Source organism: Hemicordylus capensis, chromosome 6 (assembly GCF_027244095.1).
Source record: "Hemicordylus capensis ecotype Gifberg chromosome 6, rHemCap1.1.pri, whole genome shotgun sequence".
NCBI lineage: Eukaryota > Metazoa > Chordata > Lepidosauria > Squamata > Cordylidae > Hemicordylus > Hemicordylus capensis.
In genome coordinates, this window is record NC_069662.1 from 56,594,210 (window position 1) to 56,701,479 (window position 107,270).

Below are 107,270 nucleotides of genomic sequence, written 5' to 3' on the forward strand. Positions count from 1 at the left end.
CAAGAGTTTTCTTTGGTCACCTAAAGTATAGGAAACTCTCCCCGCAAGAGCCATGGATGGTTTCTGTTTTTCAGAGCTGTGTGTGTTCAGTTATCCAAAGCAACTAAGGTGGGGTCAGAGGGTGACTGATTTTGGACCCTTCCGGATTGTAGTGCCACGTCTGCACTGTCCTGGCCTTCGGGGACATGGCCACTGCCTGAGCAGATTGCAGCAGGTCAAGGGCTCTGAGTCTGGACTTTCATTGCTGAGTGGAGATCAAGCAGGCATTTTCACTGGCTGGTCAGCAATGATTAACTCTACTCTTCCCGGTGGCATTGGGTCTGGACAATATCATGTTTTGGTCAGAGAGGCAGTGGCTTGCAATGCTATGTGAGCAAGATTTCCAGGAACACAAAAAGGACAAACTGCACCAATGATAAATAGAAAAGGATGACTAGTCTCCTCAGCAAGGGGTTTATGACCGCCATTGTGTTTTCTGCCCGGAACAATCAGGGTGCAGTCTAGCAAATATTCAATTTATTTTTCTTCACTTTTTTGACTTCAGGCCTGTTTCATTAAGACAGCAGTCTTTGCTTGGAGGAATAAATCTATATGTCTTTATTGCTTAACATGCAATAAGAAATGGGTGACTTTACTCATGAATTAGAAGGTTGTTCACACGATCAGAGTGGGGTGGACTGGGGGAAGGCAGGATCCTACCTAACTCTCCCCAGATTATTGGAACCTTTTTGGGGCTCTGCCACTCGCATGCCCACATGACTGGGGTGGCGGCAGACTCCCAAAGTGGGATTGGGAGGAGGAAGTCCTCCTGCATCTCACAATGCTCTACATGGGCAGCAGAGAGGCAGCCTGCTGCAGTGCACTCCTTTCCTTGGCCGTGCTGTACTCCGGACTCTATGGCCGACAGTCCCGGCAGCCATTTTAATCCTGCTGGTGCTCTAGACCAGGGATTCTCAACGTTGGGTCCTCAGATGTTATTGGACTTCAACTCCCATAATCCCCAGCCCCAGAGGCCTTTGATTGGGGATTATGGGAGTTGAAGTCCAATAACAACTGGGGACCCAACGTTGAGAACCCCTGCTCTAGACAACCACAATGTGAGGTAGGAGAAGCTCCATTTCCCTCCTACCTCAGTGGTGTAGTTTGTAATGATGTCATCCACCTCGATTCAGGATGGCGGACACATGAACGTTTGAGATGCAAGTGGACTAACATGTGAACCACCTAACTGATTTGACCTAAATTGGGAACAATTGTAGGGATAGTGAAAGGAAAGTAGACAGATTAGTTCTTATCAGAACTACTTGTTTAATCAGGTTAATGTGTCCAAGGTATTGTCCAAGGTAATGTGTCCACTGGTATTTCCCCCAGTCCCTCCCCTCCATCACATTATTTTGCTTTGCTCTAACTCAGCACTCTGCTTTTCTCCTCCACACACTTCCTCCTGTTCTCTTCTCAGCCTCTGGCTTAGAGCAGGAGCAGAGGCGGAGGAGGAGGAGAGCAGAAAGCAGCTGCTAGTACACCTCCACTGTGTAAGGTTTGAGGATGACAAAGGCAGTCAGCCTTCTATTTGGCATCCTGGCCGTGTCATTCAGCCTCATCTGCAAGTTGCTGTTTTCTGAGTAATCTTCAAAGGAAGCCTCACATTCAACACACTGAAGTAATCCAGTTTGGACTGCACCAGGACATAGATAGCTGTACTTACGGTTTTAAAGTGTGTGCATGTGCGCATCTGTGTGCATTGTTTGTACTGCTGTGATTAAGCTTTACTAATTGCCCTAAACCAGAAAGCAAGAGGAGAAAATAAGAGCCAAAGTAAACATTACTGGTAAGAAGAACAGATTCAGGGAACAACTAATTAAAGGGATGATTTCAGGGAAGGTCTCAAGGCAATTTAAAGTGGCTCCTGTTTCTTCTGTTTACCAGTCCTGGAATTAGCTATTTAATGAACTAGGTCAGGAGGGAACAAGTTCAGGAAATTACTGCAGAGGTCACCTTAAAATATACCATATAATGTGGGGACCATTACTGATTGAAGGGTGTCCCATCGAACTGAACAGGACTTAGGATCTTACCTGTTGGGATGGGCATTGTGGAATTGTTATGGGGAATATAACACTACTAATAGATGAGACCTATCACTGACTGGGCAAAGTCACTCTGTGTAGATTACACTTATAAGAAAGTTCAAGAAATTAAATATATGTAATAGAATTTTTTATTAATGTGCTTGTAAAAGGGAAGTAAAAGAACAGCTTGAAGTTTGTAGAATTTCAACTTCAAACATTATTCATTATATTGAATAATGACCATATATGGTAAATTTGAATTATAGTAAATTTGAATCTGAGAAAGATCTTCTGCTTTTCTTGGACATGATGTCATTTTGGAATTATTGATCTGATTATTGAGCACTAAAAATCTGTTGAGAATAATAACAGTTAACAAATGATGATTTTAGAATTTCTTCTTTTAAAATACAAAACAACAACAACAACCTTTCTCCAAGCATATTCCAGTATAAAATATAGTGCATTTAGCTAATTTTTGGCAGAATTGTTCGTGCAAAATTTGGTATCTGTAAGTCACTGGGAAGAACAATATTCAGAATTTCTTCAAAAAATGACCAAAGCCCCCCCCCCCCATTAAACCTTTCCCCGAGCATATTCTGGTGTAAAAACTAGTGCATTCCACTAATTTAAATGGTAGGATTGTTCCTGCAAAATGTGGTATCTGTAGGTCATCAGGAAGTATGATTATTTCACACAAACTAACCAACAAATTCTTCAAAATATATAATAAATATTAAGTGCTGTGCAGAATCACCATTTTAATTCCACTTTCAGTTGGTTCCAGAACAGCAATACCTCAGCAGTGCAAAAAGACTTACTGCAGAATAATTCTTAAGTCTTGAAATTCTTGTACAGTGATTTCAGTTTCTTTCCTAATATTGATTTATGTTTAAAATTAACTTGTTTCCCACTGCAAAAAGAAAAAACAAGTACTGTACATGAGAGACATCAAAATCTGCTTTGTTAAAGGCGTTAGAATGTCTGTGGCATGTTCACAAGCCTCTGATGGGAACACTGCGTAAATAACCAACTCTTAAATAACCCTTATCAAGTGGTTTGTGCTGATAATAGTGACTGAGCAAGCTGGAATTTGATGCTCTGCAATACATCAAGAACCCAGCATGAACAATGAAGCTTCAGGCATTCAAACCTGGTCGAGTCAGCATTCTGCTTGGACCATTTGCAGCCTGCGTGATAGAAAATTACCTAATGTACAATTGAATGAGAGCCAATAATGTTGTAGAAAAAAGGCAAAGCCCATCTGAAGATGCAGGGCCCAGAAGAAGTCCTGTGCTGTGCCCAAAGGGCAGCAGGTAAATAGTTCTGCTGGGTAGGAGATCATTCACACACAGAGGTGCACTTACGGAATTTTGGAGCCTGGAGCTAAAAGCCTTTGGAGCCCTCAACCCCCGCTGGAGGTCCCGCTCCTGCTGCTGCAAATTAAGCACCCTCCCCCCTACACACACACACACACACACACACACACACACCATGGCACAGTATTTTTAACACATGGGGTATATTTATGCAAATATGCAGTAGCAGAAACATTTCAACACGCAACTTAACATATTCCCATCCCACACTTCTCTTTCCCCACTTCCCCACTCTGTCTCTAAAGCACCCAGCACAGGTCATAATCACACTTGGCTCCCATCACACTGCAGGCCAGCAGTGACCACACCACCCTGGACAGTCTAAAGAGGATTTGGGGGTCCCCAGGGAGAGTGGAGGCCCTGGACTTCAGCCCCAGTCCAGGGATCAGAGCTCCACTGTTCACTCAGTTAAAAACTGTGTTCTACCCAGGTTTGGGAGCTGTGTGTGCTCTCAATTTTTTTTAGCTGTAGCCAAAACCTGGGTCGCTTTTCCTCCTACCTTGCTTCCACTTGCTTCTACCCAGGTTTTCCTCCTACTTTGCTTCTACACAATCAAAAATTGGGACCATTTTGCTCATTTCCTCCTTGTCTTTCAGTCGGTTTTGGAATCTATCTTTCAAACGTGGAAGTATAGCGGTACTCTTGGAAAATCCCAGGGATAGTTTAGCTTAGTTTAGAATATTATTATATCACTTTTCAACACAACATCCTCAAAGCGATTCACATAGCAAAGAAATGAAAAAATGGCTCCCTGTTCCAAAGGTGCTCAGAATCTTGAAAAGGCAGATATTAGCCAGAGTCGATGGAAAAGATGAATAGGGACATTGACTTCCCTCCCTATTAAAGAAAGCCACTACTTGAAATGGTGCCTGTAGAATCCAGAAACAGAAGGTTCTATACGCCAGTCATATGAAGGAAAATTAAAGGCCAAAGCTAATACTGAGAAGAGAAAGTCAAGGAGGGATATGGTGGCAGTTTTCAAACATTTAAAAGGTGGTATTTGGGATCACTCAGCGCAACCACTAAAGGAAGTTTAAGGATTCACTTTCATTAATAGTTTCTATCATTTACAAAGGTTCAAGATTAAAGCTGCAATCTCATGTGCATGTACCTGGGAGAAAGTCTCATTGAACTTGGTGAGACTTACTTCAAAGTAAACTAGGATTGGGCTACCTTGCTGTAATCCTGTGTTCATGTACCTGTGAGTGTACATGCAGTATGATATGCAGTATGATATGATGCCTTTCAGCACCTTCCTATATTGCTGCTGCCTGATATAGGTCTGGGAAACATTCCAGTGGGGGTTCAAACAAGCAACCTCTTGCTTCCTAGGTAAGTTACTTCCCCACTGAGCCATTAGGTGACTACCTGTGAGTGAGGCCCCTTTAATTTAATAAGACTTACTTCTGAGGAAATATGTCCAAGAAAGAGCTGCAAGTAACCTGAAATACCTACCACAGTCATGGTTCAATATTCCTCCACTCTGCCTTATACTCCAGCATTAAAAGATTTGTATGTGTATGTGTTTGTGTGGATTCTGTCTATTTTAACTATATATTAATCACCGCGGTGATTAATATATAAATATTTTATATTAATATATTTTAAAGGGTGGTTAAAATGTGTGGCAGAATAACTAATCTCCATTAATTGATCGTGAGCATGTATCCTAGATTCTATGTTTGGAAACACTTTTGAGCAGAAAAACCTGTGAAATCATTAGTGGAAGGTTTTGTGTGCAACTATCTGATATATTTTGAATTTAAATTAACTGTTGGAAAGACAGTTTAAAATCAAATTGCTGTAGTTGCCTTTGAATTTTAGGGGAGAGTGAGGTGATAGTGATTTTCAGGATACCCCTTGATAATCTGTATTAAAATCTGGAAAACTTTCACTCAGTCCCAAACTCCCAGTCCCATATAGCAAAAATTCTAGCCCTATTTAGACATTACGCTGTGTGTGCATATAGGTGTCTGAACACATACACATGTTTTTGTGTGAATGACTGTACATGCATTTATTTAAAAAGTGAACCTGGGTTCAGGCTCCCTCAAACGCAGGGTACAGACAAGATGTGTACTGCTGTACATGTGTTAAACATCATGTGTGAATACATACATACAGATCTGTGCATCTGTATATTGTACACAAACTGTACATGCATTGAACATAACATCTGAATAGGGTTCTGTGTTACCCAAATGAGGGGGCTATGCACAGATTAAACTCAGTGATGCTTCATCATTTTATCCAGACATGCAGGGACCAAATGAAGATTTAATATGACCATGAATATGGCGCTGCAAAGAGTTAATACCTCCACATGGTGCCATCGAGCTGTTTTTGATGGCTTGTTTGTCCCTCTTACGTAAGTTGCTCTAAACTTGTTTGTCCCAAGTGGAGTGGGGGAGAAGCACCTTTGATCAGAAGGTGTTTTTGTGACCAAACTGATTTTGAGTCCAAAGCTCAACCTGCCAGTCACAGAAGGGGATAAAAGGCAGTGAGAGCTGAGTGAGGGTGCAGCGTAGTCTCAGCACGGACCAAAATAGCTTGCCGCTTAACCACTGACAGAATGGAAGTCAGCATGGATATGCTCCACCATTCAGGCATCCAAGCCACGCACTACCTCCAAGCAAGCTACCCGGGATCCCAGGATTGGTTCCTCTTTATCTCTTTTGCTGCTGACCTCCGAAATACCTTCTTTGTCCTCTTCCCCATCTGGTTCCACCTCTGCCAAGCAGTGGGGATCAAGCTCATCTGGGTGGCTGTGATCGGTGACTGGTTGAACCTTGTCTTCAAGTGGTGAGTAGTCTGCCTGTGCACTTTAAGCTTCCTCACATGCTCACGTTTGTCTCTAGCCCTGGAACATATAATATTATGTGAAGGACAGAGTGACCCTGAGCATGTGCAAAGTGCTCTTGCTCCTCCCCCAACCTAAGTAACCACAGTTTGTTCCCATCCATCAGAAGAGAGGATCTTCTGGCTTAAAGAGTATGACTTCCAGGCAGGTCTGAACCCTGCCAGTTCTCTTTGTAAGAAATTAACCATTGCAGGAATGGCTAGGTCATGCTACCCACTCCAGCCACCCTCTTTTAGTATGTGTACTCAGATCTCTGGATGCCCTATGAAATAAAGTTCACATCCTTTGCTCTTACACTCTTTCTGCCTTCCTTTTCAACTGCTTCTTCCTGAAAGTTCAGCCTGGTGGGCTATTTTCGTGGGTCCCAGGCACAGACCTCCCCAGTTACCCCTAGTTGGCTTTGATTGAGTTGTGTGTGACTTGTGATTACCTTCTGAGCTAGCATCTCAGACAAATAATTAGTTATATGAAAGAAATTGAGGTCTTTCACACAATCAAAAACTGTGTTCTACCCACGTTTGGGAGCTGTGTGTGCTCCCAATTTTCGGTTGTTTAGAAGCAAGGTAGGAGGAAAACCTAGGTAGAAATGATTGTGTGGAAGCAAGGTAGGAGGAAAACCTGGGTAGCTTTTCCTCCTACCTTGCTTCCACACAATCACTTCTACCCAGGTTTTCTTCCTACCTTGCTTCCACACAACCAAAAATTGGGAGCGCACACCACTCCCAAACTTGGGTAGAACACAGTTTTTGAGTGTGTGAATGACCTCATCATGTTTCTTTCTAGCATCAGATTCCAATATCCATGAAAAAAAATGTGACCCTCTGCCTAGTGGTGTCTGTCTGTTCAATTATGGATCTACATGCTCACAAAATTGTGTGGGCCAGAAGGATTATTTTGCTTTTATCCATAGCCCGTTCTACTGTAGAGAATCCCCAAACCCATTCCTCTTTGCAAACCCTCATAGGCTCACAGTGCCTCTATTATTCCCTTTCCTTGTAGGATCCTGTTTGGGCAGAGACCATACTGGTGGGTGCATGAGACCAATTTCTACCACAACACTTCAGCCCCTACAATCCAGCAGTTCCCTGTTACCTGTGAGACTGGCCCAGGTGAGACTCTAAAGAAACCATTGCTAAAGGAGTATATGGCAATTACAACTGTGGCAGTGGGACAAGAGGCAGGATGAGAGGAGATGGGAGCAGGGCTAGAGAGTTCAGTCCCATTTAGAGAAGTCTGACTGTGTTGTGTTTAAAGAAGTGGAGCAGCCTAAATACATTGCACATTCTGGGGCTCAGCTTAGGCACAGAGCACAAATCTGGAAGGAAAAGCATCATTCCTGAATCAGCCTTATACCATCAGAACACTGGCCCATCTAGCCCAAGACTATCTTCTCTGATTGATAATGGCTCTTCTAAATCTCAAGTGAGGTATTTCCCTGCACGTGCATCTAGGAACATAGAAAGCTGCCTTCTACCAAGTCAGTCCATTGGTCCATCTAGCTTAGTAGTGTCTACCCAGACTGGCAGCGGCTTCTCCAAGGTTACAGGCTGGAGTCTCTCTCCTCCCTATTTTGGAGATGCCAGGGAGGGAACTTTGAGCCTTCTGCATGCCAAACTAAGATATCAAATCACTGTAAGTTTGTAGCGGAGGGACAGGAGGAAAACAAGAAGAGGCATGAAATGAAGTTGTTTCTTAATAAAGTTCTCAGTTAAACTAGCATAAAATGCTTTGTTTACAATGGGAAGCAGATACAAAACAGTTCCTAACGGCAAAGACGGCCAATCAAGGCATCCCGGCGTTCTGCATCCTGTATCCTATTGTTCTCAATCTGGGTGGGCAATGTGAGAGAACAGGGTTATGCCGGCCTCAAATGCATGGTGAACAGAGAAGGAAGGCGAGGGTGTGTGCCACCACATGATGCAGGCCATCCTCCAAAGATAAAACCTTTGCCCCACCCAAAACTGTAAAAAGGTAGGGACATTTTTGTAACAGAGGAACATAGGAAAATAGGGAGTTGCCTTATACTGAGTCAGACCACTAGCTCAGTATTGTCTACACAGACTGGCAGCAGCTTCTCCAAAGTTCCAGGCAGGAGTCTCAACCCTATCTTGGAGATGCCAAGGAGGGAACTTGGGACCTTCTGCATGCAAGCGCTCTTCCCAGAGTGGCTCCATCCCCTGAGGAGAATATCTTACAGTGCTCACACATGTCCCCCATTCAAATGCAAAGCAGGGCAGACCCTGCTTAGCAAAGGGTCATGCTTGCTACCACAAGACCAGCTCTCCTGTCCTACAGAATCCTTTTTCTATCTGGAGGTGCCAAAGATCAAATGTGGGATCTTCCACACACAAAACATGTGTTGTCCCACTGAATGATGGCTCTTCTTCCTTCTGATCTTGGTGCATTGCCACCACAAAATCCAGTCAGCAGAAAGTTGGATTAATCTAGGACATAGTCTCTTGAATACATCACAGTTCCATGTGCTTGAAGAACATTTTAAGTCCTGTGTGATTTCTAACTCCTCCAAAGTGTGACAGATCCAACAGTGTAGTCTTTCATGAGTTCTTTTCCTTCCTTCTTGTATTGCTTTTTGAAGGCTGAGTGCAGGATATAACATTAAAAAACCAAAATCATGAAAATAAATACTAAAACAACAAGCTAGTAAAACACCAAATTAACTTCCCCCCTAAGACTCAGTCTTTGCTAGGTTACCCAAGGGGAACCCAAAAGGCACGAGACAGATGCAGGCAGTTTGGATTTTTTAATTCCTCCCCTGGAATAAAAAAGAGCAATGAGTTGTCAAGGTTTCGCTCTAGTGATGTCTTTAAATCAAGGCCTGAACATGATCTGCCGTTTTGGAGGCAAGATCTCTAATCTTTCTCTCCATTCTAGGGAGTCCCTCTGGTCATGCAATGGGTTCCGCTGGTATATACTATGTGATGGTGACCGCCATCCTCTCAATCATCCTGGGGAACAAGCAGCCATCATGGAAGCACCGGTAAACAGCAGCATCTGAAGGAGTAACAAAAGGCACACTCTGAGCAAGGGGGCGGTGGCTGGAAACGTCTTGAGCTTCAAGGAAAATTCATGAAAGGAGGCAGCTAATCTTGCTCTGTTGGAAGGAAAAGCAGAGAGTCCAAATATTACCCCAGGACAGCCTTCAGTTTTGAATGGTTTGGCAGTGAAACACAGGGACATAACTATAATAGGGCAAGGGGAGACAGTTGTCTGGGGGCCCACTGCCTTGGGGGGCTCCCCAGAGGCAAGTCATATGACTGACTCCCCCAGCCGTGCACCCACCCGGGCTTCCATCAGTTGTATTCATCCTCCGAAACTGATGTGAGTGTTAAGACCTTGAGCTACCAGAACAGCAGGTCTTTCTCTAGTACCATTAAATGACTTGCATCGTCCACAATTTACAAAACCTTAAAAAAAATAATTTGGGATGATGTTCTATTGTGGCACATAGGTTTTATATAAATTTTAAATTTTACTCTGCTTTTTGTTACCGCTATTCAGCCTCATTTAAGATTTCTTTACTTCATGAGCTGAGCTTCATGGGTGAGGGGGGAGCTTTTAAAATCTTGTCTCTGAGCCCACTACAACCTTGCTACGCCCCTGGTGAAACAGTACCGCTTAGTCCCAATCATGCAGATAGGAACTGCACAGAAGGGAAGAGAAGAGTTTTTGTATTTATTTATTTAGAAGATGTATATGCCACCATTCTTCATATTTGAATTCATGGTGGCTTATAACATGATTCATTTAAAAAACACAGTAAAGCACCATAAAACCATAAAAATGCAGGATAAGTTTGCCCTTGGCTACCTTCATGCAGCAATAAAGTGCAGAATAGTCAAAGCTTTTGCACTGGTTCTGGGAGTGATCTTATTCCATATACTCACACTACTTCAGTTCTGCTCTCCTTCTTAGCACTGTACACATCTGTACACATGCTGAGCAGGACCTTGCACGATTTTCACCTTTCCACCCACTGGCCAACTCCTGCATTCTGAGCAGGGCTGTAGCTATAATTAAATGGAAGGGTTCAAAGAATCCAGGGCCCCCAGCTCCTGAGGGCCCCCAGCTCTTCCCCTTCCTGTTTCCTTCATTACCTCCCTCACTCAAATTGGCTGCTGGGGAGAGGGGAAAACACAGGCCCCCTTTCCCCCCAGCTATGCCCCTGATTCTGAGAATACCCCCCGCCCCGTCTCCACAAAGTGGTAATGAAAAAGGATAGGTTATTCTCAGAATGCAAGAGCTGGCTAGAGAGGGTGCTGTGAAAATTATGCAAGATCCCTGCTTGGCAGAGGGTAAGATCCACCCTAGGAAGGAGTGTAAAAACATCTGTATGACAAGATAATACTTGCAACTTGCGTAAAAACTCTGAATACCCTGCACTTTATTGCCATACCAAAGTGGCCCTTGACCCTCCTGGGTTACCCAAAATGTTGCGGGGGGGGAGAGGGAGTCTCTCGTTAGCCCATCCTTCCAGCCACAGGTTTGCTGGCGATAAGGAAAAAGTGACATCAAGAGTGAATAAAGATTATCCCTGTGTCAATGTTGTCACTAAAATTATCAGCAAGGCAGATTGGGAAAGAGAAGAAATCTCACTTTGATCTGGGTGAAGAAAGATGTAACATTTTTAGAGCAGCAAGGCTGCCCTGGAAACATCCTTACTGTGATCAATACAAATTTACCTATTCCTCTCTAGAATCACACTCTTAAAAAAACACATTTCTGCATGTTTGAATCAGAAGCCATCTGTACATGATGCTGATTCGATGGGCCTTTATGGTGTCACCAAGAAATTTCTTCCCTATTCTGGAATATTCTCTGGTGCAGTTTTGCACTTAATTTTTTCCTTTTTAATTAAGAGGGAAATGACTTAATATACACTTATAAAGAGTCATAGATTTTTAACAATAAAAAAGGCAGGCAGCCTGACCAAAGCATGGAGAAGAGAGAGGCTAGCAGCAGTGTTTGATTCGTTGGTATACAGATCTGGGATTTCAGTTGCAAATTTGGGTAAGAGACAGACTCACTCCATAGGTGCTGTGGGCTCTGGTGGTTTGATAGTATGGTTGTCTTCTCCTGCAGTCTTAGCGGGGGCAAGGACTTGGCTTTCACGTAATACAAAAATGGCAAGAAAACCAAAATCCAGTTTCCCAGGACTCTTAATCTGGAGCTCTCACATCTCCTATGAGTGAGTGACAGACGTAGGAAATGGCTTTCGGCCCTGCAATTGAGCTCAGCCTCAGGAGATGTTCGACAAAAAGACGTGCCATCGGGCTCGCCTGTGCTCATCTCCACTTTGTGTATCTTTTTTTGCAGTCTCCTGCAGACAGTGCTGTGGACCGCATTTTGGGCAGTCCAAGTCTGTGTCTGTCTGTCTCGGATCTTCCTTGCTGCCCATTTTCCTCACCAAGTCATTGCTGGGGTCATCTCAGGTCAGTGCAGCCCCTACACATTCTGCCCTTAAGCTGCTGCTGCAGCATGTTGTGATATATTGCAAGGCTACCACCATAGAGCACATTCGTATTTGGTGCCATTGCCTTATGCAGAGTTCAGATTCTAATAATAACAGCCCTGAACCATTTTTGGAAGGGCAGTATATAAATCAAACAAACAAACAAACAAATAAACAAATAAATATGCCGCCTCCCTGCATATTAGACAAATATGTAGGGCATAGCTTAGACAAATAAGCTATTGCTCTGTTGTCTGGCTATGCTTAATCACTGAACAAAACTGGAGCGGGCTCTGGAATGAAGTCTTGGGGCTGTAGCAGGCGTCTCTGCAGATCTCTTGGGGCATGTGTGTAACTGCAGTCAGAGGTTTATCCTGTGCTCTTGTTTAACTTGCAAAAGAACCACGTTATCTTGCAATATGTTGCTAAAGACACCTCTTGTATCTACCCTCCACACAAAAAAGTTGGTAGCAGGAATGATCTGACATGGCATGCCTTCTCTTTCCAATCCAGGCATGTTGGTTGCTGAGTCTTTCCAGAGCATACACTCCATCTACAATGCCAGCCTGCGGAGGTACTTGGGCACCACTCTCTTCCTCTTCTGTTTTGCCCTGGGCTTTTACCTGCTGCTCAAGGTGCTGGGTGTGGACCTCCTATGGACTCTGGAGAAGGCCAAGAGGTGGTGTGAGCGGCCAGAGTGGGTCCACCTTGACACGACGCCATTTGCTGGCCTCCTGCGCAACTTGGGTGTGCTCTTTGGACTGGGCCTGGCCCTCAATTCCCCGATGTACATGGAGAGCTGCAAGGGGAAACAAGGGCAGCGGCTGGCCTTCCGACTGGGCTGCATCTGTGCCTCGCTCGCCATCTTGCACCTCTTTGACTCTTTCAAGCCTCCTGCCAAGGTGGAGCTCCTCTTCTACTTGCTCTCTTTTTGCAAGAGTGCCGCTGTGCCCCTGGCAGCCGTCGCCCTCATTCCCTACTGCGTCTCCCAGCTGCTCAGCCAGCAGAACAAGAAGACAGTATAGTGGTGGGGGCTGGAACTTTGAATTGAAGCAAATGAAAAGCTAGGACAATGCCAGACCTCAGCGGCCAAAGGACTGCTACATGAGGATCCCTGTTGTCTAGGTATTCTAGGATGGCTGAGCAATGCAGTCCATATTGCCCAGGATGCTTCATGACCCCTGCTGGATTCAGGGTGAGGTTGATCCACTGTCCCCTAAAACATCAGTCAGGCCTTCTGCTGTTACTCCCCACCCAGGGCTGCTACTAGCGTACATTGCTGCCCGTACTCTACATCAGGCAAGGCATAATGTAGAGAGGTACACCTGCCCTCTTGCCCACCACTGGGGACATCAGTTGTCAGCTGAGGTGATGAGGTTCTCCACTTGAGAGCATGCTGGCACATGGTAACAAGGATATCTCAGCTGTATCCTGTCTTGTGAGAGGGTTGGCAATGCAGAAGCAGGGAAAGGAAGTCACCTGAGCATGACTTCCTGAAGTCACTTCCTCAGGAAGTCACCTGAGCATGACTTCACATGCTGTGTGACATCTGTGACACACACCAACATTGTCTACACCTCAGAGCATCATCTCTTTGGTACAATTGGCAGGTAGTATCAGGTCAGATGGTTGTCCTTGTCTGTGTTATGGGGATTTCCCATCACTAAGAGATGACTGGTATATTTTTGGGTGCAGAGAAGGAAGTAAGGAAGCAAAGGTGATGAATCCATTCATGGCCTACCACAGCCATGGGAGGAGGAAGGGAGGAGAGCTGGTCTTGTGGCAGCAAGCATTAATTCCCCCCTTTGATAAGCAGGGTTTATCCTGATTTGCATTTGGAGGGGAGACTACATGTGAACACTATAAGATATTCCCCTTAGGAGATGGGGCCACTCTGCAAAGAGCATCTGCTTTGCATGCAAAAGGTCCCAAGTTCCTTCCCTGGCATTTCCAAGATAGGGCTGAAAGAGACTCCTGTCTACAACCTTGGAGAAGCCACCACCAGTCTGTGTAGACAATACTGAGCTAGATGGACCAATGGTCTGACTCAGTATAAGGCAGCTTCCTATGTTCCTAACTGGCTGATTTAATGTTTAATACCCAGAAATCTGGGCTTTTGTACATGTCTGCATGCCATATTTCTATATTTGTATCTAGATATTTTTGTCATTAATAAAGCATTTAGTCTGTTTCATTAGCAAATTAATGACATGCAAATGAATGATAATATCATCAGGTGGATTCACAACTGGTTGGAAAATCATAATGCATGCTCATCAGTAGTTCTTTATTAAGTCAGAAGGAGATTTCAAGTGGTAGAGTGCCACAAGGCTCTCTCCTGGGCCTGGTAGTACTCTTCAACATTTTTATCAATTGCTTAGATAAAGGAAGGAATCCTCATCAAATCTGCAGATAACACAAAACTAGACGCAACAGCTAACACTTCAGAAATGTTAGGAATAAAATTCTAAATAAACTTTATAAAAGGAGGATGAAAACAGAGTTCAAACTAACAAAATTGAATTCAACAGAAGCAAATGCAAAGTTCTGTAAAAGGTAAAGTGTGCCAAGAAGTCAGTTTTGACTCCTGGCAACCACAGAGCCCTGTGGTTGTCTTTGGTAGATTACAGGAGGGGTTTACCATTGCCATCTCCCACGTAGTATGATCTTCCTATATCTTCCAGCATCTTCCTATATCGCTGCTGCCCGATATAGGTGCTTCCCATAGACTGGGAAATTGTAAATCACTTAGAGTAGGCCATACGCAAAAGAGGTGTCAAACTCCCCTTCATTGAGTTTTGAAAAACGGCGATTTACTGGCATGACCATCCCACACATAACAGAGAAACTGCATTCCCATAGTCTGGGAAACATACCAGCAGGGATTCAAACCGGACTGGCAACCTCTGGCTTGCTAGTCAAGTCATTTCCCTGCTGCACCATTAGGTAGTACTTGGGCAATAAAAATTTAAGTTCACATAGCCATCGGCTCCTCCCCGCACTCCCTGGCAGATCTTTTTCCTGTGCTTTCCCACCTACTTGCTTTGGGTTTTTCCTTCAACCAATCACAAATCACACCACAGAGGAAGAGGCAAGAGAGTGTATTATTATTTTTTAGTTTGACAGCTAAGAGCCAAAGGACGGCACGGCGAGTTGCCAAGCAGCAGCTTGATCAAACAGCAGGATGCTTAACCCTTGCCTTTGTGAGTGACTGCCTTCATCACCCCATGTCCCCCGCCCATAGACACACACCTAATGGAATCAGCTCAGACAAAAAAGGGCTCAGCTTACATCCATTCTGCATGTCTAAAGCCTATGTAAAACATAGGAAGACACACATTTTGAGGTTTGTGCTTGTGTTTAACTCAGGAATTTATCCCTCCCCTTCTGGACTCCCTCAACAGAGTATCACCAATCTGCAACAACACCTCTGCCCCCCCATGCTTGCAATTGCAAATCACTTAGAGCAGACCATACCCCAAACAGCTGTCAAACTCCCTTTCATCGAGTTTTGGAAAATGGCGATTTACTGGCATGACCACCTCACACATAACAGAGAAACTGCGGGGCATTTTAGAATGTGAGCCCTTTGGGGACAGGGTTTCATCTTATTTGTTTGTTATTTGTCTATGTAAACCGCCCTGAGCCATTTTTGGAAGGGCGGTATAGAAATCGAATTAATAATAATAACAACAACAACAACAACAGAAACCCCGGTGTCCCTCCCCCCAAAAAAGCCTCTGAAAGTAGAGGATTTTTTAAAGTCGGATATACTTCGAGCTAAGCCAGAATGCACAGCCTCCATTCGGGGGAAAACAAAGTCCTGTCTGTCCTGATCCCTGATAGCCTGCACGGACTTCGGGGTAAATCCAGCTAATATGTGGACTGGCACACTCCAGTCCGGAATGGATTTGAAATAACAGCCCTGTCTGTAAAGCCTCCAGGAGGCTTTACACACAGGGATTCTACCCCGGATCTCCTACAGGAGAGAGTGTGCGTGTTTACACACCAGCCAAACCTACCCCAAAGTCCCTTCAAGATCCTTGGACCCACTCCACACACAAGTCAGGCTTTGTCTTGCAAATCCTAGCTTATCTCGAGGTACTTCGGGTTTTAAAAATGCTGGTTTAAAGCTAATTTTTCTGAAAAATCCAGAGTAAATAGGGAGAGGCACTGAGGTAGAATCATTAGCATGATAAGAAGGATACTCTCCTCAGGGGCGTAGCAAGGTTGGAGTGGGCCCAGAGACAAGATTTTTAAATGGACCCCCTCCCACTGAAGCTCAGCTCATGAAGTAAAGAAACCTTAAATGAGACTGAATAGTGGTAACAAAAAGCATAGTAAAATATCTATCTATCTATCCATATCCCCTATGCGCCACAATAGAACATATTCCTAAATCATTTCTTTAAAGGTTTTGTAATTGTGGACGATGCAAGTCATTTAATTGTACTAGAGAAAGACATGCTGTTCTGATAGCTCCAGGTCTTAACACTGACATCAATTTCAGAGAATGAATACAAGTGAAGGAAGCCCAAGCACAGAGGCGTAACTATAGGGGGGGGGCAGGGGGGCACGTGCCCCGGGCGCCATCTTTTCTGGTCATGTGGGGGGCGCCACCATGACCAAAAAAAATTTTTTTAATTTTTTTTTAATTTTTTGTTAATACAAATGTTTCCTGCTCAGTGCAGCAGTGCTGCAGCAGTCAAGGAAGCGCGTCGGCGCCCCCTTCCCCATGAGCGGTCCCTTCCATGCCGCCCACGCCCCCCCCCATTGCTTTGCTGGCGCCTGGTGGCCAGTCAGTGGCCTGGCTTGGCGGCGGCGGCGGGCGCTTGTGAGGAAAAACCTAAGTATAATGTAGTATGTTGGGGGGGCGGGGGGCGGGGGGGGCGCCGTTTTCCCTAGTTACGCCTCTGCCCAAGCAGGTGCGCGGGTGGGGGAGTCAGTCATGTGACTTGCCTCTGGGGAGCCCCCCAAGGCAGTAGGCCCCCAGACAACTGTCTCCCTTTGCCCTATTATAGTTACGCCCCTGACTCTCCTTGCAAATGCAGATGTAGCTCTTCAGTACTCTCTCCCTCTCCCACCATTGGCTAGAAGGAAAATATGAAGGAAAACATCTGAACTTGCATCAAAAGCAAACCCCGAGAGCAGAAGGGAGGGGCTGCTTTCCTCAATGTACTTTGAAGTGGCTTCACAACATTTACCTCACAGCATGAAGCCATGTGCAAATCACTCCCAGGGGAACTTCCAACTCCCATGCTCAGGAACAGCCCTCATCAAGCCACCTAATAGTGTAGTGGGGAAGTAACTTGCCTAGGGAGCAAGAGGTTGCCAGTTTGAATCCCCTTGGGATGCTTCCCAGACTATGGGAAACACCTATATCGGGCAGCAATGATACAGGAAGATGCTGAAAGGCATCATCTCATACTGCACGGGAGAAAGCAATGGTATACCCCTCCTGTATTCTACCAAAGAAAGCCACATGGCGCTGTGGTCGCCAGGAATCAACACCGACTTGATGGCACAATTTTATTTTACAGAGCTCACAGGGCTTAAAGCCTACTCCAAGCCCCGCCTCCCTCCCTAGTCTCACTTCCTGTTATGCCCAACATGGCTGCCCTCTTCAAGCTGTTTTCTGCAGCTCTTTCTGCCTCACCTGCTCAACCCTACTGGAACCCAACCAGCCTGGAACCATTTTATCCCTGCTCCCTTTGGGGGAAGACAATGTAGCAGAATTCCTTAGCCCGGGTTCAGAGTGCGAGAATTGACACCAGCGAATTGAGAGAAAACAGATTTTATTGCCTGGCAACTGATCTCAGTGGAATCGCTCCCAACCTGAGATAAAGATTACATCGTGATTCCAGCTTTTTATATCCATCTCAATTACATTCAGTAAATACAATCTTCATTGGTTAGCATCACTTAACTGTCATATTACAATTATTACAATTATTGAAATTAGACTACATTCCTCTAGTACAATGGAGCATTTCTACTCTACATGTTGATAAGCAAACTATCTCACTCCTTTCCTTGGCCAGATGCTGTGTCCTTGAAGGTGTCATAGTTAGCACCCAGCTATCTCCAGATCCCAAACAGGGCCTCTCGCTCTGCATTCCGGCCAGTGAGATTTATGACTTCTAGCAAGTAACAATTTGCAATTAACAACAAGGCAGTTTATAGACCCTATTAACCATTTCTTGACCAGCGCAAACCTGAGTTTCTGCCTCAACAGAAGCCCCAAAGGAGGGATGCTGGGTCCTCTGCTGAGCTGCACAGGGCCAAGCAAGCAATCAGGTAAGATGGCAACCGGACAGGCAGATTCAATGGCAAAAATAAAAAATAAAAAATGGGCTAATGCAGTTTTAGGCTGCATTAACAAAGCCCTCCTTTCCAAGTGACAAAAAGTAGCAGTTGCACTTTATTTCATACTAGTCAAATCTCACCTGGAGTATTGTGTGCAGTTTTGGGTGCTGCACTTGAAAAAGGCCAAATTGGAATGGATTCAGAAGAGGGCAATGAAGATAGACAGGGGTCTGGAAAACAAGTCCTATGAGGAAAGGTTGAAGAAGTTGGATATGTTTAGCTTGGAAAAGAGAAGAGTGATGGTTGTGGGAACGACATGATAGCACTCTGACTTATAACTGCGTCCCTTTTAAACAAAGCAATCTTATGTGGATTCAACTAAGACTTTACTCCAGAAACAACTCTGAAAAGTATACAGTGTACTGTGCTTGATTGGCCAGCAAACTCGCCTGACCTGACCCCATAGAGAATCTATGGGGCATTGCCAAGAGAAGGATGAGAGACTTGAGACCAAACAATGCAGAACTGCTGAAGGCCGCTAATGAAGCATCCTGGTCTTCCATAACACCTCATCAGTGCCACAGGCTGATAGCATCCATGCCACGCCGCATTGAGGCAGTAATTGCTGCAAAAGGGGCCCAAACCAAGTCCTGAATACATCTGCATGCTTATACTTTTCAGAGGTCCGATATTGTTCTATTCTACAATCCTTGTCTTCTTGGTTCCATGTAATATTCTAATTTTCTGGGATTGTGGATTTGGGGTTTTCATGAGCTGTACGCCATGATCATCACAATTATAACAAATTAAGGCTTGACTTATCTCGCTTTGCATGTAATGCGTGTGTCTCATATATCAGTTTCACCTTTTAATTTGCATTACTGAAATTAATGGACTTTTGCACGATATTCTAATTTTCCGAGTTTCACCTGTATGTAAACCACTTTGGAAATGTTTTCTGAAAAGTGGTATATAAATAGTAGTAGTAGCTTCCTCCCAACAGCAATGCTCCAGCTCTGAATTTCTTGCATGTAGATGGCCTGTAAGGCCCCCTAATTGTAGTATTCTGCCACCTTATTTTGGGGGGCAGAGGGGAAGTAATTAAATGCAATTAGGCAATTAAATGCTGCATTTAAAAGAATTTAAGAAGTTTCCTACATCAGGGTTATGTTTCTTCCTGCCTCCTTTTTAACTACAAATGAACTGTGATCTCACTGGCTTACACAATGAGTAGCCTTCCGGTGATGGAAAGCGTGTGCTGGATCCCAAATAAGCCTTCAACATCTCTGTGCTGAAGACTTCTTGGCACAGTGGTCAAGGCACAGAGGGGGAGAGATTTTTTCTCCTCTCCCCTCCCTCCAAAGGTGTAGTTATAATTGAGTGAAGGGTTCAAAGAACCCGGGCCCCCAGCTCCTGAGGGCCCTCCAGGTCCACCACTCCCTATTTTCTGTTGGAAGTGAAGGACTCTGCGCTGCCTCATGCCACAATGACAGAGGGGGACAGATTAGTGAGTCAGAGGTCTAGAGGGGTCAAGACATTGGTCATTCCTCCTCTCTACTGCTCTGACACTATCCCTTTGATATGTAGATTCCTACTCTCAGGGACTTACTTACTTCCTGCCTCTCTCTCTTCCCCTTTTTCTTCTCTCTATCACACATGCTCACCTCTCTCTCTGCATCATCCATTTGTGCAAAGATGCAGACAGCATCTCTCTGCATCCAGCTAGCTAGCTAGATTAGAGATTCTATCTCTCCACTTTCCTATTGAGAATGGAGTTCTCCAATAAAGACTCCTTATATTGACTTGAAACTATGAACTGGGTCCAAGTTTCTTTTGCTGTCACCAAACGTGCATGCCTGGGCAGAATCCGCTGTGTTTTGCCTCAGTGCACTCTGCTGTAATAGAAGGGTATCTCTTACCAGAGAGACATCCCAATATTTCTTCATTGTCTCCCTCACTCTGGGGGGCTGCCAGAGACAGGGATGAACACAGGCCCCCTCTCTGCTAGCTACACCCCTGCCTGCCTCCAAAAGCCCTCTCCACTGGCATAAACCTGTTCAGGAGGGCGTCTCAGCCAGCAGGAACAAATTTATACAGGTCTTTTGGAGGGAGGGGAAGGATGAGAAAATTGCTTCTGCCTTTCCCTCTGGACCACTGCAGAAAGAAGACTTCAGCAGAGGGACATTGAACACTTCTTGTTGACCTGCAGCCCTCCTTTTGTTGCCAAACAGCAGCGCCACATGTAAGCTACTCTTTCTACCCTGTTTCTTGCAGAAGCACTCTTCTCTTAGCTGGCTCTGCCTGCAGTTCTTTGGAATAATCTTCTGTCTGGAATAAATACCCTTTGAGACCACAGCCTCCTGCACAACCCCTGCTTCAGGGTACAAATCATTCATAGAATCATGCTATGCTACACAGTCTGGGGGACTACCTTTTCATCGAGGATGCCTACAAAATGCAGATGACAAAATGGTCACATTGTTATACCAGAACTCTTAGTTAAGGGATGAGTTAAATATGTTTCTGTAATATTTTTCCAGAGCTCTACTCCAGTCTCTTTCAGCCCAATTTAATCATTACATTTAACTGATGAAACATTAATAGTACATCCAGTGTACTATGTAGCAGGCAGTTTCTTCATGCCAAAAAAAGGGTCTCCTCAGACTTTGGTATTGGTGGTTTCTTCACCTTTTGAGGAGAAGGGGAAGTGGCTTCTGACCTAAAAGCACTTAGCCCTAAGCAAGGCTTTTATTATGTATTAGTTAAAATATTTATACCCTACTCCTCCACTACACTATGGCTCGGCACAGTTCCCAACATGAAGTACAGGCTAGCTGTGTTACTTTGTGGTGAAAGAAAGCCTGAGCTGCGAAACTGCAGAGCATGGAGGATTCGAAACAGGATGTTTCTGTTGCCAGGATCAATCAGTTAGGACAGGGGTTCTCAGCCTTGGATCCCCAGATGTTATTGGACTACATTTCCTATCTTCCCTGGCAACAACAATGGCCTCGGAGAAGCCGCTACCAGTCTGTGCTAAGGTTACCAACAATCCCTTATTATCAGGAATGTCCCTTGTTCAGCCCCAAATTGCCTGTCCATTATGGGATGCCATTTGTCCCTTATTTTCAGCTATTGGGAAGAACCTATGGCTTAGATCAAACCAGTTGTTTTCACTAATAATGAAATAATTAATGAGCTCCAACTCTTTTCCCTTCTCCCTCCCTACCAGTATACTCTGTGGTTCTGGTGGGCTGCAGCCTTAGGGTTGCCAACAGTCCCATACTGGGGACATCAACAAACACATTAACTTTAACAGCCATTAATAATTGGCTAACGTTGCATTATCCAGGTGTCAGGATCATGAAAAGTATGCCAGGAAGGACTACCAGATAGTGCTCTTGTGTGAAACCTATTTTTACTGGCCATCAACACTTCTCTTTCTAGAAGCCAAAATTTCATCACACCCAGTTTGGCTAACCATGGTTCTATCAATAAGCAGAGGAGAAGCAATCCAAGTTGTAACTTACCAGGGCCAGAGGCACCATTGAGCAAACGGGTTCAAAGAACCCAGGCCACGCTCAATCAGGGGCCGCGCCCCGCAGCCCTGACACGCCCCCCGTGTCTGACATCAGAGGTGGGGGTGCTGGTTTAGCTCCCCAGCAGGGGCCACATGGCCCCCGTTCAGGAGTTAAATGGCCGCTGCGTTCGCAGTGTAGCCAGGAGCAGCTCTTCCCCGCCTTTAAACGCAGGGAAGAGCCGCTCCTGGCTGTGCTGCGAATGCAGTGCCAGCCCCAGTCTAGCTCCCGAAGGGGCCGCGCTGCCCCTTTGGGAGTTAAATAGCCGGCGCTGCGAATGCAGTGCCAGCTGGACTCTAACTCCTGAATGGAGCCACGCAGCTCCATTCAGGAGCCAGACCATGCCCCCCACGTCTGATGTCAGATGCGGGGGGCAGGGTGAGTGAGGCTGCCGCTGCCGCACACAGGCTGCTGGCATTCAGGCTCCACATCTGTAACTTACACTGTAATTTAAGTTGAAAGTGGTAAAAGCACACACAGCACTCAGGCTCCCAGTCCCAACTACTCCTGCACAGTCCCTGCCTCGTGTCCCTTATTTGGGCAGTGGGGTGTTGGCAACCCTAGCTCTGTGCAGACAATACTGAGCTAGATGGACCAATGGTCTGACTCAGTATAAGACAGTTTCCATTTGTTCCTATAACTGTTGTAGCTTGGGGTTATGGGAGTTGTAGCCCAACATCAAGCAGGGACCCAATGATAGGAACCCCTGAATTAGGAGACAGGAGGCTGGAATTTCATACTTCAGCAGTAACCATTTCCATGACTGCCAAGTTTGACTTGAAAGATGAGTGGCTAGCAGTTTTAATTTGTAATTAAACTTAAAATGACTTGAAGCCTGGGCACTGTAAGGACAGGGATTCCTTCAGGGCAGAAAGGTGAGGCTGCCCAGGCCAAATACGCACAGTTGGAGGATATGCACCTTGCCGCGAATGGCTATAAATACAAAGTAGACAGTCAGAAATGTAATAATCTTAAACTAAGGGTCAGGGTAAGCCTTCTAGAGGCAAGGAGAGGTAGATTATCAGAGCACCCACAAAGCAGCCAGCAAGGTGCCTCCGGATACCTCATTGGCCTCCCTTTGCTGTCCACCACAGTTGGAGCAGCTCTTTGCCAAACAGTGGCCCAGCAGAAAGGTGTGAGTATGGTGCCTGTTTGCACAGCAATCCAAGCAGCTATCAAAGAAAAATAGAGAGGTGGAGGAGGGTGCATGTGTTTGGGGGGGCAGCATTTGGTGCTCTGCCTTGGGTATGCTGATGTCTTGAGCTACCACTGCTAAGGGACCGAGAAAAGCTAAAGGACACTAAAGGTCATAAGAACATGAGAACAGCCCTGCTGGATCAGGCCCAAGGCCCAACTAGTCCGGCATCCGGTTCCACACAGTGGCCCACCAGATGCCACTGGAAGCCTACAGGCAAGAGTTGAGGGCATGCCCTCCCTCATGCTCCTACTCCACTGCAACTGGTACTCAGAGGCACCCTGCCTTTGAGGCTGGAGGTGGCCTATAGGCCTCTGACTAGTAGCCGTTGATAGACCTCTCTTCCATGAAGTTATCCAAACCCCTCTTAAAGCCACCCAAGTTGTTGTCTGTCACCACATCTTGTGGCAGAGAATTCCACAAGTTGATTATGTGATGTGTTAAAAAGTACCTCCGTTTTTTGCTATTTCCTGGCAATCAATTTCATGGGATGACCCCTGGTTCTAGTGTTATGGGAGAGGGAGAAGAATTCCTCTCTCTCCACTTTCTCCACACCATGCATAATATTATAGACCTCTATCACGTCTCCCCGCAGTCGTCTTTTTTCTAAACTAAATAGCCACAGGTGTTGTAGCCTTGCCTCATAAGAAAGGTGCTCTAGGCCCCTGATCATCTTGGTTGCCCTCTTCTGCACTTTCTCCCGTTCTACAATGTCCTTTTTTAGATGTGGTGACCAGAATTGTATGCAGTACTCCAAGTGTGGCCGCACTATAGTTTTGTATAAGGGCATTATAATATTAGCCGTTTTATTTTCAATCCCCTTCCTAATGATCCCTAGCATGGAATTGGCCTTTTTCATAGCTGCTGCACATTGAGTTGACACTTTCAATGAGCTGTCCCCAAGACCCCTCTCCTGGTCAGTCACCAACAGCTCAGATCCCATCAATGTATACTTGAAGTTGGGGTTTTTCGTCCCAATGTGCATCACTTTACACTTGCCAACATTGAACTACATTTGCCATTTTGTTGCCCACTCCCCCAGTTTGGAGAGATCCTTTTGGAGCTCCTCCAATCCGTTTTGGATTTCACTACCCGGAAGAGTTTGGTATCATTTGCAAATTTGGCCACCTCGCTGCTTACCCCTGCTTCTAGATCATTTATGAATAAATTAGAAAGCATCGGTCGCAGTACAGATCCCTGGGGGACCCCACTTCTTACTTCCCTCCATTGTGAAAACTCTCCATTTATACCTACCCTCTGTTTCCTGTCTTTCAACCAGTTAGCAATCCACACATGTACTTGTCCCCTTATCCCATGACTGCTAAGTTTTCTCAGGAGTTTTTGTTGAGGAACTTTGTCGAAAGCTTTTTGGAAGTCCAGGTAGACTATGTCAACTGGATCACCATTATCCACACACTTGTTTACACTCTCAAAGAACTCCAAAAGGTTTGTGAAGCAAGATTTACCTTTCTTTGCAGAAGCCATGCTGGTTCACTCCCAGCAGGGCCCATTGTTCTATGTGCTTTACAGTGTTATCCTTGAGGATACTTTCCATCAATTGCCTGGAATGGACATTAAGCTAACCGGCCTGTAGTTTCCGGATTGCCCCGGATCCTTTTTTGTAAATCGGTGTTACATTTGCTACTTTCCAGTCCTCCGGTACAGAGCCTGATTGCAAGGATATGTTATCTATTTTAGCAAGGCAGTCGGCAATTTCACATTTGAGTTCTTTAAGGACTCTTGGATAGATGCCTTCCAGCCCTGGCAATTTGTTAGTTTTCAGTTTTTCCAGACAGTTTAGAATATCATATCATGTTCACTTCTATCTGACTCAGTTTTTTAGCCTCTATCCCCAGAAAGCCTGGTTCAGAAACAGGTATATGCTCAGTATCCTCTGCCATGAAGACAGATGCAAAGAACTCTTTTAGGTTCTCTGCAACCTCTATATCATCCTTAATAATCCCTTTCACTCCCTCATTGCCTAATGGTCCAACCACCTCGCTTGCAGGTTTCCTGCCTCTGGTGTATTTAAAGAAGTTTTTGTTATTCCCCTTGATACTTTTAGCTAAATGTTCCTCAAACTCTCTTTTTGCCTCCCTTATTGTCACCTTGCATTTCTTTTGCCAGGGTTTGTGTTCCTTTCTGTTCTTTTCATTTGGACAGGCCTTCCAATTTCGGAAGGAAGTCTTCTTTCCTTTTATAGCTTCCCTGACTTTACCTGTTAGCCATGCTGGCATCCTCCTGGACTTAGTGGTACCTTTCCTCCTTTGGGGTATACAATCTAACTGGGCTTCTAGTATTGTGTTTTTGAGTAAACTCCATGCATTCTGGAGTGAAGTGGCTCTCCTGATTTTCCCTTTCAGTTTTCTTTTCGCCATTCTCCTCATTTCCTCTTCTGAAATTTAAAGTGTCTGGGTTAGACTTCCTGCAGTACTGTCACTGTTCCCTAAAGGGTCGATGACACTGACATCACGCACCAGCTCCTGTGTGCCACTCAGGATTAAGTCCAAGGTCACCTTCTCTCTGGTTGGTTACAAGACCAACTGTTCTAGTGCACAGTCATTCAGCGTATCTAGAAATTTGACCTCTTTGTCATTACCTGACTGTGAATTTCCCCAGTCTATGTATGGGTAATTGAAGTCACCCATTGTTACTGCCCTGCCTCTCCTTGATGCCCCCCTGATTTCTGCCTGCAACTCCCAATCACTGTCAGCGTTTTGATCCGGAGGGTGATAGCATGTCCCCAGTAGCATATTTCCTTTCAGGCCTTATATTGTCACCCACAGGGTTTCTGTGGAGGACTTCGGTCCTCCTAGGTTTTCTGCCTTGTTAGATTCTATCCCTTCTTTAACATACAGTGCTACTCCACCTCCAAGGTGCCCTTCCCTGTCCTTTCTATAGTTTATATCAGGGCTGCTCAACTATGGCCCTCCTGCAGATGTTTATTTATTTATTTTATTTTACACATTTTTATACCACCTAAAACTTACGTCTCGGGGTGGTTTACAACAAAACGTTGGCCTACAACTCCCATAATTCCTGGCTATTGGCCACAATGGCTGGGGATTATGGGAATTGTAGTCCAAAAACAGCTGGGTGGGGGCAAAATTGAGCAGGCCTGTAAGAGTGCCCCACTAGTTCTCGCTGTTCCACCATGTTTCTGTTATGCCCACTATATCTGTTTCTGTGTTAGCAACCAAGCACCCCAGCTCACCCATCTTGGCTTGGAGGCTTCTGCCATTGGCATATAAGCACCTCTATGCTGAATCTCTTAAGTCCTAAATAAGTTAAAGGGCACCATGTAAGCCCTCGTTTTTTCAAAATTATTCTTGTCAGTTTTGCAAAACAGGCGAGGAATATGAGGAGGGGAGGGTTGTGTTACAAATTTTTAGTGGGCTCAGAGGGCATTACTGTGCTATCTTTAGTGAGCACTACCTAATGTAGATCAGGATTGTGCAAGTCATCTCTTGCTTAAATTTTACTCAACTCTGATTTACTTAGAATGAAAACAAGTCCAGTGAAGTGTTAACCTTTAGTGCTGAGGGAACAAAAGTTCCTGAATGCAATTTTAAAAAATAACATTAAAATGGATTTGTATTTGTATTTAGACCTCTGGGTGCTTTCCAGATTAGACCCTGCAACGGGGTCACGGTGTATCTCTGAAGTGTGCTCCCACACTTCCTGTGTTGTGACACAGCAGTCCCTATCCTGACAGCAGGATGCCGTTCATGTTTCTGATGCCTTGTTTCGGATTTAATCGCTGTGATTTATTGATAAAACGTTCTGTGTCCTGTGTAAAAAAAGTTGCTGTTTTTTCCAGTTGTTACTGGACTGCTTCCCCTGCTGGGCACTTTACATTTTTAATGCAATTTGCCTGAAGGGAAGCATTTTGCGGCTAACCTGGAAAGCGTCCTGGTGCAGCAAAGTTGTTGCTTTACTTCTAAGATACTACCTTCTTATGCACCACCAGAAAAATGGGTTAAAGGCCATTGGCTCCCTCTCTTGTTTATTGAATGGACATGGTTTACACTACAGATAACAACCACTGGGCTGGGCCTTTCCCCTTTTCCAGGCGTTTTCTAAGGAAACTCTTCTTGGAACTGGACATTTATTATTCCCAGTTTTGAGGGCTGTAAGAAGCTTAATTGATCAGCCTTTCGACTACAAACAGAATGCTGCCATAGACCGCATCCTAGCCCACCGAAGGTAGACAGAGCAACTCTTTGCTTGGAAGCTAGGTCCAAGTGAATGTTGTTTGGGATGGAGAAGAGCTCTAGTGCACGACCTCTAGTTAGATGCCTTATTTACAGTCATAGCAGAGCTTGAGCCAATAGCTCTGCTCCAGCAGCACTCCTAAACTGAGACTCTGAGGCTATTCTTAGAATCAGCCAACACCGGGGCTAAGGAAGCCTAGACCGGTCTTGACTGCTGGTAAGAACCGTCAGGATTGTGCCTGATCCTGGCAGTGCTTTGGCGGCAAACTCGCCTATGCAGCCACCCTCTTCAGTGAGGTTAAGGGTGCACTCGCTCCCTTAACCCCATTTCCCAGCTTATGTGCAGCGCTGGCTGCTTTTAGCTGGCGCTGCAACATGGATGGGTGGCTGCCCATTGCTGGGGGGATCCTCATAATGTACTGTGCACTCGCACAGTGCATTGTGGGAGTTCCGGGGGCCAGGACAAGGTTTCCCAGGTAGGGATGTGCACAGAACTGGGCGGAGGAAGTTTGAAGGCAGGAGGGTCAGACTTTAAGGGCAGGGGAGGGTGCACTTACCCCTCCCTCTGCTCCCCCCCCCGCCGGTGCTCCATTATCAAAGGCTCATTTGGGGTAGCACTATACCGCCCTGCTGCCCCGTCCCCTCTTTGCCCAGAAGTACCAGGAAGTACCTGGAACATGTGCACACGCCAGGCGCATGCTGAACAGCCGGTTGTTTGGACCAGTTCATAGGCCCTTAAAACGGCTCCAAACTGGTTTATGCTAGAGGAGGCAGCTGCACATCTAGGCATGCAATCTCCGCGCCCAGACCCAGAGCAACGATCTTCTGCGATCTTCTGCGAGGAGGAAAGCTTTCCTCCCTGCGTGCCCTCAAGCCCTTTCTCAACGATGGTGGGAAAGGGTTCACTCTCTCCTAACTGACTCACTTGACATTCCAGACCAGATGTTAAACAAATTTGGGGAAGATAGAATTGTAAGCAGTTTTTTTCCTTTCCTTTTCTTTTAGTGACATTCTGATTTTATATAATCCCATTTCATTCTCCCCATTTAAAATACACATATACTCCTATTACATATGTGTATTGGATTTAGGTTTGGAAATTTTGTTTTGTTTTTCACATAGTTAAAAGAAAATGGTGGGCAAAGCAGTTAAGTCCTGCAAGTTAATACTTAGCTACTAGGGCTGCCATATGGAAAAGGGGAAAGGCCTTATATACCTTCAAGAGACTCACAGAAGAGGGCATTTCAGCAGATACAGCTTGTTATGCAGGGAAAAGAAAAGTTGCACCCACTGAAATTGCATCTATTAATAGTATAGTTTTCTTCCATATGCCCTAGTGACCACTTGTTTGTTTGTTTTGTTTGTTTGTTTGTTTGTTTTATTAAAACATTTTTATACCACCCAAAACTTACATCTCTGTGTGGTTTACAACAGAATAAAAACAAAGTAAAACATTCGTTAAGACAAAAATGGGGGCGGACGGACACATTACAACAATTTAAAAATTTAAAAATAATATTTTAAAATAGCATTAAAACCATTAAAACAACATTAATTAAAAGCCTGGGTGAAGAGATGTGTTTTTAAAGACTTTTAAAAAGTCTTAATCAACTTCAAGCACCCATCAGTGTGTCCTGTCATTATATCTTGCAAGTGAAGCAATCTTGCATTTCTTTATGCAACATTTGTTTTCCACACCATCTTCCTGGTGTGGCAATTGAAGGGTCTGTGGTGGTAATGATAGTGGTGGTGGTACGTGTGGGCTTATCATGTGTGTGTATTAGCCTCTGTTTCAACTGGGGATGGCCAAATCCCCAGGAAAGCCAGGCCAAGCTTGTCTAGATAAGCTGTGGACCTCAGCAACTGAAATGGCTCATACCAGTAAACAAGGACAAAAGGGCTCCTATAGAGATACCCTTGAAGATTCCGCTGTTCTGGGAACTCAGTTGGAGTGGTGATAGCATGAAATGCTGGGAGAGATGTTTCCAAGAACAGAGCTGGGGTTTTTCCTTGTCCCAAAGCAACCAGGGCTCACATCCTCTAATAATTGGCCTTTTCTGAGCTACAAACAGCCCTCTAGTGCCCTCTATAAGCATGGGGCCAGGGCTGCATTTCTAAAATGAGAAGTGGTAGTTAAGCCTGCCCAAAGTCATATTGTTTCCTGTGGAAGTCTTTTCACTGTAGAGCTTTGATGAACGCTGTCAAGCGTTGTCAGACCAATCGGACACAGAGGCCATACACACAATCAAAACCTGCATTCTACCCAGCTTTGGGAGCTGTGTATGCTCCCAATTTTTGGTTGTGTGGAAGCAAGGTGAGAGGCAAACTGGGGTAGCTTTTCCTCCTAACACAAACGGAAATTGAGAGCACACACAGCTCTCAAACCCTGGTAGAACATAGTTTTTGATGGTGTGAATGACCTCACAGTGTGGCTGACATCCAGGGCACTGGTACAGCGCAGGGAGCAGACTAATGGCACTTCCAGACTAACTGCACTGGTGCACCAGGGAAGGGGCAATTTTTGACAACCTCTGGAAGCTTTCTGTGCCACCTGAAAATATGTCTCTGAGGGCTGTGCAGTCCTTGTGCAGCCCTGGTCAGCCTTTGCAATCAGAGATTGACCCACAGTCACTACAAAAGTAGTACGGCTAAAATCACTGAATGCAAGAGCTGGCCAGTAAGTGGTGCTGCCGAAATCACACAAGCCCTTTGCTTGTTGCAAAGGAGAGCAAAAGCCTGCTGCAGGTTTGTGCCTACAGCCGGTCAGATAGTGCTGGCAACCTGTGGAAATGCCCACAATTTACTGAGGTCTAGCAGGCCCTTGAAGAAAAACAGTTTATTTGTGGATTTCTGAACATTGCCAGCAGATGGAGGGAATATTGCATGAAATACTTTTATTTCTCATTTTATTGTCATAATTTTCACCCGTTGGAATATATCACTGTCTGGAAGAGCACTTAGTATCCACTCCAGTAGACCAGTGAACAATACCCAATCTCATCAGATTGATCTTAATTTGAAAATAATGTCCCAATAGTTCCAGTCACAGAGCTTCAAACATAACAGAGAAGCACTGACCTCAGTGCTTCCCTGGTCAGTTACTCAAATTTTGTACACTGTCAAATTAGAAATCCAAAACTGTTGGGAATTGAATGATTTCCTAGATGTCAAAAATGCCCTTTTATGGGATACTATGAAAACATATTTGGCAGGGAGATGGCATGTAATTTCCTTTCCATGAACAGAAAGCAAATGAGAGCTCAAGCAGTTCAGAATTTAGAGCGGAAATCTTCTGGCAGATTACATTGTTAATCGCAGAGGTGAAAATATGTTGAACTGCTCAAAAACTCAGTTTGCAGTGATGCAAAGTCACAGACCTCTTGTTTCCAGTTCCAACAATCCTCCTGGGAACTGGGAGAATGAGCAGGCAGGCTTTTACCTTATAGGATTAAGAAACATAAAAATAGTTCTGCCATTTATAGTATAAAATAAACATCCAAAAGATCCAAGAGGCTGGAACTCTGCCAGAAGCAGTCACAGACTGTGGACATACCCATCATATCAGAGCAAATTTCTCAGCTGTTCATTAAAGAGGCCAATTTTGCTTATTAATGTGGGTGCAAAAATACTTGCAGCCAACCTTCCTAATCTTCCTACTTAATGCTTTGCTACTAGTTTATACCATGCCCAGGTGGGATGTATACTTCCAACTCGGGAAGCTGACTGTCTCTGGCCTCCCTCCTTGAGCTAGCGGGCAAGTGGGGTGGGCAGCAGAGCTGGTGGTGATGGCAGGAGTCATGGGGAAAGGGTGGGAAGAGGAAGGGGGAGCAGTGCGTGACGGCTGAGGTGCCCTCACTATCCCCATCCCCTTGGCAGCCCAAGTTCTTTGGACACAAACGAACACCAGTAGCTCCACCCCTGATCTTGTGCAGTTTCACAGTGCCACCTGCTGGCCAGCACTTGCATTCCAAGAAGAACCTTGCATCCTTTCTCATTGCAGCTTTTGATCACACTAGGAAGGTGTACTGGAGCCTACATGAGGCACTCACATGTGCACTGTTAATAAGGTGACATTAGAAACCTGTGTGGAAGCATTGGAAATCCTGTACTTTATTGCTGCCTGGAAAATCTCTAGCTGCAACTGATCAAAGGTCTTCTGTGATGCTTGTCCTGATGCTCTGATGCTTTTTGATGAAGAAAATGCCTTGTCAGAATCAATTGGGATTTTCTGCAGGGCACCAACATAAGCTCCTTATCTTGAATCACTGAATCCAATGGATCCAAGTGCCATAATGACAACTGCTCCATTTTCACTTTGCTATGGAAGACAGACAAATTTGTCCCTGAAGAATACAAACGTAAGGGCCTACATATATCCAAAGAAGGGAGTCGGGCCATTAGGTCATCTGTTCCATCACTGCCTACTCTGATTGCCCATAGGTCTGCAGGGCATTCTTCAGGGGTCTTTCTCAGCTGAAATCCTTCTGATTAGAATGGCAGGGGATTGGAATTGGACACATGGTAAGCATGTGCTCTTCCCACTGACCCAAGGCCCCTGAGTTGGTATGCATGTGGATGCTTAGATGGGTCCCTTATTGAAAGAACTGTAATGATCAAATTCTATCTAGTCATTAATTGTAGGAGGAGAGCGTGGAAATGCCTCCCTTCCACATTTGAGCTATTTAGTATCCTCTAGCTCTGATTCTATTGTTCTCATTCCTTACCCTTCCATTATCTTTGTGTGACATCCTTTCTGGCAGTCTGTGTAAAATCTTTGTCAACTTAAGGACAAAACATGTCCTCAAATGGCATGGATAATCTCGCCTCAGTACAAAGGCTGACCTGGGTGACCTTTGGGTGATTCCTCATCCTACTACCCCATCTTGCCCCTTCCAGTTGTGGCCTGGATTCTGTCAGTGTAGTAAAGTGGTGGAACTGCTGTTTCTCAAATGCAGAGATTACCATGGAAAAAACTGAGAACACCATATTGGACATAGTCAGAAATTCCATTAAAGGGAAGACAGTTTAAATATTCAAAGCCCCAGGAAATGTCCCATAAGTATTGCTCCTGGGAACATAAAGGAAGTAAAGATCAGTTCATACTAAATATGCCATTTTGTTTACTGAGACAGAGGGAAGCCAAATGGCCTTGTTTTCCTCCCCCTCCCCTTTCTGGCTGTTTCTTTCCCAGGGCAAGCAGTCCTTTGGGTCACAAGGGGACCAGTCAGCGTACAGCCCAGGAACCAGTCAATGAGAGGAATTCTGATGCTATTTTTCAGTTTTAAAACTAGTTTTAAACACATGTAAAAAAATTGCTTCTTGGCAGACGGCAGTCACCATTTTTCCTCCCACAATGCCCTTGATGGCTCCTAGACAGCAAGTTTTATTGCAGGTTTCCTGTGAGGCTTTACTGCGAACTCTAAGTAGTCCCAAAAAACTGACGCAAATAGTGGATTTTTTTGCCCCAGATATAAATCAGGCTACATAACGTGCAGTGAAAAACCTGAATTGTGTGTGAACTGCTCCCCGATAACTCGCAGGGACTTCGGGGTAAATTTGGCCTTTATGTGAATGTACCCCCTCCATTCTGGAGGAGATAGGAACCAAAAGCCAGATGTGAAAAACTTCCAGGAGATTGTGTTTGCCTTTAGGATGTTTTTCACACAGGGCTTTTAAAGCCCTTTAACTCGCATCTCCTCTGGAATGGAGTGGGTGCATTCACATATTGGCCAGATTTACCCCGAAGTCCCTGCGAGTTATCGGGGAGCAGTTCACACACAATTCAGGTTTTTCACTGCACGTTATGTAGCCTGATTTATATCTGGGGCAAAAAAAATGCACTATTTGTGTCAGTTTTTTGGGACTACTTCGAGTTCGCAGTAAAGCCTCTCAGTAAACTTGCAGTAAAGCCTGCTGTGTGTAAAAGTCCCAGGAGGAGCTCTAATGCTTCTGTTCGACCTTAAAGGCAATTAAAGCAATCAAACCATCAAACAAAGAGTAATCCACAATTCTGATGCACTAAGTGTCCCCAGCCTGTTTGTTCTAAAAACCAATGGGGCTCAAACTGGCTGTGACTCATATTCCTTCCTTTTGTTATTCATTCCTTTTGTTACCAATAAAAATTGAGGCAAATGGGCCACACTGAGTTCCTTCTTTCATTTGTTTCCAAATGATCACTGGTCGGAGGTGCTGGTGGAACCTTATTACTGGTACAAACAGCAGGAGAACATTTCAACCTCCCAGGATACTCTGCTGCTGACCTGGAAGTCACCATTCTTCAGCAAAGGAATTTCAAAGGGAGACGTGAAACTGCTGAATTAGAATTTGTTCGAGATTTGGTTCTATCTGTTTAGGCATTAAAACAATGGTTTCTTCTCCCGCTACAAGTATTGTTTAATGTAGCAAATATTAAAACAGGGGTAGGTAACCCTAGCACTCTAGCTGTTGTTGAATTACAGCTCCTATTATCTCCAGCCACAATGAATTGTGGCCGGGGATTATGGGAGTTGTAGTTCAACGACAGCTGGAATGCCATCAGGGTTGCCTACCCTTGGGTTAGAAGATTGTCTTATCACCAACTATTGCTGTTGTGAATGGTCACTGTGCTTATCTTATTTACATTTAAACTTTAGATAGAGTTGTCACAGATAATGCCTCTTGCAGTTCATGGTCATTTGGTTTGACTGTTTCCATTTTTCTCTCTGTGCCTTTATATGTACACCTGCCACCTGAGTAGAACACTTTATGCATTTGATGCACTGTATGAATCTCTAATAATTTGTTAGTCTTTCACTCACTGAGGCGCTTCACACAACTGGTGTGAAGTGCCGTTAGGGTTAGTGCAGGGAGAGCGGGCTTAACCCGCTCTCCCCACACACGGGCAGGGAGCCGTCCCTGGGCGGCCTGATTGGCCGCCCACACAATTGCCGGCTCCGTCACGGAGCTGGCTGGGGTGGTGGGGATCGGGGGCCAGCCAGCCCCCAGAAGTTCCAGGACGCCCCACGCAAGCGCGGGGGGCATGCTGGAGAGACCCCCGGGGCTGGGAGGCTTGTTTTAACCCCCCGCCCCAACGGGGGTCTCTTCATGTGTTTCTGAACCGCGGAGCCACGCCATGGCAGCACACGATCAACCAAACGGGGTTAGTGGAGCACTCATTCCACTAACCTCGTTTAAGGGGAGGGGTACTTTCAGTGGTTTGCTGCCGGGAGCCCCGCGGCTTCCGTGGCAGCAGATGACCAGGAGAAATCGGGCTAGGCTCCCTTGGCCCGATTTCTCCTGGTCGTGAGAATAGCTTCATTGTTTGTTTTTGTTGCAACAGACTAACACTGTTGCCTGTTTGGTGTTTGCAGGGGTTGTGATCTGAGGGGATGCGAATCCTCAGGACATCTCATTCTAGGGCAGGCTCCCCCAACCTGCGGCCCTCCAGATGTTGCTGAACTACAACTCCCAGCATCCCTAGCCACCATTGTGGCTGGGTATGCTGGGAGTTGTAGTTCAGCAACATCTGGAGGGCTGCAGGTTGGGGAAGCCTGATCTAGGGCATCTCAGTTTCTGGGATCTTACAGCCTGCACCATGGGAGGTTACCACACCCGCTATGGCACCCCTCTTTTACCTGTGGAGTTGTACTTATGGCAGTGATCTTCACTATTTTTCAAGCAGGGGCCACTTGGGCAAAACACTTCCAAGGTGAGAGCCATTTCCAACCAGACTGACCTCCACGCAGAGCTGCACTTTCCCAAGCACCAGGGAATGGGGCTTGAAGAGAAACAGAGCCCTGTAGAGCCCAAGCACCACCCTGGGAGGCACAGTCACACAGAGCGCTGAGAAGTGCTTGCCAGCCTTTCTCGGTAGAACTCATAGCTGATATGGGAGACATTGTATGCTGTTCACTTATCTGTGTTTGGTGACGGTGTTGCCATGGATGCAGCTGCTGGAAGAGTTGCCGTAGTCTCTATGGTTTGAAGCATGGCTGTTTCCTTCTCCACTTTGGGAGTGCCTAAGAGGATCCCCATCAGCTGCAGTGGGGAAGCAACTTGCCTAGAGTGCAAGAGGCTGTTAGTTCAAACCCCTGCTGATGGGCTTCCCAGACTGTGCCTAGTAAATATATTTGTAGTCAGCTATATTGTGTTTGCATGGTTTTAACTTTTAATTTTAATTGTTGAAATGTTTTAATCTTTTATTGGCTGTTTTCATTGTTTTGTAAACCGCCAAGAGAACTTGCGTTTTGGGCGGTATAGAAATGTATTAAATCAGGGATTCTCAAACTTGGGTCCTCAGGTGTTATTGGACTTCAACTCCCATAATCCCCAGCCTCAGTGGCCTTTGGTTGGGGATTATGGGAGGTGAAGTCCAATAACACCTGAGGACCCAAGTTTGAGAATCACTGAATTAAATAAATAAAATATAGGTTGAGTATCCCTTATCTGGACATCCGGAATGCTCCAAAATCCAGACAAAAAAACAAAAAAAAAACAAAAAAAAACACCTCAGCTCACTCGCTCATAGATTCCCAATTCTGCTGATTTTAAACATACAGTCAAAACTTACTTATTTCAGAAGGCTGTTAGTGACAGCGGTTTTGTCTGTAATTCTCTCTAGTTGCGGCTCTGTTTTTATTGTGAAGCTTTTAAATGTTTTTCATGTTCTCGCTTTGGCGCTAGAGGGAAAAGGGAAAGCCCCCCTCCTCCACTCCCTGCTCAGTTTAGTGCCTGCTCTGTGTTGGCATCTCTTTTGGTGCTCTGGATCCTATGCCCAAGATATCTCATTATGCAAATATTCCAAAATCCGGAACACTTCTGGTCCCAAGCAGTCCGGATAAAGGATACTCAACCTGTAATAAAATATTGGGCAGCAGTGATATAGGAAGGTGCTGAAAGGCATCATCTCATACTGCGCGGTGGGAGGCACTTCTAAACCACTCCTGTATTCTACCAAGAAAATCACATGGAATGTGATTGTAAGGAGTCGACACCAACCCGTCGGCACAAGAGGATCCCCAGTTAGCTCCACTGGCTCTGGCACAGTGTAAGCAGGCCGTCAGTGTGACAGGATCATTGGGTCGCTCTGACCGTCAAGCTCCTAAGGATCTCAGTCTGGTGAAACTGGACCATGGGATTTCACAAATCAGTCCCTTGCACACACTTGAGTCAACCGTGGTGAAGCATGGTTCTTCCACATCCTGGTGGAAGTACTCAGATTCCATGCAGCACTTAATATAGTGCTGTAGTCTCATTAGCATCCCGAAATGCCCATCCCAGTGTCAGGGGCAAAAGTTGCTGGTATTGCTGCTTAGAACCGCAGCTTTCGGCAAGATCCTATGGATGTTTACTCAGAAGCAAGTCCCATTCAGGGCGATGGGACAAATTGCCATTTTGAGGGGGGTGATTTCTGTTGGAAAAGCAGGGTGTGAGGGAAAGAGTGAACCCCCTCATGTGCCCCAGTCCTGATTGGGTTTGACTCCTCCCCCGCACAGCTGTTTCTGAAAAATAAGAAGTGCTTTACCTACAGCATGTATTTGCATGCATGTGTGGATTGGCCTATAGCACCTGAAATCATCTGGCCCAAGTTAGGCCAAAGGCTAGTGACATGATCAAGAGCTGTCTTTGTGCTCCCTTCAAAATGGCCCTTGGTACTGCTGGGCTTGGGGAAGAAGTGAGGCCTCTTGGGGTCCTGGGTGCAAAGGGGCCACCACAGGGAGGAGATTTTGTTTGTATGAGTTTCAAGGCCAGAGGCTGTAGGCCTTTGCAAAGTAGAACACTCTGTTCTCTGCCTGGGAGCACATAGGTGAGCTCAAACGGGGAGGGCTCAAACTCTGCTCTCTCACTCTTATCTGCCATCTCCCGCCCCTCACTTCCCTAGGAGGGCTAACCTTGACCCCAGGATGTCTGTGCTGCCGTCACTCCGTGATCCTTCCTGCCAGCTATTGAGCTGTTTTCCCATTATCTGCTGTTTTCCCATTATCTGCTACTCTTGGGAGGCCCACATGCTCAAAGCTGACCTGCTGCTTCTCCCAGAACAGCTTTGGCTGCCTTTCATCATCACCCTGTCTTGCCCTCACCTGTGGGGCCAATTTTTCCATATGCCCCATTCATAAATTGCTTGCTTTTCTCACATAATTTGGGAAGTTGCTCTTTGGACCTTGTCCACTCTGCTGCTGCATGCCTTTCTGCTGGTTGTAGCATTCCTCTCTAACACCATTTATGCAAGATGACGCCCTTTGAGCTTAGATTAATTAACCAGCCTGGAAAGGCTACATATTAGCCCCTGTGCTCTCCAGTTCTGGTGCCTTTGAGACATAACTGGTTGTGTATACATCATATTTCTAAAAAGATATTCTGTACCAAGGGAAAGAAACTTCTACCCAAAAACACCCCCAACAACCTGAATTCTGCAATGTGTACACAATATTTAAAGTGGCCAAATGTCAATCTGCTTTTCACATTAAGGGCTAGAAAACAGGAACTTGCTTGTAACCGTCCTGTTTCAGTGCTAAGGTTCAAGGCCTCCTCCCCGCCCCCCGCCCCCACCATAACTAAAGGAATACAGTATGAGGCAAGTGCTCCCTAAACCTGGGCTACTTGCTCGTGTGTGAGCTGGCCTGCTTCCAGCCTGGCTGCACACAGAGACAGATGCCTAGAGTGCCCATCTCTTGGGGGAATCCCCCAATGCATTGCGTGTGTTGCGTGGTGCATTGTGGGATTCCCAGAGGCCAGGACAAGAAGTCGAGGCCTCAGATTGATCTGCTCTGCTCCGCGCTGCACAGAGCAGGGCCGATCTGTGCTCCCACTGGAACATTCGTCTAGTGGGGAGGCAAGGCTTGGGAGGTCTTTCCCTCACCCGCCCTTAAGAACATAAGAACAGCCCTGCTGGATCAGCCCCAAGGCCCATCTAGTCCAGCATCTTGTTTTGCACAGTGGCCCACCAGATGGGTCCGCCCTTCTGGTAGGTTGTGTGAACGGCCCTTCTGCCTTTCAACATCCCACTGATGAAAATAGGGGCATGCCTGTGAATGTGTAGGGGTCATGGCCAAGCAACCTGGGGTGTGTTCTGACTACAAGCATGCCAGAAATAGAAAACTGGTAAGACTGTGCATGCAGAGCACATTATTCCAGATTATCAAAGCAGCTGAGGCAAGGATGGTATGAACAAGTTTTATACCATTTTATTTGAGTTTTAGTAAGCCCATACATATTTTTGGTGGGGGTTCTCTAACAGGCTTATCCATTCCCCCAGTCCCCCACTGCTAAGAAACGTACCTTAGAAAAGCTAGAACTCCTCTTGCATAGTATTCTGCTCTGCGGCATGGGTAATGTTTCATGAGTGATGCCGTGGGTATAGTGAGTCATCTCAGCTCCTTCCTTGCCATTTCCTCTGCTGTGACAAACTAAAGGCCAATTCGGACTTGACAGGTTTTGACTCGGGTTTTTGAATGGTTTGCCGTTTGAAATATTTGAGAATGCACACCTCTTGCGGCCTGAGAAGAATCTGGGCTGAGGCTCCCTGACTGTGGCCCACATTTTCTGCAGGGTAATGCAGGCAGTTCAGCACTGCCTGTGCCTCCTGTGTGTGTCTGAGATGCTGCCTGCAGTGTTGTGGAAGAGGGCTGTTAGAATTGCCCAGTGACAGCTGCAAAACATGAAATAAGGGGCATTCTGTTGCACAGTTTTAAGCTGGGTTCCGCAACCCTGCAGGCAGTGTTTTAGACACATGCAGGGTGGGTGCGGGAAGCACTGAACCATCTGCCCACATGGGCCAGTATCAGGGAGAACAAACTCCCCCAACTTTGCAGGAGAGGAGAGCTGGTCTTGTGATAGCAAGCGTGAATTGTCCCCTTTGCTAAGCAGGATCCACCCTGATTTGCATTTGATTGGGAGATTACATGTGTGAGCCCTGTAAGATAGTCCGCTCAAGCGATGGGGCCACCCTGTGAAGGGCACTTACACGCAGAAGGTCCCAAGACAGCATCTCCAAGACAAGGTTGAGAGAGACTCCTGCCTGGAACCTTGGAGAAGCTGCTGTCAGTCTTTGTAGGGAATACTGAGCTTGATAGGCCCGTGGTCTGACTCAGTATATGGAAGCTCACTATGTTCCTCTGTTACAAAAATGCCCCCACCTTTTTACAGCTTGGGGTGGGGCAAAGGTTTTATCTTTGGAGGATGGCCTGCATCATGTGGTGGCGTGGGAAGCGATTGTATAGCTACACACCCTCACCTTCCTTTTCTGTTCACCATGCATTTGAGGCCGGCATAACCCTGTTCTCTCATGTTGCCCACCCAGATTGAGAACAATAGGATACAGGATGCAGAACGGGATGCCTTGATTGGCCGTCTTTGCCTTTAGGAACTGTTTTGTATCTGCTTCCCATTGTAAACAAAGCATTTTATGCAAGTTTAACTGAGAACTTTATTAAGAAACAACTTCATTTCATGCCTCTTCTTGTCTTCCTCCTGTCCCTCTGCCACAGACTTACAGTGATTTGATATCTTATTTTGGCACTGGAGATAGCTGATGGCCTAGAGGAGCCTGTGCTGCACAGAAGGTCTGTGTTGATGCAGCTTAAGCAGGGATTGTCTTCTCTCACTGTGGCTCTTGCTAGGTTGAGTTTTTATCACATCTAACGGTCCTTGATTCTTCCAAAGAATCCTGGGGACTGTACATAGGAAGCTGCTTTCTACTAAGTCAGACCATTGGTCCATCTAGCTCAGTATTGTCTACACCAGGGCTTCTCAACGTTGGGTCCCCAGATGTTATTGGAATTCAACTCCCACAATCCCCAACCACAGGCCACTGGGGCTGGGGATTATGGGAGTTGAAGTCCAATAACATCTGGGGACCCAACGTTGAGTAGCCCTGGTCTACACAGACTGGCAGCGGCTTCTGCAAGGTTACAGGCTGGAGTCTCTCTCAGCCCTGTCTGGAGATGCCAGAGAGGGAACTTGGAACCACCTGCCTGCAAATGCTCTTCCCAGAGCTGCCCCATCACCTGAGCAGAATATCTTATAGTACTCACACATGTAGTCTCCCATTCAAATGCAAACCAGGATGGACCCTGCTTAGCAAAGGGGACAATTCGTGCTTGTTGTTACGACAAGACCAGAAGCCACCTAATGGAGCAGCAGGGAAATGACTTGCCTAGCAAGCCAGAGGTTGCCAGTTCAAATCCCCGCTGGGATGTTTCCCAGACTATGGGAAACACCTATATTGGGCAGCAGTGATATAGGAAGATGCTGAAAGGCATCATCTCATACTGCGCAGGAGATGGCAATGGTAAACCCCTCCTGTGTTCTACCAAAGACAAAGCTCTCTGGTTGCCAGGAGTCGACACCGACTCGATGGCACACTTACCAGAAGACCAGTTTGGTACTGAGAATTATCTTAGAGATTCCTAGCCCTCTCACAGAACTACAGTAGTGAGAAGGACTGACAGAGACAATGAGGCTATTCACACAATGGGAGAAAATCGGGCTAGCGGAGGCCAGCTCGATTTTCTCCCACCATAAGAACCACCGGGCTCAGCTGTGAGCCCGGTGGTTCTTAAGTGAGTAACCCGCTTAATTGCCCCTACCTTATGCCCAGGTTAGCGAAGCAAATGTTCCGCTAACCTGGGCTTTCCGATCGTGAGTTGCTGTGGTGTGGCTCCGCACCACGACAACTCATGAGTAGACCCCCGACCGGGAGGCAGGGCATGCTGGAGCTTCCGGGGGCCGTGCGACCCCCCAATCCTCCCAGCCACTGCCGGCTCCATAACGGAGCTGGCAGTCGTGTGGGCAGCCGCTTCGGCCGCCTGGAGCAGACAGCCTGCTCCTGTTCGGGGAGAGTGGGCTAAGCCCGCTCTCACCACAAACCCCACCCAGGCTCTTCTTACCGATCGTGAGAAAAGCCTTATTGGGATATGCCCTCTGAAACGGGAGATACTGACTGCTGCCAAACCACGCCGCACAAATGCACACTTTGTTTAGTGCTGCAACCTCTGTCAATATTTTCTTGGATAGGGGAGGAGGTTAAGGATCAAAGATCAGGGGTTTCGGGTGTAAATAAAGGCTCAGTGACTGGGGAAACTAGCAAGAGCTGAGGTGGGAGAAGTCACTCCTTGCTTCAGTTGCACCATGGACCTCCTACACAGCGCAGGGGTGCAGGCCACAAGCTACCTCCAAGAGAACTTCATGAACTTCCAGGACTGGTTCCTCTTCATCTCCGCAGCTGCAGACCTCAAAACCACTTTCTTTGTCTTTTTCCCCATCTGGTTCCATCTAAGTGAGGCTGTGGGGATCCGGCTTATTTGGGTGGCTGTGATCGGAGACTGGTTCAACCTTGTTTTCAAGTGGTGAGCATGGTGGATTCCAAAAATCTGATCACCATATTTGGGGTCAAGAACCCAAATATCTTGGTTACATTGCCCATCGACCACAGTGTTGGGTTTTGGCTTCCTCCTAACACATGTTCTGGCTCCAGTGCTTCCTTGGAGATGGATTTGTTTGGACACTTTTTCTTTGCTCTGCAACATGCAAGACAGTTATGTAGCCTTGGTCCAGGCACAATGCCAGACAATGCTTTGGCACGATGAGAACAAGCCTAGGAGGTGCCTCGGGCTCATGAGCTCCAGGATTCAAGCTTGCTTTGCAATTAGGGTTGCCAATACTCCAGGACTGGCCTGGAACTGGCATCAGTGACTGTTGAAAGCAATCCTGGGGATGTGAATGGCTTGTGTAAAAAACAATATTGGGAGGGGTGGATTTCAGAAGTAGCTTTGGTCAGGGTTAGCAACCTTACTGCAATTCTGGTTTACAGGATAAGCACAACTCATTAAGGTCATCCACACAATCAAAAACTGTGTTCTACCTGGGTTTGGGAGCCGTTTGTGCTCCCAATTTTCGATTGTGTGGAAGCAAGGTAGGAGGAAAACCTGAGTAGCTTTCCCTCTTACCTTGCTTCCACACAGTCGCTTCTACCCACGTTTCCCTCCTACCTTGCTTCCACACAAACAAAAATTGGGAGCACACGCAGCGCCCCAAACTGGGTAGAACACAGTTTGAATGACCTTAATGTTTTTGTTTGTTTGTTTGGATTTAACGACAAACTATGACTTCGCACAAACCAAGAAGGATCTGAACATTAAGCTGAACATGTGAGGAAATAGAACAGAGAGCACATAAGCTCAGTTCTCCTTACAGGCTCCTTTTTGTAGTGCCAGAGCAAGACCACTCTCTAAGGGCTGCTTTCAAGCATGTGCAGACTGCATTTGCCTCACTGCTGACTAATCACCACATCCATCTCCATGGTGCTGGGCTTTCAGCTCAGAGGGTGTAGCTTTCAAGCAAGTTTGAGCTCCATCGGCTCTCTTGCTTTAGAAAGTAAGTACTGTTTAGTTCAGTTGCTTGAGTAATCTAGAGCCATTTGTTTTGCTGCTCCTTCCTTGAAGTACATTTACTCTTTCTCTGATTATGGCACATTATGGACTGGACTTCATGGACTGATTTGGGGAGAGGCTGGTTTTGCCTTTGTGGCAGGGAGTAGACTAAGCTATCTTTAGAGTGTGCCGTCGAGTCGGTGTCGACTCCTGGTGATCACAGAGCTCTGTGGGTGTCTTTGGTAGAATACAGGAGGGCAGGGTTTACCATTGCTGTCTCCCACACAGTATGAGATGATGCCTTTCAGCATATATATATACAGAGAGAGAGAGAGAGAGAGAGAGCGCGTGCAAGCTGCTGCCCGATATAGGTGTTTCCCAGCAGGGATTCGAACAGGCAACTTCTGGCTTGCTAGTCAAGTCATTTCCCTGCTGCGCCATTAGGTGGCCCAAGCTATCTTTAGCTCTTTCAAATTCTATGGTTCCATGAATCGTCTCTTTTTATAATTCTGTCCTTAAAAACAAATTATGTGCTTGGGTGATAGCTCAGTGGTAGAGCATCTGCTTGCATGCAAAAGGTCCCAGATTTGCTCCTTGGCATCTCCAGATAGTGAAGGGGGTCTCACGACCCGCCTCGAGAGGGTTAGCGGGGAGAGCAGGCTTAGCCTGCTCTCCCCACACACGAGCAGGCTGCAGCCTTGGGCCCACGACTGCCGGCTCTGTCACAGAGCCAGCGGGGGCTGCAGGGATCCGGGGCTGTGTGGCCCCTGGAAGTTCAAGCATGTTCTGCGTGAGGGCGCAGCGCATGCTGGAGAGACCCCCTAGCCGGGAGGCTGCTTTTTAGCCTCCCAGTTGGGGGGTCTCCTCATGAGTTGCCGCGGTGTGGAGCCACGCCGCAGCAACACACGATCCAAAAAACCCGGTTAGCGGAGCACTCGCTCCACTAACCTGGACTAAGAGGAGGGCTGCAGAAGCAGGTTACCCGCTGTGAGGCAACCGGGCTCGCCTGCTAGGCTCCCCTAGCCCGATTTTAGCCGATCGTGAGAATAGCCTCAGTGTGAGAAGAGACTTGTGTTTCAAACCTTGGAGAGCTGCTGCTGCCCTTCAATGTCGACAATACTGAGCTAGTTGGACCAGTGGTCTGACCCAGTATAAAACAGCTTCCTATGTCCCTAAGAGGAAAATTAGCCAATTGTGCATATTTTAATTGGCTTAATTTTTCTGACAAAATTTAGTTTTGTTTTACAGAATTGTGTGGATTTGAGGTTTTCCACTGCATTTATGTCTGTATTTGAAACAAGGATAGGTTTTTCCATTAAAATGCTATGCAAGATAGCTTACAAAGTCAAAACAACAGTAATCTAACAAGAACAAAAAGCAGCCAGGATAAAAAATGATTATGGTGTAACTCTGAAAATGTGAGAGTTGAAGATCTTTTCACATTAGTTAATGTGAAAACTTGAAGATTTTTTAAAAATAAAAGTTAAAGCACCAGCGTTGTCGATATGCTTAAAATTGGCAGTATCTATTTCTTAACCTCCTGCCCTCTGACACCTGCCCTAATTTCTGGAGTTACAGAAGCCAGTTCTTTTTCTTCCTTCCCTACAGGATCCTGTTTGGACAGCGACCCTACTGGTGGGTGCACGAGACGGATTTCTATGGCATCACGACACCCCCTGTGATCAGGCAGTTTCCCATAACCTGTGAGACTGGACCAGGTGAGGTTGCAGCCACCCTCTTCTTCCCCCACTGCCACTCTCTGTGCCCTGTGTTGGAATTACAATAGCAGTTGGATTATTTCTGGCCAGAAAGCAGAGGGTTAACTTTACCTTTACCAAGTGATTAAATCCTGAAAAGGTGGGGAGGGGCTTTGATATGTTAATTGATTCCTGCAAACCAGCAAGCACACTCTGAGGCTGTTCTCATACACAGCCTAACTCAGGCTAGAGATGCCCAGCCTGGGTTAGGCTGCACGTGAGAACCACTGGGATGGGGCCAGCACCACCTAGCCCTGCTTTATAGCCTGGCTCTTAGCCAGGGTTAAGGGCTCAAGCGACCACTTAACCTTGGCTTCAGGATCATGTGTTCGCTGGGGCTATCTTTAGCCCCACCAGACACAGAGACAGGCATCTAGAGCACCCATCTCCTGGGGGAATCCCCCAGTGCATTGTGTGTGTCGCATATTGTTGTGGGATCTCCAGAGGCCAGGACGCATCATCCTGGCCTCCGGAGCTCCACTCTGCCGGCACGCAGCACAGATCGTCTGGGAGCACGCTCCACACTCCCAGCATCTTTGCAGCTATCATCTGGGGGGAATGTGAGTTTGCCCAGCCTTCCCACCCCACCCGCCCACCGCTCCACCCATACGAACGACCTCTGTGACTTCTTCCTCTCCATCCCAAGCACATGCAACCCAGCTTAAAGTAAATATTCCTTAGTTATGACTTTTGAATCCATGGGATTCTTCAGAAGCTACTCTGCTGGTTCCCTGTCCCTTTCTTAAGTAGCTGTCATCTCCCTTCAGCGCCTCCCAATAATTGTGCCTCTCCCCTCCAGGCAGCCCATCTGGCCACACCATGGGGTCTTCTGGGGTGTACTATGTCATGGTGACAGCACTACTTTCACGACTATTGCTACTGCAACAAAAGACTTTAACTGCCAGGTGAGCCCCATGCCCGTTGCTTTCCTGATTATGACAGCTGGGATTTTTTTTTTAACATGGCATGATTTAAAGATCTGCATGAATGTTGACTTTTAAAACAGAAAATTTAAAAGAAGTGAAATCAACATTTCAAATTCAGTGGTAAAGCTTTGCCAACATCTGAAGGTATGCAACATTTAGTTCCATCCAGCTTTAATGTGACTCTGAATCTCAACTCAATGGTGTTCTCCAATTCACTTTTGGAACCTTTATGGGGACCATTTTAAAGCTATCACCTGATTGGTTTACTCAAATTACTTATGTGAATCAATCCTTGGTGGGAGCTGCTGTGACGTTCTGCAATGGAAACAAGGTGCCTTTACTATTGGGCTAAGGTCAAAATGTTGGCAAGGATATCAGTTCAAGAGAGAGAGAGAATGAACACAATAGCCCTTGGCATGCAAGTTTAGATGATGGTTGAGAACGGTTATCCTTGCTCCCATTTAAACAAATCTTTCTCATCCCCAGGTGTCTACGTGGCCTCCTCTGGGTAGGATTCTGGATTGTGCAGGTCTGCGTCTGCTTATCCCGGGTCTTCCTTGCAGCACACTTCCCACACCAGGTGATCTCGGGTGTTATCTCAGGTTAGTTATTTGTAGGCTTGAATTTTCCTGAAACAAAATTGCACAGTGGGGTTTCTATGGATAAAATAAGTGTTAGAATTATGTTCAGCAGAAATAGATTTGCATGGAGTGGGGAAGGGAAAGGTTCTCCACCCTTGCACCTGGGGATTTCAGGGACAGCAAACTATGAGGCCTGTTCACACAATAGTTTGAGACGCTGTTTTCACGACCAGGGGAAATTGGGCTAAGGGAACCTAGCCCAATTTTCCCTGGTCGTCTGCTGCCACAGGAACCATGCAGCTCCCGACAGCAAACCGGCAAAACCACCACTCCCCTTAAATGAGGTTAGTGGAGCAAGCTAACCCATTTGGTGGGTCGTGTGCTACTGCGGCGCTGCTTTGTGCCACAGCAACACACAAGGAGACCCCCACCAGGAGGCCTGCAAGCAGCCTCCTCGACTCAGGGGGTCTCTCCAGGATGCCCCACACACTCACACAGGGCATCCTGGGACTTCTAGGGGCCATGCGGCCCCCGACCCCCCCCCCCCGGCTCCATGATGGAGCCGGCAATCGTGTGGGCGGCTAATCTGGCCACCCAGAGAGGAGGCAGTGAGAGTCTGCGGGGTGGTAAGTGCTTTCGAGCTTCCTCCCTGCAGATGGCGGGAGCCTCCTGCAGTGATCGTGAGGATTGCTTCTGAGGTGTAATGTGGATTGCCACATTAGGTGTAATGTGGCCTAGGTGTAATGTGGGTTACGAACATTAGTGTGATTGTGTGAGCCTATGCCAAGATGGGAATCTTGGGCCATAAACCATCATGGCATGGGTTCACATGATCAGTTCAATGTTGTTAACCCACATTCAACATAGATTCAAATGACTGTGTGATCTATGATGTTAGCAGTCCAACTATAATCCTCGCTTTAGGGCAGGGGTAGGCAACCTTGGCGCTCTCTCAATACATTGTGGCTGTGGATGACGGGAGTTCTCCATCAGCAACAGCTGGAGAGCCAAGGTTGCCCGACCCCTTCTGTAGGGAATCTTGATTGGCAGCTGCTACTCATGCTTAGGACTTGAGTGATCTTTGAATCTGGAATGAAGGAATTCCATCTCTGGTCAAACTGGCTATTTTGTTTGAGTTTTTGTTTTCTGCTCTGCTAAATGCAGCTTGGCTTGCTCATAGGAGTCACCTGGAGGTACTGCTGGGCCCTGTTTGCCTTTAGCATGCACCTGTGTGGTACTGTGTGTCTGACTTCTGTGGGTTTTTCAGTACAGGAGGCTGCCAGGTGGGCATTTCTGCCTTACAGCAGGAACTTGGATTAAATCCTCGATTGTTCCCCCCAATTCAGTGATTCCAGGAAGGAAGATATCCATTACATTCTACACAGGATTAGGATATTCTGCTTGAAAAGATGTCCAATGGTAGCTTAAGAGGGTTGGGAAGAGAGTTATGAGGATGTTGGGGGGCAGGTATTGTTTTCTGTTGCCCTGATGTGTGGAGGATAGATACTAAAACTCTTGTGAAAATATTATGGTGGTATATTATTGAGAAGTTCTGTTTGTATGGATTAAAAGGGAATTATTGGACATTTCCAGACACCTCATATCAGGGTTCAAGAGAGAGTCAGGGCATTGGATTTGATAACTGATGTTAAGTGATTGCCTGTTTATTCAGTAATGTCTGCCTCTCAAGCCCATCACCCAAAGTCAACAAGAACACTGAGAGAGCAGCATTTCATGAATGCCTGTAGATGCTATGAAACTCCAGCTAACTCAGTGATTTCATGTTCCCCAGGGATGCTGGTGGCAGAGAGTTTTGAGCACATCTACTCCATCTACAATGCCAGTCTCAGGCGATACATAGGCACCATCCTCTTCCTCTTTGGCTTTGCCCTGGGCTTCTACCTGCTGCTCAAGATGCTGGGTGTGGACCTCCTGTGGACCTTGGAAAAGGCCAACAAGTGGTGCGAACGACCAGAGTGGGTCCATATCGACACCACCCCCTTTGCCAGCCTGCTTCGCAACCTGGGAATCTTGTTTGGGCTGGGACTAGGCCTCAACTCTCCTATGTATGTAGAAAGCTGCAAAGGGAAGCAGGGTCAATGGCTGACTTTCCGCCTCAGCTGCATCATTGCCTCACTGTTCATCCTCCATCTGTTTGATTCCTTTGAATTGCCCACTGACAGGGAGTTCCTCTTCTACATCCTCTCCTTCTGCAAGAGCACTTGTGCTCACGTCTGTGCTGTGGCACTGATCCCCTATTGCATCTCCCGGCTCCTCTGGCAGACAGAAAAGAAAGACCTGTAGGGAAAAGATGACTTGGGGAACCAACACCTTGACATGGCCTTCTCCATCCCAGGTCTTGAAGGGGCCCTTGGGACTCATGCCTGAAGGTTCAGACAGTAAACCATGAAGTGCTGCTCTCTTTAGTGGGAGATAGAAAAGAGTCCCCTTCCTAGACTGATGAGTATTGTTTCCTACAGAGTAGGGTCAGGAGCATTCCAACATTTTGGCAATGTTGAGGAAGATCAAGATGTCTCCGCCCAGGAATAGAGGGTGACTCATGTTCAGATGTGTATCATGAACAACTCTGGGAGTCCAAACTAGAACAGAGGAGTGTCAAAGAACCTGATCAATTTTAAAGCAAGCAAAATCAATTTATGAGGGATATCTTGTGCATTTACTAATAGCCTATGGAAATCAATTGCTCTTGCATCCCTCTGCCAGCCTTTTTTGTCCTTTTTAAGTTCCTGACGCTCTATTTCTTTAGATGTGTATGTGCCCATGCATCTGGCTATTTGTCTGTATCCCTTTGTCACCCATCAGTCTCAGTCTTTCTCTTTTGTCCCCTCACTTCCGTTCTTGGTATCTGTTTCATCCTATTTGTCTTTGTGTAACTTTTCCTAATATGCCTTCTGCTGTAATAATGCATTTGGCACAATATATTTTAGCCATGCAACCCTTAATCTAAGGGTTAATTAAGATGTGTGCTTCACTTTCTTAAGAGGCACTTGCTTGAACAAACCACCCAGTTATGGGTGGTTCGGTTGCAAATCTCCTAAGCATGCTTTCTGGGAAACAAATCAGGGCTGCTTCACACCTTGCAAGAAACAAACTCATGTATTCAATGACATGCATGAGTCAGGAAACTCTAGCCAATAGCATCATCTTGGCATTGGTACACTAACATGCTTGTCTCCCTTATGAGCAACTTACTCATGTAAACATAATGTATAACAGGTAGGACTGTCCACAGCTGAGACTTACGGTACTTATCAGTAAGCATGTTTAGGACACATATGTATTTAGTCTTCCCTCTATTTCTGGCACCTCAGCTGTGGTGCACTGTGTATGATATACCATGCTGCTTGGGTCTCATTAAAGTCTGGATAAGGTGGGATAATGGATTACAGAGATGGCGGGATACTGAAGTGCAACACAAGACTAGGTTAGACAAATTGATCTCTAGGTTGTGTACCTAACTGGTACACAAAGGACAGTTCTCAGAGGCATAGCTGAAGCCATCAAAAAGAGAAGCTGCAGCAAACCCCGGCAGTGCTCAATTTCGAAAAGAGCCCAGTTGGGGGGCATGTAAAGTCATGGAGAGTGCTTCTGAGCTTCTGTAGTGTCTTTCTCACTTGGATTAGGGGGCACGTGCTTCCAGAGTAGACTTTAAACCCCCACGCCTCACCCTTACAAATATTTATCCCTAAGAGTACTCTTGCTTCCAACATGACTCTCCTCTGCAAAATCAGACCACTAACGAACCAGCTCCTCCTGGCAAGCATGAAGGAGGATGACAGAGAAGACATTTTAATTGTATTAGTTTATAGTCCTTAAGGGGAACTGAGACTGGACCTTTTCTCCATTATCTTTCTCATGCCAACCATTTGTCTTTTGTCCATCCCATCATTGCTCTGTGTTTTTGTGATTGATACACTCCTGGAGGAGGGCCTCCACCTCTGTTCGCCGGCTCATCCGTGTGGCTTTGCCCTGGAAGCGGCCGTGTTTCCCAGCTCCTTTCCCTTCCAGCAGTTCAGCCACCCTTGTAAGAAAAAACAGAATCCGAGTTGGTGTGATCTGCTCAATTACCTTTCCCGCCCACCAGCCTTAAAACTGCTTTGTTTCCCAATGGGCTCCCACAGAAGGCACCAAAGCTATATATATCCTGGTTGGTTTGCTCTCAGCCCTACAACTGGCAGATGGATACTCAATAATCATTCTTGTTCAAAGCTCTCCAACAACTTGTGAGGAGCCGACAGAAACAGATCATCCCTCCCCTACCACTCCCACCAATCCAGAAACTTAATTTAATTTCTCCAGCTGGCTTAAGTGAGGAGTGACTCACCTGGGGCCTAGTTTTTCCACCATTTCTGGAGGTCCTGCAAGTAGGAAAAGCCCAGCTGCCTTTTCATCACCCACAGACAGGAAAATGAGAGTTTTCTGTTGAAAGGACAGAGTTTCAGAGCTGCTGCTATACTGCAAAAACACTCACAACTGAACAGGATTTGGTAAGACAGGTTTCTGGTGGTCTATCACTACCACCTGCAATGCATACATTCCACTGATTCCCACAGCTGCATCTGGCAGCCATTTTAAGGTATTCAGAGGAGCTGTGTTTTGTGGCTGTTGCCATACTTTGAGGGAAGTATGTAGGTCAGAGATGGGATAGCAACAGCCTGGAAAGATGAGTGTTTCAGGAGCTAGTTTTATAGGGATGGGGACGCTGATGTTGTCAACCTAGATTGCACATCTGCTTTGACAATGTTTGGGGTAACTGCAATTTGGAAATTCTTCACTTGTGCCTATAATGGGATCAGGTGCGACTCAAAGATATGAGTCCAATCCAGGATGTAAGCAAAGACAGAAAGAAATTTTAAGACCTTTAAGCCATTTGAGATAGAAGTTGTTATTTATGGATGCAGCTGTGAAGTCATTCTGAGAAATAAATCAGATTCAATTTAGTTTAGGCAGTTAGGGAAGTTTTGCATTCTAAATTGAACAATCATATGGTGGCTTATAAGGTAACCAGAGCAATGGCATATCAGTTGCTCCTGAATCTGTTTAAGAGTGACCACTTTGGAGAAAGGTCATACAACTGTCATTCTGCTAACTATTAGAAACTTTAGCCAGTCTTCTTTGATATCTTGAAGTAAGTTGGAAACCTTTTGCTATAACCTCTTTATTTTTAATTGCTACTAGGTAGTATTACATGTACAGTAGAACCTCGTTATCTGCGGATCCTGCATCTGTGGACTCGTGTATCTGCAGTCGGGTAACAGACACCCGACCTCAGTATACGCAGGGGGCGGGAGGGTAAAAAAGGGTTAAATCCCCTTATCCACAAGGTGGGGATGGCTGGAAATGACCTCGGAGATCATTTCCAGCTGCCCTTTTGAGAACGGAAACCATTTTATGGCTCCTTTTGCAAAACAAAAAACAAAAACCCAGAAAAAATGCTATTTTCAGCCGATGCTCCACTGTTGGGCGGCACTGCTGGGGACCATGAGGCATGGTAGGCCACTTCCTCCCACATTTCTATGGCCTTTTGCCCCATTTGGGGGACTTTCCCCAACCTACGGGAACTTAACTCCTCAATTTCCATAGACCCAATGTTCCAGTATTCACGGTTTCTGTATCCATGGTAGTATCAGAGAACAGAACCCCTGTGAATACTAAAGTTCTCCCGTATAATTGTTTTAACCACAGAATTGTTGATTTAGAATTAAACTATTAATAATCACTTTATGCTCTCATTTAATCTCACAGATATACCAAAAAAGAACCCACGACGATATCATCTAATAGTAAACTATAATCTAGAAGTATGCATGTGCCTCCAAAGAACTATATAACCTGTAGATAATAAATTTCCAAACCTCGGAACACTATAAATTCTTCCAATACTTTTCTAATATTGCCAAATGCATTTCAGCCTCAGCAAGGCCTTCTTCGGTGGCATCTACTGAAAACAGATATTATGAACTGATAAGCCATTTGATTAAGATATCAAAAGCAATAAGACCTCTGAAACTATACAACCCAGGAATAAACACCTGGTTTAATATGATTGTATACTACCATTCTGAGAACAACAAGGCTTCTTCTATTGAAGTAATGTCACTGAAGAAGGCCTTGCTAAGGCCAAAATGCATTTGGCAATGTTAGAAAAGTACTGGAAGATTTTTTCCTTGTATGTTCTGTGGCTGATTTTGGCTCTTTACAAGATACAGCTTGCATTTTCACTTCATTTATAATTGATTTGACTGTTCATCTATTAAATTGGACATCTAGAAATTTAGACGGAAACCTCATGAATGATTGGATGGCAAGTTGTGGCACTTTGTCTACGTTCACTCTGAAGTCGCCAGCAGTGAAGTCCGTTTTGAACTCCATTGTTTTGACTCATGCTTTAGATTGGTTTGTGTATTCATTAAGAGCATCTATGGTTATATGTTTTAGCTAAGACTTTATTAAATTTCTTCTATATTTACTGAGTTCATAGTGTTCAGTGATTTGCAATTTTTTCCCCCTACAGGTTATATAGTTCTTTGGAGGCTCATGCATACTTCTAGATTATAGTTTTCTATTAAATGACTATGAGCCGGGTCTCACGATCAGTGAGACTCGGTTTCTAAAGGTGAGCGGGGAGAGAGGGCTTAGCCTACTCTCCCCGTACACGAGCAGACTGTCTGCTCTGGGAGGCCGAAGCGGCCGCCCACACAACTGCTGGCTCCGTAATGGAGCCAGCGGGTGCTGGGGAGAGCGGGGGCCGATCGGCCCCCAGAAGCTCCAGCATGCTTTGCGTGAGCGCGCAGAGCATGCTGGAGACACCCCCGGATCTGGGAGGCGGCTTTTCACTTCCCCTCCGGGGGTCTACTTGTGAGGAGCCACGGCACGGCTACTCAGGATTTAAAAAACCGGGTTTGTGGAGCACTTGCTCCGCAAACCCAGTGTAAGGGGAAGGCTACTTAGGTGGGTTAACCACCAGGAGGCAACCAGGCTCGCCTGTGAGCCCGGTGGCTCACACGATCAGCCAAAATCGGGCTAGGCTCCCCTAGCCCGATTTCGGCTGATTGTGGGAATAGCCTCTATATTTTGGTGGGTTCTGGTATTCCTACGAATTTGTTGGAACTCATTTAAGTCCTTGTTAGCTTCACAGCTAACTAATCTCACTACATCTCCTTCCTTCTGCTATGTTATATTCACAGTGACTCATAATACACATCTGCACACAATTTCTTAAACCTTAACTATTACTACTCTAAGTAAAGTTGTTAAATGCCAAGGTTGTCCTGATTTGTGTTGAGGAGAGTATGAAACCTACTTTCAACTTAAGCACGATGCCTTTGGTGGCCCTATACAACCCCATTACATGTGGGGCAAAATTCAGAGAAATAAGGAAGGATGGACTCACCTCTGTGCCAATCTCATTCGCAATGATGTTCATGAACTCAGAATCGCCATCTTTCCTGCATAGAGAGATAAGATGTTCTAGGAACCCATGACAACTTTTCTTCCCACCCCAAGATCTGGAATAAGGAAGCCTAAACCCCACCTCTACCATACCTACCACAATAGATCCACCAGTCTCACATGAAGAAAACTTCTAACATCTGGACTAGCTGAGAATCATTTTAAAAGTATTAAATTTTAGTTTCAAATTTTTAGTTTTACTGATCCAAAGTTTTAAAATATTATATTTGTAGTACCCATCTTTCACCATGATGGACTTTAAAAGCATGTAGTTGGGGGGGGGGGCGGGGGGGGGGGGACGACGGAAGTAACAGTCCCCAAATATGAATGTTTTCCAGTTGTTAAAATCAGCATCCTATTTTGGGCGGAGAAAGTTCCTGGCATCCAGAATGATCCCTTTTTTCAGGCATGTGGGCTCTGGGAATTTGAACCTTTCCACATAGATCTCATGCAAACCCATACACTGAACTACCTTTTCACTCACCTGTGCAACACAAACAGTGGTTCCTGAGCCAGGTTAGTTTTGAAACTGTGAGCAGTAAGAACAGCCAAATCTCTCAGCAGATTCAAGTTGCTCTGAAAAGAAAGTACATAATAAACGACTGTGCTGAGTGCATCACTTCATTGCCACACGGAAGCTGGAGTGAGGGACAGAGCAGGCAAGGGAATTCTCAGAAAGGTCAAGGCTGAAATTTGTCTCTCTGTGGATTTGTCAGACCACGTCCTGGACATAAATATCAAAACAGCTGTAAGGGAACTTCTAGGATTCTTTAGGAGGCAGAGTCAGAAGGACTTCCTGCCCCTAATATTTTACAGAGCCACCCTGGCCACGATTGGTTCAGTCTGGACTTCTCACTGTCTAAAAGCCAAATAATTCCTTCCAGATCAGGCCAAAGCATCCTGAATAATATCAACAGTCAGAGCCAATATCCCAGACTATTGGTTATGACTGCTGCTCTTTCTTGATCCGTCTTTTTCAATCCTAGCTTCCATCTTCCTTTGCCAACTATTGTGGTCATTCACACAATCAAAAACTGTTCAGCCTGGGTTTGGGAACTGTGTATGCTCCCAATTTCCGGTTGTGTGGAAACAAGGTTAGAGGGAAACCTGGGTAAAAGTTACTGAGGCTATTCTCACGATGGGGAAAACTGGGCTAACGGAGACCACTCCACTGCTCCCCCATCGTGAGAACCACTGGCTAGCCCACCAAAGTAGCCCTCCCCTAACCTCATTTGAGGTTAGCAAAGTGAGCACTTCACTAACCCCATTTTTAAGATCGTGAGACACCGTGGCAACTCACGAGTAGACCCCTGACTGGGAGGCTGCAGCAAGCCTCCCGTCGTTGGGGGTCCCCCCAGAATGCCCCGCACACTCGCATGAGGCATCCTGAGACTTTTGGGGGCCAGACGGCCCCTGCTGCCCCTATGGGCTCCATGATGGAGCCAGTCATTGTGTGGGCAGCCGATTGGCTGCCTAGGGCTCCGTGCTCGTCTGCAGGGAGCAGAAGAGCTCATCTGTGGGGAGAACAGGTCAAGCCCGCTCTCTCCGCAGAAGCCCTGCAGGCTCTCCACACTGCTCATGTGGAGAGCCTCACTATGATAGGTAACATCATAGGGAGACAATGAGGTCATTCACACAGTCAGAAAACCGTGTTTGGGAGCTGTGTGTGCTCCAATTTTCAGTTGTGTGGAAGCAAGGTAGGAGGAAAACCTGGGTAGCTTTTCCTCCTATCTTGTTTCCACATTCTCGCTTGCTTCTACTCAGGTTTTCCTCCAACCTTGCTTCCACACAACCGAAAATTGGGAGCACACACATCTCCCAAACTGGGTTTTTGACTGTGTGAATGACCTCATTGTCTCCCTATGATGTTACCTATTGGGTTTAATCTTGACTGCTATAAGTCACAGATCCTATCTGATTGCTAATGAGAGCTGGTGACAGATCCCAATCCCAGCACTGGGAATCCAGATTCCAGACCCCTCCAAAGGGGGACACCAAGTGCCAGCCAGTTGTACCTTCTGAAACTGCTTCACTGAGTTCTGTAGCCTCTTCACAGCTTCCACATGTTCCTCTGGACCGTTCCTAAAACAACAATGCCATCTTGAGGAAAAGAAGGATTCTTAGGGAGCATTATCATACCCTCCTAAGGGAGGACAAGCTTGGAGTGGGGTTATGTGGGAGGAAAGTTACATTACGTGGACAAAGAGACAGCTTGTGTTAAAAGGGGGACAGGCTGGTTCATACATTATGTGGAAACATGGTTAAATTCTGGTTCTGCATGATGTTCTTGAGCCTCAGGAGTGTTTGCATGATCCTCAGCAGAATTCTACTTCTGATCGAGATTAAAAACAAATCAGAATTAGTCATAATATCTGAACTGACCCATCTTGGTTTATTCTAACTTATTTCCTTGAAATAAACTAAGATCAGAACCCAAGGTTTGAAGTGGGTTTCAAATCCTGCATTTTAAGGAAATTGCATAAACCAGCATAAACCAAGACAGGTCAGTTCAGATATTATGATCAATCTTTGATGTTGCAACCAATATCTGAATTTGTAGGTAGAATTGTTCTGAGGCTTAGGTGGGCAGGAGGGGGATGTGTGCTCCCAAGGCTTGTGAACGTCACATAGAACCAAGATTTAACTGTGGTGCCATGTGACATCTGAACCAAACTGGCATTGAGTAGTAATACAAATGGTTGCACTGATTGGGAACAGTCATCTTCTTACTTAATGTGCGACTTGAAAAGCTTAAATTACATGCCCTGAGCCCCAAGATTACAGAGAGGTATTATTGTTTGCCTTAAGGAGAGAAAAATCCAACTCTTTGCAGCTGCAGCTTTGGCATTTTGAATGAAATGCACAGGTTGATATTTTTTATATATTTCTGGAGATTGTGTGTAGTTCCTTGCATTCTCTAGGATAGAAGATAACGAGTACTTGCTTAAGCAGTGATGTGAAGGCCTTCTCGGTGGCATGGCTTCGCTCCAGAGCTTTCAGCACTCGGTTCCCAGCAAGGAAAACTAAATTGGTCTTGTTCTTTTTCCCCTTTTCGGTGCCCAACAGCTTAATTACCTTTAAAACAAACACACAGTACCTCTGAGTGAGAGATTCATGTTAGGAAGGTATTATGTCTGCTTTGATCTTGTCCCTTATAGTCACAGGGTCAAGAGTGAGGCACCACAAAGGGGCCTCACATGTGGTGTTCCATGGTCCCCATGGAACATGGGCCAACATTCAGACAAGCAGTGTGCCAGCAGAAGTGTGTTTTTGTTGAGAAAGGGGTGTGTGATTTTGGAGATCCCTTCTTCCTATGCAGCCACCTATGCCGAAATCCCTGAGAGTTGGATGTTGGCCAGCATTTCCACACAAAGCACAGATGTGACTAGTGCTAATCTCTGACAGGATTCAATTTGCAGGGGCTGTGATTTTGAGGTTACAAGCTCCTGTCGCATGACTCACCTGCAGGTCACTGAGGTTGGAGACGTGTGTGCCACAACACATGTTGGCATCAATGCCCTCAATGCTTATTATCCGAACAGGCCCAGTGTGGTCATCCGGCAAGCCACGGCTCCTCACCTGAAATACAATGCCTTGTTAGAGAAGGCCATGGGGCAGCTCTCCTTGACCCCAGAGGAGCTTTTACCCCTAGACTTCAGGACTGAAGTCCAGGGCCTCCACACCCCGAGGGCCCCCAAATCCTCTTTAGTCTGTCCTGAGTGGTGTGGTTTGTGCCCTCAAGAACCTATGTGTTAAAAAATTATGCTTAACTTGCAGCAGGGGAGCCTCCAAAGGCCATTAGGTCCAGCCTCCAAAATTATCTAGGTGCACCTCTGCTTGGCCCAGACTCTCCTTACCATCTCAACTTCAGGATCGCCCACTGCCAACTCCCGCACCACCACAGGGATTCGGGCACGGATCTTTTCATTCACGTTCTGCTCAAGGGCTGCCACCTGAGCTGCTGTCATTGAAGTGGTGTCCAGTTCAATAGTGCTTCTCTGGCGACCCAGCTCCCTGCAGAAGGTGGGAGAGAGGCAATCTTTCCCCCCATCACCAGGGAGAGAACCCTCCATGCAGAGAGTCTTCTTACAACTTTAGATATTGACTCAGACCATTGGTTCATCCAAAGCTTGTTTGATCTGAAACCTCAGGAATTTGTTAAATACTTACGTTGGCCTAATTTGTGTTGAGGTGAATGTGGAATATACTTTCAACTTAGAGCAAGAAACTGTTGGTAGCCCTCAGCACCCGTCTAATCCCATTATGTCAGTTGAAATTCAGAGAAACAAGAAAAGAGGGACTCGCCTCAGTACTGAGTCAGGTCATTAGTTCATCCAAAGCCCAATACAGTCTACACTGACTGGCAGCAGCTCTCCAAGGTTTCAGACATGGGTCTTTTCCAGCCCTTCTACTTAGAGATGCCAGGGATTGAAATTGGGCCCCTCTGCACATGTAACATGTCTTCTACTACTGTGCTAATACAGAACTCTTGGCCCCCCCAACACCATATTTTGATTAAGGACTATTACACAGAAACAAAGCTTAAGCACTTTACATAGCTCCTAGAATTCTTTGCTTCTATCTTGCCAGACTCCACATTTTTTTTATGGCTACATGTTTGTTAACCTTAGGATCTCCCTCAAGATGAAAACAACAAGAACATGAGAACAGCCCTGCTGGATCAGGCCCAAGGCCCATCTAGTCCAGCATCCTGCTTCACACAGTGGCCCACCGGATGCCTCTGGGAAGCCCACAGGCAAGAGCTGAGGGCACGCCCTCTCTCCTACTGCTACTCCCCTGCAACTGGTATTTATAGGCATCTGGCCTCAGAGGCTGGAGGTAGCCTATAGCCCTCAGACTAGTAGCCATTGATAGGCTTGTCCACTGTTCCCTCTAAAGCATGCGCTTTAATCTTTAATCCAAAAATTTGCTGACACAAACGTTTGATATCTTAACAGGAAAAATGTAGAAAATTGTGAAGTAATACAATATTGTGGAATAATTTCTCTCTTTCTCTATAAACTAGAATACTAGGCTACAACGCACTGATGTACATTTAGTTCTTCACAATGGCTTCAAGAGCTTTGGAAATATATTGCCTTGTGGCTGTCTTGTCGTGTTGATTAGTCTGTAACATAGCTTCACTAATGATTTATAGTTTTATCTCAGGGCATTATTAATAAAGATCTGAAGAGTGATCTATGCAGCTTCTCAACAACTTGCACTCCCCTCAGGACCTCAATTTCTCAAGGTGTTTACAGACAGACCCTTAGTCACTGGCTCATTCCTGTGCTCAGAAAAGCCACATGCCAAGAGAGCAGCCCTCTACAAAAAAAACCTGCCTCCCATGTGGGGATCCAGCAATGGTTCATTCACAATTTGCTGCACCTACAAATATCTAGGCTATGTTCTGTATTCATGTTTAGCCTAGCTCAATTGGACACATGTCTGTGATTTTCTACTCCCAAAGGTGGAAATTACATGTTTGCTGTTGCTGATAAGTATTCCAAACCGGCAACAGGTTTGTGGGTATTATTAGAGCAGTGGAGGGTAGGGGGGAGAGGTGGCTAATTGCATACATTGTTGCATCGTTAAGCCAATTGCACATGTGATTGGCAATAATGATTCAGATCTGTATTACATTCTTGCATGGAGAACAGTAATGCAGAATTAAACCTCTTGCAAATGATAATATGAGTAGAGCAGGTACGCAAGAGTATGAGTAGAGCAGGTACGCAAGAGTATGAGTAGAGCAGGTTGGTAAGGGTGGGGAGGGGCTTTACTCCTCCACCTGACTGAGGCAATCTTCACTGGCCACACCTGGGCACCCTCCTGCAGCTATTGGCTCTCCACCACCCTTCATTATAGAACTGGAGACATTGTAGACATTGTTGAACTGTAAAAGGTGCAGAAGAGGGCAACCAAGATGATTGGGGCCTAGATCACCTTCCTTATGAGGCAAGGCTACAACACTGGGGGCTATTTAGTTTAGGGAAAAAACGACTGCAGGGAGACATGATAGAGGTCTATAAAATCATGCATGGTGTGGAGAAAGTGGAGAGAGAACAATTCTTCTCCCTCTCACATAACACTAGAACCAGGGGTCATCGCAGGAAATTGATTGCCAGGAAGTCTAGGACCAACAAACGGAAGTATTTTTTCACAAAACGCATCATCAACTTGTGGAATTCTCTGCCACAAGATGTGGTGACAGCCAACACTAGTTGGAGGGCTATAGGCCACCTCCAGCCTCAAAGGCAGGATGCCTCTGAGTACCAGTTGCAGGGGAGTAACAGCAGGAGGGAGGGCATGCCCTCAACTCCTGCCTGTAGGCTTCCAGTGGCATCTGGTGGGCCACTGTGTGAAACAGGATGCTGGACTAGGTGGGCCTTAGGCCTGATCCAGCAGGGCTGTTCTTATGTTCTTAAAAGGAGGAAACTGATTAAGCAGAGTTGTGTCTTGCTCACCATGATGTTGTCTTGAATCCAAACATCAGATCTGCTAAAGCTGTGATAAGATGTTGTCCTGGAAGAAACAATTATGCAGCAGCTCAGTTTCTCCTCAACCCCCGCCCCCTGCATTAGAAGATTTTTAAAAGATTTAAAGTTGTGTTTTCTGCTATTGCTGCCCCACCCACATTTCTGGGTGTCACTTTCACCAGTTTTTCTCACCTGAATGCTGCTGCATGTGGTCAAACCGCCGATCCCAATCTAGTACTAGCCGCACTTCAGTGTCTGGCTCAAGGGGAGTCTGGATGAAGTGTAGAGCATCTGGCCCTTGTCGGATGACTCTAAGCACTGGAATATCATTTATGAACCCCCGGTCATCAGGCTGGAAGAAACAGGCAAACATTACTGGCCCAGCTTCTTGTGGGCCCTTTTGTGATGTACTGTTCAGTTGTACATCACAAAAAAGCCATGTGCAAAACAAGCCAATTTGAGTTATTTGCAACTGCCAATAGTAATGGGATCCACTACAGAGTATGCTGGCAAAGGCCATTTTCTCCGCCTTGGCCCAACCAGATTCTATTATGACCCTTTCCAGAAACAATGTCTCATTGTGACACTTTTAATGAGTTCTTTGCCGATAAAATCTCTTGCATCCAGGCTGACTGGACTCTGGTATTCCTGCAGTCAGTTATGGGGGTGGCCAGCAATTCCTCTTGTAGGATTAGATTGGATAAGTTTCAATTTGTGACTCCTGAACATATGGACAAATTGCTTGGAGCTGTATGGCATACTGTCTGTTCTTTGGATTCTTGCCCTACATGGCTGAACTCATCTCACAGGGAGGTTATTGGAGCTGGCCTAATTGACATCATTAATGCCTCACTGAGGGAGGGCAGGATGCCTCCTTGCTTGAAGGAGGCAATGGTTAGACCTCTTCTAAAGATGCCTGCCCTAGATCCCTTGGGGATGGGTAATAAAAGGCTGGTCTCCAATCTAGTAAGGTAAGGTGATCAGGGTGGTAGTTCACCAGCTTTAAGCAGTCTCAGAAGAAATGGGTTATCTAGACCTATTTCAAACTGGCTTTAGAGTGGGTTATGAGACTGAGATGGCCTTGGCCTGATTGATGACTTTTGCCAGGGATCTGACAGAGGGAGTGCAACTCTGTTGGTTCTATTGGCTATCTCAGTGGCTTTGATACCATCAACAACGATATCCTTCTAGACCGTCTGAGAGATTTGGAAATAATAGACACGGCTTTTAAGAATGACTTAAGAGAGCACCTCCTTTGTCATGAACCCTGCCGCCTATTAAGATCATCTGGGGAGATCTGGTTACAGTTGCTGTTGGCTTGTTTGGTGGTGACTCAGGACCAGGCTTTCTCTGTGGCTGCACAGGGCTCTGGAATATGCTCCCTGTCAAACTAAGAGCTTATCCATCTGTGATTGCTTTTAAAAAGACCCTGAAGACACACCTGTATTCTCAGGCTTTTAGTTAAAATTATTTTAAATTATGCTTAAAATTATGTTTAATTGTTTTTATTCTGTACAATTCTGAATTGCTTTTTATTCTGTTTTTTACATTTGTTGTATTGTAAATTAAGTACATCGCCTAGGGATACACATATCAGGCGGTTTATAAATATGATAAATAAGTAAATAAAAATATCCAAAATAAGAGAATCACAGACACAAAAGGGATTTAAGAGCAACAAATCAAACATTTGTAACTAGATGGATCAATGAAAACAATCTTAAGGCATATACAATATGTTAACATAGGAACATAAAAACAGCCCGCTGAATCAAGCCCAAGGCCTATCTAGTCCAGCATCCTGTTTCACACAGTGGTCCACAAGATGCCTCTGGAAAGCCAACAGGCAAGAGGGCTGTGCATACCCTCTCTCCTGCTGTTGCTCCCCTGAAATTGGTATTGAGAGGCATTGTGCCTCTGAGCCTGGAGGTGACCCACAGCCACCAGACTAGTAGCCATTGATAGACCATGAATTTGTCTAAACCCCTTTTAAAGCCATCCAAGCTGGTGGCTATCACCACGTCCCATGGCAAGGAATTCCATAGATTAATTATGTGCTATGTAAAAGAGTACTTCCTCTTGTTGATCCTAAATTTCCCGACCTTCAGTTTCATGGGATGACCCCTGGTTCTAGTGTTGTGTGTGAGAGAGAGAAATTTATCTCTGTCCACCCAATCCACTCCATGCATAATTTTATACACCTCAATCCTGTCTCCCCTTAGTCACCTTTTTTCCAAGGTAAAGAGCCCCAGATGCTGTAGCCTAGCCTCATAAGGAAGGTGCTCCTGGCCCCTGATCATATTGGTTGCCATCTTCTGCACCTTTTCTAGTTCTACAATATCCTTCTTAAGATTCAGTGACCAAAGTTATACGCAGTACTCCAGATGTGGCTGCACCATAGATTTGTATAAGGACATTACAATATTAGCATTTTGATTTTCAATCCCCTTTCCCCTAATGACTCCTAGCATGGAATTAACCTTTTTTACAGCCGCAGCGCACTAAGTCGATACTTTCAATGAGCTGTCCATCATGACCCCAAGATGTCTCTCCTGGTCAGTCACTGACAGCACAGATCCCATCAGCGTATATGTGAAGTTGGGTTTTTTTAATTATTTTATTTTATTTATTTGATTGATATACTGCCCTTCCAAAAATGGCTCAGAGTAGTGGACATCAAAACAACATAATTAAAATAAAAACTAAATCAATTAAGCAATTAGAATCATTTAAACATTACAATCATTGACATTAACATCATTTAAAACCAACATTAAAAATTTAAAATCTAATCTAATTAAAAGCCTGCATATTCTGTCCCAATATGCATCACTTTACACTTGCTTACATTGAACCGCATTTGCCATTTTGATTGAGCCATCTTATTTGTTTGTTATTTCTCTGTGTAAACCGCCCGGAGCCATTTTTGGAAGGGTGGTATAGAAATCATAATCATAATAATAATTTTGTCACCCACCCACCCCAGTTTGGAGAGATCTTTCTGCAGCTCCTCACAATCTGTTTTGGATTTCACTACTTTAAATAGTTCAGTGTCATCTGCAAATTTGGCCACTTCACTGCTTACCCCAACATCTAGATCATTTATGAACAAGTTAAAGGGCAAAGTTCCCAGAACCGATCCCTGGGGGACCCCACTTCCTACTTCCCTCCAGTGTGAAAACTGTCCATTTATTCCTACCCTCTGTTTACTGTCCTTCAACCAGTTACCAATCCACACATGAACCTGTCCCCTTATTTACTTGCCTTTGGTGGGGGACCTTATCAAAAGCTTTTTGGATGTCCAAGTATACTATGTCAACCAGATCACCTTTATCCACATGCCTGTTAACACTCTCAAAGAACTCCAAAAAGTTAGTGAGGCAAGACTTTCCCTTGCAGGAGCCATGCTGGTTCTCCTTCAGCAAGGCTTTTTCTTCTATATGTTTAACAATTTTGTCCTTAAGTATGCTTTCCATCAATTTACCCAGCACAGAAGTTAAGCTGACTGGCCTGTAATTTCCTGGATCCCCCCAGATCCCTTGGTCTGTTGTAGCCCCTAAAATATATTCTATTCTGGGTCTGACCAAGAGCAAATATTGGTACCTGTCCTCCACCTTCTGGGAAAAGAATAGTGTCTTGCAAGATGACATGGAATCCTTGCAGAGTCTCCTTCTTTCCTCCAGTTTCTGTGAGTAACTCTGCAGGGTGGCAGGAGAAGACCCGTGTGGTAAACTAGGGAAGGAAAAAAAAGGGAGATACATGTCAGTGTGACTACTGGAGATGTGGAGGCCTTCAGGATTGGGGATAATGAACACCTAGAAAGTCTAGATCAAACAGATGTAAACTTTGTGAGCCAAATGTATGGGATCAGGGGCATAGCAAGGTTGGAGTGGGCCCAGAGACAAGATATTAAAATAGGCCCCTCGCTGATACACACACAAACACACTTCACAATATATAGTGCACTCACACTCACATCCCCATTATGAATACGGTGAATATCTAGTTCACATTGAATCTTGTTCATGGGGGCGGATCCAGCAGGAAATTACAAGGGGTGCAACAAGAATTTTCCCTCTATAAAAGATTCCCCCACATATACATATTGGGGCTTGGATTTTCTCTTTCTTCCAAGCAGGGGAGGAGCACAAGACACCAGGAGAACTAATAGGGCTGGGAGAAAGGTTAACCATTTTTTAACTGTCTGCTACTGCCAATCTCCAAGAGACTCAACATAATTCATAGAGGGTGCAACACGGATGGGTGGGAAGTCATGTGATGAGCCTCTGGGAGGCCCTCAAGGCAGTGGGGCCCAGAGACAACTGTCTTCCCTTGCCGAATGGTAGTTACACCCCTGTATGGGATAGAAAAAGAGATGCTGAATAAATATTTCAGCATAAGCCACCTAATGGTGCAGTGGGGAAGTAACTTGCCTAGGAAGCAAGAGGTTGCCAGTTTGAATCCCCGCTGGTAACACCTATATAGGGCAGCAGTGATATAGGAAGATGCTGAAAGGCATCATCTCATACTGCGCGGGAGATGACAATGGTAAACCCCTCTTATATTCTACCAAAGAAAACCACATGGCTCTGTGATTGTCAGAAGTCGACACCGACTGAACAGCACAACTTTATCTTTATAACAAAACCGAATGTACATTAATAATGGTCTTTTGGTAGGCAAATTCCTTTCTGTACTCCAAAGGAAAGTAGAGCTATCTTATAAGGGTTTGGGGGTTTTTTTTGGCATGAGTTTTGTCACAGCAATGAATATACTCAGCTCCATTAGATTTTACCTCTAGTTTAATGTATTTATATTTATTCATTTACTATAATTCTAAAATAACTTTAAAAACATATATTCCCAAGACAGCTTACATATAAGAAAACAGATATAGTATTAAGAAAACATTTAAATAAAACTATTCCAAAACAAAGCTACAAGCAAATTACACTTCTGGTTAAATCCCGAATATCTGGTGGACAAAAATGTTTTCATTTGTCACCAAAACAAGACCACAGAAGAGCCTCCTGGGGGGATGTGTTCCAAGATCCAGAGTCCACAAGTGAACTCTGCTCTTGAAAGAACTTTTTCTCCTGCCATCACTTGCTTTCCCTTTGTTAAAGCATCTCCCTCCTCTCCTGTTGGCATGTGTTTTAATTGGATTTTTATGTAATTTTATTGCATGACACAAGGCACTGTATCAGTTCTATTATGTGAAATACAGAGAACAGCGATTGCCTAGGCAGATGCATCTGTATCTATAGAATTACACTATTTACCACCAGTGGGCTACGCATGGCATAGAACACACAAATAATGCGGACGCAGCCTCAGATGATAATGCAAGTTTCTAGTCCAATACCTTTTAATCTAGACAGATTTTGCAACTATCCTTGTCTATTTAGGCTGATACCTTTCTTAATCGGCAATGATGCAAATTTGCACAAACTACCTTTACATGGATTAGCACACGTATAATTATATGAATTAGAGTCTCCCCTGCAGCCCATATATCTCGCTTCTTTCCACACCTGCTGTATCCAGCAATCTCGTTGACACATGAACGCCATGAAGGAAATAGCAGCGGCGGTGGCGGACAAAAGAGGATGGGGGACCGTTACTTGGTTTTTCCAGGTGTAGCAGCACTTTACCCTGCCCCTCAACTGCGAACAGCACACCCGACGTATTACTTCCGCCCGGCCTAAGGCGAGCGCAGGAGGACACTTTTACTCCGCTGTAGTCCGTCCTCATTTCTCTTAGTTTATTTCCGCAAGTAAAGGGGTGGATCCTAAAGCATAGACTCAATCGCTAGACTGACACACAGGACCTGTGTCCTGTTCCTATAGACTTTTCTAACCAGGGTCGGAAATGATTGCTGCCTGCCCATAGAAATCAGTGGAGAAATGCAGGTTTTTAACATAGCTGATTGGACAGCATGCAGGTGTGTTATTCCCTCTCAAAAGGTAGCAAGATGGACGGATCTAAGTTCTGTATGCGATAGAGAGCGGAGTTTGGGCTTGAAAGGGAGGCAATTTCGGAAAAGCGGGGGGCGGGAGACCTTTGCTGCAATTTGTTTTGTATGGGAGATTTTTTTCCCCCCTTTAGAATCTAAACAAGACTCAGTCCCACCTCTCCCTACTACAATATCGACAGTGGGTTACTTTACAAGACTTTCCTATGACGCTCCTCAGCCTGACCTCCAATCTGCAATATTAAAACTTTACCAAGACTTCAATAATAGCTGGGGTAGTTGCCACAAGAGATGTCTTATGTAATTTCAATCAAGGTTACATTCTTTTATATATTAATACACTTGCCTAACAACTAGAATAAAAAGCCTTCTCTAGGGGCAACTTGCTGAGAATGAGAAGCAAGTTGATTTAATTGAATTTGTTTCAAGAGCAGGGCAAAGCTTTTTTCTTTTCTTTTTTGAAAGCGTATATATCGCCTTCTAGATCCAACTCAAGATGTGTCTTTTTCAACGAACCTTTGAAACTGTCCAGGATTTGGCATTTACCTTTGATTTGTTCTTGGCTGGAGTTTTTCATTGCAGCTGTTATGTTTTCTTGGAAATTCTCTGCAGACTGTGTTTAATATGGTTTTTATACCATTGTAAACACCTTGAGTCTCTTGGTGTTTACAATGGTATAAAAACCATATTAAACACAGTCTACAGAGAATTTCCAAGAAAACATAACAGCTGCAATGAAAAACTCCAGCCAAGAACAAATCAAAGGCAAATGCCAAATCCTAGACAGTTCCAAAGGTTCGTTGAAAAAGACACATCTTGAGTTGGATCTAGAAGGAGCATAGTGTAGTGGTCAAATAATCCTGAGAAAGGGGGAGAGCATTTCATACACCAGCATTGTTACTAAAAAGGCCAGTACCTAGTGGGCACCTGACAAGAAAGGAACCCAGACCCCCAGCACAGGACCTTAGATGATAAACAAAAAGAAATTTCACACCCCCAAACTATTTAGGGCTTTTAAGGTCAGAATCAGCACATTTGGCTTAGCTGAAAAATTAATAGGTGGCTAATTGCACGAAGGGTTCCTTTCCTTCTCTGGATGAAAAGCATGATTTTGCAAATGTTAGCTATTATATAAACATCTGTATGGATATTATTAACATATAGTGATTAGCACTAATTAGCAATAGGGACAGTGGGGATCTGCCTCCAAAATGAGAGAGTGGGACCAACTTGGAGAAAGGAAGGAGACTGAGAGCTTTTTCCCAATGCCTCCCAGGACAGTATGTGTCTGTTATGATAGGCTTCTATGACCCAACAATGTCCCCTTTTGTTTCTGATTTGTGTTGCAACATTTGGAAACTCCTTTTGGGGAGCTGGAAGATTTGGTTGGTTGGTTGGAAGCTTTTTCACAATTTAGAAGGTCAGTTTTTAGATATTCTTCTTCATAAGACAGATTTTGGGATAGTCACAAGAAGTCATAGTGCCCAGTTTTCTCCAGAAACATCTTCACAAGTCAAATCAAATTTTATTTACATTCTTAGTCAATTACTTCACAAGTAATTCATCCCAGTGGCTGAAAGGCTTCTTAGAGCCTTAAGAGCTATGGCACAAAGCTTCTGCAAATACACTGCCATCTAATAAAGGGTGCAGAGTGTTGTGGCCCTTGGGGTTTGTAGGGCATATGTGTTGAACCAGGACTCAAGATTTGTTGCCTTACCTTGTGCATCACCAGCACTCTGTCTCTTATGCAAGCCTGGTAGACTACACTTTGTGTGCTGTCTACCTGAGGAATTGTCAGCTGACCCCTCTGGCCAATCCTTGCTCTTCCAACCCTATAAAAACTGTGGCCTCAGAGCTTGCTTTTCAGTCTGAGGAACTTGATTGATTGATTGATTTCTATACCACCCTTCCAAAAATGGCTCAGGGTGGTTTACACAGAGGAATAATAAATAAATAAGATGGATCCCTGTCCCCAAAGGGCTCACAATCTAAAAAGAAACATAAGATAGACACCAGCAACAGTCACTGGAGATACTGTGCTGGGGGTAGATAGGGCCAGTTACTCTCCCCCTGCTAAATAAAGAGAATCACCACGTTAAAAGGTGCCTATTTGCCAAGTTAGCAGGCTTGTTGCTGAGATGGACTGCTGCCTAGCTGACTCTGCTCCCTCTGATGCTGCTCAACTTTCTTTAGAATTTGACCTGGTAGGACTACATCTCTGCCTCTGCCCCCTGGGAGTTCTCTGGAAGTTGACTTTGCCTGCTTTGCACCATGCTCCTGTCTCTTTCCCTTGGGCTGACACAGCCAGGTTCTCTGGGTCTTGGCTCCCAATGATCTGAAGCAGACCCCTACTGAAATCAGACAGGGTTCTAGAACTATGTAACAACCACTGAAGAGTGGTTCATTTATTTTGCCAGCATTGGCAAGCAGTAGGATGATGATTGTTCTATATATTGGAGCATTTTATCAACATATGAAGTAAAATGGATTTGCTGAATATGCAAAGAAGCATCTTTAAAGTGGTGGTGCATTTGACTCTAAAAGCTGGATTAGAGAAGAGGAAAGTGATTGCGTGAGAGGTGAATGCAGCCTCCAATGGCATTCCTTCCTACCTTGTCAATATGCTGGATAAAAGTGCTGGGTAGGATGATGCCATTGAAGCCTGCACCCACCTTCCACATGATCCCTTCCCCTCCTTCAGCCTAGCTGCATATTACCAAAAATCAGGAGTTCACATAGCTCCCAAAACTGGGGAGGATGCTTGTCCTACTCAGTGGTTGTGAGAACAGCTCTTCTATCCTGTCTCAGTGCCACACATCATAAGTAAGGGGTTCTGAAAATATATCTTTGTGTTCACTTGCAGCTAATTTCCTTAGTGGATCTAATGAAACTTTGTGATGCTAGGTTTATGCATGTTTAGTTGCTTGGTATATAGCCTTTTTTGTTCACCATTTTCTGTGGTGAGGAATTTTGTAGTACCCTGCAACAGTCTGAATTTACTAGAATACCCTTTGCTCTCTGTTGGCTTAGCAGCCAGCATCTCTTGTGCTTGTTTCCCTGTGTTGGTGGCAGTAATAGACAGTATCAGTGTGGGTGGGGTGGTAAATGAGCCACAAGTGCAGCTCACTCCTGCTCTCCTCTCCCAACTAGGCAGATAACCAGCCTGTATGCAGGCACGGGCCGTGAACGTGCCTCGGGGGGCGGGGGCGGCAGGCAGCTTCTTTAAGTGTAAACGGAGCCAGTGCTCCGTGCTTCCCAGCAGCCCCTGCGGCAGGGAATCACTTCCGCTACTTACCTGGCTCCCACGGAGACGAGCCCCCACCAGCGGCCAAGTAAGTGGCGGAAGAGATTTCCCGCCACGGGGGCTGCTGGGCGGCACAGAGCACCGGCTCCGTTTACACTTAAAGAAGCCGCCCACCACCCACCCCGGAGGCGCGCTCATGGCCCGCGCCTGCCTGTATGCCTAGGGTTAATATGGCAGGTTAAAAGAGGCACAGCGAGGTGGTCGGGGTGGGAAGAGGCAAGCACCTGGGCCTCTCCTGGTTGGTAGTGAAGGACAGCAGATCTTCCCTTCTGAGTCCAGCAGCATTTCAGACCAATCAAAATCACATTCCACAGCAGAGATGGATGTCGGCCAACAACAAAAGTCAGGTTTATTATAATAATAAATGCTTCATGGCAGCAAGTTTGAACAGATTTCTAATTCTATGTACAATATTCCTAAGAAACATTAGAGAGAAACTGGATGTGGAGGGGGAATGAAGGCGAGAGAGCTGTAGGCTAGGGAGGAAAGCAAAACCAGTATAGATGCAGGTTGCAGAATGCTGCAGGATCTGCTTCGAGTTCTCAGTAGAAGGCCAGGAAAGGTGTGGCCACTACATTGCCTGTCAAACAATAACCCTTGTCTAAGGTTAGCACTAGCACTTCTTGAATGATGTTTTGGAGGAAAATAGTGAACTGTAAGAGTCCCTGTGGTGAGTCTCTCAGTCGGTACTCGCTCCACTATGTCCATTTTCTCCCATTGCTTCCTTCAGTCCCTATGGTGCTCTTGGACCTAGGTAGGGGGGAAAAGGTGATCACAGCATTCACATCTCATGAAAGGCAATGAAGGTCAGCAGGTTCTTCATAGTAACCACCATCACTTCCAGCTACTCGAGGCTGGGATGAAGTTTGTTTTGCCTGCAAAATTGTGCCCATGACTGGGCAAACATTTTATGAAAGGTGGGATTCTGTGTCCCCAGTTTGAGCTTGGACTCAGTTGAGCTTGGCTTTAAAAACTTCAATGCAATCCAAATGGTAGTTGCCTGTCATCCTTTTCCAGCAAACCAATAGTCTGCTTCCATGCCCAACCCCTTTGGCAGTTCATGCCCTAGTCCCTTGTCACCAGCTGCTTGAGTGCCCACCCATTCAGACACTGGGAGAGCTGCAGCATGTTTCGGTGCTAAGAAGATTACCTCTGGGGCTTGGACTTTTCAGATGTCATCCTGGAAGAGAAAAGAATAAATGAGGAAAGATCAGCACCTTTGGGGAGAGAATACCACATTTCACAAAGCTGCACAGGAATGTAAAAGAGCTAAAGCTCCCAAGCAAAGTGAAGATACTAAAGCAGGGCTGCTCAACTTTGACCCTCCAGCTCTTCTTGGACTACAGCTCCCATAATCTCCATCCACACTGGCCAATAGTCAGGGATGATGGGAGTTCTAGGCCAACATCTGCAGGAGGGCCAGATTTGTGCAGCGCCGTGCTAAAGGCTCTTGAACTGCACAGATAGATCTTCAACTTGTCGAGATTCTGGAGAAGTAAAGAAGTGAGCCTGAAAGTAGGAATGGGGCACAAAGCATCTCCCTCCTAACTGCTTCATCAGATTGAATGAGGCACAGTTTGGCAAAGAACCAGTTTGGGGGAAGGATGATAAAATTCCAGTCATAGCTCTCACATGTTGCCTTGTGATGGTACTTACATCGAGATCATCCATGGCAGGGGGTGTCACCTTCGTAGTGACCTTTTCCATGAGCTGGGAGGAAACAGAAAGAATGCATGTGAGGACTGCAGCACTGCTATTTAGGACAAAGGTCTCTTATTTTCTCTCTTCCCCCAAGTCCTCCCTGTGAGAAATGGGGACTGAATTGACTTCACTGGCTTGTTCATACAAGCAAACCTTGTTATATACGGAACCGCTATTTGCGGCTTTGTGTATCTGTGGGTGTCAGACACCCAACCTCCTTATCCATGGATATGGAAGGGTTAAAACCCACATATGTGGTTCCTAGAAGGCCATAAATTACCTTGGAGTTCATTTCTGGTTGCCATTTTGTGGCTCATTTCATAAAAAAATGAAAATAAACATAATTTACTTTTTTAAAAAACATTTATATCCTGCTCTTCCTCCAAGGAGCCCAGAGCAGTGTACTACATACTTGAGTTTCTCTTTCACAACAACCCTGTGATGTAAGTTAGGCTGAGAGAGAAGTGATTGGCCCAGAGTCACCCAGCTAGTTTTATGGCTGAATGGGGATTTGAACTCGGGTCTCCCCGGTCCTAGTCCAGCACTCTAACCACTACACCATGCTTCCAATTTAAAATGGAAGAAATCTGGGACTTGAGGGGCATTGCTGGACACCAGGAGACCTGCAGAGCATGGTAGGGCACATTTCACCTGTTTTTGCAATTTGGGTTTTTTGAAGTCTGGAACCTAACCCATAGGCTCAATGCCTCATTATCTCAGTGTCTCATTACTCATGGTAATCTGCAGGAACAGAACCCCCGCAGATGAGGTCAACCTGTACCTATCTTTGTTTGTTTAAAAGGCGTAAATTCTGCACCTTTAAAAAATCCCAGGGCAGCTTACAGAATCAAACATAAAACACAACATACCTATAAAACAAGCTTCAAAGCATTGTTCAACAATACAAAAGTAAAGCATCACCAATTCTGAGAGAGACAAAACTAAACCAATTCTGCCCACTGATCCGAAAGCTTGCCTGAACAAAACCATTTTTTTTTAACCAAATGTCTAAAGCAACAGAGCCAACTGAGTTCCCTAGGGAGAGAATTCCAGAGGGAGGGGGCTGCAACAGGGAAGACCCTACCCTATGTGGCTGCCAACAGACCTCGGCTGGAGGCAGCACACAGGGACCCTTGCTGTCTGATCTTACGTGAGCAGCTGTCCCTGTAACGACGGAAACATAGTGAGAGGCACTCAAGGTCTTCACTTCATTGGCTGCCTTGTTCCTATTCTGGAGTTAGCTATTTCCCTGCTGCCCCCACCCCCACCCCCCTTCCTGCCCAACACAATGAGCTAGTCTTAGACAGCTGTGTCTTTCAGTATTGTAGAACCATCCCAGCCTCAGAGAGAGAAACTTAGACAGTGCTCTGCACTTCCTGCTTCTGCTGCTGTTATAGAGCCATAGACTGTTTCACCATCATGAGATCATTGCCCAAGTGCTGGGATTAGAATCTTGACACCTTTATATACGATTCAAAGCAAGAAACCTTACCAGTATCCCCGTGGACCAGTGAACAGGATGCCGAATTTGGCTATAAGAGAAAGGGTTCAATCTCTTGCTTAGCTAGAAAGTTTCCACCAGCGTTACTATCCCTTTGGGCTCTTTCCAGGCAGTCATCCACAAAGTGCAGAGGCAAGCATGCCCCCCACATGGCGTCACTGCAGACTGCAAGCCAGATCTATAGCCCAATCAGCAGCAACAACAACCAGGGTGATTCCAACTGTCCCTTTGTGCGATTGCCAACTTTTTTGTCCCAGCAGGACAGCTCGTTGAGCCAGCATGGCGTAGTGGTTAGAGTGCTGGACTAGGACTGGGGAAACCCATTCCCCATTCAGCCATGATACTTGCTGGGTGACTCTAGGCCAGTCCCTCAGCCTAACCTACTTCACAGGATTGTTGTGAGGAGAAACCTAAGTATGTAGTACACTGCTCTGGGCTCCTGGGAGGAAGAGCGGGATATAAATGTAAATAACAACAACCGTACATTATAGGATCTCTGGAGGCCGGGACACATTTTCCTAGCCTTCAGCAATCCATGCTGCTGGGAGCAGTGAGGATTGTGTGGGTGTGCGCTGGCAAGCCAAGAGCAGCTGCCTGCTCATGTGGGGGGAAGGTAGGTTCAACCCTGCCCCCCCCTCCCCACTGCTTGCATGGTTGTGTGCATGGCCTAAATGTATGCTATCTTGTGTTCTGCTCGCAAAGGCATGAGAGCCTTGCTGGCACAAGAAGGATGGCAATCCTATTCATCTGTCTTGCTTTCCGAACAGCTCCATCTCTAACGTGGTTTTTAAAAGTTTCATTTTGTTATAGTTTCTTAACAGGAGTTACTGATCAGGCCCTTTCCCTACCCTAGTTCTCGGGCGAGCCTCAGGATGGGAATTTGAATAGCAGGGTGCCTCCGGGGGGTTGTCTGCTTTCAGAGCTCATCATCTGCCACAGCACCACCACCACCACCACCCCCAGCCACTTGATGTCCTGTTAATGTAAGGAGGCTGGCTAGTATATTATTATTGCTTCTTTGATGGCCTGATTTTCGCAACCATCAAAATCTAGATTTAATGTGAGTTACCAATGTCGGTGTGATTGTGTGAACCAAGATGGGAATCTCCAATTCATCTAGGGCCATAAACCACCTTGGCATGGAGTCACACAATCACGTGGATGTCAGTAACCCACACTAAACCTAGCTTTGAATAATTGTGTTAACCAGGCCAATTATTGCTAGAGTAAAGGCAGGTCTGAGAGCAGAACCTCTGAAGCCAAGCTCAGGCTCTGGCAGGCTTATATGGGAGCAGGTGGTCCTTGAGATAACCTGGTCCTAGGCTGTTTGGGGCCTTAAAGGCTAAGCCTAGGATTTTAAACTGAAGTTGGAAATGAACTGGCAACCATACCATTGATATGAAATAGTTGTAACATGGGTCATATGCTTTGCTCCCATCAGCAGTTGCATGTGGCACCAGTTGGAGCTTCTAGACTGTTGTTAAAGGCAGCCCCATGCAGAGAGCATTGCAGTATTCTATTCTGGATGTGGCCAAGGCATTGGTTACGGAGGTTAGGTCCATCCTCTCCAGATAGGGCTGCAGATGGTGAACCAGCTGAAGCTGAGCAAAGACACTCTTAGCCACAACTGACGTTCTGGTATCCCGACAACTCCCCAACTACATCCTTTCAGGCACAGCAGACCCATATTATCAACCGCACCCCCAAAGCTCCCGCGCTGCTGATTCTGACTGGAAGAGGGCTCAAAACTCTGCCTTGGTTCCACAGGTGGACTTACTTCTGCATACTGTTCGACCATGGCTGCCTCCACCTCCTCATCGCCTTCCCAGTCCCGCCAGTTGTCAAAATCCACCAAGAGCCATGCTGGCTGCAAATAAGATGAACAATTACAATAGGGCATAGGTTTCTTCCTTTTGCTGCTTCCCCCATTATCAGAACCTTGGGGGAGAACCATAGCTCAGTGGAAGAGCATCTGCTTTGCATGCAGAAGGTCTCGGGTACAATCCCTGGCATCCTTGGGTACAGCAGAAAAAGATCCCTCTCTAAAACCCTGGAGAGCTGCTGCTAGTCAGCATGGCCAATGGTCCAGCTGGCTCGGTATTGCCCATACTGACTAGCACCAGCTCCCTCCGCGATGGATCTCAGTGATTCCATGCAGAAGATGCGTTTGCGTACAAAGTGGTTCAGATGTTTTAAGTCCAGCACCGCCTGCAGTGAACCGTCCTTTTTTGGCACGGTGAATATTATGGAGTAGACTCCCTTACCCCGCTGGTGGCGCGGAACTAGTTCTACAGCTCCTGTTGCCAGAAGGTGACGAATCGCCCCCTGCAGGCCCTGATGTTTGTGTTTGCAGTGGGATGAGTGGGCAAGAATCTGTGAGGCGGCTGGCTGATCAACTCTATGGAGTAGCCCTCTATTATGATGGAGAGTACCCATAGGTCTGATGTAGTGGCCTCCCAAGAGTGCCAATAAGAGGAGCGGCGACCACCTATGGGCACCTCTCCCTCCCTGTCACGCTTGTTGCTTGGACTGCTTGGTCTGGATGTTGAAGGAGGCCCTACTTTCAAAAGCCTGCCTAGACGCCCTAACCCTACCCTAGTAGGGACATTGGGAATTTGATCCTCTGTCTCTGCCCCCGAAGGGGGACCGAAAGGAGCGAAAGGGTTGAAAAGACCGCCTTCCTTGAAAGCGGCCCTGCCTTTTAGTGGATGAAGGCAAGGCTTTCTTTTTATCCTTGGATTCTACTAGGATGTCATTTAGGGCCGCGTTCCCGAATAGCTTTTGAACATCGTACGGAACGGCCGCCAAGCTGGTCTTGGATGTAGCTTCTACTTGCCAGAATTTTAGCCACAGATTGTAATGGCCAATCACCGAGGCCGTAGCAGCTCTAGATGCAAAACGGAGACCATCCAGGGTAGTGTCCGAAATAAACGCTTGCGCCTTGTGCAGCTTTAATAGCATTTGGGGCAACCTGACCGGGTCCGAGGGGGGATCCTGAATTAAATCATCCAGCCAGATCAGGGAGCCTCGTGCCACCACAGAGGCTGCTGCTGTGGTCGACACCCCAGACTTGGTTGCAGCAGTCTTCTTCATGGCCTTTTGGCCAGAAGACGCCATTGCCGGTGGGCGGGGGACCCCCTTGGCCATCCATGCACCCCGGGAGGCTGCGATGGGCAAGCAGGGTTTGCAGAGATGCTGGTGCTGCTGACGGCCGGCAAGAGGAGCCCAGGGAGAGTGACAGCAGAGGCGATGCTCGGCACACTTCCCCGCACTCTAAACTGCAGGCCTGTTGCCTCTGCCACTCCAGGACGCCGCCAAACAACTGATTGGTGGTGTCTTTGTGTTCCGGAGGAGCACACCAGCGAACACGGCCTCCGAGGCAGGGTCATGAGCGGCCCAGAGGGGGCAGGCTGGCCAGCTAGCTGAGACCCCCTCAGTACTCTCACATGGAGTACACTGGGGGGGTGTCTTTCCATACAGGGGAAGAGGAAGGAGGCAGAGGAAGAAAGGTGGGGGGGAGGGAGGGAGAATGAAAAAACAAACGAAAATGAAAATGAAAGCACTAGAGCGCTGAGAGGGAGCTGCCTGGGGCCTTGCAGGACTAAAAAGAACTGAGGAGGGTTTGCTCCTCCCAGCCTTAAAAGCTATACTAATTAGCTTAGTCCTGCCCTTGGAGTCATGTGGGATCGCATAACCCACACGTGAGACGCCCTTGGACCCCTGCAGCAGAGAACTAGTTTTCAGTCCCTGCTAACTGATCAAAGAGGCGCCTTTTTAAAGTGGTGATTTTCATTGTTGAGCAGGGGGAGAGCAACTGGCCAGATCCATCCCCAGCACAGCATCCCTCCAGTGGCTGTTGCTGGTGTCTATCTTATGTTTCTTTTTAGACTGTGAGCCCTTTGGGGACAGGGAGCCATCTTTATGTTCATAGCCATACTACTACTACTACTACTATGAATATTTATATACCACCCTTCAACCAAAGTTCTCAAAGCAGTTTACATAGAAAAATAAATAATATATAAATAAGATGGTACCCTGTCCCCAAAGGGCTCATAATCGAAAAAGAAGCATAAGGTTGACACCAGCAACAGCCATTGGAGGGATGCTGTGCTGGGGCTGGATAGAGCCAGTTTCTCTCCCACTGCTAAATCAAGAGAATCACCACATTAAAATATGCCTCTTTGCTCAGTTTGCAGAGGTTAGCAGGTAGTAGTAGTTCTGAACTGTTTCCTTTGTACGGAGTTGGCCCTACCAGAATATTTTTTGCAATCCACCCTCTTCTCCCCATATTGTGTTCTAATGCTGTGAAAACACTATAGGGCCAGGTAGCAGCAAGAATAAAGAGTTCTGCTTCATCTGACTCCTTTCCAGCCACTCTGTCTATTAACCTCCTTGGGGGACTCATGTAAGTCCCTGGAGATCAAAATGACCACCTTTCATACCCCATACTTCCATAGAAGGAAGGAGAGCTGGTCTTGTGGTAGCAAGCATGACTTGTCCCCATAGCTAAGCAGGGTCTGCCCTGGTTACATATGAATGGGAGACTTGATGTGTGAGCACTGCAAGATATTCCCCTCAGGGGATGAAGCCGCTCTGGGAAGAGCAGAAGGTTTCAAGTTCCCTCCCTGGCTTCTCCAAGATAGGGCTGAGAGAGATTCCTGCCTGCAACCTTGGAGAAGCCGCTGCCAGTCTGTGAAGACAGTACTGAGCTAGATAGACCAATGGTCTGACTCAGTATATGGCAGTTTCCTATGTTCCTATGTTCCCTTTGGCAAAGTAAGACTCAGCCTCGTTGATGTCCCTTTCTGATTTAACATTGAGGTTGATGGCGGCCCAACAGGCACTCCTTGCTAGCCTTGCCCTCAAAGGGATACCACCACCACCACCCCAGTTCTGCAAGGGAAAGGCAAATGGTCCCTACCTTGAACTCCTCCTTGGTGAGACGAGGCCAGCCCACTTTCTCCTTCCATTTGCGCACAAAGAGGGTGATGGACCTGCCTGAGCGCTTGTTCTGAGAATCCTGAAAGGGATTATAATGCAGGAAAATATCAGACCGGCCATGGGGCTAATCTGAATGCAAATGAAAGTTTTCTGGAAATTGCCCCCTACATTTGATTATATGCTGGTTCAAACTCTGGTACACTACTACTTAGTAGCATTTGTCAATAGGGGATTGGGTTATCTTGTTTCTAATCATGCTTGCTTAAGTCATGTATATCCCATTTTCTCTAACAACTTCAAGACCACTAGCAATCAAAATAAACAGGTAATTATCACAAATAAAAACTACTAAGAATACAATCAAACACTTCTCTCTATTAACCAGATCCCAAGACTACATCACACTCTAGATTAACTACCAAACAGAACCCAGGAGATATTTAAAAATATATATTTTACACTTATGTCCTGCCTTTCATCGTGGAACTCAAGGTGGCATATAAATGGGATTTCCATGTGGTCTCTCATCCAGGCATTGATCAGACCTAGACTGGTGGTTTAGCTTCAGCAAAGTGTCTGCATCGTGTGCCTGCAGACCATGTCCTGGGATATGCTCATAGGACAGGACTACACAAGAGCATCTATCTATATATATAATTTGCTAAGACGTATGCATGGCAGCTCTCGTGAGAGTTCACGAGAGAGCTGCTGGGAGGGGGAGAGGAAAGTGGCGGCGGCAGCGAAGAAAAGGCCAACGGGCAGGCAGGCGGGGAGAGAAAGTGGCCAGGGGGGAGAGAGAAAGCAGTGGCGGCCAGGGGGCGGGGAGAAAGTGTCGGGCAGCCACAAAAAGGTGGGCGGTGGGTGGGGGAGAGGAAGTGGCAGGCGGTGGCAGGCCAGACGGTCAGTTGGATAAAGAAAATGGCAGGCAGGCACAGGGGAGGGTGCTGAGTGCCCAGACAGACTGGCCAAGCAGGCGGTGGAGAGGGCGGTGCAGCCTCCTTCTCCAGCCCGCCTGCCAGCCACACTGGGGCCCAATGCAGCCTCTCTGCGCTTGCGTAGAGAGTCAAGTAGATGGCACAGCCTCCTTCTCCAGGGTGAGTGGAGGGAGGGATGAACGGGTGACTGGCAAGTGGAGAGGAATGGGCGTCTAGTGAGGGGGGGAGGAAGGGGCAACCGACTGGGTGGGAGGAGGAAGAACGGGTGTCCGGCGAACGGATGACCAAGCGGGAGGAGGGAAGAAAAGGTAACTGGCAAACGGGGGGAGGGAAAAACGGGCAACTGGAGAAGAATGGGCAAGCAAGGGCGAGGGGAAGCCAAAAGCTGAGTGCACTAGCGCACAGATGCTCTGTGTGGGTTCAGCTAGTACTTGATTATCACTGGTTGTGGTTACTACACAGCTAAAGGGGTTTCTGCAATATACAAGGCTTCTCACCATATACACCCACCAGCCCCACCAGCCTCATGACAATTAGAGTAATAATAGACATGAGCAATAAATAAACAGTACAAATATCCTTATAAATCCGGAAAAGGCCACTTAGGCAGTTTGAATACTATGTTTATGTTGCACAGGCAAGAATCTATGTTCTAGAGATTCCTGTGTTCTTAGATCACAATGGAACATTACAGGCAGTACCATACATTCCAGAGAAATGAACACGAGATTAAGATATAAGGAAATGCTGATTGGACATGCATAGCGGAACACATACTGTAATAGGTGTGCAGTTTGTATGCAAACAGTTGGCATGTGTATGGTATCTGCATTTAAAGACAGTGGATGTGATCACTGCATGAAGAATAGCTGATTGCTAATGAGTCCAGCTCAAGGAGTCTACTCATTTCTCAGTTCTGCACGCCTGGATTAGGGTCCTGGAGTTCAAAGTGGATCCCCAGTGCTGTAGTTCTCGTGTACAATAAGCCTGCAAACATTTGTAATTTTCCTGTCCTTTTAATCATTGTGTAAAACAAGCAAGAAGGCTGATTTGCTCCCCCCCCCACTCCCACCCTCTACATCCACTGGCAGAGAAACAAGTAAGTAGATATGCATGCACTACACACTAGCATGCAAATTTTTACACATGAGGAACAAAAGTCATCCCCCTGCTGTTGATTATGCGTTGTGTGAAAAAGTACTTCCATTTGATGGTCCTAAATTTCTTGGCAATCAATTTCATGGGATGACTCCTGGTTCTAGTATTATGTGAGAGGGAGAAGAATTTCTCTCTATTCACTTTCTCCACACCATGCATGATTTTATAGACCTTTATTATTTCTCCCCACAGTTGTCTTTTTTCTAAACTAAATAGCCCCCAGTGTTGTAGCCTTGCCTCATAAGGAAGGTGCTCTAGGCCCCTGATCATCTTGGTTGCCCTCTTCTGCACCTTTTCCAGTTCTACAATGTCCTTCTTTAGATGTGGTGACCAGAACTGTATGCAGTACTCCAGGTGTGGCCGCACTATAGTTTTTGTATAAGGGCATTATAATATTCGCAGTTTTATTTTAAATCCTCTTCCTGATGATCCCTAGCATGGAATTGGCCTTTTTCACAACTGCTGCACATTGAGTTGACAATTTCAGTGAACTGTCCACCACGACCCCAAGATCCCTCTCCTGGTCAGTCACCGACAGCTCAGATCCCATCAGCATGTACTTGAAGTTGGGGCTTTTCGTCCCAATGTGCATCACTTCGCATTAGTCAAAAGCTCATTCTGTCTTCGAATCCCATATGTGGAGATGCTCACCTTGGAATTCACTCGGGCATAAAAGTGAATCTCATTGTACAGCTCCACGCCATCGGCATTCTTACAGCTACAGAAAGACAAATATTCTATGGTGGGATTCTTTACATACTAAAAGATTTTTTAAATAAAGAGCCTCAGTACCAGTTATCAATAGCAAAGCAACTTTAAAGATTGTTGTAAGCCACCCCAGAAACGGAAGTTTGGGGCGGCATACAAATTTGATAAATAAATAAAACAAAATAAAGATGGATGCCAGATTTCACAGCTTCCTTGCTCTCTTTGGAAGAGCAGGAGGTACAGAACATCCTTGTAGCTGGACTTGTACAATGCAGACTTTATACAATCTATTGAAATTCTCTCTTCCTACAGATACTGAGAAATTTCTTTCAGAATAACAATAACAGACTAAGCTGTTAGATCATAATGCTAAGGAATCTATGCAGGACCCGACACTTTCCATTTATCAGCTAAGGCTACGAATCCTATGCAGAGTTATTATCCTATCAATAATACTATCATAGGATCCTACTGAATCCTATGCAGTTATTGATAGTAGTGGGTGAAGGGATGCCTAACTTGGCATAAGATTAGACTACACAAATCATAAAACAATATGTGAAGCCTGACCTCTGCATGTTTACTCAGAAGTAAGTTCCCACAGTGTTCAGTGGGATTAACTCCTTAAAAGGCTACGTTCTCAAAAATCACAGCAATCCTGGTTAAAGAGTTAAGGTCACAGATTGTGAGGTCACAGATTTCCTGGTCAAACCGCTATTTAACTAGGATAGCTAACCATCATAGCAGTTTGACCAGGATTGCCCAAGAAATCTGCATTCTCACAACTAGTTCTGCAGGGCTCAGCAATCCTGGTTAACTCTTTAACTAGAACTAGCTAATCCGGTGCAAGCCCCAGTCTGTTCTCTTCAGGGGAGTATCAAGGCTGGAGTGGGCCCAGAGACAAAATTTTAAAATGGGCCCCTCGCTGATACACACACACACACACACTTCACAATATATAGTCATGTGACTTGCCTCTGGGGGGCCCCTCGAGGCATGGGGGCCCCCAGGCAGCCGCCTCCCCTTGCCTAATAGTAGTTACGCCCCTGGTTCTCTTCCCCCGCTCCTTCAGCTCCAGTCCATTCTCCCCCTCCCAGTCTGCTTTCCCTCGCTGGCTGGCCTGGCTGGTGCTTTCCCTCCCCACCTTCCAGCGGTGCTTTCCCTCCCTGCCCTCCGTCTGGCTGCCGCCACCATTTTCTCCCCCCAATCCCTGTGGCTATCCAGGCAGCTGCTCGCGAACTCTCGGGAAAGCTACCATGCATGGGATTAGCAACAGGTACGCCTTGGAGATATATAAAAGATTGCTGTGACTGTGAGAATGCAGGCTAAGGATTTGCAGTCAAAAAGCATCTGCTGTAAATCCGCTTACACACACACAGACAAAACTTGACTGATTAGATCAATACATATTAGGGTTTACCCAAGTTCTGATACACAGAGTAAGACACAAAGAATTGTATTAGTCATATGGAGCAACTTACTAGTGTTTCCTCCCTTCTATATTCACATACACACACACACACCCCTATCAACATTTTTATTTTAGGACCAACATGGACTGCTCTACTAAGACTACTGTGTGCTTGCATTTTCTGTGTCATCAGGACAGACCCCCACCTGAGCACCACCTTGTAATCATCCAGGTCCACTTTCACGTCTGTGCTGTCCTCCACGCAGAACTCGATGAATACATATCGTGGGCGGTCATACCACAAGGTCTTAGCGGCTTGCCTTCAGAAACAGGGAAGAATGCATGTCTGAATGAACAGGATGGCAAAGGTGCAAATGCTATTGCTAGTGAAGTGATGAGGAGCTGTTATGATCAGCACCACCAATTTCAAATCAGTTTGAAACACATCTTCCTACTCTTAGTCATGATGGAATGTGTGGATTTTTCACCTGTTCAGTGCAGGGTATGTTGTAATGTGCATATAGCACCTTGCAACTATGACACAGCAATTGATACATTCTTGATTACTAAACCTAGTTTATAAAAGGGGTTCAGTCTTGGGCATGTCCTTTCAGAGGCTGGGCAAAATTTCCCTGCTGTGCATGCAGTGGTGGCACCAGAAAAAATTCAGCCAAGTTGTGCAAGACAAAACAGTATTTTTAATACTCCCTTCCTAGATATAAACGAACCATTTAGGCTGGATGCCAGCCATTTGGTTGATTTACAATAAAGAAAAGCACTCTATGTGAAAAACGTTCTTTCCTCCAAGTACCGGTAACCACAGATGTCCAGCAACAAGCGAAGCTTTAAGGGGGGGCATTTGTCCCTCACTCGTTGGCGCGCATGTATGCGCAGGCATTTAGCTATGCCTAAAGACTAGTGCACGCCATGCATGCATGCATGCGGTATTGTAGATCTCTTTTATAGGAGCATTACTTGATCGATTGGTTATGTTTCGGAGATTCCTGTGACCCAAGGCAAAGGAAAGTCAGTGCTTTATTTCCGGGGGGGCGGGGGGGAAGGAGAGGGGGATTGTCGGTGGAGCTCCCTATCTGGAGGCTACTATCATTTGAACTGGAAGCCTGGATCAGTCATCCCAAGTGTGTGAGAGCTATTTTTGGTTACTCAAGAGGGAGGAAAGAGAAACGTACACATGTTCAGATTCAGTCATACTTATCGTTATACAGATTCTGGGGCGCAGCGCTGGCAATGAAAACAGATTTGAGAGTTGAGCCCCAGCACAAATGATAAGAGGTATGGACCACCTGGAGGGTCCACACAGGGCATTTGCATTCTATATGCTAACAGAATTCCCGAAGCAGATCATTGTATCCGTCGGGACGGAGAAGAATCTCGATTACCGGGGTAAAGAGACGCTAATGCCGGCTCACTGAAGACACTCACCTTGCCATGGTTGTAGATGTTCACCTCGAGGCTGTCGGTGTTTTTCTATGCTGGCCGGGAGACAACCCTATTTTTTGGTTCTCTGGCCAGGCGGGGCCAAAGTCCCCGCCCCCAGCCCAGCTGCCCCTGCCCATTAGTGGCAGCCCAGCTCCCAGGACGCTGAAATCCTGAATCATCAAGATATATCGAGGTGGGTGGGGAAGATGTTGTTTTTTCTTACCCCAGGAAAATATCAGCAAAATGTCTGTCTATATCGGGATACTGTGAAAGGCATCCATTTTAACTGGTTATCCACTTTCAGGGTTACCATATAGTGGTCTGAGAGTATATGCACGTTTTCGAGGTGGCAGAAAGAAGTCTAAGCTTTGTTTTAATTAATTATGGGTACAATCCAGGCTAGGTTCAGCACTTTCCTAGCTGCAATCCTATGCACACTTATTTGTCAGTGAGCCCCATGGAACTCAGCGGGACTTATTTCCTAGTAAACATTCTTAGAATTGCGCTGCAAATCCCATTTGTCCCTGTGCCCGAAATTTAATCATGTGGTTAACTTTCCTATTGAAATCAGTGGGACTTTAACTTTGGCTGGATTGTGCCCAAAATTCTACATGTATTCCTTTCCCACTCCAAGTCTCCACTCCTCAATCACCACCCCTCACTACATAGAGCAGGCCTGCACAACATAAAGCCCCGGGGGCCACATTTGGCCCACGGAGACCTTTTTGCTGTCCCCAGGCATGTGCCAGAGGCGAGGTGCAAAATGCTTGCCCCATTAAAAAATTAACCATTGCAAACTTTGAAGGTGTCGGGGATGGGGGAGAAGGCAAAAAGAGGAAAGATTGTTGTGGGTAATAATTGCTTTCATTAATATTTTAAATGAGTAACTAATACAGTAATCATTTTCACTGATATGTTTTTAATTTAATTACTACATTAATTTACAGGTAATAATTAATGCTTTAAAATTTTACCTTGGCCCCCACACACCAAGTCATGGTTGGTTCTGGCTCTTTAGAGTATTTGAGTTGTGTACCCCTAACATAGAGGATGTGCAGCACAAGGTTCCTAGTTCCTTTTGGACACAGAACAGCTTGGGCAGCCTGAATGATTGTTATTCAGTTTTTATACTGCCTTTCATAAGACATCCCAAGGCAGTTTACAAAAGTTAAAATACAGTAAAACTCCCTTTAAAAATTACATTTAAAACCTTAAAATCGGTTAAACAATAAAAACCATAAAACACAACCCACCCACCCCTGAAAACAACCTTTTAAAAATACAAGCAGAAGCAGGAAAGCTGCTAAATAAGAATTAAAATTTGTGTCCTTGCTGCAGTCAACATAAGTTTTGGGCTATTCCATGTATAGGAGACTCTCCTTCAAATTACACGAGTGTTCTCTGTGATACAAAAGCCTTATCCCCATGTTATGTTCAACACTTGTATAATCTGTGTACATTGTATGCAGAAATAGATTTGTATGCAGGCACAACTGTTCATAGGTTCTGTTGGATACAGTTGCAACAGTACACTTATCTGTATTCTGAATTTCAGGGGGCCTGTACCCAGGTTCACTGTTTTATTTACCCCAGCTAACTTGGCAAAGAGGCACCTTTTAATGTGGTGATTCTCTTTTATTTAGCAGGGGGAGAGTAACTGGCCCTATCCACCCCCAGCACAGTACCTCCGGTGACTGTTGCTGATGTCTATCTTGTTTCTTTTTAGATTGTGAGCCCTTTGGGGCCAGGTATCCATCTTATTTATTTATTATTTCTCTGTGTAAATTGCCCTGAGCCATTTTTGGAAGGGCGGTATAGAAAATAAAATAAAATAAAATAAATAAATAAGATTTAGAAACGCATGTACTGTACATGTGGGTACAGACTCCTGAACACAGGTACAACATAACATCCGAATAGGGCTAAAACTATGTGCATGTATATTCAATATCCTCTTTATCCCAGAGGCTCAAAGCAGCTTACAGCATTTTTAGTCCAAAGACACCTTCCAAAGACAAGGGTTAGATTAACACATCTGTCTGTGTCCATGTGTCCACCCTTAACAATTTCTGTGTTTACGGTTTGATACAAACCAGACTTACAGAACTTGGAAGGAGGTCCTAAAGGATCCCAATGGGGTATTTTTATTTCAATCTGCTATCTTGAAACAAGATGGTGGCCACTCATAAGCCCTCTTCAGACATTATAAAAACGGAGGACACTGTACACAAGTATTCCGAAGCCCTGCACTGTGCTGATGCACGCAGAAGCCAAACCTTCCTGCTGTTGACAGTTACAGTGTCTGTCTTCAAAGACTAACATTGTACTCGTGGTCAGATTCTTCCTGTGATTGGAATGCTGGGGTGCTGGCATTCTGCAACGTGGGAAGAATCACACATGCAGCATTTGTCTCTGCAGACCAACATTGTAACCTGGAAAATGCAAGAGCAAGATTCCTGAGCATCTTGCAACCAGTCTTTAGAGCATGCTCTTAAGGGCACTATACTCACATTGATTATCCTCAGTTTTTATAGTGTCTGAGGAGGGCTTGATTGTAAGCACCATCCTTTTAACATTCATGTTACTGGTACAGAGTAACAGACCACACAGAGAATTATTTAATTTAATGTATTCATTCATTCATTCAAAAATATAATTAAATCTTACAGTTAAATTGGATCCAAACTGGCCATAAGTGGTGATCATTTCCACAACACCTTCAAGGAGTGAATCTTATGATCCATCATATGGAAAACAGTGTGATGCTCCATTATTTTTTTATTTTATTTACTACATTTATATCCCGCTCTATCTCCAAGGAGCCCAGAGTGGTGTACAAAACATTAGTTCTGCTTAGAACATTTTGTTTTTAAATGTTAATATTCCTGTCTCCAAGAAGCTCACAGTCTAATAAACACATAAATAAAATGGCTTGGGGGAATAAAGAGTCAGATTAAACCAGAATGACATTGTTTTCACAAAATCTGTTTAGAAAGGAGAGAGAAAAAGAGCACCGGGTGTGGTGGTGATAGTGTCTCTAGAGCTCTGCCCAGGAGGAAGGTCAATGTCAGCTCAGGAGTTCTTGTTCATTTTCCTGTCAAAATCACACACCCAGCTGCTTTTCCACCTGCAGAAAGAGATGGGGGACTCATATGGGTAAGAAAGCAGGTAGAATATAATTTTGATAATAAACAAGTTGTTTGTTCTAGTAAGAACTAATCTGCCTACTTTCCTTTAACTATCCCTGCAAATGGATTAAATTTGGTCCAAATTGTTTAGGCAGTTCACAAGTTAGCCCACTTGTGCCTCAAACGTACCTGCGTCTGCCATCTTGGATCGGGGTGGATGACATTATCACAAACCATGCCACTGAGGTGTCCCTATAGCTATAGCAAATTTGGTTCAAATTGGTTAGGTGGTTTATTCACAAGTTAGACCACTTGCACCACAAACATTTACACACCCACCATCTTGAATCGAGTGGTTGACATCATCACACACCGCTCAGTTGAGGTGTCCCTGTGTGTCACTCACTACAACTATACCAAATTTGGTTTAAATCAGTTAGACAGTCCACAAGTTAGTCCGCTTGAGCCTCAAACGTTCACACATCTGCCTTCTTGGATCAGGGTGGATGACATCACAAACTACGCCATTGAGGCATCCTTATGTGTCCCTACAGCTGTAGCAAGTTTAGTTCAAATCAGTTAGGCAGTTCTCAAATTAGGCCACTCACGCCTCAAACATTCACACATCTGCCATCTTGAACTGGGGTGGATGACATCATCACAAACTACACCGTTGAGGTGTTCCTATGTGTCCCTAAAGCTGTAACAAATTTGGTTCATATTGGTCCAGGCATTGCGAAGTTGATAGGGACACACAGACACACAAACAGAATGCTGGGTGATCTCATAAGCCTACTGGATTGGAAAGTAGGCTAAAAATGGACTTCAGGGAAAATGTTAAACACCCCCTCTCCATCCCAGGACTGCACTTTCCCTGGACTACACAACAAGGCTGTAATACACTACTTTCTCAAGTCATCTTACAATATGGTTATAACAACACTGGGCTACACTGCAGGGTTGTTGTAAAATCTAAGTATCAACCCCACATTAATTATTATTATTGTTATTATTATTAAGAATACGTATGTGGCAGTTCAATACAAGTGTTAGTGCAGTTTACATAGAAAAAGGAATAAGATGGTTCATTGTCCCCAAAGGGCTCACAGTCTAAAAAGAAACATCAGCAACATTTACTGGAGAGATACAGTGCTGGAGCTGGATTAGGGAGAGATCTAATCTGCAATATTAATAGTGGACTACATTGCAGGGCTGTTTTAAAGCACTCTTTCACAGCCATATCCCAACCTGCCTGAAATATAATAATAGTGGAATTGAATTGGCAGGGCAATTTTTAAAATGTTTTAGAAGACTATACTTTCCACAACCAATATTTATGTATGTATATATGTATGTACACTGCCCCAAACACTCTGGGCTGTTTACAGCAACAGAAAACAAATTAAAACAGAAATGAAAACCATAACTGGATTTAAGACAATTCTAATTAAAAAGCTTGGGTGAAAAAAAAAAGTCTTTAAGGACTTTTTAAAAGCTGCCAGAGATGTTGTGGTTGTGCCGTGGAGTTGGTGTCAACCCTGGCGACCACAGAGCCATGTGGTTTTCTTTGGTGGAGTTTACCATTGCCTGGCGGAGTTTACCATTGCCATCTCCCGCGCACTATGAGGTTATGCCTTTCAGCACCTTCCTATATCGCTGCTGCCTGATAGATGAGGAGGTTCTTATTTCACCAAGGAGCGCATTCCAGAGTCACGGAGCAGCAAAAGGGAAGTATCGCCGCTGAGATAAGCTGGTGGCAACTGCAGAGGAACCTCTCCGATGATCTCAATGGGCGCGATGGGGCTCCATAATAAATAATCCTGGAGTTTCCCATTATTTCTTATGGGTAGCTGTCACTTCTGCCCACCACGAGGTCGAAAAATGGCATCAAAGTAGCAAGAAAAAAAGTCCTCTCCCCAAACATCAGAACTCGTTTATTTTTATTATGTAATGCTCTTCCTAATTCTGGTCTTATTTTATATGCAAAAATAGTCTCACCTCCCCCAGTTTTGAAGTTTGTTTGTTTTTTAATGTCCTGCCAGTGAAGATACATGCCACTTGTTATCTTCCTGTTGCAGGTTAGGGATGGAGACTGCGCCGCCGGAGCGTTGCTTACGACAGCCCTGCGATTAAATCCTATGGCAACCTGAAGGAGGGAGGTTTAGGGCAACCCTGAATGAACCGGTATTATCCAGGCGCCCCCTCGCCCCCCACCAGAAGCGGAGAACCGCGATGGTAAGAGGAGGGCCTATGGGAGAAGGGCTACGCTTCTAGGAGTCTACTACGTCTGTTCCCTAATTGACAGCTTTCCGTGCCGGAAGTGACGGAAAAGAGCGAAGGGGCGGGGCTTCCGTCTTGACGGTTTCGCCGTTGCCGGCTGCTAGGAGATCGATGGAGCCGGCCACGGGGGGTCCCGGGGAGCGCTGGGCGCCGGTCGGGGCGGTGGCCGAGGCCCAGGCGGGGGACGAGGTGGAGGTGGAGGTCGAGCCGGGCTCCCCGCGATCGCTGCGGGCGGAGCGGCGCCGCCTCCACTCGGCGCTCTTGGCGTTGGCCTCCCATTTCGCCCAGGTCCAGTTCCGCCTCCGTCAAGTGGCGCGTGCCGGCCCGGCCCAGCAGCAGCGCCTCCTCCGCGAGCTCGAGGAGTTCGCCTTCCGCGGTTGCCCCGGATCCGGCCTCGGTCTGGCGGCGGTGACGACCTCGGAGGGAAGCGGTGGCGACGCCGAGGTGAGGGCCGGTGGGCGGGCGGGCGCTGTCCGCTCTCTCCTCCTCCTGAGCTGCGCCGGTGCACGACACAAGAGCAAGAGCTGCCTGGGTAGTGCGGTGGCCGGGAGGCTGAGCCGCAGATCGGGGAGTTGCCGGTTCGAATCTCCCGCTGCTAAGCCCCTACGGGTTTGCCTTGCCCTCCCCCACGATGATCCTGAAGGTGTTGTAGAGCTGATAGACTCGAAGCATTTTGAAAAGACTTGAACAAATGTGACAGGAACTCTGGTTGGTTTGGACTTCTGCTTGTTAAGGCTGTTTATAAGAGCGCTGCCTGGAGCTACTCTGGTGACAGCTGGAAAGATGGAGGCGATCATATGATCCGCCTTTTCTGATTGGTGGATGTTGAAACAAGAGTGCTCTGGCAGTGTTTCATTTGTGTTTTGCCTCTGCCCCCAGGGTGGGTATTTTGAGCTGATAGCTCTGTATCCCTGATTAAGTGTTTCTAATAGAAGTAGTGATCAAATGGAGAGCAAGGAACTTCTCAAGTTGTGTGGTGGCTGAAGGGGAAAAGGAGGTGGGGCGGAAGCAGGGCTGTCCTTAGTGAGCCCTGGCAGGGTGTGGGGCCTGGGGCAAATTAGCCAGTGCAGGGGCCCCTTCCAGTTAATTTTGATTGATTGATTGATTCATTCATTAAGTGCCGTCAAGTCAGTGTCAACTTTTAGTGACCACATAGATTCTCTCCAGGATGATCTGTCTTCAACTTGTCCTTTAAGGTGTCTCAGTGGTGCATTCATTGCTGTCATAATCGAGTCCATCCACCTTGTCTGCTCTTCTCTTTCCTTCAACTTTCCCCAGCATTATAGACTTCTCAAGGGAGCTGGGTCTTCGCATAATGTTTCCAAAGTATGATAGTTTGAGCATGGTCATTTGAGCCTCGAGTGAAAATTCTGGATTGATTTGTTCTATGATCCATTAGTTTGTTTTCCTGGCTGTCCATGGTATCCTCAGAAGTCTTCTCCAGCACCAAAGTTCAAAAGCATCAATGCTTTTTCTATCTTGCTTCTTCAAAGTCCAGCTCTTGCATCCATAGAGTATCACAGGGAAAACCATTGTCTGAACGATTCTAATCTTTGTAGGTGTAGCGACATCACGGCATTTAAATATCCTTTCCAAGGCCTTCATTGCAACCCTACCAAATGCTGGTCTGCGGCGTATTTCTTGACTGCTGGATCCTTTACTGTTGATGGTTGATCCTAAAAGGCAGAAGCTATCCACTGCTTCAACTAAGTGGTGAATTAACTATCCAGTTAATTCTAATGGGGGTTAAAAGAGCGGGGCCCGGGGTGGTTGCTTTGCTTGCCATGCCCTAAGAACAGCCCTGGTGGGGAAAGCAAGATGGTTTCAGGAGTGTGAAAGAGTGTGTTTGATCATAAGCCCTGTTGGATCAAGGCCTATCTAGTCCAGCATCCTGTTTCACACAGTGGTCCTCTATAAGTCTCTGGGAAGCCTACAGGCAAGAGCTGAGGGCATGCCTTCTCTCCTACTGTTACACCCCCTAAACTGGTATTTAGAGGCATCTTGCCTCTGAGGCTGGAGGTGGCCTGTTCAATGTCTCTGGCTATTTAAGTTCGCCGTTGAGTCGGTGTTGACTTCTGGCAATCACAGAGCCCTGTGGTTGTCTTTGGTAGAATACAGGAGGGGTTTACCATTGCCATCTCTCGTGCAGTCTGAGATGATGCCTTTCAGCATCTTCCTCTATCGCTGCTGCCTGATATAGGTGTTTCCCATAGTCTGGGAAACATACCAGTGGGGATTTGAACCAGCAACCTTTGGCTTGCTAGTCAAGTCATTTCCCCACTGCGCCATTAGGTGGCTATCTATGGCTATTTAGCGGTGGCTAATTGTTTTAGTAAGGTATTGTCTTTATGAGTTTTATTGTGTACATTTGTTTTGGTGGCCGAAGTTTTGTCTTGTGCAAACCACTTTGTGAGATCCACTTGATAAGTAGTATGGAAACTTTTTAATTAATCATGCTCTGCTTATGAGCCTCCCTGAAATATCTGACTGCCTGAAGACTGAATTTAGATGGCACTAATAAGTGAAAGGGAGCTGATTTGCACTATCTTAACCCAAGGGTAGTTTCCACCCTCAAACTTGCATGTGATAGGGCAGTAAATGGGAGGAGGCCTGGGTTGAACTCCATGTTAGTTCCAGCCTGTTGGGTGTGCTCAGCACACTTGTCAGGAATGCTGTTGGGGCAGGTAGAATTTTTACTGCCCTGTACAAAAGCTAGATTTGCTGTTTCCTTGCCTCTTACTTTCAGGGTGGTGGTGGTGGTGGTGATCTTGAGCATAAGAAAAACCCTCCCCCCCCCATATAAATACAATCTATTACTTTCATCTCAGACTGACTGGACTTTTTCTTTTTCTTATCTATGCTTTACACTTGGAGGGGGTGGTAAGTGCTGCTAATACTACATTTTCTTTGTTGAATAACCAAAAGGCTTCATGTTGTTTGCATATGCAAGTGGCTAGAACATCAGCCAGAAGTATGTTGCTGGAAGTTGTAGCAGACTGTAGGACCAGGGAATGCTTGGAGTTTTGACTCCTTAGATTTAGTAAAGTATGCCAATGCTGAGTGGCTTTGGGCACCTGAGCAATGTCTGATTTCCTTGCATGTACACTTTTGCATACTCTTGCATACTATTATTTCGGAGCCTGGAAAGGGTTTGGCGCTTGGTGTACAAGAGGTTTGGTGCATGATGTGGCTGGTATGATAATTTCTGGCTCTGAAGGAATATTGCTGTTTGGGTGCAGAGTTGAGTGTGGGTCTATGAGGTGCACTGCAAGCCATCCTTCTGTCTACTTTGCGGGTATTTGTTGATTGTTGGATAAGTGGACATGTCTTTTTGGAGCCTTCTTCTCATCTTCCAAGAGGTATGATAATGAGATGTTCTCCTTGTTTCAGAGTGAGCGTGAGAAGCAGGAGCAGCTGGAGGCCCGGAAGGAGAAGCAAAGGGAACTCATTCTGCAGCTCAAAGCTCAATTGGATGACTTGGAAACGTTTGCCTACCAGGAAGGCAGCTACGATGCACTGCCCCAGTCCATGGTCATGGAGAGACAGCAGGTGAGGCATGCTGGCACACAGCCAGACCCCATCCTGGCTTACATATGGAGGCAATCTAGCTGAGCTAGTTAATGTTTAGTCCCTTTGGGAGGTTTTTGAAAGGGGAGATAACCCCCAACTTTTTTCCTGTGTGGCTTTGCAGGTGATTATTGAGGAGCTAATCAAGAAGCTGGACATGAACTTGAGTGAGGACATAGCCTCGCTGTCCCCAGAGGAGCTGCGTCAGCAGGTGGATGTTGCTGTGGCACAAATTGTCAACCCAGCACGTGTGAAGGAACAGTTGGTGGAGCAGCTGAAAACCCAGATCCGGGACCTTGAGATGTTTATCAATTTCATCCAGGGTCAGTAGGCATGTGTTTCTCTAGTGGTGGGACCACGTTTTTTAACAAATTTTAAGACAGTTTGTCTGCTTTCATTGAGATTGGAGTGGAAGGTAGCAGGAATACTGTGTCCTATTTAACAAGGACCGCCCCCCGCGCCCCCCGGACTGTTTGTTCAAATGAACATTATCACAGTAGGCCAGGACTTCTCAACTTAGGGGGGGGGGGAACCCCACCGCAGCTGTTTTTGAACTACAACTCCCATAATCCCCAGCCACAGTGGCCAATAGCCAGGGATTGTGGAAATTGTAGGCCAACATCTGCAGGCGGGCCGAAGTTGAGCAGCCCTGCAGTAGACACTGGTGCACTGTCTCGGGGTATCTGTGTATCGGAGATGACAAGACTAATGCCTCTAAAACTCTGGCCAGGGAAGAACTTTGGGATATGCTCAATGACTTTACTGAACATGGAGTTCTTTTGGTGTATACCTGTGCCCGTGCCTGGTGGCAGAGGAACAGCACAGAAACAAGGCATGTTCTAGAGCTTATTGTTTTTGTTTAATTGTAGGCAGCCTGAGTCCAACTTGGGATGGAACTAGGTGTTCAGAGGGTGGGTTTGGGTCAAGGCTGTCCTTGGTTCTAAGGTGCTTGGTCCAAATATTTTCTTTCTGGTTTTGCAGAAGAAGTTGTCAGTCCTGGCAAACCAGAGGATGGACGTTGTGACTGTTCTGGTGAAAAAGCTGGAAGTGGTACCCGACAGCCTCACGGAAGCAACAGAGGTAGGTCATCTGGATAGGCTTCAGGGGCTTGTATACCTTTGCTCTTGGTCAATACGTGACTTTTTGTCTGCCATTAGGGGTCTGGTGAGCCATTTAGAGATGAAAGGGTCTGAGGGGAAAGAGGTCTATAAGTGGATCCAAGATGCAGTCTCCTATCAGTGGTCCATCTGCCCCAAACTCAGCCATTTCCTTTTGTGCCTCTGGGCTCTTTCCAGGAGCAGCCTGTTTAAGTTGTGAGACCCATCAACTTGTGATGTCAGATTTCTTGAAGGAGCAGATGATCCTTTTGCAGCAGGGCTTCACAAAATCATACTTCTGGCCATCAGCATCATTTTGTGGGTGCTTCAGGGAATTCCCCAAATATCCAGGCAGCTTTGTCTTGGAACGTCCTTCACTCCTGATCTCAGTTGCAAATGCTCAGTTGCGTCTGCTGTTTGCTAAATTCCAAGTTCTCAAATTGTGAGGTGAGCCTTATATCTGTTGTAAGATGCTTGCAGCTAGATGAAGGAGTTGCAGTTTTAACTGCTTGGCGCAACCAGGTGGTCCTCTTCCTTTTCATTTTTTCTTTCTCGTCACCCCGCCAGCCCCACAGAACCTTACTGGTTGGCTGGTCTGGTTCTTGCATCATCCTAACCCATTCACAGAGAACTATATCAAAGTCAGCCAGTCCTCTTCTCCTCCCCCATTAGCTGCCCACACAGGCTGGGGCCAAAGTGAGTCCCACCACATCACTGCAACATTTGCCTAATTAATTAATCCTTTGCTACTTTGTGTGTCTGCTCCAGCCATTGAGTTGACACTAATCCCCCATAAGAAGTCACAAATATACTCATTTCCTCCCTTTAGAAGGGCAAAAAGAGATGGCTTTTGGAATGCTTTCCCTCCTCCAGTCCTCTCTTTAAAGGTGAATTTTGCTGATTGCAGCTGCTGGGACATGAAGCTTTTTATGCTTCCAGTGTGCGAGTTTGAATGATTGGGAAGGATCACCTCTGTTGTAGGGTGAAGTAGAACAGAAAATAAGTTTAGGAAGGGAGGTCCCAAGTTAAAAATGTTTGAGCTGGTCTATGGGAGGGGAACTGGTCATGTGGTAGCAATCATGAATTGTCCCCTTTACTAAGCAGGGTACACCCTGGTTTGCATTTGAATGGGAGACTACATGTGTGAGCACTATAAGATATTCTGCTCAAGTGGGGCTACTCTGGGAAGAGCATCTGCAAGCTTGCATGCAGAAGTTCCAGGTTCCCTCCCTGGCATGTCCAAGATAGATAGATGGTGTTTTTATGGGTGTTTTAATCTGGTTTTATGTTAAATTTTTGATTTGTTTTATGCTGTAAACCACCTAGAGACTTCGGTAGTGGGCAGTATACAGATTCATTAAACAAATAAGATAGGGTTGAGAGAGACTCCTGCCTGCAACCTTGGAGAAACTCTAGGTGCTGAGGCTGGTGAAATGTATGCTGCTTTCCAGCTGGAGTGAGCTTTGTGTGACTGCCAGTCTGTTGCATACCACAGTAAATGTCCCCTTTAGCTGAGTGGAATGTATGGAGACTATTCCTGCAAGTTTGCTCTTCTAAGGTTTGCTCCTCTTCTTTCTCTCCTCCACCCCCACCCCCTGTAATTTATGCAGTGAGCCCTGAAGATGCCCAGAGGATGCGGGAGACAGGGCTACATCTCATGCGCCGTGTACTTGCTGTGCTGCAGATCTTTGCTGTGAGCCAGTTTGGCTGTGCAACTGGGCAAATCCCACATCACTTGTGGCAGAGGGACCAGGGTGACAGGGACTATTTGCCCTTGGTGAAGAAGTTAGAGATGGCTGTGACCCATGTGAGGCAGCTGGCCCAGAAATACCAGCTAAGGGAGCCGGATCATGTCATCAGCTACTCAGGCTTGCTGGACACTTCCTTGAGTGGGCGAGATGAGCTAACGCTGGCTGTGCGCAAAGAGCTGACAACTGCTGTGCGGGACCTGCTGGCCCACGGTCTCTATGCCCCATCCCCTGGGATGAGCCTGGTTCTGGCTCCCATTGCCTGCTTGCTGCCAGTACTGAGCTCCTCTCCTCAGGCGATGCACCCCTGGGAGCTCTTTGTGAAGTATTACAATTCCAAGAATGGCCGTGCCTTTGTGGAGTCACCTGCTCGCAAACTCTCTCAGTCTTTTTCCCTCCCAGTTATGGGTGGGATGTCTGTCACTCCCAAGCAGAGCCTGCTGTCGGCCATCCACACAGTCCTGTCAGAGCATGACCCATTCAAGCGTAGTGCGGACTCTGAGCTGAAGGCCCTGGTGTGCTTAGCTCTCAATGAGCAGCGCCTGGTCTCCTGGCTCAACCTCATCTGCAAGTCAGGGGCACTGATCCAAGCCCACTACCAGCCCTGGAGTTACATGGCCCAGACAGGCTTTGAGGGAGCCCTCAACCTCCTTAGCCGCCTCAGTAACCTACGCTTCAGTCTCCCTGTGGACCTGGCTGTGCGACAGCTGAAGAACATCAAGGATGCCTTTTGAGTGGTTGGAGGCCTGCCTCGGCCCCTTGGAGGGTAGTACTTATTACTCAGTCCAAGAGGCCACCTCTGTGTGTTTACAATGGGGTGGGAGGGGGAGGAGCTGCCAGTTGGTGGTGGCATCTTGCTGAGCTGCTGTTCCTCCACTGCGTGCACCAGACAATATGGTTGAAATAGCTGCCCTGGTGCTGTGTGGAGGAGGCCCATGTGTAGAGCTTTCAGCCACCAAGCATAGCCTAGTGTCCCTTGAAATGGACCCAGTAGGCAGGCTTGGCAGCAGAACAGGAGGGTATCTCTCCTGCCAAAGGAAACGTCTGAGGGGCCAACAGGAAGCCATTTCTGCCCTGAATCCTATGGAGTCAGGGTCAAATCTACAAGAGTAGAGGCAATACTTTAGCTGGATCAGGGAAGATTTCTTCCTGTTTCCTGAGGGGTCTGCCAGATATGCCACCCCAGGCCTGTACCTTCATATTAAAATTTACTGGCTGTATTCCTCAATCTGGGCTGCAGCTGCTTCTATGTTAATAGCCTTAAATTATTTGACTTTATCATGCTGCAGAACCAATCACTTGTAGAAAGAACTTGCCAGACAAGCCACTGTATGCTGGTATAAGATTCTGATGTGTCACCATTTGCCCAGTGCTCACAGTTTATTTGCTGGCGTGGTGAGCTGAGTGGACTCTGTAGTTGTGCTAGAACCCAGCATAGTGAAGATGGAAAATTCCTTACCAAACATTCTGGTAATGTGAGAAAGGTGCCGCGAGGGTGGGGGTGGGGATGGGGATAGAGGAGGAGGAAGTTCTTGATTGTGGGCAGAGGGTTTGATGAAATACTCAGATCTGGATATGTGTGAGGTGGATGGGTGAAGGTACCCAGCTGAAAAGAAGTTGTTGAGCTTGCCTGTTTGAATAGTAGTTGTTATAAGCCCTTGCTTGAAAGGAACACTCAATCTCTTTGGTGAAGGTTGGGTGCCTTTGTAGTGGCACACACGTTCTCTATGTTGTTTTTTGCATAGCAAAACCTCAAAGCTGCTATATTTCTGCTGTGAACGTAGTAAGACTAGTCTGGATTGTTCTTCTCTTGCTACTTTCCTTCTGGGGAACAGAATGGGGGCTGTTTACAACTACAATAACCACAAAACTACATACTTCCTCTGTGGGGAAATAACTGGACGAAAGATGCACCTGAAAATACTGGGACCGAGGGAGCCACTTCAGCTTCTGGAGGCTCTTGCCCCATTGGACCTGGAGCAGTGCCCTGCTAGTACTACCTGAAGAGCTGGGGCATGTGTGGTTTGGCTATTTTTAGATCTACAGAAGCAGCAGCTGTAACTCTACATAGGATCTTTGAGATATCCTGCACCTTCAGGAGCTGAGTGGGTGAAGGCCAAGTCACACAACACTTTCAGAGAATGTGCAGAGGGGGCTCAGTGGCAAGCAGTGTGCATTGATGCTGAGTGAAGTCTTTGTTTCTGCAAATAAGTTCTGTGGTGTGGATTATCCTGCTGAAACAGTTCTCTTTAAATTAAGAGCTCTCCTATTCTTGTCCCGTGTTAATTTGTGTCAGCGCTCTTCAGGAATCTCTGTCCTGCTCCCTTAATAGTGTTGCTTTTGTTTTGACTCCAGTGCAAGAGGAAGATGATATTGGTGGAGACCTGTGTGTGCGTCCTGCTAGTAATAAATCCAGTCTGGTGTCTGTCCTTTTCCCCACTTCTGTTTGAAAGATAAAATTTTCTCCCTGCAGCCTTTAGCAAATACTGGATTCCTCTGTCGTCACAGCATTCTATTGAATAGCTGCAGAACCAGGTGGCAATTGATGTTGCCACAGGACGCACTTAACATATGGAATCCCTTTTCTGTGCAATCGTGAAAAACTGCTCAAATAACTAGTTAGCAAAAAAAAAAAAGTAATCTGGAGAATTTTTTTAGCATATCTTTGTACCTCTTAACTAAGGTCCACACTGGATACGTCACTTACAAGAGCTGCTCACCCTGCTCTACTTGCCTATTGCTGCCCCAGTCCTAGATGTTGAGGAGGATGTTGGGATAGTGTAGGCTGGACTTTTGCATGGCAATGTGTGCCCTTTGCAAAGTGATAAGCACAAATTAACTCTGGGCATTATGTGCTGAGGCAAGCCTTCCTTCTGCTACATGGGATATTCTCTCTTCAGCAAGGAAAAAAGTGCCAGTCCTGCCCCCAACTTGTAGCCCTGTGTTAAACAGCTGCTGTGGGGAGGCTGTGTTCAGGGCTGCCATCACTTTAGAATGTAAAGAGCCCAATGGTAAGGGGTCCGCCTGCCCGCCCCCCCCCCCTCCAGCTAGGATGTTTTGTGACCAATGTAAGACTTGCCCTCCGGTGTCTTTTTTTTTTTTTAATGCAAGAGCAGTTTCAAATGCTGTGTGAATCTTACCTACCCTTGACCAAATTTATTGATTTATTTATATTTGTGTCCTCTGTCTTGAGGACTTTCAACCTCTCTAATAATATACTAGTTGATTACATGAGTGAGGGTGAGATTTGAAGCAAGGGCTTTTTAGATCACAGCTCATGCTCTTAGCTGGCATGTTAAGTGCTTCTCTTCCTTTCTCCCATTTTTGGTGTAACTTCTAGGAAGCCAGGCTGGAAAATAGTTCTGTGTCACACTGTTGTGTTTGAGTTTTGCTTTGTTTTAACAAAGCATATTACTGACTGTCTGGTTCTGATAAAATAACAGCCTATTTGTTTTGGTTTTTCACTGTTATTATTAATTCGATATCTATACCGCCCTTCCAAAAATGGCTCAGGGCAGTTTACACAGAGAAATAAAGAACAAATAAGATGGAACCCTGTCCCCAAGGGCTCACATTCTAAAAAGAAACGTAAGATAAGACACCAGCAACAGTCACTGGAAGTATTAGTGTGTGTGTGTGTGTGTGTGTGTATATATATATATATATATACACACACACACACACACACACCCCACTCTTCCTCCAAGGAGCCCAGTACTACATACTTGAGTTTCTCTTTCACAACAACCCTGTGAAGTAGGTTAGGCTGAGAGAGAAGTGACTGGCCCAGAGTCACCCAGCTAGTTTCATGGCTGAATGGGGATTTGAACTCGGGTCTCCCCGGTCCTAGTCCAGCACTCTAACCACTACACCACACTGGCTCCAAGTGCTGTGCTGGGGGTGGATAGGGCCAGTTACTCTCCCCCTACTAAATAAAAGAGAATCGCCATGGTAAAAGGTGCCTCTTTTACACTATTTGTCTATCATGTGGTAGCACCCAATGTACTAGCCCTTGGGTTCCCAGTCCTAGGGGTACCTGAAGGGTTCTAAGAGCATACTCAGAGCCCTCCTGTCTCCCCACACTGCAGCTGTGCAATTTGTTCCCCATCTGAAGATTGCTGCCTTGAAGCTGACACATCCTCAGTCACGTGTCTGCTGCAGAAGAGTGGGGATGAGGGTAAAGACCATAGCACTGAGTACTCCTGTTAAAATTAATAGGACAGTCGGGGCTGTTCTTAGGGCATGGCAAGCAGGGCCCCGCTCTTTTATTCCCCATTCGAATTAACTGGAAGAGGGCCCCACACTGGTTGATTTGGCCCAGGCCCCGCACCCCACCGGGGCTCTCCAAGGACAGCCTCCTGAGGACAGTAAACTTGTTTCATTAGTTTCAGGAGGACTCCTTATGAGTAATAATGGGGAGGTGAGCCAGGGGCTGGAAAAGCCTGTCTCCCTAACAGTAACACTTTCATGTGTGGGTGGGTGTCAACATCTCGAACGGGTACATCTGTTTAAAAAGGTTGGGACCCCCTGTCCTAGCCAAAGCACATTGGCATATCCATCTCCCTGCTCTGCTGCCATCTGGCGGGAAAACAACTCGTAGCCCTGATCGGGGTGCACAAATGCCAATGAACGATGTAGCCGTGGCTTATACACATGGCCGGTGCTGTGCTGCCATCTGAATGCCAAAATGTAGAGTTGCAGCACTTTGCAGAGAAAGCAATATACTCCTTTGAAAGCTATCTTCTCTCTCTTGGCAGCTGATGCACAAATTTCGCAGCTTTAGGGGCTCTCATAACTCCTTTATTCTCTCCCACCATTGTATGACAAATTGACCATTCTTGCACTTGAAGCTCTGTTTTCAGGGCAGCACTCTCCTTGTTTTGTAGACAAATTGCACATAAAGTAAGTGGGCAGCAGTGTTGATTCATTGTTTGGCAACACCACACACCAAAGTAGAGCAGTACGACCAACTAAAAAGGATCCTGGAGTGAGCAGCCAGCTTTGAAGTTCTCTGGAACCCTTTACTAGGCTGGATGTTCAGCAAAACAAGTGGGGTAGGAGTGGCCATGGTGGAAAGGTAAAATAGCCTGCAGTTTGTAATGTCTTAAGATGGAAGGCAGGAGGTTATAACATCACTTCTAGCTGTGAGATGTCATTTTGCACAGCTGGCTACTGAGGCAGAGAGGAATCAATTGCCTAATCCATTTCTGAAAATATTAAACTGATCGTTAAACATTGAGCCCCTGGGACTGAATCTTACTCTTTTCAGTCCCTGTGCTGAACAAAATGCATAAGGGCAATGCAAAGAGCAGGGGAAAGAAAGCAGGGGATAACTTTGTGGTATGTTAGGAACAGAAATGGCACTGCCTAGTGGATAAAGAGCTTTCTACCCCCACTTAAAAATGAAGTCCCATTTTATTGATTGATTGATTGTTAAATTTATATACCGCCTTTCATTAAAGCAATCCCAAGGCAGTTTACAGCAGAAAAATTTTAACACAAAGATGGTAAAAAAAGACACAATTAAAATATTAAGTGGAGGGAAAATATTAAACAAATCTGATTAAAAATTTAATATAAAAGCAATAAAAACTATAAAGAGCAGAGAATTATTTAGAGATCATATTCCACAAGCTATGACTTAGAGCAACTAATTACTGGAGTTGGACTGGAAGGGAGTCTGGCAGAGCAGAAGTTTATAGCCTTTGCTGCAACTTCAAGAATATTTAGATTGAGTGCCTTCTTGCAATCCAAATCGATTTCAGCTTGTCCTCTACCAATGCTAACAATGGGAGGGCTATTGTAAGCCACGCTCTCATCACAGCCCCCTTTCATTATCTGTAGTATGGAGAAAATAGCTTGTATTTGCACTGGTAAAAGCAGAACAATTTTAAATATATTTTTAAAAAATGTTTATGTTGTACACGTATTCTCACCATTCAGCCAGTCAGTAAAACAATTACGTAATAGGCCATAGAGATATATAGTTATGTATTTCATTGACAGCGCCTGTATGTCTAAACCATGTGAAATGTTCACAACAGTTCTGTTCGAAAAGGGCAGTATAGCAACAGTCCCCATTAAAATACCCCAAGTTGCAGTAAAAGCAAATCGAGTAAAAGTGCTACGTCCACCAACTCTTACATTGCTCCTCGCTCTCATTGAAGCTAGCGTTACATTTGTTTGCATGGGGACACGTTGCCCGTTCACCAACAACGATTTAGAATGAAGATCCCAAATAAGATAGAAAAGTAGGGCGACCGGACCTATGTTAGTATAATCGGTATTGTATCAATTGATTTCTCCGCCCCAATAGTAGGCTCACTACGCATGCGTACAGTCCAACTCCGCTCTCCTCTAACCTTTATGTTCCACTAGTACGCATGCGCAGCGGTGATCGGCCGATGTAGTATCACTTTACCCTGCCCCTCGACGAATCCTGCCCGGCACGGTTTAATGACACGCTAACATGATTCAAGATGTAGGCGTTTCCTTAGATTGACCTTCAGGGTAAGGGCACTGGCTTCAACTGGAGAGACTGAGCATGCTCTCTTCTTGCCAGTTCTCCAGGAATTTCACAGAAATTCACATCTGTCCTTTGGATGCACTATTGGAGTCATTCTTTTTTAATGTTTCAGAATAATTTTTTACAAAATTACATATATAACCACATCCGATGTTTTCTGCAGAACCTGGGTTTCCTTTCTATTTTAAGCAGGATTGAAAATCTGAGAGGGGTTTTGGGCAGGGAAAAAAATGGAGCTTCGTTTGGGCTTCGTTTGACCGTACTGAGCATGCTCGCGTGCTTATGCTCAGCTGCACCCGGCAGGGCTCGTCGAGGGGCAGGGTAAAGGTCGGCGGAAACGGTTTCTTTTTCCTCTTCCGGTGTGGGTGCCATCGGCGTTAAAGCTTCAGTAAGTACAAGGGAAGAGGGACTTGGTACTATCCATCGTAATCCTCTCGGGCCGTGGGGAATATCGGGTGGCGGGAGTGGCTGAGGGGCGGTAATGGGGGCATAGATATAATTAGATGTTGTAAAGACGGGATAGGACGTGGGAGCGCTTTTGGGAGGCTTGGGAAGCGACGATGGTGGAGTAGATTTTGACTCCGGTGGTGGGTTGCTTTTTTATTTCATTTAATTTAACGCATTTGTATACCTCTCAAAACGCAAGTCTCTCTGCTCCAACGTTAATGTCTGCGCGAGGGAGAGAGAGCGCTTTATTTCTCGGGTCTCAGGAATGGGGCTTGATCGCTTTTCTTGTATCTCTTTTTTTTCTCCTTTCCTATGTAGTAAGGTGGCAGAGGGGGAGGGCATTTTCTACTAACACCGATATTTATATACCTCTCTTCAGCCAAAGTTCTCAAAGCGATTTACATAGAAAGATAAATAAGTAAGATGGTCCCCTGTCCCCATAGGGCTCACTATCTAAAAAGAAACATAAGGCAGATATCAGCAACAGCCACTGGAGGGATGCTGTGCTGGGGTTGGATTGGCCCAGTTGCTCTCCCCCTGCTAGATATAAGAGAAATAACAAGCTATTGCCAGGGCATATGCAGCTTATTTTCTCCACTTTGCAGATGGTGAAAAGGGGCTGTGATGGGAGAGTGGCTTACAATAGCCCTTCTATGTACTCATTATTAGCATTGTTAGAAGACAAGCCGAAGTCAATTTGGATTCCCAGGAAACCCCCAACTAAATATCCCTTAAGTTACTGCAAAGGCTGTAAACTGCCCCTCTCCCAGACCGCCTTCCAGTCCAACTCCTGTAACAAGTTGAAGAGCTGGTCTAAGGGTAGGATTGCTGGTCTTGCAAGTATGAATTGTCCCCTTTGCTAAGCAGTTCTGCTTTGGATTTGAATGAGAGACTACATGTGAGCACTGTAAGATATTCCCTTTAGGGGGTAGGACTGCTCTGAGAAGAGCATCTTCATGCTGCCTTCAGAAGGTTCCAAGTTCCCTCCCTGGCATCTCCAAGATAGGGCTGAGAGAGATTCCTGCCTGCATCCTTGGAGAAACCGGTGCCAGTCTGGGTAGACAATATAGAGGAACATAGGAAGCTGCCATACACTGAGTCAGACCATTAGTCTGTCTGGCTCAGTATTGTCTACACAGACTGGCAGCAGCTTCTCCAAGGTTGCAGGCAGGAATCTCTCTCAGCCCTATCTTGGAGATGCCAGGGAGGGAACTTGAAACCTCTGCTCTTCCCAGAGCAGCTCCATTCCCTGAGGGGAATATCTTACAGTGCTCACATGTGGTCTCCCATTCAAATGCAACCAGGGCAGACCTGTTTAGATAGGGGGACAAGTCATGCCTGCTTCCACATAACCAGCTCTCCTCTGGAGCTAGAGCTAGATGGATCAGAGGTCTGACTCTTGGTAGAATGCAGCTTCCTATGCTCTTAAGTTGGGAACAAGAAGCAAAACTTTGAAGTATCTGGTCGCTTTTCAAGTGAAAGGTGGAGGGGGAACCCTTCTCCTAAGTACTGTGTGTATGTCACATAAACACACACGTGCACATGGAAGTCTAGTGTAATCTCTCGACATAATGTTGTTCCCTACCTCTTATAATCTGAAAGAAGGTGTGCTTTAAGAGCATAGGTACCCATTTTCCTCCTCCCCTGTTACTATTGAGGCAGAGCTAAGCAGGGGGAAATAAGTTTGTCCTTTGAGTCTTTCACATCTCTCTCTTCATCCCCATGAAATACTGCTCAGGTATTTATTTATTTATTTCCGAGGTATAGATAGACTTGTGTGGAGATAGGGAAATGCTAGATTTTGCAAATCTGCCTGTCTGTGCCTGCACACTTAGTTTTTAATCTTTTCCTTCTTCCCTTCCAGAGATGGGCAAGTTTATGAAACCTGGGAAGGTGGTTCTTGTACTGGCTGGGCGTTACTCTGGCCGCAAAGCTGTTATTGTTAAGGTGAGACGGACCACAAGAAGGGGTATTTTGGGGAAAGAGGGCGATACACTTTGGGGTGTTGGAGGAAAAAGGTGTAACCTCTGCAGACCTGTGTAATCACTGATGTGGTAATCATTTGGGATCAGGTAATGGAGGACATCTGTTATTGCCTTCTGTGTTACAATATCTATGGATTACCTAGAGAGAGAAATATTAACAGACTTATTGCATACAAGTGAATTTTAGCCCGTTGAAAAACGGGCGCTAGTAATGCTTTCGGCCCCCGCTGCCAAACCTCCCAGCTGCCCGATCCCACCACTTGTACAGGAAAGAGGAGCTCGCCAGCAGAGCTCCTCTTTCTGCAAAGGCTCTTCTCAAACTGGCGCTTTGATCGGAAAGGACGCCCTTTCCGCTCAAAGCGCCAGTTTGAGAAGAGCCTTTGCAGAAAGAGGAGCTCTGCTAGCGAGCTCCTCTTTCCTGTACAAATGGTGGGATCGGGCAGCTGGGAGGGCGGTTCGGCGGCGGCATTTTTCAGGGCCAATTTGGCCCTTAGTAATTTGGCGGGGGGACGGGAATGGTGGGATCGGGCCCCAAGGTTTCCCCCCCTGCCCGGCTTTACTGGCGGCGCCAGGCCTCGGCGGCGGCGGCTCCGCCACCACCTCGGCCAGCTTCCCCGCCGCCTCTTCCCCCGGCGCCTCTCTCCTTTATTTGTGGCGGCCACTTCTGGCCCCGCCGCCGCCTCACCCGCACTCCCGCCGCCAGTTGCCCCGTCGCGGCCACCGCCACCTCTGGCCGTGGCCACGGCTGCGCCGCCGCCTCTCCCGCACTCTCCTCCTGGCGTAGGCGGCGGCCACTTCTCCTTCTCCCGGCCCCAACATGGCCGCCGGGTCCTGCCGTTCGTGCCTCCCTTGCCCTGTTCTGGGCATGCCCAGAACAGGCCAGGCACGAACGCACGCTTGGTGTCCGTCCACGGACGGACACCAAGCGTTTTATTAGAGAGGATACTGCCTAATGCAGATTAATTGATGAAAGATAAAATGTTTGCTCTCCCATCAAAGTAAATATGTAAATTGTAGTGTAACTCAGTTTGTAGTAGCCATGCAAAAATAGACATAAGTTTGTGAATAGCTGAGGGAATTTGTTTTGTTTGGAATGCTATTAAAATTTTGCTACTTGTCTATTGGCTTCTGTGGCCCATTGTGGGATATAGCTCAAGTTTTTAATTGACATTTGCACTGGACTTGGTGACAGTGTGAGTGAGAGTGTTTTCCTGAAACTTCTCCTATCCCTAAACTATAAGTAAATGCAGCCAATTTGTTTATCTGCGGATATATCCTGAGTGGTTGTAATTCTGTGCTGGCTGTGATGCCATCTCCTTTTAATGAATCTCTTGTTACAGAACATTGATGATGGCACCTCGGATCGCCCATATAGCCACGCCCTGGTAGCCGGCATTGATCGCTACCCGCGCAAAGTGACCGCCAGCATGGGCAAGAAGAAGATTGCCAAGCGGTCCAAGATCAAGTCCTTTGTGAAAGTGTATAATTACAACCACTTGATGCCAACCAGGTGAGTCAGGAGCTTGGTAAGAAGGGAAGTAGAGAGCTGCCTGTGTTGCTTCAAGGGAGAGCAGCTTCTTTTCTGGATCTCTTTTTCCTGTACTGTTGAGCTTTGTTCAGAAGTTCTACAAAGTGGGGAGCTGTACTTGCATACAGTGTTCCTAAGAGCAGGCTTGGAAACCTTACTTCTATCTTGACACACTCTTAAACCCTGCCCCCTTCCCACTCTCCATGCACTGTGCTTGATCGGAGATCCTCTCCATGATGTGAAATGCTGGTGCTCCGCATAATGGGGAAGATCTCTCCTTATGTAAGTGTGAGGGATGGGAGGTGAGCTTCAGTTTGTGTCAGCACAAATCTTCCAAGCATGTTCTTGTATAACGTCTCCATAGGGCTTAGGCCACAGTTATGTTTTCTGCGCATCTAGGGAAGTTGGGCAACAGAACAGGAATGTGTCTAGGTGTTTAACTTGCTTGCCCCATTCTGTCTTTGCCCAGGTACTCTGTTGATATTCCCCTGGACAAAACCATTGTCAACAAGGATGTATTCAGGGACCCTGCGCTGAAACGTAAAGCACGGCGAGAGGCCAAAGTGAAATTTGAGGAGAGGTAAGTCTGTATGTTTCCCAGACTATGGGAAACACCTATATCGCAACAGCATCATCTCATACTGCGTGGGAGATGGCAATGGTAAACCCCTCCTGTATTCTACCAAAGACAACCACAGGGCTCTGTGATTCCCAGAAGTCAACACCGACTCGATGGCACATTTTACTTTTTAAAGGCTTGGAAGACACAGCTGGGAATTCTGAGTTGTGCCCAGTTAAGTTTTATATTTGTATCCCAAGGAGCATAGTGCGGTGTGTGGCAGGGTGGCCTGAGAGTGGGACCTTGGTCCCTGGGTTTTCTCAAATCTCAGCATTGCATGCACTAACTCCAAAAGGGATCTCTTGCATTAGACAGTCATTCTGCTTGTACCTGGAGAATGAATATCACAATTTATACACTAGTAGACCTCGTGGGCTGGTGCTTACTTGTGTGTGTCTGAAAAACTCTTAACAGGAGGTGTTTGTTTTTCCTCTCTTTTCCAGGTACAAGACAGGCAAGAACAAGTGGTTTTTCCAGAAGCTCAGATTCTGAATCTCATGTAGCTGTACCAATAAATCTTTTTGAAAAACCTATTTCTCTGACCTATATTTTATTTACTCATTCATATTATCTTTATACAGCTGAATCAAAATACCTCTAGGTGATTTACAAACATGTCAAAATCAGCAGTTAGAAACAAAACAATCCAGCATCAAATATCTAATTTAAAAGGTGTACCTTTATGGCCCTTTTAAAAACTGCCAGAGAGGTCAATGCAGAGAGTGCATTCCAAAGCATGGGGTGGAGGCAACCATGAGAGCCCAATTCCAACTCACCACCAGATGAGCTAGTGTTAACTGCTGGTGGACCTCCCCACATGATATTAATCCATGGTGGGGTCTGGTGCTCTTAAGAACCCCTACATTGCAAAGTTCTCTCTTCTGGATTATCTGGTGGGGGAATGCTAAGAGTAGAGAAACGAACTTCGAAAATGAAAAATCTGATGTTGTCCAGGCCTGGGAGTTTTAGGATGAGTGAAAGAATAGCACTTTTTTATGGAGAGTACTTAGCAAGGGCTTAAGCACAGAACCTACCTTCAGGGTCCTGGAACATCAAAAAGCATGGGGAATACAATTAGCTCAGTAACTGCAGCTTGCTTCTTGTCAAAGTTGAAAGGCTTCTGCTGAAGAGACTGACTTCTACACAGGCCTGAATCTCACCCCCTTATTCATAAGTGTGTCTGGGTCTCTTCAGAAGAGTGCTGATTGCAACACGCAAGCGGAACAGTGTCATGCCTGCTGTTAACATCACTGGAAGATCGTCATCATGCACTCACCTGAGGGGGGCATTCAGCTAAATTGTCCCCCTTACATTGAAGGGATGCGCAGACAATGCATCAGAACATCCTCTAGTGATGCCAAGACTTGAGTCCTCTTGGACCCCTCCTGCCTTGACTTCTCCTGCCTTGTGGTTGGTGCCAGTGTTCCCTCTAAGGTGTGTGCATGTGCTCATGGCTTTTGATGTCCGCTCAGTTAATTTTAGATCCCGCTCAGGTTGAATCAGGAAGGCCCCACTTTGAAAACACATGTGCACACACTGCTTGTTACTGTTGCTCAGAACAAAACCCATTCTGCACACAGATGGAAAAAAATAGAACACTGGTTGCTGCTTGTCCAAACCAGTCCAATGCTAGGAAAA

General features: G+C 46.0%; 5 protein-coding genes and 1 long non-coding RNA gene across 10 annotated transcripts; 4 read left to right on the plus strand and 2 right to left on the minus strand.

The window, feature by feature from the left end:
* The first annotated feature begins 5,952 nt into the window (after positions 1-5,952).
* LOC128332020 (glucose-6-phosphatase catalytic subunit 1-like) lies at positions 5,953-13,969 on the plus strand. The gene is made up of 5 exons (XM_053266195.1): positions 5,953-6,250; positions 7,308-7,417; positions 9,201-9,306; positions 11,643-11,758; positions 12,292-13,969. Exons 1-5 carry the CDS (start codon positions 6,021-6,023, stop codon positions 12,801-12,803), a joined length of 1,074 nt encoding a protein of 357 aa, XP_053122170.1. The 5' UTR covers positions 5,953-6,020; the 3' UTR covers positions 12,804-13,969.
* Positions 13,970-41,110: 27,141 nt separating this feature from the next.
* LOC128329243 (glucose-6-phosphatase catalytic subunit 1-like) lies at positions 41,111-48,654 on the plus strand. Its single transcript, XM_053260074.1, has 5 exons — positions 41,111-41,392; positions 44,024-44,133; positions 44,972-45,077; positions 45,585-45,700; positions 47,472-48,654. Exons 1-5 carry the CDS (start codon positions 41,175-41,177, stop codon positions 47,981-47,983), a joined length of 1,062 nt encoding a protein of 353 aa, XP_053116049.1. The 5' UTR covers positions 41,111-41,174; the 3' UTR covers positions 47,984-48,654.
* An 819-nt stretch (positions 48,655-49,473) lies between these two features.
* PTGES3L (prostaglandin E synthase 3 like) lies at positions 49,474-82,838 on the minus strand. Of its 3 annotated transcripts, XM_053260073.1 has the most exons (17): positions 82,711-82,838; positions 81,474-81,587; positions 79,800-79,866; positions 77,036-77,134; positions 73,889-73,978; positions 70,566-70,619; positions 63,235-63,363; positions 59,824-59,983; positions 59,620-59,677; positions 57,010-57,166; positions 56,615-56,731; positions 56,097-56,227; positions 55,168-55,234; positions 53,637-53,728; positions 53,094-53,148; positions 50,025-50,119; positions 49,474-49,721 (listed from the first exon to the last, which is right to left on the minus strand). In XM_053260073.1, the coding sequence occupies exons 1-17, from the start codon at positions 82,716-82,718 to the stop codon at positions 49,586-49,588; spliced, it is 1,629 nt and encodes a 542-aa protein (XP_053116048.1). In that variant the 5' UTR covers positions 82,719-82,838; the 3' UTR covers positions 49,474-49,585. The 3 variants fall into 3 exon arrangements, with proteins under 3 accessions (XP_053116048.1, XP_053116046.1, XP_053116047.1); XM_053260071.1 differs by lacking the exons at positions 70,566-70,619; positions 73,889-73,978; positions 77,036-77,134; ... (1 more) ...; positions 81,474-81,587; positions 82,711-82,838 and adding an exon at positions 65,166-65,353; XM_053260072.1 differs by lacking the exons at positions 49,474-49,721; positions 50,025-50,119; positions 53,094-53,148; ... (6 more) ...; positions 59,824-59,983; positions 63,235-63,363 and adding exons at positions 69,230-69,659; positions 70,060-70,089.
* RUNDC1 (RUN domain containing 1) lies at positions 82,790-97,985 on the plus strand. Of its 2 annotated transcripts, XM_053260070.1 has the most exons (6): positions 82,790-82,900; positions 87,914-88,070; positions 91,506-91,664; positions 91,807-92,005; positions 92,664-92,762; positions 94,390-97,985. In XM_053260070.1, exons 2-6 carry the CDS (start codon positions 88,068-88,070, stop codon positions 95,259-95,261), a joined length of 1,332 nt encoding a protein of 443 aa, XP_053116045.1. In that variant the 5' UTR covers positions 82,790-82,900; positions 87,914-88,067; the 3' UTR covers positions 95,262-97,985. The 2 variants fall into 2 exon arrangements, with proteins under 2 accessions (XP_053116045.1, XP_053116044.1); XM_053260069.1 differs by lacking the exons at positions 82,790-82,900; positions 87,914-88,070 and adding an exon at positions 88,155-88,559.
* Positions 85,317-87,927, minus strand: LOC128329244 (uncharacterized). The gene is made up of 2 exons (XR_008309580.1): positions 87,417-87,927; positions 85,317-85,834 (listed from the first exon to the last, which is right to left on the minus strand). It is a non-coding gene; the product is annotated as an uncharacterized LOC128329244 (long non-coding RNA).
* A 3,320-nt stretch (positions 97,986-101,305) lies between the features above and the next one.
* RPL27 (ribosomal protein L27) lies at positions 101,306-106,165 on the plus strand. 2 transcript variants are annotated; one of them, XM_053266293.1, is made up of 5 exons: positions 101,306-101,441; positions 103,365-103,447; positions 104,826-104,995; positions 105,483-105,593; positions 106,076-106,165. In XM_053266293.1, the coding sequence occupies exons 2-5, from the start codon at positions 103,367-103,369 to the stop codon at positions 106,122-106,124; spliced, it is 411 nt and encodes a 136-aa protein (XP_053122268.1). In that variant the 5' UTR covers positions 101,306-101,441; positions 103,365-103,366; the 3' UTR covers positions 106,125-106,165. The 2 variants fall into 2 exon arrangements, with proteins under 2 accessions (XP_053122268.1, XP_053122269.1); XM_053266294.1 differs by lacking the exon at positions 101,306-101,441 and adding an exon at positions 101,498-101,640.
* The last annotated feature ends 1,105 nt before the right edge of the window (positions 106,166-107,270 follow it).

What these genes read in the sequence shown, in the direction of transcription:
- LOC128329243 (XM_053260074.1), top strand. Translation starts at nt 41,175, where the DNA reads ATGGACCTCCTACACAGCGCAGGGGTGCAGGCCACAAGCTACCTCCAA. An exon ending in TTCAACCTTGTTTTCAAGTG is followed by an intron (nt 41,393 to 44,023) that starts GTGAGCATGGTG and finishes CCTTCCCTACAG; the next exon opens with GATCCTGTTTGGACAGCGAC. An exon ending in CAAAAGACTTTAACTGCCAG is followed by an intron (nt 45,078 to 45,584) that starts GTGAGCCCCATG and finishes TCTCATCCCCAG; the next exon opens with GTGTCTACGTGGCCTCCTCT.
- PTGES3L (XM_053260073.1), bottom strand. An exon ending in GCGATCCTGAAGTTGAGATG is followed by an intron (nt 56,732 to 57,009) that starts GTAAGGAGAGTC and finishes ATTGTATTTCAG; the next exon opens with GTGAGGAGCCGTGGCTTGCC. An exon ending in CCACTGTTTGTGTTGCACAG is followed by an intron (nt 53,149 to 53,636) that starts GTGAGTGAAAAG and finishes CTCTCTATGCAG; the next exon opens with GAAAGATGGCGATTCTGAGT.
- RUNDC1 (XM_053260069.1), top strand. Translation starts at nt 88,227, where the DNA reads ATGGAGCCGGCCACGGGGGGTCCCGGGGAGCGCTGGGCGCCGGTCGGG. An exon ending in GTTTATCAATTTCATCCAGG is followed by an intron (nt 92,006 to 92,663) that starts GTCAGTAGGCAT and finishes CTGGTTTTGCAG; the next exon opens with AAGAAGTTGTCAGTCCTGGC. An exon ending in GCCTCACGGAAGCAACAGAG is followed by an intron (nt 92,763 to 94,389) that starts GTAGGTCATCTG and finishes TAATTTATGCAG; the next exon opens with TGAGCCCTGAAGATGCCCAG.
- LOC128332020 (XM_053266195.1), top strand. Translation starts at nt 6,021, where the DNA reads ATGGAAGTCAGCATGGATATGCTCCACCATTCAGGCATCCAAGCCACG. An exon ending in TACCTGTGAGACTGGCCCAG is followed by an intron (nt 7,418 to 9,200) that starts GTGAGACTCTAA and finishes TCTCCATTCTAG; the next exon opens with GGAGTCCCTCTGGTCATGCA. An exon ending in CATTGCTGGGGTCATCTCAG is followed by an intron (nt 11,759 to 12,291) that starts GTCAGTGCAGCC and finishes TTTCCAATCCAG; the next exon opens with GCATGTTGGTTGCTGAGTCT.
- RPL27 (XM_053266293.1), top strand. Translation starts at nt 103,367, where the DNA reads ATGGGCAAGTTTATGAAACCTGGGAAGGTGGTTCTTGTACTGGCTGGG. An exon ending in GCAAAGCTGTTATTGTTAAG is followed by an intron (nt 103,448 to 104,825) that starts GTGAGACGGACC and finishes CTCTTGTTACAG; the next exon opens with AACATTGATGATGGCACCTC. An exon ending in AAAGTGAAATTTGAGGAGAG is followed by an intron (nt 105,594 to 106,075) that starts GTAAGTCTGTAT and finishes TCTCTTTTCCAG; the next exon opens with GTACAAGACAGGCAAGAACA.